Source organism: Hordeum vulgare, chromosome 7H (genome assembly GCF_904849725.1).
Source record: "Hordeum vulgare subsp. vulgare chromosome 7H, MorexV3_pseudomolecules_assembly, whole genome shotgun sequence".
NCBI lineage: Eukaryota > Viridiplantae > Streptophyta > Magnoliopsida > Poales > Poaceae > Hordeum > Hordeum vulgare.
The window spans coordinates 136,942,230-137,086,408 of record NC_058524.1 but is presented as its reverse complement, the minus strand read 5'-3'; positions in this window follow the sequence as shown (position 1 = coordinate 137,086,408).

Below are 144,179 nucleotides of genomic sequence, written 5' to 3'. Positions count from 1 at the left end.
TCGCGCTGGCGCTCCTGGAGGCCTCCAGCGGCGAGCAGGCAGGAAGGAGGTGGCCGGGGCTTGGCCGCCATGCTCATCTTCTCCTGTGCCTACTGGAAGGAGGAGGAAGATGACCGGGGAGCCCCTGGTGGGCTCGGCCGGCGACAAATAGAAGGTAAGCCTTTCCTTTCTCTTTTTCTTCTGTTTTATTTACTTACATTGTTTCCCATTTATTTTGGCTTCACAATCAAACTATAAATAGTTTGAAAAATGCTGGGGTATTAGTTGGAATATTTCCAATCACCCATAAAGTTTTCAGCATTTTTGACAGCTATGTATCTTTGAATTCAAATTTAAAACTCGAAAACAGTAGTCTTTTGCATTCATTTAAAATGCCAAAAGTATAAAGGAAATGGTTTCCTTCATTGCTTATTTGTTTTCAAGAATTATCAGAAAAGTTGAACTTTTCTTGAGGCCATTTTGGGTTCATTGATTTGAATAAGTTTATAATTCCTTTGAATTTGAGAAGTGGCTATGGTTTTTGAGTTTCCCTTCACCACTTACTTTGATCTTGTTGCCATTTTCTTGGATGCAATGCAAAGAAAATATGAGCACAATGCTAAACCTTGGTTAGGGTTCCAGGGATGTGACAAAGTGGTTCTAACATAATTGCCTTTAATGGAGCAAGGTATAGTGGGCACTCCGGGATCACCTAGTTTCTTAGGAGTTCCACCCTTGAAGGTGTAGTTGGCAAACATGGTGGAAATCTCAACCTCAGGTATCCTCCTCTTATTAGTCACAATATCGTTCATGTACTTGGCATAAGGAGACATTTTGAGCATGTCTGTCAAATGCATTTGCAGAAAGACAGGTCTACTCATTTCAACAAATCGCTCAAAATCCTCATCATCCTTTTTCTTGGATGGTTTGGGAGGAAAGGGCATGGGTTTATGGACCCATGGTTCCCTTTCTTTACCATGCTTCCTAGAAATGAAGTCATTCTTATCGTATCTCCTATTCTTAGGTTGTGGGTTATCAAGATCAACAGGATCAATCTCCACATCCTTATCATTGCTAGGTTGAGCATCATCATGAATACCACTATCGATGTTATCACTAGGCTCATGTTCATCACCAGATTGTGTTTCGGCATCAGAAACAAAGACATCGTTTGGATTCTCGGGTGTAACAGCAACAGGGTTGCTAGCATGCAAGTTCCTATCATCTTTATTTTTCTTCCTAGGATGACTAGGTGCATTAGTGCTAACTCCTTGAGAATCTTGCTCAATTCTCTTAGGATGACCCTCAGGATACAAAGGTTCCTGGGTCATTCTACCACCTCTAGTGATAACTAAAACAGAATTGTCATTCAACTCATTGAGCAAGTCATTTTAAGCCTTAAGTACTTGTTCTACTTGAGTAGTGACCATAGAGGCATGTTTACTCAAAAGCTTAAGATCCTTGACATTTCTATCCACACAAGCACTTAAATGACTAAGCATACGAGCATTTTGTTCCAATTGTCTGCTAACATAGTCATTGAAACTTTGTTGTTTGGCAACGAAGTTATCAAATTCTTCTAAGCATAACTAGCAGGTTTATCAAAAGGAATATCACTCTCATCGAATCTACGAAGAGAATTTACCTCTACTACATATGTCGGGTTATCAAGACCATAGATCTCTTTGATAGGTGGTAGATTCTTAACATCTTCAGATTTAATGCCCTTCTCTTGCATAGATTTCTTAGCTTCTTGCATATCTTAAGGACTCAGGAATATGATACCTCTTTTCTTTGGAGTTGTCTTCGGAGGTGGTTCGGGAATAGTCCGAGCATTCTCATTGCACAAGATATTATTCAATAGAATCTCAGCTTGTTCCACAGTTCATTCCCTGAAAACACAACCAGCACAACTATCTAGGTGGTCCCTAGAAGCATCGGTTAGTCCATTATAGAAGATATCAAGTATTTCATTTTTCTCAAGAGGGTGATCAGGCAAAGCATTCAGCAGCGGGACAAGCCTCCCCCAAGCTTGTGGGAGACACTCTTCTTCAACTTGCATAAAGTTATATATTTCCTGCAAGGCAGCTTGTTTCTTATGGGCAGGAAAATATTTCCCAGATAAGTAGAAGATCATATCCTGGGGACTACGCACACAATCTGGAGCAAGAGACGTGAACTAAGTCTTAGCGTCATCCTTTAGCGAGAAAGGAAACAACTTAAGGATATAGTAGTGGCGGATCTTTTCCTCACTCGTGAATAGGGTGGCTATATCGTGCAGCTTAGTAAGATGTGCTACAACCGTTTCGGACACATAACCATGAAAAGGATCAGATTCGACCAAAGTGATTAACTCAGGGTCGACAGAGAATTCATAATCCTTATCGGTCACAAAGATTGGCAAAGTAGCAAACTTAGAGTTGCCTTTCATCCTAGCGTTCAGAGATTTTTCTTTCCACTTGCGCAGTAATTTCTCAAGATCATAACTATCCTTACAAGCAAGAAAGTCCTCAGCTATCTCTCCCTCCATAACATAACCCTCGGGTATATTAGGCAATTCATATCTAGCAGAGCTAGTTCTAATACGTGAAATAGCAGGTTCTACTTCAATAATCTCAGCAGTTTCAGAAGTATCATCACATTCAACAGCAACTCTAGCAATTTGTGCATCAAGAAATGCACCTAGTGACAAAGCAGTATCAAGAAAAACATCATCACAAGCATCACGGATAGCAGAAGCAGCATCATCAAACACAAGCGACATATCATAATTTCTAGCAAGAGGTGGTGTCGCAAACTTACTCATAACTGAAGGTGAATCAAGTGCAGAGCTAGATGGCAGTTCCTTACCTGTCCTCGTAGTTGAGGGCAAGACTTTAGTTTTTGGATCTCTCGGATTCCTCATATTGATCAACAAACGTAAATCCTGAGTGACTCAGAGAATAGAGCTATGCCTCCCCGGCAACGGTGCCAGAAAATAGTCTTGATAACCCACAAGTATAGGGGATCGCAACAGTTTTCGAGGGTAGAGTATTCAACCCAAATTTGTTGATTCGACACAAGCAGAAGCCAAAGAATATTATCGAGTATTAGCAGTTGAGTTGTCAATTCAACCACACTTGAAAGACTTAGTATCTGCAGCAAAGATTCACTAACAGAGTAGTGTGATAGCAACAGTAGCAACGGTAATAGTAGCAGTAGTGACAACAGTAGCAGTAACAGTAGCAGCGGTGACAGCAGTAGCGGCAATGTAACGTAGCAAGGACCAGTAGGAAAAACTCGTAGGCATTGGATCAGTGATGGATAATTATGTCGGATGACATTCATCATGTAACAGTTATAACATAGGGTGATATGTAACTAGCTCCAATTCGTCAATGTAATGTAGGCATGTATTCCGTATTTAGTCGTACGTGCTTATGGAAAAGAACTTGCATGACATCTATTGTCTATCCCTCCCGTGGCAGCGGGGTCCTAATGGAAACTACGAGATATTAAGGTTCTCCTTTTAATAGAGAACCGGAACAAAGCATTAGCACTTAGTGAATACATGAACTCCTCATACTACGGTCATCTCCGGGAGTGGTTCCGGCTATTGTCACTCCGGGGTTGCCGGGTCATAACACATAGTAGGTGACTACAACTTGCAAGATAGGATCAAGAACACACATATATTGATGAAAACATAATAGGTTCAGATCTGAAATCATGGCACTTGGGCCCTAGTGACAAGCATTAAGCATAGCAAAGTAGTAGCAATATCAATCTTAGAACATAGTGGATACTAGGGATCGATCCCCATCAAAACAAATTCGATTACATGACAGATATCATCCAACCCATCACCGTCCAGCAAACCTATGCTGAGATTACTCATGAACGATGAAGAGCACCATGGAATTGGCGATGAAGGAAGGTTGGTGATGACGATGGCGACGATCTCCCCTCTCCGGAGCCCAGAACGGACTCCAGATTTGCCCTCGAGAGGAAGAACAGGTGGTGGCGGCGCCTCCGTATCGTAAAATGCTATGAACTCTTCTCCTCTATTTTTTTCTGGGCGAAAGGGACTAAATAGAGGTGGAATTGGAGGCGACGGAGCCCCGAGGGCCCCATAAGCCTGCTAGGCGCGACCAGGGGGGCCGCGCCTCCTGGGCTTGTGGGCTCCTCGCTCCACGTCTCCGGTTGATTCTTGCGCCAGTATTTTTTTATATATTCCACAAAAAATCCTCATAAATTTCTAGGTCATTCTGAGAACTTTTATTTCTGCGCAAAAACAACACCATGGCAATTCTGCTGAAAACAGCGTTAGTTCGGGTTAGTTCCATTCACATCATGCAAATTAGGGTCCAAAACAAGGGCGAAAGAGTTTGGACAAGTAGATACGATTGAGACATATCAACTTCCCAGGTTGCTTGGCACCTATGTTTTGAGGACACTCTCGTGAATAGTGCCCTGGTTCTCCATACTTGTAATAGATCACCTGCTTGGCACGTGGTGCAGCATTGCTAGCTGGACCACCATAGGTCTTTGCTGGAGGGTTGGTCTGGTTCGCCTGAGGCGCCACATAGGATGGCCTCGGGGTATATCTTGGTGGTATAGAGCTATTCGGGACCCAGAACATGCGTTTTGGAAACGCGAAACCAGATGAGGAGCATGAATCGCGAGAGTGCTTCTTTGTGGCTTCATAGTCGGTATGACCAGTCTCGGCAGTGGTCGCCTTGTTGACAAGAGCTTGAAAACTTGTGCATTCATGAAGGCGCAGGTCACGACAAAGTTCAGGGCTTAGACCCTTGCGTAATCTTGCTTGCTTCTTAGCATCAGTTGACACCTCTTCAGTTGCGTAGTGAGCGAGATTACCAAACTCACGGCTATAAGAATCCACGGTCCACTTTCCCTGGGTGAAGGCACAAAATTCCTCTCTCTTACGGTCCATCAGACCCTCTGGAATGTGGTGCAGATGGAAGGCTGCACTGAAATCTGCCCATGTGGCTGCTGGTCCGGCAGGACGCATAGCTTCAAAATTCTCCCACCACAGATTGGCGGGGCCTTCCAGAAAGTACGCAGCAAAGGTCACCTTGTCAGCCTCAGAAATATTTGCAGAGCGTATCTTGCGCGATATACTGCACAACCAGTCATCGGCGTCGAGAGGATCGACAGAGTGACGGAACTTCGAGGGATTCAGCTTCACAAAGTTATTGAGGGACACTGCGTCATTTCGCGGCTGACGAGCCGTGTTTTTCTCAATATGTTCTAGCAGACGGTTGGTCTCTCGCTTGTTTCTTTCCGCCTCAAGCATAACTTCCACCAGAGAAGGCGGATGAGGCAGTTCCTCCTGTGCTGCCTGACTACCTTCTCCCTACTCATGGGTAGGGGCACGGTTCAGCCTGGTAAACACCATCCTGACAAACCAACTCATTGCTTAGACTAATATCAACATCAATACTAACTATGGATTAAGAATGCACTGAACACATGGAATGCGGTAATGAACATCCGAACAACATGGTAACAAGCAACTGCTATATATACAACATGATTCATACACACCATTACATAGTTCAGTACACCCTCAAACTGAAAAGAAAACTACTGGAATGATGACACTACTCATCAGAGGCTTTCCAAGCTCCCTATACATTATTTATCTATGCCTCCGGAACTCATCACACAACATAGGCATACTCCACAAGACACACAGGACTGTGGAAGTACAACTACTACCATATTACTCTTCCACTCACGGGTTCAAGCATCCACATAAAACATCTCATAAAGATTGCCTCCATGGTCTGGGAGCTCAACCTGCGGATCAGGAAATACTCGAGCCTGAGACCCCTAGGAACCGTAAGGGCACGGGTGTGGCCTTGGTTCCCTGACTGGTGGTAGTAGAGGTCCTCGAAGAGGGGTGACAACTCCTATAGCAGGCTAGTCAACATGAGCTGGAAGATGAGTCCTAACGGGGTTCAACATCTCCATATCTCCATACGCTGTCTGAACTACAGGTGCGAGCTGTGTCAAGGCTGTCCACAAACGGGCACGAGTAGCATAGAGCTCCATACGAAGGGCACGAGCATCTCTATCTCTATTCTCTAACATCTCAGTGGTAGACTGCAGCGGCGGATCATCCAAGGAGAAATCATAGTAGACCCCACTGAGGTATCCTTCTTCTCCTGGCTGAGAAGCGGGAACATAGCATAACACTGAATTCTGCAGCAGTGCATGTCTGGCTCTCATGATGGTCAACATTGAATAGGCAGCATCTTGTACCGCCATGTCAACAGTAACCCCCAATCCATAAGACCAATGGATCGGCTCCTCGGCTCCAGGGTAATCTGGGAATACCCTAACAGTGCATAGGTAGTGACTCTGGTTGAAATCCCGGTACTGCTCCTCCACTATATACTCTGGGTTCCAGCGGTAACCGGCTCCTGACATCATCCTGACCAGCATGGCCGTGTGACCCGACACATCCATGCACCTAGTCAGACGGACCACGTGACGAGAAGGACAGCGAGGCATCTGAAATAGAGAGTAATGCAATAGTTATTAGAGCTCTGGAGACAAAATTGGGCAGCATAACGGGTGTAAATGCTCAAAAACAATTTTGAGACAACCCACAAAAGATAGGATAGCATAACCACTCAACTATCAAGTTCAATTCCATGGTCAACAAAACTTATTTTCTTTTCCTTGGAACAGAGAAACTCAGATTAACTCTCGAACCGTTTTCCTACAATCTACCGAATAGTAACACGCGATCCTGAGAGATAGACAAGTAACCTAGTTCTTAATCCCCGTAGAAAAGATGAGGATGACCAGAATAGAATGACTTGAGAAGAGAAGCAAGAATCTTACGTTCCCTTCCACAAACAATTCCCATATATATAACTAAAGCATTTCTAGACTCAACTTCGACCAGTTCGGCTTGGTAATCCTACACTCAGTCAGGCTCTGATACCAACGATGTTAGGACCCCGATCCTAAGCCATAGGAATCCAGCCTGTAACACATTGCATTCCTTTGCGTTCTCACGCACGGTTAACCCCACGGCTGCCACCTTACCTTAGCCGGGACCGTTTGCGCCTTTTGACTCACGTATGCATTAGTGTCGCTAGCATTCCAATGTCAAAGAACCCGAGTCGACATATCTAGTCATAAACTCAAGTGGCTCGACTGTACAAAGATAGGCACACATAACCCAGCAAAGCAGGTGTCGGTCATCAGCGAGTATAGACGAGTCATAGCAAGCGACAAGGACTCCATTACACCACGTGACATTTCCCCGTAGGGACAAACACAACAACTAAGAAGGATACATGCCGGTCAACCAATGTGTCCGGAGCAGTAGCGAACTACCAAGGCTCATTGGAAGCACAAAGGGGCATTTCTCTATATAGAGAGATACTAAGGGCATATGACTAGGTGTCGAATCCCATACATATGACAGTGCATCACACGTACGCATGACATACTCGATATGCATAGATACAACAATGGCATCACAACATAACCATACAACAACACAACATTTATTTAGAAGACTCGGAAGAGTCTTGCATAGTATGTTCATACAGGCAGGGGTCACACGACCTGACACTCAAGTCATACAAGAAGAGTTATACATACCAAGCGGAAGCATAAAAGTTGTCTGAGTAGAGATAGTTGGAAGGAAAAGTCATAAAGCCTGACTATATACAGATCCCTTCTGAAAGGGGCTAGGTCGTAGGTGGGACACCAGCTACTCGTCATCATCGATATCTAGATAGAACCCACCTGTTGGATCGCGGGTATCCTCTGCAACAATTATTAAGCAAACATGAGTACAAGAGTACTCAGCAAGACTTTCGAACAGATTCATCTACTCATGCACAAGTATCAATGAAGGGGGTTGTGGTGTTTCATGCAGCAAGCCAACTTTGGCTCTTGGCTAGACTAAACTACAGTTTTAAATAGTTTTAACAACTTTGATAAGTCGTACACGAGTCCACCACCACCACAACAATACACTATCATGAACTCCTTTTCGTCTCCCTACGGAAATGCCATACATGATACTCACGCTTATCTTGATACTTTTATGAGAAGCCATTAAACTTGTCTTTGAACAACATTTGTCTCCAAGTAGTCCATATCCACGGACACGGCTATTCGAATAGATCGTAACCCTGCAGGGGTGTACTTCGTCACACACGCTCCTGCCACTTATCGCCATGTGCACGTCATGCACCTCGGCAACCTTCAAGCGGAAGCCCAGCAAGGGAGTCGGCCACGACCGTTAATCACATTAGTACTTAGTCCAAGTCTATCGCCTATCTGAGGGTAACCCACACGAAAGTCCGGCCGAGGTTTCCGCCACGGCCCCAAACGATGTGCGCAGGGTTCCCAAGCCCACCATCCGGGTGCCACTTGGTACACCGTGCCACTGCCTACCGCATCACAGCCCACCTATCAGGTCAGCACCATGCACGGCCTCCAGCATGAGTATAAACACCAGAAACTACTTGCAACTCCTGGACCGAGTACTAAGCGATTAATAAGTCGAGAGGGTCAATTAAGTATCCCAACGTGTGGTAGTATCTAGTCTTGGATTACATACACGGAACTGAGTTCCTAAGGACGGTTCCAATGAAACAACCCGCCATGTACTCCTACACAGCCTTTCACCGGTACCTTTACCAAATCAGGTTCAACACACAACCTTTGCTTACCGAACACATTCTCACAATTCTGTTCATCTCCCAGATGACAGACCATACACAACTCTAAGCATAGCATGCATAGCAGGATAAGGCACATCATGGCTCAAGCAACTACCAGGTATGCTAGGTTGCAAGGTTCAGCTATTTACTGTGACAAGGATAGGTCATGCAAAGGAAGTGGGTTCAACTAACATGGCAAAAGCATTTGAAGCATTTGATCCTAATGCAATAAGTAAGTGCAGGAGCAAGAACATGGGATTTATCGGGATGATCAAAATGGTTGCTTGCTTTGTTGCTCAGAGGAGTGACAATATCCGTCAGACGGATATTCGGTGGAATCCGGGGGAGCGGAGCCTACCGAAAGGAATGACAACAATCAATAACAAACATATGCAATCAAGATGATGCATGAGCATGGCATGAGAATGCAAGGTGATAAACTAATATAGCTAGCATGTATTAGGTTGGAAGTTGATTTGAATCAAATTCAAATATCACTTCAAACGAGGTATTCTCGGATACCATTTTAATTGATTCGACCTGATGCTCAGATCAACTTGCTTTTAACATGCATGGGATGATATGTTAGGTTGCTGGTTTGTAATTAGGACAGTGTTTGATCATGTCATTCATAGTGAAATTTAAATATTTTCCAAATTCTTTTTATAAAGTATTTATAAGAATTAACTTATTCATTAATCTACATGTTTGGGTTCTGTAACTTTTTCAAACATGTTTGAAAATGACATATTCAGATTCCTTGAATTTTTCTGATACTTTTTCATATATAAATTATTTTCATTGGAGTTACAGATTAATTTCTATGAATTTTAAAAGTTTTAAACATTTTTGGAATTATTTTTATACTGGAAAACCCTTTCCTGCATCAGCATGACATCAGCAGGTCAACTGGCCGTTGAAAGTCAAACCTGACAAGTGGGACCCACTGGTCACTGGCTCTGGTCAGTTTTAGATTAGAATTAATATTAATTAGCTAATTAATCTCACTGGACCCACATGTCAGTGACTTATTAAATTATTTGGGTTTTATTTTTATTATTCCTAAACTCCCAGAGGCTGGCCCCACACGTTAGTGGCTCAGGCCAGCTGAAATCCACCGGCGGCGAGGTCTTCCTCGCCGGCGGGGAGCCTCTGGCGACCACCAGAACGGCGGAGGGGCTCGGAAACGGCGCACAGGGGGCCAAACTCTGCGCGAAGAGCACCAGAGGAACGACACTTCTCCCGCGGGTTCATTTTTGCACTTAGCTGGGGCTGATCTGGCCGGAGATGACGCCGGCGACGAGCTTGGCGGCGGCCAAAGTTCGGGCGTCATCGGGGTCATCGATACAGAGGGAGCTACGCACGGGACTCAGCTCCTACGGCATCTACGCGACGGCCTGAAGCTGCTGGTGGCCTCAGAAGGACGAGCTGATCACCGGAGGGCTACCGGCGACGAGTTGCAGCGGCGGATCTCGTCGGGCTCCGATGGAACTAGGCCTAGAGGAGGGGATCGACGGGGAGATCTTAGGGGAAAGATGCGCAAGCTCACGAGGAGTGCAGTGGTGGCGCTAGCTTGCTCGGGGATGGCCTCGAGAGGAAGAACGCCGGCGACGAACTTCGGTGACCCGAGGAAGAAGACGACTGCGTCTCGGCGTCGGGCTCGTGGCTAGAAAGCTTCAGGGAGTTGCGGCGGACCTATTGCGCGACTCAGGAGGGAGAAGGGTAGGCTAGAATGACGGCGAGCTCGAGCTCTGCTCGGGCTCTAATGGCGGCAGAAGGAGGGAGGAGAGATCCCGAGAGGAGTGGGGACTGGAGCTGGGGAACGGATAGGGACGGGCTCGGGGAAGATATCCCCGTGCTTGCCGGCGCGAGGCGGCGGCCAGGCAGGCGCACAGGTGCGTGGCCGCGCCGGAGTACGCGGCGGCCACCTCCTGCTGCCCACTGGCGGGGGAGGAAGACGACAGGAAGATGTTGGGCCGGGCCAGGTGAGCGACATGTAAGATTTTTCTCATTTTCTTTCTGTTTTTTTTCTGTTTTAATTACTAACATTAATTTACTAATTATTTCAGCTCCCAATTAGTTTGTAAAAACTATGTTGAACACCCCAGAATATTTGTTGGAATATTTCCAACCATTCCTAAAGTTTTCAACATTTTTGAAAGCTTAAAGTTTCCGATTTCAAATGTAAAACTTGAAACCAGTAGCTTTTACATTTATTTAAAATGCCAAGAGTATAAAATAAATGGTGTCCTTTATTGCTTATTTTTTTTCAAGAATTATCAGAAAGATTGAACTTTTCTTGAGGCCATTTTGGGTTCATTGATTTTAACTAGTTTTGGAATTTCCCTTAATTTGAGAAGTGGCTAGGGTTTGTTGAAGTTTCCTTCACCACTTGCTTTGTTCTTGTTGAAAATTTCCTAGATGCAAAGAAAACATGAGCACAAAGCTAACTTGATTAAGGTGTCAGGGATGTGACACGTATGAAAAAGTTGTTGATGTTTTGTTACATGTATGTCTGTGTAGTCTGAATGTAAGTCCAGAATGTGAGTGACTTGTACTTTATCTTCTCTTGGGCTAAAAGTGCCGTGAGAAAACTTCTTGAACAACACATAATCATTTCCTTTGATGTGAGAGGACTTCATGAACAACACCTAGTCATTTCCTCTTCCTTTATCTTCACACGCGGTTCGTGTAAGCGTTCGACAATTCTGCATTTAGGCAATGAGTAAAAATAGGTGAAGTATTTTTGTTCCGAATAACATAAATAAATTATAATTATTATAAGAAATCACCTCACAAATATGAAAATATGAAATATTTTTGGTCATATCCAAGGTAGCCATGTCCTCATCATCCTCCCCTTCTTGAAAACAAAGTCGTCCTCGGCGTTGCTTAATCTAAAATATGGCCAACAAAAGAGACAAAGCATACATGTTGTATATGTATATGTCATCCATTTTTACTTCCCTTGTTTTTTACACATATGACACAGGTATACATGAGTAACTTCCATATGTTATGAAATATAAAGCGAAAATATTATCACAAGAAGTAGAAGGCATGAAAATATTGCAACTCAATTTGCACATATAAGTGAAGTCCTTATTCATACGAAAAGATTGACAATGTTCATCATTAAACCATCCTAACGTTGGTGAATACACTTTCATTGTTTCAAATTTACATGCTACAACATGCTTAAATAAACAAACATGCAACAAGTCATTTGACATAGAATCATTAGCAAGATTAGAGGTCATATCAAAATGATTAAACATTGGCACAACTATTTAAAAAAATATTTGACGCAAACTTGATTTATTCTATGATTCACATGGTTCTTTCTCCTCAACAGTTAATTCAGTTGGTCGACTCAACATTGTTGATATGGTAGTTATTTGATCACATGGAAAATTCAAATCATGGATATAGTCCTCTAAAATAGGTGGTGTGACCAAAGTAATGGGTAGCTCATCACATAGTACATTGCAATTGACAAAGCATTCATCATACTCATGTGGAGGTGGAAGATAAGTACCTTTGTTATTAACTCTTATGATCAACTCGGATGATGTAGGGACTCCCTATGGTAACGTGTCAAATGGTGAAGGTGATGTAGCCCTCACAACAATTGATGTGGTTGTCATTGTATGCCCAATAGTTAAAGGAACAACCAAATCAACTCTTGGAATATGCACCTTGCGCTCGTTCTCCTTGTGGGAAATACGTCTTATGAGGAAGATACACCTGTTTAAGTGAACACTTCACAAAAGAGTTCCCAATCCGAATTCAGATACGGGATTGAGTCTAGATAGATCCGAAATTTGTATTTTTTTTCTCTTCCCTCTTTTTTCTCTCACTTTTTTCACTCTATTTTTTTCTCAGTTTTTTTCTCTTTTTTTCTCTTTTTTTCTCTCACTTTTTTTATCTTCTCTCCAACAACCAAATAAGATGTAGATTGGATCAAGCACAGATGTGAATGACCTCAAATATGATAATGACAAGGGCAATGCTCTGCGCCGGCGCGCCGGCCGCCCGATCTGCCAGCTGTACGCGGGCCGCGCCGTTAGGTCTCCATGCATCAATTTTTCCTTGATGCAACAAATTTTGTCCACGATGCAGCAATTTCGTCAACGATTGCAAAAACAAAAAAGTTGTAGCCAAAAAATATCTACGTGATCGTAGTAAAAAAACGAAGCTCATGGTGTGTGGTAGCAAAAGTCAAACGCTGGTTGTAGAAAATATATACGTGAACGTGTATGCAGCTATTTTAGTGAACGGTTGCAGCAAAAAATGATGTCGGTTGTAGCAACAAATAACATGGTTGTAGCAAAAGTCAAAACGCCGGTTGTAGCAAAAATCAAACGAACTCGAGTTGCAACCAAACGTATATGCAGCTTTTTTACTGGATAAATGTAGGAAATAAAAAACGCTTGTAGCAAATATGAACGCTGGTTGCAACAAATTTAGACGAGAAAAAAGTTGCATGCCAAGTCAGCTGTGTGCGCGGGTCGCGTGCGGCCGGTTGAACGGTTCGGCTGGCGCACCGACCACAAACGTTTATCTAATGACAATGAACAATTGGACACGTGGTGAATATTGATGGATGGTGGTGGGTGACAACGGAATGGATGATGATGCAGCGGTGGTGTGACTAATGTGAATAGAACTCGAAACTCTAAAGGAACTAGACACTAAGATCAGCAACTCGACACGGCGATGCAACCGATCATTCAACTATGAAAGCATTGAAAATAAACTTGTAAAGGCTTAGAATGGCTTGGACAAAGGATGAATATATATAAATTTGTTGTGTGTGGCTTTTTCTTGGGAAATAGGTAAGAAAAATAAATCTAATCTAGGGATAACTGGAAATTCTCACCAAGCAACCTGAAAACTGATACCACTTGAGAGAGGCGAGGTTGTCCTGATCTTTCGATGAGATGGTGGCTATCGATGTGGTGGAGGCAACTTTGATGATCTGACTACAAACGTGCTCGACATTGCTCCTTAGCAATCGCTAAACCAACTCCAAGAGGTTATTGACCATGCCAGAGCATGATCAACCTGACCACGTTGGTCTCTTCCTGCAAGCAATCTAAGAACAAGCAATAATTTGATAAAAGCAATTGGAATATTGCGAATATATATAAAGTATTTATAAGGGTGGGGGTCCGAAAGCGGTCTTGGTCTGGTTGTTGGATACACACAAAGTAGACTAAGTTGCAATGGTTAACTTTTAACTAAACAAATCCCAAGCAAAGCTACTAGGTTGATCTGCTTATATAGGAGGAAGGGGTGGAGGTCAAGGAGGTGGGAGGACATCCCAGATCAGCCTAAAACTAACCCTAAGTCGTGCAAGGCCTATGGGCCAAAGTGAAGGTGATGCAACACCTTTGGACTTGTAGTTTGACTCGGATTCTGGTGCGACGTCAGATTGTTTAGTCGATATGTCCACACTCCGAACGAATTTTAAGGTGATTCTAATTGGGCTAGAACGTACATAAAATCTACTTTTCAGCAAAGAAATAATCTCCCAATTTGGAGTCCGTATGAAAAAGTTTTTGACGTTTTTAGACACGTATGTCTGTGTAGTCCGAATCTGAGTCTAGAAATCTCAGTCTAGAACGTGAGAGACTTGGACTTTATCTTCTCTTGGGCTAAAAGTGACGTGAGAAAACTTCGTGAACAACACATAATCATTTGCTTGATGTAATAGAACTTCTTGAACAACACCTAATTATTTTGTCTTCATTTATCTTCACACGTGGTTGGTGCAAGCGTTCGACAATTCTACATTTAGGCATGGAGTAAAAATAGGTGAAATTTTTTTGTTCCAGATAACATAAATAAATAGTTGCATAATTATTATAATAAATAACCTCACAAATATGAAAATATGAAAAAAATGTCATATCCAAGGTATCCATGTCCTCATCACTTTGGCTGTCAGAGACGCTGCCCAGCAACTATTTTGGCATAGTGCAGAAGCTGATTGCTGTTGCGCCCCAGATTGACATCATGAAGCGCTCTATATGCATCGAGGGAGCTTGGATGTCCTTTGCAAGAACCATGATGCATTGGACAAAAGTGAAACCCTCCAATATGGCCACCACACCTGCACCGCCTGGAAAATAGCACATACGCCCTGAGTTATACTTCTCCACCGTAATGGAAGGTGCTCGGGCTATAGAAGTGCACTACTCCAAAGATGTAATCTTTGAATGAAAAAACTTATCCTATAAAGTGGTTGAATTTTTTATGATATAATGATATTTACTTTTTCCTTGTTTATCATGCCTTATCTTGTTTTCAATTTTAACTCGTGTGTCGTCTCTCTAAACCGAAAAGTTTCCTGTTTGCGGCTTCAGCCCCATGTCGGATACTATCAGGGGTGTTTTTGGCGTCCGCATTGTTACCCTTAGCCAACATCTTGGTGCCCTAGGACGGTAGTTAGGGAGAAAACAAGGCAATCATACTATGTGGCTTTAAGTATTTCACTTAACCAAAGGAGCTTGACTGTAAAGGCCAATTAGAACCCCCATGTAAATCATGATGTTCGGTTATACCGCGGTGTAAAAACCATTATCACTTGGTTTGTATGACTTCAAACCTTTCACATAAAGCGTTGAACTCCTAGACGGCTCTCTAATTTTATATTTGTCTTCAGATCGCAGACCAGTTCTCGCTTATTATGACAGACAGATTTCGGCTTTCTCCATTGATGTACTTAACCAGACTAGCTAGAAGTACAATCGCAGCAGTTCTCCCTTTACCCTTTTAGCCGAACGAGCAGAACATAAACGGGAAGCACAAGAGCGGGGCAACCCAACTATTGACCCAAGACATAATTCAAAACCAATGCATATAACACAAATCCTAGACTCCGCACACATATAATGCCAAATAGTATTAGAATGATTCTAAGGGCGGCTATGACAGCCCAGCCCCCCGTTGATATAGCCAGTAGCATCTTAACATGTGCATAATAATAGGCTTGTGTTAGTGTTTGACAAACAATTCGGGAAAACAAGGAGGTAAAAGGATGCAGCAAAGCTCATGAATCATAAGGAATGTTCCTTATTTCCGATTAACTTGTATTCGTACAATGTGAATTCAATAAGCAACTGTTTATACATAAGAAAAAAGAAGTTTACACGGTAAAGGTTTATACAGTTTTTTTTATAGCTGGCTTGATGTCCCTTATTATGCCCTGCTACACGTCTGCACCTTCACTCTTCGTGAACTACTCCTTGAAGGGGGGGTGCGTCAGCAAATAGTCATTGAACAAAGGTGGTCTTCAGAGGCCGCCGAAGTGTGAGTAGTTTGACGCAAAGTTGGTTTTTTATGGTACCTGCATGTTTCCGAGGATGTTCATTACCATAGTTTAGTTTAGCCAAACACAAGGTCTCATGTAATTAGTCCTTATAGTTGCCCATGGTATCTTAAGAGAAAAATTGTGCCTATGAGGCACATATTTTGCTGGTGGCGAGGTGCTACTGTGGGGAGCATATCCCTATTTAGTTTGATCATGTGAGGTGGTCGGGGACTACGGCGGGGCACGAGCTCGTTTGATGTCCTTAACAATTAGAATTGACTTTAAAGTCATTTCTCCAGCGTGTACTTCGGCTGCGAGAGCCGCAGTGTGTTAATCTGTTTGAAGGGATTACTCTCTGTTACCATTGTCGGTGATGACACCCTTAGGCCCTGGGATCTTCAACTTGAGGTATGCATAACGGTAATAACATTAAAGCGAGCAAACGTTGTTCAACCGGGGAGTGCATGGTACCTGCTATGGAAGGGAACAATGTCGAAGATCAAGTCTTTGGTGCAAAAGTTATCGGACGAACCGAACACCACTTCTAGAGTTATGGTGCCCGAAGATTGGACCTCCACGCCAGGAATTATTCCTTTGAAGGTGGTGTTACTGGATTTGATTCTTGATGGATCAATACCCATTTTTCTCATTGTGTCCACATAAGTCAGATTGAGGTTGCTGCCTCCGTCCATGAGGACTCGAGTGACATGATACCCATCAACGATGGGGTCGAGCACCAAGGCTGCTGAACCCCCTTACCGAATAGTGGTTGGGTGATCGATGCGTTCATAAGTGATCGGACATGACGACCATGGGTTATACTTCGGGGACACTAGCTCTATGTTGTATACGTCTCAAAGTTCCCATTTCCTCTCCTTTTTTTGGTATGTGCATGGCATAGATCATGTTCACGATTTTCACTTTAGGGTGAAACTACTTTTGACTCCCGTTGTTCGGCTGACGAGGTTCCTCATCGTTCTCGGTGCGGGGGCTCTTGCCCTGGTCCTCGGTTATGTTCTTGCTCACCTGCTTGATCAGCCAATAGTTGTGGTTGGTGTGAGTGGCGGGCTTGTTTTGGGTGCCGCGGATCTGACAGGATGTGTCAAATATTTGTCCAGCATTGTTGTTGTTGGGTAACGTAGCATAAATTCAAAAAAATTTCCTACGCATATTCAGATCTTCCTATGGAGAGACCAACAACGAGAGAGGGGGTGAGTGCATCTTCCTACGCATATTCAGATCTTCCTAAGCGGAAGCGTTGCTAGAACGCGGTTGATGGAGTCGTACTCGTGGCGATTCAGATCGCGGTGTGATTCCAATCTAGTGCCGAACCACGGCACCTCCGCGTTCAACACACGTGCAGCCCGGTGACATCTCCCGCACCTTGATCCAACAAGGAGGAGGGAGAGGTTGGGGAAGATCTCCGGCAGGACGACGGCGTGGTGTCGATGGAGAGACGAGGTCTCCCGGTAGGGCTTCACCAAGCACCGTGGGAGAGGAGGATGAAGGGGGGCAGGGCTGCGCGAGGGAGATGGAAAACTTTGTGCAAAAGAGCCCCAAAAACCCCAGTATATATAGGAGGAGGGGAGGGGGGTGCCACCCCTACGTTTCCCACCCTAGGTGGTGCGGCAGCCCCCGCCCCCCCAGATGGGAGGTGCGGCGGCCAGGGCAGGGGAGGGGGTGGCGCACCCCTAGGTGGGCCTTAGGCCCACCAGCGCCTAGGGTTTCCCCCCCCCCTCTCCACCTCCCGCGCATTGGGCCTCCTTGTGGGAGGCGCACCAACCCACTTTGGGCTGGTTGCCCTCCCACTTTTGGCCCATGCTACCTCTTGGGGCTGGTGGCCCCTCCCGGTGGACCCTCGGGACCATTCCCGGTGGTCCCGGTACTTTACCGGTGATGCCCGAAACATTTCCCGTGTCCAAACCATCCATCCTATTTATCAATATTTACCTCCAGACCATTCCGGAGCTCCTCGTGACGTCCGGGATCTCATCCGGGACTCCGAACAACTTTCGGTAACCTCGTATAACAATTCCCTATAACCCTAGTGTCATCGAACCTTAAGTGTGTAGACCCTACGGGTTCGGGAGACAGGCAGACATGACCGAGACACCTCTCCGGTCAATAACCATCAGCGGGGTCTAGATACCCATGGTGGCTCCCACTTGCTCCACAATGATCTCATCGGATGAACCACGATGTCAAGGATTCAATCAATCCCGTATACAATTCCCTTTGTCTGTCGGTATAGAACTTGCCCGAGATTCGATCGTCGGTATACTTATACCTTGTTCAATCTCGCTACCGATAAGTCTCTTTACTCGTTCCGTAGCACGTCATCGTGTGACAAAGTCCTTAGTCACATTGAGCTCATAATGATGTTCTACCGAGTGGTCCCAGAGATACCTCTCCGTCACGCGGAGTGACAAATCCCGATCTCAATTCGTACCAACCCAACAGACACTTTCACAGGTACCCGTAGTGCACCTTTATAGTCACCCAGTTACATTGTGACGTTTGATACACCCAAAGCACTCCTACGGTATCCGAGAGTTGCACAATCTCACGGTCGAAGGAAAAGACACTTGACATTAGAAAAGCTTTAGCATACGAACAATACGATCTAGTGCTATGCTTAGGATTGGGTCTTGTCCATCACATCATTCTCCTAATGATGTGATCCCATTATCAATGACATCTAATGCCCATGACCAGGAAACCATGATCATCTATTGACTAACGAGCTAGCCAACTAGAGGCTTGCTAGGGACACATTGTGATCTATTTATTCACACATGTATTACTGTTTCCTGTTAATACAATTATAGCATGAACAATAGACGATTATCATGAACAAGGAAATATGATAATAACCATTTTATTATTGCCTCTAGGGCATATTTCCAACAGTCTCCCACTTGCACTAGAGTCAATAGTCTAGTTACATTGTGATGTATCGAACACCCATAGCATTATGGTGTTGATCATGTTTTTCTCGTGGAAGAGGTTTAGTCAACGGGTCTGCAACATTCAGATCCGTATGTACTTTACAAATCTCTATTACTCCACTCTGGACATGGTCCTGGATGGAGTTGTAGCGGCGTTTGATGTGATTCGTCTTCCGGTGAAACCTGGGCTCCTTGGCTATGGCAATGGCCCCAGTGTTATCATAGAAGAGTGTCATTGGACCCGCCGCGCTTGGAACCACTCCAAGGTCGGTGATGAGCTTCTTCATCCAAATTCCTTCATGAGCTACTTCTGAAGCAGCTATGTACTCCGCTTCACATGTAGATGCTGCCACGACTTCTTGCTTGCTGCTAGACGAGCTCACTGCCCCACCATTCAAAACATATACATATCCGGTCTGTGACTTAGAGTCATCCGGATCTGTGTCGAAGCTAGCGTCGACGTAACCCTTTACAACGAGCTCTTCATCACCTCCATACAGGAGAAACATTTCCTTAGTCCTCTTCAAGTACTTAAGTATATTCTTGACCGCTGTCCAGTGTTCCATACCGGGATCACTTTGGTACCTCCCTACCAAACTTATGGCAAGGTTTATATCAGGTCTGGTACACAGCATGGCATACATAAGAGAGCCTACGGCTGAAGCGTAGGGGGACAGTACTCATCTTCTCTCTATCGACTGCCGTGGTCGGCGACTGAGTCTTACTCAATCTCATTCCTTGCAAAACTAGCAAGAACCCTTTCTTTGAGTTTTCCATATTGAACTTCTTCAATATCTTGTCAAGGTATGTACTTTGCGAAATACCTTTGAGGCGTCTCGATCTATCTCTATAGATCTTGATGCCTAATACGTATGCAGCTTCTCCAAGGTCTTTCATTGAAAAACTCTTGTTCAAATAGGCGTTTATGCTCTCCAACATCTCTATATTATTCCCCATCAACAATATGTCATCCACATACAGTATGAGGAAAGCTACAGAGCTCCCACTCACTTTCTTGTACAGACAGGCTTCTCCATAAACCTGTATGAACCCAAACGCTTTAATCACCTCATTAAAGTGAATGTTCCAACTCCGAGATGCCTGCACCAGCCCATAGATGGAGCGCTGGAGCATGCACACTTTGTTAGCACCCTTAGAATCGACAAAACCTTCTGGTTGCATCATATACAACTCTTCCTTAAGGTTCCCGTTAAGGAACGCTGTTTTGACGTAAATTTGCCAAATTTCATAATCATAAAAGGCGGCAATTGCTAACATGATTCGGACTGATTTCAGCTTCGCTACGGGAGAGAAAGTCTCTTCGTAGTCAATTCCTTGAATTTGTCGAAAACCCTTGGCGACAAGTCGAGCTTTATAAACGGTTACATTACCGTTTGCATCACTCTTCTTCTTGAAGGTCCATTTATTTTCTATGGCTCGCCGGTCATCGGGCAAGTCCACCAAAGTCCATACTTTGTTCTCATACATGGATCCTATCTCGGATTTCATAGCTTCAAGCCATTTGTTGGAATCCGGGCCCGCCATTGCTTCTTCATATTTCGAAGGTTCACCGTTGTCTAAGAACATGATTTCCATCACAGGGTTGCCGTACCACTCTGGTGCGGAGCGTGCCCTTGTGGACCTTCGCGGTTCAGTAGTAACTTGATCTGAAGCTTTATGATCATTATCATTAACTTCCTCTTTAGTTGGTGTAGGCACCACAGGAACAATTTCCCGCGCTGCGCTACTTTCCTATTCGAGAGGGGGTGTAATTACCTCATCAAGTTCTACCTTCCTCCCACTTACTTCTTTCGAGAGAAACTCTTTCTCTAGAAAGGATCCGTTCTTGGCAACAAAGGTTTTACCTTCGGATCCAAGATAGTAGGTACACCCAATAGTTTCCTTAGGGTATCCTATGAATACACATTTCTCCGCTTTGGGTTCGAGTTTTCTGGTTGAAGTTTCTTCACATAAGCATCGCAGCCCCAAACTTTAAGAACTGACAACTTAGGTTTCTTGCCAAACCATAGTTCATACGGTGTCATCTCAACGGATTTAGACGGTGCCCTATTTAAAGTGAATGCTGCAGTCTCTAATGCGTATCCCCAAAATGATAGTGGTAAGTCGGTAAGAGACATCGTAGATCGTACCATATCTAATAAAGTGCGATTACGACGTTCAGATACTCCGTTGCGTTGCGGTGTGCGAGGCGGCATCAGTTGTGAAACGATTCCACACTTCCTTAGGTGTGTGCGAAACTCGTGACTCAAATATTCTCCTCCACGATCAGATCATAGACACTTAATTTTTCTGTCATGTTGACTCTCGACCTCACTCTGAAATTCTTTGAACTTTTCAAACGTCTCAGATTTGTGCTTCATCAAGTAGATATACCCATACCTACTCAAATCATCAGTGAGAGTGAGAACATAACGATAGCCACCGCGAGCTTCAACATTCCTTGGACCACACACATCAGTATGTATTATTTCCAATAGGTCGGTCACTCTCTCCATTATTCCTGAGAATGGAGTCTTAGTCATCTTGCCCATGAGGCACGGTTCGCATGTGCCAAATGATTCAAAGTCAAGAGACTCTAATAGTCCATCAGTATGGAGCTTCTTCATGCGATTAACGCTGATACGACCAAGGAGGCAGTACCACAAGTATGTGGGACTATCATTATCAACTTTACATCTTTTGGTACTCACACTATGAATATGTGTAACATCACGATCGAGATTCATCAAGAATAAACCATTCACCAGCGGAGCATGACCATAAAACATATCACTCATATAAATAGAACAACCATTATTCTCTGACTTAAATGAGTAGTCGTCTCGCATTAAGCAAGACCCTGATACAAAATTCATGCTCAAAGCTGGTACTAAATAACAATTATTAAGGTTGAAAACTAATCCCGACGGTAGATGTAGAGGTAGCGTGCCGACGGCGATCACATCGACCTTGGAGCCATTCCCGACGCGCATCGTCACCTCGTCCTTGGTCAGTCTCCGCTTATTCCGCAGTTCCTACTTTGAGTTGCAAATGTGAGCAACATCACCGGTATCAAATACCCAGGAGCTACTACGAGCGCTGGTAAGATACACATCAATAACATGTATATCACATATACCTTTAACGTTGCCGGCCTTCTTGTCCACTAAATATTTGGGGCAGTTCCGCTTCGAGTGACCTTTTCCCTTGCAATAGAAGCACTCAGTCTTAGGCTTGGGTCCATCTTTTTCTTCCTCCCGGCATCTGGCTTACCGGGCGCGGCAACGGCTTTGCCATCTTTCTTGAAGTTCTTCTTACCCTTGCCCTTCTTGAAACTAGTGGTCTTGTTGACCATCAACACTTGATGCTCTTTCTTGATTTCTACTTCTGCAGACTTGAGCATCGAGTACAACTCGGGAATGGTCTTCTCCATCCCTTGCATGTTGTAGTTCAGCACAAAACCTTTGTAGCTTGGTGGGAGAGACTGGAGGATTCTGTCAATTATAGCATAATACGGAAGTTCGACTCCAAGTGAAGTCAGACGACCGTGTAACCCAGACATTTTGAGTATGTGCTCACTGACAGAATTGTTCTCCTCCATCTTACAGCTAAAGAACTTGTCGGAGACTTCATATCTCTCGACACGGGCATGAACTTGAAAAACTAGTTTCATCTGTTGGAACATCTCATATGCACCGTGTTGCTCAAAACACCTTTGGAGCCCCGTTTCCAAACTGTATAACATGCCACACCTAACCAGAGAGTAGTCATCACTCCGCGTTTGCCAAACGTTCAGAATGTCCTGGGCTGCTGCGGGAGCGGGAGGGTCACCTAGCGGCGCATCAAGGAGATAAGCCTTTTTAGTTGCTTCAAGGATGAGCTTCAAGTTGCGAACCCAGTCCGCATAGTTGCTACCATCATCTTTCAGCTTGTTTTTCTCTAGGAATGCGTTGAACTTGAGGTTGACGTTGGCCATCTACAATATTTATAAAGACAACTTATAGACTAAGTTCGTGACAATTAAGTTCATTTAATCAAATTAAGTATGAACTCCCACTTAAATCGACATCCCTCTAGTCATCTAAGTGATACATGATCCATGTTGACTAACCCGTGTCCGATCATCACGTGAGACGGACTAGTCACCATGGTGAGCAACTTCATGCTGATCATCTTCAACCATACGACTCATGTTCGACCTTTTGGTCTCTTGTATTCGAGGTCATGTCTGTACATGCTAAGCTCGTCGAGTCAACCTAAGTGTTTCGCGTGTGTAAATCTGGCTTACACCCGTTGTATGCGAACGTTATAATCTATCACACCCGATCATCATGTGGTGCTTCGAGACAACGATCCTTCGCAACGGTGCACACTTAGGGGAATACATTCTCTAAATTTTAAGAGGGATCATCTTATTATGCTACCGTCGTTCTAAGCAATAAGATGAAAAACATGATAAACATCACAATGCAATCATATAGTGACATGATATGGCCATTATCATCTTTGCTCTTTCGATCTCCACCTTCAGGCATCGCATGATCATCATGGTCACCGGCGTGACACGATGATCTCCATCATCGTGTCTCCGTGAAGTCGTGACGCCAACTACTACTATCACTACTACTATAGCTAACCGTTAGCAATGAAGTAAAAGTAGTAAGCACATGGCGTTGCATCTCATACAATAAATTAAGACAACTCCTATGGCTCATGCCGGTTGTCATACTCATCGACATGCAAGCCGTGAAACCTATTACAATAACATGATCATCTCATACATCATACATGCAACATCACAAGTTTGGCCATATCATATCACATGTCAAACCCTGCAAAAACAAGTTAGACGTCCTCTAATTGTTGTTGCAAGTTTTACGTGGCTGATTTGGGTTTCTAGCAACAATGCTTTCTTACCTACATGACAGCGACAACGATGATATGCCAAATCTATTTACCCTTCATAAGGACCCTTTTCATCAAATCCAATCCGACTAGAGTAGGAGAGACACACACCCACTAGCAACCTTTATGCACGGTGTGCATGTCTGTCGGTGGAACTAGTCTGACGTAAGCGTACGTGTAAGGTCGGTCAGGGCCGCTTCATCCCACAATACCGCTGGAAAAGAATAAGACTAGTAGCGGCAAGCAATTGACAAATCATCGCCCACAACCTTTTGTGTTCTACTCGTGCATAGAATCTACGCACAGAAAACCTGGCTCGGATGCCACTGTTGGGTAACGTAGCATAAATTCAAAAAAATTCCTACGCATATTCAGATCTTCCAATGGAGAGAGCAGCAACGAGAGAGGGGGTGAGTGTATCTTCATACCTTTGAAGATCGCTAAGCGGAAGCGTTGCTAGAACGCGGTTGATGGAGTCGTACTCGCGGCGATTCAGATTGCGGTGTGATTTCGATCTAGTGCCGGACCACGGCACCTCCGCGTTCAACACACGTGCAGCCCGATGACGTCTCCCGCGCCTTGATCTAGCAAGGAGGAGGGAGAGGTTGGGGAAGATCTCCGGCAGCATGACGGCGTGGTGTCCATGGAGAGAAGAGGTCTCTCGGTAGGGCTTCGCCAAGCACCGTGGGAGAGGAGGAAGAAGGGGGGCAGGGCTGCGCCGAGGGAGATGGAAAACTATGTGCAAAACAGCCCCAAAACCCCCACTATATATAGGAGGAGGAGAGGGGGGGTGCCACCCCTAGGGTTCCCACCCTAGGTGGTGCGGCAGCCCCCCCCAGATGGGAGGTGCGGCGGCCAGGGCAGGGGGAGGGGGTGGCACACCCCTAGGTGGGCCTTAGGCCCACAAGCGGCTAGGGTTCCCCCCGCCTCTCCACCTCCCGTGCATTGGGGCTCCTTGTGGGAGGCGCACCAGCCCACTTTGGGCTGGTTTCCCTCCCTCTTTTGTCCCATGCTACCTCTTGGGGATGGTGGCCCCTCCCGGTGGACCCCCGGGACCATTCCCGGTGGTCCCGGTACTTTACCAGTGACGCCCGAAACATTTACGGTGTCCAAAACCATCCATCCTATATATAAATCTTTACCTCCGGACCATTCGGAGCTCCTCGTGACGTCCGGGATCTCATCCGGGACTCCGAACAACTTTCGGTAACCTCATATAACAATTCCCTATAACCCTAACGTCATCGAACCTTAAGTGTGTATACCCTTCGGGTTCGGGAGACAGGCAGACATGACGGAGACACCTCTCTGGTCAATAACCATCAGCAGGGTCTGGATACACATGGTGGCTCCCACTTGCTCCACGATGATCTCATCGGATGAACCACGATGTCAAGGATTCAATCAATCCCGTATACAATTCCCTTTGTCTGTCGGTATAGAACTTGCCCGAGATTTGATCGTCGGTATACCTATACCTTGTTCAATGTCGTTACTGGTAAGTCTCTTTACTCGTTCCGTAGCACGTCATCATGTGACTAACTCCTTAGTCACATTGAGCTCATGATGATGTTCTACCGAGTGGGCCCAGAGATACATCTCCGTCACGCGGAGTGACAAATCCCGATCTCGATTCGTACCAACCCAACAGACACTTTCAGAGGTACCCGTAGTGCACCTTTATAGTCACCCAGTTATGTTGTGACGTTTGATACACCCAAAGCACTCCTACGGTATCCGGGAGTTGCACAATCTCACGGTCAAAGGAAAATACACTTGACATTAGAAAAGCTTTAGCATACGAACAATACGATCTAGTGCTATGCTTAGGATTCGGTCTTGTCCATCACATCATTCTCCTAATGATGTGATCCCGTTATCAATTACATCTAATGCCCATGACCAGGAAACCATGATCATCTATTGACTAACGAGCTAGCCAACTAGAGGCTTGCTAGGGACACATTGTGATCTATTTATTCACAAATTTATTACTGTTTCTTGTTAATACAATTATAGCATGAACAATAGACGATTATCATGAACAAGGAAATATGATAACAACCATTTTATTATTGCCTCTAGGGCATATTTCCAACAGTTGTACCATCCCAATTTCCTTTAGAGGGTTTCTTCCCTTGTCCAGACCTAGAGTTGATGTATCCGCCATTAACTAGTGTTTCATCGGTTTCACCATCGTTGTTCTGACGCTTGTTCCTGTTACGCCGTGGCTTTCCATTGCCATCCTGGACTGTATAAGTGACGGGGTTTGTAGGAGGGTTGTTCCGACGGTCTAGCCAAGTCTCCTTGCTCGCACGAAAGTGGGTCATGAGCAAGGTAAGGCCGGCCATTGTCCTCGGCCTCTCCTGTCCGAGCATCCGAGCTAACCATCTGTCTTGTATATTGTTTCTGAAGGAAGTCAATGCCTCGACGTCCTAACAATCAACAATTTGATTCTTATTAGTGAGGAATCGATTCCAGAATTGTTGGGATGATCCATCGGCTTGTTGAATTATGTGGCTCAAGTCATCGGATCAAGGCTATCGGACATATGTGCCTTGAAAGTTTTTTTGAAAAGCATATTTGAGCTCTTCCTAGATCCCGATGGAGTTTTTGGGGAGGCTGTTGAACCAATGCCTTGCCGGCCCTTTGAGCTTTAACGGTAGGTACATGATGGCATGAAGGTCCTCCCTGTGAGCCATGTGAATGTGGAGGAGGAAACCTCAATCCTTATGACCGGGTCCATTGTCCCATCATATTGCTCTATATTTATGAGTTTAAACCCTTCGGGGAACTCATGCTGATCACCTCATCTATGAAGCACATTCGGTGAGCAGGGCCCCTTATCTGAGTTGTATCATGCTAGAGGTCGGATGAAATCCTCCCTCGCTGTTGTTCCCAAACTCCATCGTTCTGCTCACGCCGAGCTTGGTACCTATCTAGTAGGAGTGTAACCTCTAGATTCATAAATGGATCTTGACTGTCCTGCTCTAGCATTAATATTGCATTGCAGGTCAAATGGGTCCTGGCCTGAGCCGGTTCTCTTCTTGTGCGCGGGTGTTCGGGGCAGTCTCCAGGCTCTCTAGTTGTCATGTCCCGTCCTGGAGGGGGCAGTCCAGTTTGTCATCTTGTGCGAGTTTGGGTGGTGTGGGCTCCAGGGCCTCATCTTCAAACTCTAACAGCAATCGGCGATGTGGGTTGCTTTTATTTAGTCACCATCGTTCCTTGTCGTACCCTTCTTGGGCGGCAAGGACTTTTGTCCTTCTTTCATTGATGGAGTCATGTTCGGCTTTAATTTGCCTCTGTTTTAACTTTAGGCTCCGAGAAGTGGCTATGAGTTGCCGCTTGAATAGCTCTTGATCCAGTGGGTCTTAACGGATGATGAAATCCTCGTCTCCCAAGCTCTCATCCTCTTCGACCGAAGGTAGGTAGTTACTGTCTTTGGAATCGTCGAGATCCTCACGTTTGTCCGGATCCATATGATTCGACAGGTTATCATGATTGTTTTTAGGGACCGCGAGTTCGATGGGATATTCCATATCACCGGGGTGGGCTTATCTCTGGTTCCCGTGTTACTTTCCTTGCCCTTACGAGCTTTAGGCTTTTTGCATCGGGGACTGTGCTTGATGGGTTCGTCACCATTGTTTTTTATTAGTGTGTCATCTTTGCTCTTCCCTGTTACTCCAACATCTTTGGGAGTGTCCACCATTCACACTTCGTACGTGGAAGTGGCGGTCCATCGTCCAGTTGTGGGAGGAATGGGTGTATTGGCAGCTGTGTCAATATCTTCGGCTTCCTGTGAGGAGTAGTCTAACAGATCTCTTAGGTCTTTGTTAGTGGGTATCAAGTGGGTGGTGGGTGGGTCGTACTATCATCGCTAAAGCAATACTGAATCGAGGACCCCTTAGTCCCGGACTCCTTCAAATAGTAACTAGTCATAGGATGGTAACTGATTTCCAGGAAATTGAATAAAGCTACTAGAAAACATCATTACCCCTTTCCTTTTATTGATCAAATGTTAGAAATATTATTCAAGCACACAAACTTTTGTTTTATTGATGGATATTCTAGATTCTCTCAAATACATGTGTCAAAATAGTACCTAGAGAAAACTACCTTTACTTGGCCTTTTGGAACTTATGCTTATAGGCGTATGCCTTTTGGTCTATGGAATGCACCTACTACCTTTCAAAGATTTATGACTGCTATATTCTCACATTTTTGAGAAAAGATTGTTGATATTTTCATGATTGAGCAACCTTGATCGAGTTTTGCACAGATGTGAAGAAAATAATCTTGTATTGAAATAGGATAAGTGTCACTTTATGGTGAATGAAGGTATAGTACATGGGCATAAAATTTCCGAAGGAGGCATCGAGGTGGATAAAACCAAAGTTGACGCAATAGAGAAAATGCCATTCCCAAAAGATATCAAAGGTTTAAGAACTTTTCTCGGTCATGCTGCTTTCTATAGGCGTTTTATTAACGATTTCTCAAAGATTTCTAGGACATTAACTATTCTCCTTCAAAAAGATATTCCTTTTGTTTTTTACGATGATTGTGTAGAATCCTTTGAATACTTAAGGAATCTTTAATTTTTGCACCTATTGTTCAACCACCTGATTGGAACTTACCATTTGAAATCATGTGTGATGCTAGTGATTATGCTGTTGGTGTTGTTCTAGGGCAAACAGTAGACAAGAAATTGAATGTTATTCATTATGCTAGTAAGACCCTAGATAGTGCCCAAAATACTTATGCTACTACTAAAAAATATTTTTTAGCAATTGTGTTTGCTTGTGATAAGTTTGGACCCCAAATTGTTGATTCCAAGGTAACTATTAACACTAATCATGCTGCTATTAAATACCTTATGGAAAAGGAAGGTGCTAAACCTAGACTTATTAGGTGGGTGCTTTTACTCCAAGAATTTTCTTGTGTATCGTTGATAGGAAGGGAGCTGAAAACCCTATAGTAGATAACTTGTCTAGGATGGAAAATGTTCTTGATGACCCATTTCCTATTGATGATAATTTTCATGGTGAGCAACTTGCTGTTATAAATACTTCACATAGTACTCCTTGGTATGCAGATTATGCTAATTACATTGTTGCAAAATATATTCGGCCTAGCTTCTCCTACCAACAAAAGAGAAAGTTCTTTTATGATTTACGACATATCTTTTGGGATGACCTACATCATTATAAAGAAGGAGTAGATGGTGTTATTAGACGTTGTGTACCCCAACATGAATAGGGACATCTCCTAATAAAGTGTCACTCTCAGGTCTACGGAGGACACCACGTTGGTGACAAAACTGTGCGAAGGTATTACATAATCCGTTTTCTATTGGCCTACCCTTTTTAAAGATGTCTGTAAGTATGTCATTTCATGTGATGAATGTCAAAGAGTTGGTAACATTGGTAGACGTCAGGAAATGCCTATGAATTAGTCACTTGTTATTGAGCCATTTGATGTTTGGGGCTTTGATTATATGGGACTTTTTCCTTCCTCTAATGGGTATACTAATATCGTAGTTGTTGTTGCTTCCATCACTAAGTGGGTAGAAGCTATTCCAACTAGTAGTGCAGATCATAATAGCTCTATTAAAATGCTTAAAGACATCATTTTTCCTAGGTGTGGACTCCCGAGATATTTAATGACTGATGGTGGTTCACATCTTTTCATGGGGCTTTCCATAAACTTCTAGCTAAATAGGATGTTAACCATAGAATTGCGTCACCTTATCGTCCTGAGTCTAGTGGACAAGTTGAATTGAGCAACTGAGAAATAAATTTAATTTTGCAAAAGACTGCGAATAGATCTAGAAATAATTGGTCTAAGAAAATAGACGATGGTTTATGGGCTTATAGAACTTCTTATAAAAATCCCTTGGGAATGTCGCCATATAAAATGGTATATGGAAAAGCTTGCCATTTACCTCTTGAGTTAGAACATAAAGCTTATTGGGTATTAAATAACTTAACTATGAGTTAAACTTGCGAGTGCAAAGTGGTTATTTGATATTAGCTCATTATATGAATGGAGGACACAATCCTATGAAAATTCCAAGTTATTTAAATAAATGTTAAAAGATGTCATGACAAGAGGATCCAAAAACGAGAATTCAATGTAGGAGACCTAGTGGTTTTGGATAATTCTTGTTTCAGATTCTTTGCAGGTAGACTCCTTTCGAAATGGGAAGCTCCATATGTTATCGAGGTGATCTATCACTCTGGTGCTATAAAGATCAATAACTTCGATGAAAAAAAAATCCATGAGTGGTAAATGGGAAAAGAATTAAGTATTACGTCCCACGTACACCCATTAGTATTGAAACAAATATTATTCATGTGATAACATGGGAGGAGCACATAAGAGAAACTAATCGAAACTCGCAAGAAAACTGAAAAAGGAGTAGGTACGTGATATAGTAAGAAAACTGACTAACAATTCCGAAACAATATGTTCTGTTGGTTTTGGTATTTCAGAAAAAATCCAAAAATAAAAAGAATTCAGGGGGACCAATCAGGGAGGCATAAGCCAACAGGGCGCGCCCACCCGTTGGGCGCGTCCTGATGGATTGTAGAGCCGTCGTGTGCCTTCTATACTTTGTTTTCTTCCCGAGCATGTATTCTTACCTGGAAAAAATCATTATATATACTCCCATATGTTTTTACGACCACATCGCGAGTTTCTCCTCTGTTCTTATTCCGTGTTGTTTTTCTAACAGATCTAGATCGCCAAGAGAACATCAACCTCCCCCAAGGACAAGTTCTTAGAGAAGGTCATCAACCCATACCTCCCGAAGGTGATGAAATGGCCTCAGACCGTTGAGATGCACGAGGGTGTGCTTCAAATTCATGACGTGGAAGGACCAAAGAAGGAGGGAAGCGAGATGGCCAGGCTCGCCGCGATGGCGTAATAGATCTTCAAGTGCCAATGGATGGTGAGCGTGGACTCAGCACCAACCGCTCCATGATAACCAACAAGTATAGGGGATGACGACACTCTTCACAGGTAGTATTTCAACCTAATTTATTGATTAGACACGAGGGGAGCCAAAGAATATTTATTGGCCGCAACAGTTGAGTTGTGAATTAAGCCGCACGTGGGATAACCTTTTGCAACAAGGATTTAGTATCACAACAAATGATAGTTGTAAGAGTAGCAGTGCTAGTAGCGATTTTGGTAATAGTGGTAACGGTAGTAACAATAGAAATTGAGTAGAAGGTGTGAGAGTAGTAGCAACAATAGTAACTTAGCAAGATTCAGTATATGTAAAGCGTAGGCACGTGGATCGGTGATGAATAATGATGTAGATGACATTGATCATATAACAGCTACACACTAGGGTGACATAGAATGTAATGCCCCAAGAGTGTAACTTGCCTTATTTGGAACGTTCTGTATGCGGGTCCATCTTGTCAGTGCCATGAGAGTATATTCCATGTGTTATTTCATGTGATGTCACCTTGTCTTGTTTCCCTTTGCATTCATGCATCCATTCTTCCATGCCTATTTGTGTTTATTGCCTTGTGATCATGTGTATGTTGTGTGATGACATGTGATGATGTGATGATGATATGTGAAATGATGTGGGTGTGGTTTGAAAGTAGGAAGCACTATGTGGATTGCAATAGGATTCAAAACTTTCCCCTCTCTATTTATCACAAGCTCAAGATTCACTTGCTCCTTCCCTGTTTCAAAAATGCCCATGCTTTAGTATGATTTGTGGTGGATGTGATGCTATGTATTTGCTGTTTTGAAACTATGTTTTAGTGGTGAAAATATTGAAAAAACAGATCAACTAAATTCTGTTTTCTAAATATTTACATGCTCCAAAAATTCATTTTTATTTTTATTTAAAAAGGTCATAATTCCTTATGACCAGGGGCATTTTTGTTTTATTTGAAGCCTCAACAGAATTGCTTGTGCATTTAGTTTTGTCTCTGTTTGTTTTACATAGGATAACCCGAGTGGGTTTTCCTTTTTCCCATCTGGCGCCTGCGAGTGGGCTATCTGCCACTGCTGGCCCAACTCCCTTCCTCTCGTGCGGCAGCCCACCTTCTCTCTTTCCCTGTAAACGGTGCCCCCCTTCCTCCTCCTCCGTCAGTTCGTCAGAGAGAGAGAGACAGCACGCCAACAAGTAATGGCGTCTCACGGACGTCGAGGCGCGCGTCCCTCGCCTCCTCCTCCTCCATAAATTTCCCTTGGCATCCGTGTAGAGCCTAGGGTTCCTCCCTAGCGTCGCCACCTCTTTCCCATCTCCTCCTCCCTCTCTGTCCTCGGCAGCAGGTAAGAGAGCGGGCTCCTCCGCCATGGCTGCGACTTGATGAGGTCCTCGCCATCACTGCCGTGACTCTGCGTCCTCTCCCACCCCTCGGCGAGCATGCAGGACCGTCAAGGAACCCATTCCGAGAACTAGGAGGAGCGGATCTGCACTTCTTCCTCTTCTTCGACGACGCCGGCTTCCTCTCCGACCATCTTCCCCGCCACAGCTTCTTCCAATCCTTCCTCTACTTCCTCTCCGACAGGCACAACGCCCTCGTCCAATGGGTGAGCCCAAGCCTTCCTTCCCCCTTCCTGCGATAGATCCAGCGCATAGGGCCGTAGCTTCGTCGTCGTTCCCCTTTCTGTCATCGGCGCCGCCGCGCATCATGGAGCTATAGCTATAGGCATCCTCGAGCGAAGTTAGCTGTAGAGATGGAACCGTGGGAGTCCCTACTCCCTTCCATCGACGAGCGGCAGTCCAATTTGATGTGTATCGCCGGCGACGTGCTTCCCCTGTTCCGGCCATCGTTGGGCAGAGGAAATACCAGAGGGGTTGCTCAATAGGGCAACCACCTCCACTATGTTAAGATCTGAAGCAGCAGCGTAGTGGTAGGGGGTCTTTTGGTTCAGCGTTAGGTCGTGGGTTCGAAACCCCTCGGCGCACCCCTTTTGTATTTTTGCTTCGGCACAGTAGCTGCTGGGAGTAGTTTACCCTGCTTGTTCCCCTTGTTCTGTCGAGCAAGTGGGCAGTAGCAGCATGGTTTGCTTGTGGTTGTATGACCAGCAGGTTTGGGGTTCGAATCCCCCAAGCCTTTTTATATTTTTGTTGCCATTTCTTTTGTTGTTTTCTTTTGTTTGCTATGTAATTGCATGTGGTGTGCTAGATCACCTTGTGTGATATTTTTCTCCTCACAGCAAGTAGGTGTTCCTAGTATTTTGATAGCAAGTATAGATATGCATGTGTAGGTATTTGAGTGCAAGTGGATGTTGAGCTAGCTCATGTATGTGGGTGTTTTTAGCATGTGTGTATTGCACTAGGCTAGTGATGCATGTGTGTGTGTGTTTCTCATGTGCTTGGTGTTGAGCTCACGCACTAGTGAGTGCAAGAGTGTGTGTGTGTGTGTGTGTGTCACAGACATGCCCAAGGCATGGTGTGCCTTGATAAGCACCTATGTGTAAGTTAGTATGTGTAGGTGTAGAAATGCATGCTGTGAGTGTAAGTAGTGTGTGTGTTACAACTAGCATGTGTAGGTGCTTGTTTTATGTTGTGCTTGATGTATGTGTGTGTGTGGTGGTGTGCTAAGGCACATGAACATGAGGTCTACCCCTAATGTGCACCTATGGAGTGATGAGAGTGTGCAAGTGCATGTGTAGGTGATGAGCTAGTGGGAACACATGTGATAACCACTATTTATCTCTATGTGATTCCATGTAGTTTTTCCTTTCAAGTTTGTGCCCATTTGTTCTATGCAAGTGCCTATGTATTATATAAATTTTTGGGGTAGAATTATCCCAGGAATCCAATGGAGGGATCAGATTCCACTTTGGAACAATTTCTGGGAATGTCATATTTCTGTTTTGTTCAATGTTTAGAGCTTGGTTCCATGTGATGTGATGAGCCCAAGAGGTTAATTCCTTGTTGTGGCAATAGAGGGTGAACCCCTCTATAGCATGTTAGTTTTGTTTTATGCTTAGGAGCTCATATGTGCATGTTGTGCCTAGTCAAAGTAGGCATGTGGCTGAAAATTCCAGTTTAGTGAAAATGAGTGATTTTCACCAAGTCTGAGAAACTACTGATATTTTCTTCCCTTGTAGTTGTGCTTGCAAAAGTTCATGTGTTGGGAATCAGCCCTTGCTATCAACTGAGAAGTTGTAGCTTTTGTGTTTGCCTAGCTCTCTATCAATTTTCATTCCATTTGGCTTCCTATAGATATTGTTTTGGGTGCTGTCAAAATGCTTTAGAGCATAAAAAGCTAGTGAGAATCTGAGATTTTCACTAAGTCCCTGAAAACTGATGTTTTTGTCCAAGTTAGCAGGTGTAGAACTTTCTGTGTGAGACTCCTTTGTATTATCTTTTTGCTCATGCTTGTAGAGTTGTTGAATAGCTTCTGCCACATATCTTATTTGGCACATTTGGGTGGCTGAAGGTGCTTTGCATGTAGCTCACAAACTTCTATGCTGCTGTTTAGGACAAAATGTATAGTTTTAATGTTTTGATGCTTGTGAGTGCATAGTTGATGGTGTGGTGATATTCCTTGCACCACCCCATACATGCTTGTTTGTTTTGTGATATGGCAACCTGGGAATACCAGAAGTATGCCATTGGGGTGTGTTGTGATGGATTTGTTCCGTAGGACTCCATTTCTTGTTTCGTTGTTTTCGGTTGATCCGTTGCTCCGTTCGTAACGTTCTTTATATGTTTTTGCATCATTTTCGCGTGATGCATCTGTTCATGTCATCCTCATGCATGTCATGATAGCTTAGAGTGCAGTTCTGTCCAGAAGTATGTATTTTCTTCTCATGCATGTACTAGTGACTAGAATAGAGATGCATGTTCATTTTCATCTCAGGCCTCATGTGTTTGTTGCAACTTGTGGTGCTGTTGTTCATTAGCTGCTATTTTTATGTTGGGTAGCACCGTGATCGGAGAGTAAGTACATGGATCCGGGAGAGTACGTGCAGGACGAACAAGAGCAGTTCCAAGCTGAAGACATCACACGCAAGAATATATGACCTTGATTCCATCTCTAGACTTGTTATGCTAGATTCACGTTTCCTTCGTCATATGCTCGCTGCCTACCACTGAAATAATTGCCTCTAAATAATGCCATGAAACCCAAACACTTTCCCCCTCCTAGCAAATGTTGACTGGCTAAGTAGGCTTGCTCAGCTACTAATGTTAGTGCTGCTAGTTGTAGGTGCACAGTCTCATGTGATAACATGAGTTTGATATCATTATGTTAAATCTGTTATTTAATTAATGCACCTATATACTTGGTAAATAACGGAAGGCCTAGCCTTTTGTCAGGTGTTTTGTTCCGTTATTGCCGCCATAGTTTCCAGCTACCAGTGTTTGATTCCATAACTGATCGCTCCTAACACGTTCGGGGTTGTTATGGGGACCCCCTTGATAAATCGTGTAGTGTTAAGACTTGTCCGACAGGACCCAACATTGGTGTTAATTTGCTAATCACTTAATAATAATCTGCATAGGGAATAGCTACCCCGAGGAATTAATCAACAACCCAGGCCAGTGCTCCTCATGAGTGTTGGTCCAAACTAGAGTCGTGTGCGGGGCCAACCCGGGGCAACTCGGGAGATGTCTATCAGGCCACTGTATGTTGTGCTCCTCCGTCGTGTCCTGAGACTGAGATATGCGGCTCCTATCAGGGTCTTCGACACGACGGGAGGTCCTGCTAGTCTTGTCTTACCTTAGCGATATATCTTGCGTATAGGAATCCCGGTGAAGCTTTGGTTCTCCCCAGGGTTTAGGTTTTCCTCTAAGGAATCCGACGAGATCACGAGTTTCGTGATAGAGGATTACTTTGTGGCCCATGACCGTTTGTGATGGACTAGTTGGAGCACCCCTGCAGGGTTTAATCTTTCGGAAAGTCGTGCCCGCGGTTATGTGGCAACTTAGAATATTTGTTAACATCCGGTTTTAGATAACTTGAACTTAATCTAATAAAATTGCCAACTATGTGCGTAATCGCGACTGTCCCCTTCGAAGACCTCTCTTCGATCGGGAACACGGTGGGGTTATGATTGACGTAAGTAGGTGTTCAGGATCACTTAATGATCAGCTAGTATTCGCCCGCTAGTATAAAACACCTTCAATAATTTGTTCTACATAAGTTAGCCACCATAAATGCTTAGGATGCTGTAACCTAAACACTGAACCTTCCTTACCTAATAACTTGACTAGTTATGACACCGAGGTCATTGATTGTTGAGTCCATGTGGATCACATATTACTTCAACACACCAACAGGTACCGGTACACCCGACACAGGTGATCCCGACGGCACACAGCTGGCATGGCAGTACGATGAGGAGAGCGACCGCGTGTACGTGAACTACCCAGAAGACTGAGGCATGGTCGTGATCATGGGCAAGCATGCAAGGTAGCATAGCCTTTTCTCATGTTATGTAGTCCGTAGCGGAACTACCTTGTCTGAATAAATGTGTGATGTAAATTCTGATATTATCTATGAGATGGCAGATGATTCCCTATTTGTCATCTATTATTATGTATGTACTATGTTACCGTGCTTGCGAAACGCTTAGATGCGCTTCTTTCCATTTTGGGGCCTCGTTCCCTAAATCGAAAGGACCGCATCTTAGTCGTTACAAGTTGGTAATGAGAGCCTTACGACCATAGGAGCCTTTGTGTGATCGTACTTGGCCGAGTCGAGTCTAGTAAAATGTTTTGAGTCTTAGTTATATCGGAGAGTAGGATTCTTTTTTCTCCTCTTCCATGCTCTGGTGAGGTTCCCGACTTAGGAAATCTTAATTCTACTCCTCTTCTCGCTCAAAAAAAATTTAGGATCACGCGGGTATTTTTGAAATCTATATGATTTCGATGTGACGGAGTTCTGTCTTGGTTCCTCCTGTCTGCCTTGATTTCTTCCGGGGAGTTGAGCTCCAGGGGATTCTTGTGCACATCGCCATCATTCAGATTTCTGAGTATCTCAGAACTAAGGATGTTCGTAATTGCTTCAATACTAGTTGTGGCGAGATAACACCGATGTCCCTAGTACTGGTGCAGATTGTTCGGGAGTACTACCATACTTTGTATCGTTGTGATCACGAGGGTCTGTTGTAGATGAAGGTCCGATATTCTGGTTATGTGTTGACGGATGTGATACAGTGGACGGGTTAGTATAGGAGTTGTGTGATTATTACTCCTTGTATCTGTGTACCAGATTGCATGACCAGATATTTCAGGAATTCATAGGTGGGATATCAAGTACTGACTTATAGGACAATATTCCTACAGATGCATGATGTGAGGTTGGGATTCGACATTCAGTGGGTATGTTTGTTCACGGTCATCTTACAATGGTTCTCGTTATGTCTTAAAGAGTCCTTGTAACTCACTACGACTCGGGGATACTTTGTAAGTCGTGTGCACTACCTTGCACATGATGGGTACTGTAAATTCGAGCCCGTGTGATCTTATCCACGAAGATATCGGATGAAATCTCGATCATACGTTTGTTCCGAGCAGTTCTAGCTTATACTTGTTTGCAAGTGGTCTTAATCAAAATTTTGTCGACAGTCACTTTGAGGAAGCATTCTTACTATTTTGTTCGAGTGCAATTGCTAATATTCCTGTTCAGATATTCCTGCCATTTTGATTCAGCTATACCGTCAATTTATTCTGTGGGCTAATGTGTTATCCGTCTTAAGGATGGCTCCACCAACTCGTCAGAATCCAGGTCGTGAGGATGTGCCGCCACCACCTCCTCCTCCGGAGAATCCTCCTCCGCCGCCGCCTCCTCCTGCAGAGGCTTGGCAAGCGGTGATGGTTGTTACAAATGCAAACACTCAGATGATGATACAGTTGTTGCAAGAGAGGACTAATCACTAGCAAGGCAATTTCCAGCATGGTGGCAATCAGTTTGCTAATCTGAGTCTGATCCTGTCAAATCAGCCGAAGACTTTCAATTCCTGTGACCAGCCGTTTGATGCTGAGGATTGGATCCGCGACATGAACAAGCACTTTGAATGCAGCAATGTTTGTCCTGAGGATTTCGTCAAGTTTGCAACATTCCAGCTGAAGGGGCAAGCATCTATCTGGTGGCAACAGTTGAAGGATTCTAGGGGTGCTAGATTGATCACTTGGGATGAGTTCTGCTGTGACTTCAGATCCCACTACATTCCGTCCAGCTTTGTGGAGGAGATGCATGAGAAGTTCACACGCTTGGACCAAGGTGGTAACTCCGTGTACAAGTAAAACATCGAGTTCCGTGAGCTAGCCTGATACGCCTTGCAGGATATCCCTGATCAGAAGAGCAAGATTTATCAGTTCAGAGGTGGCTTGAAAGAAGATTTGCAGTTAGCTCTCTCTTTGCACGATCCTGAGGAGTTTGATAAGTTCTACAACTTAGCTCTGAGGGCTAAGGCAGCTTTGCTCAGGGTGGAGAATTCTAAGAAGCGCTTCAGAGATTCCAGCTCGTCTTCCTCAACTCAGGTGGTTCAGAAGCAACAGAAGTTTTGGGTGTCTCCTCCTCCTCCTCGGCACACGCAGCAGTTCAAGCATTCAGGTGGCCATGGTTCTTCCCACCTACCCAACCCAGCTTTCCAGCAGAGATTCCAGCAGCACAAGCAAGGGTCTCCTCAGACACAGTACCATCAGCGAGCAGATGTTACTTGTCACAAGTGTGGGCAGAAGGGTCACTATGCCAACAAGTGCACTTCTCAGCTCCGTCTTCCGCCTCCTCCTCCAGGGAAACCTCCAAGCAATGCTCTCGTCAAGCTCAACCCTAGGTCTGCTCGAGTCAACATGGTGAATGCAGCTGAGGCAGAAAACTCGTCAGATGTGATCATGGGTAACCTCCTCGTGAATGATATTCCCGCTAAAGTGTTATTTGATTCTGGTGCATCACATTGCTTCATGTCCCGTCCATTCTTTGCAAAGCATGAGTTTGTTTGTCAAGATTTGCTTAAGCCGGTCTCAGTAGTTTCTCCTGGGAGATTGATGAATTCCAATTGTCTGGTCCCGAATGTTTCTGTCAAGATGGGTAGTTATTCTTTTCTGACGTCTCCTATTGTCTTTGGCAATTCTGACATTGATTTGATCCTTGGTATGGACTGTTTGGCCATGAACAAGGCATCGATTGATTGTGAAGCTAAAGAAGTGAAGCTTACTCACTCTTCGGAGGATGTGATTATATTCGCGGCGTGCGATGACACAATCCATCCATTCTCTTTGAACGAAAAGGGTGAGATTAATCCTATTTTTCAAGTCCTAGTGGTCTGCGAATATGAAGATGTGTTTCCAGAGGAACTGCCAGGAATGCCTCTGCACCGAGAAGTTGAATTTGTTATTGAGCTTGAACCAGGTACTGAGCCTGTGTGCAAACGACCATACAAATTGGGTCCAGAAGAGTTGAAGGAAGTTAAGAGGCAACTCGATGAGCAGGAGCGTTTGGGTCTGATCAGACCGAGCTCGTCTCCTTGGGGCTGTGGAGTTCTATTTGTCAAGAAGAAGGATGGCACGGACCGACTGTGTGTCGATTACCGTCCATTGAACAAGAAGACAATCAGGAACAAGCATCCACTTCCGAACATAAATGAGTTGTTCGAACAGTTGAAAGGGGCTAAGATCTTCTCCAAGCTCGATCTCAGAATGGGCTATCATCAAATTTGCATTCGCGAAGAGGATATTCCGAAGACTGCGTTCAGGACTAGTTTTGGCTCGTATGAGTATACGGTCATGTCTTTTGGTCTAGCAAATGCTCCTCCGGCATTTTGTCGAATGATGAACTACATATTCTCTCCGTTCAAGAATGAGTTTGTCTTGCTGTATCTCGACGATATTCTGGTCTATTCATAAACTGAGGAAGAACATGAAGAACATCTCAGGATGGTCCTTGATAAGCTGAGAGAGCACAAATTCTATGCCATGTTTTCCAAGTGTGAGTTCTGGTTGAAAGAAGTGGACTATCTTGGGCTCCTCATCTCTGCCGAGGGCATCAAAGTTGATCTGTCGAAGGTGCATACCATTGTTGAGTGGGAGCCTCCGTAGAATGTGAAGCAGCTTCGAAGCTTTCTCGGGTTTGCAAGCTATTGTAGAAGGTTCGTTGAGAACTTATCCAAGATTGCTAAGCCTCTCTCAAGTCTTCTTCAAAAGGGTGTGAAGTATGCTTGGTCTCCAGAGTGTCAGTTGGCCTTCGACACACTCAAAGAGAAGCTCACATCTACTCCAGTCTTGGTTCCTCCTGATAATTCCAAACCTTACCCAGTGTTCTGCGACATCTCTCTTCAAGGTCTTGGTGCAGTTCTGATCCAAGACAAGAAAGTGGTTGCTTATACCTCCACGCAGTTTAAGCCAGCAGAGAAGAATTATCCTGTGCATGATCTTGAGCTGGCAGCAGTGGTACATGCTCTGATGACTTGGAGACACCTCTTGTTGGAACGAAAGGTTGAAGTGTTCACCGGTCACAAGAGTCTCAAGTACATCTTCACCCAGCCTAACCTGAATCTCCGACAAACTCGTTGGGTGGAAATGCTCCAAGATTTTAATCTGAGCATTGAGTAGACGCCAGGCAAAGCTAATGTCGTGGCAGATGCTTTGAGTAGGAAGGCTTACTGCAACAGTCTCATTCTGAAGCCTCTCCAGCCTGACCTTTGTGAATCTTTCAGAAAGCTCAACCTTTAGTTAGTACCTCAGGGTTTTCTTGCAAATCTTCAGATCTCTCCTACCTCGGAAGATCAGGTCCGAGAAGCACAGCTTCTTGATGCAATGGTGAAGAAAGTCAAGATTGGTTTGGCAAAGGGACTTCCCAAATATAAGTGCTTCAGTGTTGATGCCAGGGACACGTTGTTCTTTGAGGATCATCTTGTTGTTCCCAAAGGTGATCTCCGAAAGGTAATCATGGAAGAAGCTCATAACTCTCTGCTCTCAATACATCCAAGAAGCTCCAAGATGTATCAAGACTTGAAACAGACCTTCTGGTGGACTCGCATGAAGCGTGAGATTGCTTAGTTCATAAATGAATGTGATGTATGTCGAAGGGTGAAAGCAGAGCATCAACGTCCAGCAGGTCTTTTGCATCCTTTGCCCATTCCCGAGTGGAAGTTTGACCACATTGACATGGATTTCCTCACCGGGTTTCCGGAGTCCAAGAAGGGTAATGATGCCATCTTCGTCGTCATCGACAAGTTGAGTAAAGTGGCTCATTTTCTTCCAGTCACAGAATCCATCTCCGCAGCTCAGCTTGCAGAATTGTACACTTCCAGGATAGTGTCTTTGCATGGTGTGCCTATGATGATTTCTTCGGATCGCGGAAGTATCTTCACTTCCAAGTTTTGGGACTCTTTTCAGTCTGTGATGGGCACGAAGATACGATTCAGCACATCTTTTCATCCTCATACTAGTGGTCAAGTGGAGCGAGTCAATCAGGTCCTTGAGGATATGCTGAGAGCCTGTGTTATCTCTTTAGGCATGAAGTGGGAAGACTGCCTGCCTTTCGCTGAGCTCTCGTATAACAACAGTTATCAAGCTAGTTCAGGCAAAGCTCCGTTTGAAATTCTCTATGGCCGGAAGTGTCGTACCCCGCTCAACTGGTCCGAGACCGGCGAGCGTCAGATTCTTGGGAATGACTTGATAGAAGAAGCTGAAGAGATGTGTCGGGTCATTCGGGATAATCTTAGAGCAGCGTAGTCCCGTCAGAAGAGCTATTATGATAGCAAGCATCGTGACATGTCTTATGAGCTTGATGACTTCGTCTATCTCAAGGTGTCGCCTATGAAGGGTACACATCGCTTTGGCATCAAAGGCAAGCTCGCGCCTCGTTTCGTTGGTCCTTTCAGAGTGGTTGGCAAGAGAGGTGACCTTGCGTACCAGCTCGAGCTCCCTTCGAACTTAGCAAATGTGCATGACGTGTTCCATGTCTCTCAGCTCCGGAGATGCTTCAAGACTCCCGAGCGCACTCTTCATCTTCAAGACATCGACCTTCAACCCGACCTATCCTATCGTGAGCATCCACTTGCAGTTCTCGAGGCGACTGAGCGCAAGACCCGCAACAAGACTGTCAAATTTCTCAAGGTGCAATGGTCACACCATTCCGATAAAGAGGCCACTTGGGAACGCGAGGATCACCTCCGTTCTGAATTCCTAGAGTTCTTCCAGTCTTCGATCTCGGGTCGATATCTTTTTGTAGTGTGGGAGAGTTTGTAATGCCCCAAGAGTGTAACTTGCCTTATTTGGAACCTTTTGTATGTGGGTCCATCTTGTTAGTGCCATGAGAGTATATTCCATGTGTTATTTCATGTGATGTCACCTTGTCTTGTTTCCCTTTGCATTCATGCATCCATTCATCCATGCCTATTTGTGTTTGTTGCCTTGTGATCATGTGTATGTGGTGTGATGATGTGATGATGATATGTGAAATGATGTGGGTGTGGTTTGAAAGTAGGAAGCACTACGTGGACTGCAATAGGATTCAAAACTTTCCCCTCTCTATTTATCTCAAGCTCAAGATTCACTTGCTCCTTCCCTGTTTCAAAAATGCCCATGCTTTAGTATGATTTGTGGTGGATGTGATGCCATGTATTTTCTATTTTGAAACTATGTTTTAGTGGTGCAAATATTCACAAAACAGATCAACTAAATTCTTTTTTGTAAATATTTACATGCTCCAAAAATTCCGTTTTCTTTTTATTTAAAAAGGTCATAATTCCTTATGACCAGGGGCATTTTTGTTTTATGTTTAGCCTCAACAGAATTGCTTGTGCATTTAGTTTTTCCTATCTGGCGCCTGCGAGTGGGCTCTCTCCCACTGGCTGGCCCAACTCCCTTCCTCTCGCGCGGCACACCACCTTCTCTCTATCCCTGTAGACGGCGTCCCCCTTCCTCCTCCTCCGTCAGTTCGTCAGAGAGAGAGATAGTGCGCCAGCAAGCAACACCGTCTCACGAACGTCGAGGCGCGCGTGCCTCGCCTCCTCCTCCTCCATAAATATCCCTTGGCGTCCGTCCAGAGCCTAGGGTTCCTCCCTAGCGTCGCCACCTCTTTCCCATCTCCTCCTCCCTCTCTGTCGTCGGCAGCAGGTAAGAGAGCGGGCTCCTCCGCCATGGCCGGGACTTGATGAGGTCCTCGCCGTCGTTGTCGTGGCTCTGCGTCCTCTCCAACCCCTCGGCGAGCATGCGGGACCGTCAAGGAACTCGTTCCCGCACCTAGGAGGAGCGGATCTGCACTGCTTCCTCTTCTTCGACGACGCCGACTTCCTCTCCGACGATCTTCCCCGCCCCGGCTTCTTCCACTCCTTCCTCTACTTCCTCCCCGACAGGCATGACGCCCTCGTCCAGTGGGTGAGCCCAAGCCTTCCTTCCCTCTTCCTGTCGATAGATCGAGTGCATAGGGCCGCAGCTTCGTCGCCGTTCCCCTTTCTATCACCGGCGCCGCCGCGCGTCGTCGAGCAGTAGCTATAGGCATCCTCGAGGGGAGTTAGCTGTAGAGATGGAACCGCGGGAGTCCGAACACCCTTCCATCGATGAGCGGCAGTCCAATTTGATGTGTATCGCTGGCGAGGTGCTTCCCCTGTTCCGGCCACCGTCGGGCAGAGGAAATACCAGAGGGGTTGCTCAATAGGGCAACCTCCTCCACTATGTTAAGATCCGAAGCATCAGTATAGTGGTAGGAGGTCTTTTGGTGCAGCGTTAGGTCGTGGGTTCGAAACCCCTCGGCGCACCCCTTTTGTATTTTTTCTTCGGCAGAGTAGCTGCAGGGAGTAGTTTACCCTGCTTGTTCCCCTTGTTCTGTCGAGCAAGTGCACAGTAGCAGAGTGGTTTGCTTGTGTGTGTGTGACCAGCAGGTTTGGGGTTCGAATCCCCCAAGCCCTTTTATATTTTTGTTGCCATTTCTTTTGCTGTTTTCTTTTGTTCGCTATGTAAGTGCATGTGGTGTGCTAGATCACCTTGTGTGATTTTTTTCTCCTCACAACAAGTACGTGTTCCTAGTATTTTGCTATCAAGTAAGATATGCATGTGTAGGTATTTGAGTGCAAGTGGATGTTGAGCTAGCTCATGTATGTGGGTGTGTTTAGCATGTGTGTATTGCACTAGGCTAGTGATGCATGTGTGTGTGTTTCTCATGTGCTTGGTGTTGAGCTCATGCACTAGTGAGTGCAAGAGTGTGTGTGTGTGTGTGTGTGTGAATTCACGTGTGTGTCACACACATGCCCAAGGCATGGTGTGCCTTGATAAGAACCTATGTGTAAGTTAGTATGTGTAGGTGTAGAAATGCATGGTGTGAGTGTAAGTAGTGTGTGTGTTACAACTAGCACGTGTAGGTGCTTGTTTTATGTTGTGCTTGATGTATGTGTGTGTGGTGGTGTACTAAGGCAAATGAACATGAGGTCTACCCCTCATGTGCACCTATCGAGTGATGAGAGTGTGCAAGTGCATGTGTAGGTGATGATCTTGTGGGAACACACGTGATAAGCACTATTTATCTCTATGTGATTCCATGTAGTTTTTCCTTTCAACTTTGTCCCCATTTGTTCTATGCAAGTGCCTATGTATTATATATGTTTTTGGGGTAGAATCATCCTAGGAATCCAATGGTGGGATGAGATTCCACTTTGGAACACTTTCCGGGAATGTAATATTTCTGTTTTGTTCAATGTTTAGAGCTTGGTTCCATGTGATGTGATGTGCCCAAGAGGTTGATTCCTTGTTGTGGCAGTAGAGGGTGAACCCCTCTATAGCATGTTGGTTTTTTTTTATGCTTAGGAGCTCATATGTGCATGTTGTGCCTAGTCAAAGTAGGCATGTGGCTGAAAATTGCAGAGAAACTGCTGATATTTTCTTCCCTTGTAGTTGTTCTTGCAAAAGTTCCTGTGTTGGGAATCAGCCCTTGTTATCAACTGAGAAGTTGTAGCTTTTGTGTTTGTCTAGCTCTCTATAAATTTTCATTCCATTTGGCTTCCTGTATATATTGTTTTGGGTGCTGTCAAAATGCTTCAGAGCATAAACAGCTAGTGAGAATCTGAGATTTTCACTAAGGCCGTGAAAACTGATATTTTTGTCCAAGTTAGCAGGTGTAGAACATTTTGTGTGAGACTCCTTTGTATTATATTTTTTCTCATACTCGTAGAGATTTTGAATAGCTTCTGCCACATATCTTATTTGGCACATTTGGGTGGCTGAAGGTGCTTTGCATGTAGCTCACAAACACCTTTGATGTTGTTTAGGACAGAATGTATAGTTTTGATGTTTTGATGCTTGTGAGTGCATAGTTGATGGTGTGGTGATATTCCTAGCACCACCCCATCCATTCTTGTTTGTTTTGTGATATGGCAACTTGGGAATACCAGAAGTATGCCATTGGGGGTGTGCTGTTATGGATTTGATCTGTAGGACTCCATTTCTTGTTTCGTTGTTTCCGGTTGATCCGTAGCTCCGTTCGTAACATTCTTTATATGTTTTTGCATTTTTTTTGCGCGATGCATCTGTTCATGTCATCCTCATGCATGTCATGATAGCTTAGAGTGCAGCTATGCCCAGAAGTTTGTATTTTCTTCTCATGCATGTGCTAGTGACTAGAATAGAGATGCATGTTCATTTTCATCTCATGCATCATGTGTTTGTTGCAACTTGTGGTGCTGTTGTTCATTAGATGCTATTTTTATGTTGGGCAGCACCGGGATCGGAGAGTGAGTACGTGGATCTGGGAGAGTACGTGCAGGACGAACAAGAGCAGTTCCAAGCTGAAGACATCACAAGCAAGAGGATATGACCTTGATTCCATCTCTAGACTTTTTATGCTAGATTCACGTTTCGTTCGTCATATGCTCTCTGCCTACCACTGAAATAATTGCCTCCTGATAATGCCATGAAACCCAAACACTTTTCCCCTCTTGCAAATATTTACTGGCTAAGTAGGCTTGCTCAGCTACTAATGTTAGTGTTGCTAGTTGCAGGTGCACTGTCTCATGTGATAACATGAGTTTGATATCATTATGTTAAATCTGTTATTTAATTAATGCACCTATATACTTGGTAAATAAAGGAAGGCCTAGCCTTTTGTCGGGTGTTTGTTCCGTTATTGCCGCCATAGTTTCTGGCTACCGGTGTTTGATTCCATAACTGATCGCTCCTAACACGTTCGGGGTTGTTATGGGGACCCCCTTGATAAATCGTGTAGTGTTAAGACTTGTCCGGCAGGACCCAACATTGGTGTTAATTTGGTAATCACTTAATAATAATCTGCATAGGGAATAGCTACCCCGAGGAATTAATCAACAACGAGGGCCATTGCTCCTCATGAGTGTTGGTCCAAACTAGAGTCGTGTGCGGGGCCAACCCGGGGTAACTCGGGAGATGTCTATCAGGCCATTGTACGATGTGCTCATCCGTCCTGTCCTGAGACTGAGATATGCGGCTCCTATCAGGGTCTTCGACACGACGGGAGGTCCTGCTAGTCTTGTCTTACCTTAGCGATATATCTTGCGTATAGGAATCCCGGTGAAGCTTTGGTTCTCCCCAGGGTTTAGGTTTTCCTCTAAGGAATCCGACGAGATCACGAGTTTCGTGATAGAGGATTACTTTGTGGCCCATGACCGTTTGTGATGGACTAGTTGGAGCAACCCTACAGGGTTTAGTATTTCGGAAAGCCGTGCCCGCGGTTATGTGGCAACTTGGAATATTTGTTAAATTCCGGTTATAGATAAATTGAACTTAATCTAACAAAATTGCCAACTGTGTGGGTAACCGTGACTGTCCCCTTCGAAGACCTCTCTTCAATCGGGAACATGGTGGGGTTATGATTGACGTAAGTAGGTGTTCAGGATCACTTAATGATCGGCTAGTATTCGCCTGCTAGTATAGACCACCTTCAATAATTTGTTCTACGTAAGTTAGCCACCATAAATTCTTAGGATGCTGCAACCTAAACACAGAACCTTCCTTACCAAATAACTTGACTAGTTCTGGCACCGAGGTCATAGATTGCTGAGTCCATGTGGCTCGCAGATTACTTCAACACACCAACAGGTACAGGTACGCCCGACACAAGTGATCCCGACGGCACGCATCTGGCATGGCAGTACGATGAGTAGAGCGACCGCCTGTATGGAACTATCCAGAAGACTAAGGCATGGTCATGATCGTGGGCAAGCATGCAGAGTAGTATAGCCTTTTCTCATGTTATGTAGTCCGTAGCAGAACTACCTTGTCTGAATAAATGTGTGATGTAAACTCTGATATTATCTATGAGATGGCAGATGATTCCCTATTTGTCATCTATTATTATGTATGTGCTATGTTACCGTGCTTTCGAAATGCTTAGATGCGCTTCTTTCCATTTTGGGGCCTCGTTCCCTAAATCGGAAAGGACCGCATCTTAGTCGTTACATAGAACTAGCTCCAATTCATCATCAATATAATGTAGGCATGTATTCCGTATATAGTCACACGTGCTTGCGATAAGAACTGGCATGTCATCTTTTGTCCTACCCTCCCATGGCAGCGGGGTCCTATTGGAAACTAAGGGATATTAATTCCTCCTGTTAATATATAATTGGAACAAAGCATCAACACATGATGAATACATGAAGTCCTCAAACTACGGCAATCACCGGAAAGAATCCCAATTATTGTCACCTTGGGGTATGCTGATCATGACACGTAATAGGTAACTAAAACATGCAAGATAGGATCCAAATCACTCTCATATTCATGAAAACATAATAGGTTCACATCTGAAATCATGGCACTCGGGCCCTAGTGTCAAGCATTAAGCATAGCAAAGTCATAGTAACATCAATCTCACAACATAGTGGATACTAGGGATCAAGCCCTATCAAACTTAACTCGACTACATGATCAATCTCATCCAATCCCACCACCATCCATAAATCCTACAAAGGAATTAATCACTCTTGGTGGTGAGCATCATGGTGGTTTTGATGAAGAAGGGTTAGTGATGACGACGACGACTAATCCCCCTCTCTGGAGCCCGAAACGGACTCCAGATCAGCCCTCCAAAGGAAGAACAGGAGGTGGCGGCGGCTCTGTGTAGTGAAAAGCGATGAAATCTTCTCTATGATTTTTTCTCCAAATATGTGATTTTATAGGACTAGAATTAGGATTGGAGGAGCCACATGGGACCCAGAAGCCATGAGGGCGTGGCCAGGGAGGCCTGTTGGCTTGTTGCCCCCTGACAACATTTCTTCGGCAGGTCTTCGCTCCCTATATCCTGATAAATGCTTGATACGTCTCCAACGTATCTATAATTTTTGATGGTTTCATGCTATTATCTTGTCAAACTTTGGATGTTTTGTATGCCTTTTATATCTTTTTTTGGACTCACTTATTAACTCAGTGCCAAGTGCCAGTTCCTGTTTTTTCTGTATTTTTGACCCTTTTCAGAGGAGGATTTTAAATGGAGTCCAAATGGAACGAAACATCCAAAAAGATTATTTCCGAAATAGAAGAAGATCGGGGAACCTGAGAACCAGGGCAGGGGAAAACATGGGACCCCACAAGCCCCCTAGCCACGGCAAGGGGGGCCCGCGCCTCCCAGGCTTGTGGGATCCCTGGGCCACCTCTGCCCTAGGTGTTTCACCTATATATTCCCAAAAATTCCAGAAAAAATTAGGAGATCATCGAAAGTACTTTTCCGCCGCCGCAAGCTTCTGTCTCCGCAAGATCCCATCTGGGGCACGTTCTGGTGCCCTGCCGGGGTGGATTCGGATACGGAGGGCTTCTTCATCAACACCATGACCTCTCCGATGAGGCGTGAGTAGTTCACCATAGACCTACGGGTCCATAGCTAGTAGCTAGATGGCTTCTTCTCTCTCTTGGATCTTCAATACAAAGTTCTCCATGATCTTCTTGGAGATCTATCCGATGTAATCTTCTTTTGCGGTGTGTTTGTCGAGATCCGATGAATTGTGGATTTATGATCAAATTATCTATGAATCTTATTTGAGTTTCTTCTGATCTCTTTTATGCATGATTTCATATCCTTGTAATTCTCTTAGAGTTGTGGGTTTTGTTTGGCCAGCTTGATCTATGATTCTTGCAATGGGAGAAGTGCTTGGTTTTGGGTTCATACCGTGCGGTGACCTCACCCAGAGACAGAAGGGGTAGCGAGGCACGCATCGTGTTGTTGCCATCAATGGTAAAAAGACGGGGTTTTCATCATTGGTTTGAGATTATCCCTCTACATCATGTCATCTTGCTTAAGGCGTTACTCTGTTCGTCATGAACTCAATACACTAGATGCAAGCTGGATAGCGGTCGATGTGTGGCGTAATAGTAGTAGATGCAGAAAGTATCGGTCTACTTGTCTCGGACGTGATGCCTATATGTATGATCATTGCCTTAGATATATCATGACTTTGCGCGGTTCTATCAATTGCTCGACAGTAATTTGTTCACCCACTGTAATATTTGCTATTTTGAGAGAAGCCTCTAGTGAACACTATGGCCCCCGGGTCTACTCCACACCATATTTTCAGCCTTACTCTTTTACTTCGTTGCACTTTCTGCCTTCAGATCTCACTTTGCAATCAATCTTGAAGGGATTGACAACCCCTTTATAGCGTTGGGTGCAAGCTCGTTTGTGTTTGCGCAGGTACTCTGGACTTGACGAGATTCTGCTACTAGATTGATACCTTGGTTCTCAAACTGAGGGAAATACTTACTGCTCCTGTGCTGCATCACCCTTTCCTCTTCAAGGGAAAAACCGACGCAAGCAAGTCTCTGTCAACGTGTCAATTTTTGGCGATGTTGTTTGAGAAGTAGCAATGCTAGAAATATTCACAAAAAGTTTCATCCGATTCCGAGAACTTCTATTTCTGCACAAAAATAACACCAAGTTTGTTCTGTTCAAAACATCGTCAGTCCGGGCTAGTTTCACTCAAATCATGCAAGTTAGAGGCGAAACCCATAGCAAAAGTGTTGGGAAAAGTAGATACATTTCACACGTATCAATTCCCCCAAGCTTGACTCATTTCTTGTCCTCAAACAATTTAGTTGATAAATAAAAAGTGATAAAGAAACCTTTTACAAACTTTTCCAATGATGGAAAAAGTGTTCTCGTCATGGTACATATGCTTAGGTAGTGTTGAAATTTTTAGCATAAATCATAAATAAACACATCCATGATAATAATTTAAGCATCATATCCAATCATGGCAACACATAACCAACTGGTAAGCAATAATAATATATTTTGCGTCCCAACAATTTGTCAAAACAATCACGATATAATATGGTGGCATTGTATCTCGCTAGCCCTTTCTGAGACCCAAAAACATAAATGCACATCACCTATGAGATTGAAGCAGTGACTAAATATTATAATTCAGAATAGAAAAGATCCTAGTCATACTCCTATCCAACATTGGTTCTTCTCAATGCATAAAAATGACAATAGTGATCTCCAGTCCGGTGGTGTAAATAATAGGTTGATGACTCAACATAAAAAGTAAATATATATGCCCCTCGCACAGGGAAGCATTGATTTGTAGAGGTACGAGAGCTCATGTATGTAAAGCAGGATTGAAAATATGGTTTTGAGTGGTGTTCCTTACTATCGACATTATGACAAAGGTTTTCAGTATCTTCCATGCTAAAATCATCATTAGGGGTTCCCAAACAGAATTATAAAGTTTTACCCCTATCAACCATCCATACACAACCATGGCTAGCCGAGTTCACGGGTGCCCTCCAACATATCAACTTTCCCAAGGAGTATTGTTTTAATTTAATTTTGATTAAGCAGGACTCGGTATCCTTGCTACCAACCTCTCTCGTGCAATGACGGTTAGTAAACACCCATCGTGAGAGTAACTTACTTAGCATGGAAGATACCTATTGCCCCGTCGGTCCATGAGCGGCACGAGTGCGCAAAATGGATGCTTATCTGAATATTTAGAGGTGGCACATGCAAATTTACTTGTAACGGAAGGGTAATACTGCATATAGGTAGGTATGGCGGACTCATGTGGAATAACTTGGTTTTAAGGATATTGGATGCACAAGCAGCATTCCCGCCTAGTACAGGTAGAGGCTAGCAAAAGATTGGGAAGCGACCAACTAGAGAGCAAAACGGTCCTGAACATGCATTGTGAATAATTAACATTGGGCATTAGCATGAGTAGGATATACACAATCTGAATTTAAATATCATGAAGGTTGCATTGGTTTTGAATCAACTACATGTTTGCACATGGGCCAAGTCAACCTGCTCGAATTACTCAGAGGAAAATTCCATACTACCATATCACATCATAACCATTTTAATGCATGTTGACACAGAAGGTAAATCATTATCAACTCCTAGCTATTTAAGCATGGTATGAAAAAGCTATGATCTCTAATTGTCATCACAAAATTGTTCGCTCATGATATAATGAATCAAGATCGAACGAGCCAACATATTTACAAAAACGAAAAACAATAAGAGTTCATAGTCGTTTCCTTTGCCACGATCACTTCATCAAATATTGTCATTACTGCCTTTCACTTGCATGACTGAATGATGTGATAATAATGAAAGTGCAATCGTGTTGTGGACCACGCTGGAATCTGCATGGCAGTTTTAAATAAAGGAGAAGACCTGGTAATATTGGCTCTTCGTTAGATCGACCACACAACATATGAGAGCCACTCACCATTTTCAACGTGGTCTTCCCTTTTCAAGACTCAACAAAAGGAAAAGAAATTCATAGAAACACACTGAAATATATTCAGAGTTTTTTTTCTTGATCAAGCAAAATAAACTAAGAGAAAACAAGAACGAGACAAACTATTTGCATGGGAAACCTCCTGACAAGAAAATGGAAATCGTTTTGGGTTTTCTTTTAATACTATAGCTAATTAAACAGGAAAGAAAAACCGAAAGGAAGCAAGAAATATTTTTGGATTTTCTATAGTTTTTGAAACACACAAGAAGAAAGTGGAAGATATAGCTAACATGTATATACAGTGAAAGAGGATGAACACCGACAATTCATACGAAATGTGTGAACATGAATGTAATGTCGGTGAGAAATATGTACTCCCCCAAGCTTAGGCTTTTGCCTAGCTTGGTGATCACCACTGGTAGTTTGGGAAGTGGTTGAGATGATAGGTGGGCATTCCTCGCTTGGCCATCGGCAAGACCTGGCATTAGCCATGACTATCTGATTGGCCCGAGCCCTCACTCGATGATTCACCCGAAATACACTTTCTGGAGGAACTCCTCCTAAATAAAATCATCTCCCTAAGCACAAATTTATGAAATTTTTAGGCCATGAAAATATGTCATTATAATTTGATAAGAATGATAGAAACTACTCATGTGGATACTTAGGAGCTATATCAAGCATTCATGCTACTTGGAACTAAAAGAATTTAACATGCAAGCTCATTTTATGTAGCAGCAAGTGCGTCAATTTATGCCAAATATAGAACACTAAGGCAAAAACTAATTGGAGAGATGGAGAGTCACATACCAAGGAATAATATCCTCAAAATAGTTTCGATCAGCCCAGCCATGGATCGAGGGCGTGGGGCTGTTTGAACTTCGAGATGCGGCAGAAAGTTTTGCTGCGGTCCAGATGGTTCCACAGGCACTGGCTCACAACACTGTGGTTCTCTTCATGCGTCACAATGAAGGAGTTGGCTTCAGAGGCCAAAAGGGTTTTTGACAGGGGTGTATGATGCGCCTGGGAGTCCCTCTGGATTTCCGCAATAGCGAAGACCTCTGGGCTGCAGTCAACACTTTCGGAGAGTTCCATCATTGGGTCAGCGATCATCCCTACTTTGTTCGCTCTATCGTGTTTGCATCTTTTCCCGATGATCGACTAGTACCTCTTAGTATCAACTTCTCAGAATATGCTGCTTGAGGTGGTGCGAAGGTGTCCTGGTCTGCACCTGTCTACATCCTGGGGGCGGCGCCTCCTGAGTTGCTACCTAACGATGAGGATCCTATGCCCCTCAATGGCAACCCCCATCCGCTTCCCGGCCACCTTGTCAATGACAATCTCCTGTTTTCCCTGCCCCCGTACCCTGCTTTGGGCTGGAATGCAGTGCCACCCCCTGAACCCGAACCAATAGTACCTGTTGCTGCTGATGGAGGGGGTTGGGGCAACCGTCTGCTGCTGCTGATGGAGGAGGATGGGAGCCCAAGGCGGCCCCAGAAGCACAACATGCTGCTCCTGCACAAGACCAGGAGTCCATGGTGATTGATCAGCCCAGTCCTTCTTCTTCGGACTCGGTTCATGAGCTTGTGGACTTAGACCCACAGCCCTAGGGTGACATCGAGGAGGCCGCCGCTGATCCTGCTCCTCCTGCTCCCAATATGGATGCGATGGTGGCCGCTGACCCTGCCTACCCTGATGCTGAGGAGGAAGCTGCTGTCCAAGATCACGCTGCTAAGACGGAAGAAGAAGTGCAGGTGGAGGATGAGGCGCCGGACAACAATCCCCTGGCGATCGTACCGTACAAGCCCCCGCAGGTTCAGTCTAAGAATCTTTTTGTTGGGGCGGTCAGGGTTTTTTATAGGCCTCCTCCGCCGCCGGTACTCTCCTGATCCCGATATTTTGAAGCTCTCATGGGAGCAGCCAGCACCATGCATGTCCCTTGCCAGCTGCAGATGCCAATGGCGACGCCCATTATGATCCCCAAGCGATCTTGGACGGTGGCCTTTGATAGCTCTGACCCAGAGCTGCCGCCAACAGAGCCAGCATGCACCCCGCTTTCTTCGGCAGAGGTAATCCCCGTCAGCCCCTCTTCATCTGCTGAGGACTCATTCTCCTTCCAATCACCTGCTGTGACGAAGAAAGGGGACCGTAAGAAGGCCATGCTGGTTGTCGACTCCTCTGTTCGACGATGCACTCGAGGCTCCATCAAGCGAGATGGCTTCAAACCTGTGTTGCAGGAGCTGCCAGCGCATGTCCCTAAGAAGCGGAAGCCCAAAGCCAAGCCCATGCCTTCTCCGGCGCAGGAGTCTGCTGATCGACAAGAACAGATTCCCCCTGTCACTCCTATCCTGATGATTCAGGTTGTAGGTCAGCAGCTTGGCATCGCCCGTGAGAAGCTAACCGTGGATCGCCTTATGGAAGGTCCAGCTAATTCCCAGCCATCATCTGTAGATGTTTAGTCTATTTATGTTAAATTGTTGTTGTACTGGCTCTATGTTTCGTCAGACTACTGTTTGCTTTGTTTTATGGTTAACTGAACCTCGGTTGCAAGGGCTATTACATATCTCTGCTTTTGCTTTATATATATCTTCCAATGGATAGTCGTTCTACGAGAAGTTGGCGTGTTCTGTGTTGGAATGTGCATGGCCTAAATTCTAATCATAGGCACTGCGCGGTTCGTAACAAGATTGATGAGAGCCTGACTGTTGTAGTGTGCTTGCAGGAAACCAAAGTGCAGTCCATTGATTTCCGGACAGTCAAGTGTTTATGTCCTAAACGTTTTGATCAATTTGCTTACTCCCCTTCCCGAGGAGCATCTGGGGGTCTTATAACACTCTGGAACTCATCCATTCTTACTGGTCTGTTAGTGGAATCCACACCTTTTGGATTAATCATCTCATTCACATCAAATATTACTGGAGAATCCTGGACTTTAGTGAATGTCTATGGTCCTTGTCAGGGTGAAGCTAGAGATCTATTTGTTAGCTGGCTGAATAATCTTCATATACCTGCTGATGCTAACTGGTTGCTTCTTGGAGACTTTAATTTCATTTGATCACCTGATAACAGAAACCTCCCTGGGGCTGATGTAAATGATATGTTCATCTTCAATGAAATCATGGGTCATCTGGGTTTACTGGAACTACCCATTAAGGGCAGATCATTCACTTGGTCCAATATGCAAGATTCCCCCCTTCTTGAGCAACTTGACTGGTTCTTCACATCTGCCAAATGGATCTCTTCATACCCTCTTACACAAGTGCTCCCCCGTGCAAAAACAGCTTCTGATCATGTTCCATGTGTCGTCACTGTCAACACTTCCATCCCTAAGTGCAACTTCTTTCGTTTTGAAAACTACTGGGTTGAAATAGAGGGCTTCATGGACTGTGTCCAAAAGTCCTGGGTCATGGACTGCTGTCATTATGGATAAGATGAAACATCTCAGGAAGGCTCTGAAGAGATGGCAGACAAATTTATCCTAGCTGAAGATTTTCATCTCTCGATGCAATCAAGCTGTGTTATGTTTGGATGAACTTGAGGAATTAAGGCCCCTTTTCAGACCTGAAGCTAACTTCAAGAGTATTATTAAGTTGCACCTGGAGCACCTCTTGCATCTTCAGTTCATGTACTGGAAAAAGAGAGCCACTATCAGATTTGTCAAAGTTGGTGAGGAAAACACCAAATTTTTCCATGCTATGGCAAGTGAGAGATATAGGAGGAACTCCATTGCCTCTCTCAAGTTAAATGATGGATCCATCATATCTGACCATGACCAAATTGTTGCATGTTTTTTGGGCAACCTTTAAGGATATAATGGGAACTTCCCTTGGAATTAACATGGCCTTTGATCTACAATCTCTGATCCAGAAGGTGGATGGTCTTGATGTCCTCACACAGCCTTTTTCTATGTCTGAAATGGATAAAACTGTTCGGGAAATGCCAATTGACAAAGCTCCTGGACCTGATGGCTTCAATGGCCTTTTCTTTAAGAAATGCTGGTCTATTATTTGTCCTGAGTTTTATCAACTTGCTGCTGCCTTTCATGCTGGTACTGCTAAACTGGAGAACATGAATTCTTCTTATATTACTCTAATTCCCAAAAAGAGATCACCTGAGCAAGTGGGAGACTACAGACCTATCTCCCTCACTGGGATGGGCCTTAAGTTTTTGTCTAAAATGATAGCCAACAGATTGCAGTTTCAGATCATGAAGTGTATTCACAAGAATCAGTATGGCTTCATCAAGTCTAGAACCATACAAGATTGTGTTGGCGGGACTCTGGAATACCTGCATCAATGTCATCAATCCAAAAAACATATAGTTATTCTCAAGCTGGATTTTGAAAAGGCTTTTCATTCTGTGGAACATGAGTTTATCTTTCAGATTCTCAAACACAAAGGATTCAATGATAAATGGATACTTTGGGTACAGCAGCTCCTAACTTCTCACTCTTCCTCTGTCCTAGTCAATGGTGTGCCTGGAAGGAAATTCATGTGCAAGAAAGGGGTGAGGCACGGAGATCCCATGTCCCCACTGCTTTTTGCAATTATTGCAGATTTTTTGCAGACCTTGGTTAACAAGCTGTGGTGGATGGACTCATTCAGCTTCCCATCCCTTGCCATGATAAGGATTTTCCTACAGTCCAATATGCTGATGATACCCTTATCATCCTCCCTGCTGATGAAACTCAACTCTTGCAGTTCAATAAAATGCTCTTGCTCTTCTCCCAATCCACTGGACTACAAGTGAATTATCATAAATCTGCCCTTCTACCTGTCAACATTTCTCCAGAGCATCTCCAAGACCTTGCTGATTCCATTGGCTGTAAAGTAGGATCATTACCCTTCACATACCTTGGGCTTCCAGTTGGGACAACTAAACCAAGAATTATTGATCTCATGCCACTGGTGTACAACATGGAGAGAAGACTAAGTGCTAGTTCATCTTTCCTCGCCCAGGGGGAAGGTTGCAATAGTTAAACTCAGCACTATCCTCTGTTCCTATTTTCTTTCTATGCAGTTTGGATATCCCACCAGGCATACTAAAACAGCTTGAAAGAATTCAAAGACAATGCCTCTGGAGGAAAAATGGGCAAGATCATGCACCCTCTGTTGCTGCCTGGAATCTGGTGTGCAGACCCAAACATAAAGGGGGTTTAGGCATTATAATCTGGCAATCCAGAATGAAGCCCTGCTGCTCAAGAATGTAGACAAATTCCTGAATCAAGCTGATATCCCATGGGTTCACTTAATCTGGAACACTTATTACCATAACACAGTCCCTCAGGGAACTGCTCTTTGTGGTTCATTTTGGTGGAAGGATATCTGCAAAAGGCTTGACAAGTTCAGATCTGTTACATATGTTAAGCCTAACAAGGGAGATACTTTCCTGTTTTGGTCTGACTCCTGGTTGGTTGGAAATTCTACTAGGCCTTTGGCTGCTAGATTCCAAAGGCTATTCTCCTTTGTTACTGATCCTTTCTGCACAACTGAGGAGGTTTTTTAAGCCTTTCATGATGAAAGTATGCTCACCATGTTCCATTTACCACTCTCTGCTCAGGCTTACCAGGAGCTACTTTCTGTCAACTCCCTGCTTCAAGACCTGGTGATCAATCCCCAGGCCTCTGATATATGGGTATGGGGTAAGGATGCTAAGGCCTACACAGCCAAGAGATACCATACTCATATCCATAGCACTATTACCCCAAACCCCTTGCTGAACTGGATCTGGAAGAGCTGTTGTACAATGAAGATCAAGATGTTTGCCTGGATGCTCATCATGGATAGGCTCAACACCCAAGACATGCTTGAACGGCACCACTGGAATGTTTCAGACTCCAATCTCTGTGTTTTATGCCATGTCAGAGTTAAAGAAGACAGAGATCACCTATTCTTCAACTGTCTTTTCAGCACCAGGGTTTGGACCTACCTGCAGATCACATGGCAGGGCCAATCCATGTGGATCTCTGCTTTGGCTTCTAAGGGAGACTTTCACAACCCCTTTTTTGCTGAGGTAGTGTTAACTGCATGTTGGAACATCTGGACAGTCAGAAATGCCAAGGTGTTTAACCAGGAGCAGCCGAGGTTCAGAAAATGAAGATCCAGCTTTCTTCATGACATTTCCCTGTTAGCTCATAGGATTAAGGCTAGTTTCAGGGATGATCTTCTTAAATGGATTTCCTTTCTTCCTCCTTGATGTTTGTATTCATAGCTACCCAACCCCCTTGTACATCCTAACCTCTTCTTGTACATATAACTCTTGCATATGGGAATAAAAGAAAAAAGGCTGTGGGGTGTTTTCCCTACAGTAGCCGGTCAAAAACATAGTTTCAAAAATGGGTTTCCAAGCAAAGAGATCGAAAACTTCAGTTCTTGGAGGAAGAACACGGGAGAGAGAGAGCTAGGAATATTTTTTCTAGAGGTACATGATGAAGTGATCTAAAGGGACAAGGCAGGGGGCTCTGGGTCCCACAAGCCATCATGGCACGGCCGAGGGGCACCCTGTTGGCTTGTGGCGCACACGTGTGTTTCCCTGCTGATACATTTATGCCAAAAAAATCATTTATTCCAGAAAAAATCTTGTGAGACTTTCTATTTTTCGGTCATTTTTCTATGGTACGAAAAACTAAAAGAACAGTGTAATCATGGCATTTTATTTTTCTATAGCTAAGAGAACACAAAATAAACTTGTGGTACAGAGAATTGTGAATACTTAATTCATCAGTCACATGTCTTTCGAAAAGGATCCATTAATAAGGTTGATCAAGACTTATTAATAACTGTTTCCGATTAACATGAAACCAAAGAATTTTTTATATCACTAGGTTACCTCAATGGGGATTTGCATCTCCCCCACAATAAGATCATAGTATCTCTTTTTCTTGGCAATAAGTAAAGGGATTGTAAAATCTCCAATGATGACCGTAGGAATAGGGTCAATGACATTAATATTGTTAACCAAAGTTTGCTTCTTCAAAAAAGGCATTGTACGTTGCTTGTCGTTAACATGATTATTGACTTTTCTTTTCTTGCAATGAATAACAGCCCCTGCAGTATTTAGAAAAGGTCTACCAAGGATGATCGACATATTGTTGTCCTCGGGCATATCAAGAATAGCAAAGTCTGTTAAGATAGTAAATTTTGCGACCACAACTGGGACGTCCTTGCAAATTCCAATAATTAAGGCACTGGAGTTTCCACCCATTTACAAAGATATCTCAGTGGATGTAAGCTTATCCAATTCAAGTCTTTTATAAAGGGAGAAATGCATAACACTAACACCAGATCCTAAATCACATAAATCAATTTTAACATAATTTCTTTTAATAGAGCAAGGTATTCTGAGTATACCCGGGTCTCCCAACTTCTTAGGTAGTCCACCATCAAAATAGTAATTAGCAAGAGTAGTAGCAATTTCAGTTTTGGGTATCTTTCGTTTATTGGTAATAATGTACTTCATGTATTTAGCATACGGAGGCCTTTTCAATATATCACTCAAGCGAGTGCGCAAAAAGACATGTCTAATCATTTCAACAAAGCATTCAAAATCTTCATCGTCTCTACTTTTAGAAGACTTTTGAGGGAATGGCATGGGGTTTTGAACCCATGGCTCTCTTTTCCTTCCATGTTTTCTAGCAACAAAGTCCCTCTTATCATAACGTCTATTTTTAGGAGGTGGGTTATCAAGATCCTTAGCAGGTTCTATCTCAACATCATTCTTAGGTTCGTTATTGCTACCTAGTGGATCTTCTCAGTAGGTTTGTCAATATTCGGTGCACTAGGGGCATGCAAAGTCCTATCGTTTTTATTTTTATTTTTCTGCTTAGTGAGACTAGGAGTTTCATCATTAATTCCCTAAGAATCATGTTTTATTCTTTCAGGATGATCTTCAGGAAAAAGGGGTTCATGTGTCATTCTACCTCCTCTAGTCATTACTATAACAACATGATCATTAATATTATTCATTTTACCAAGCAAATCGTTTTGTGACTTAGCTACTTGATCTAGTTGGGTGTGAACCATGGAGGCATGTTTACCTATACCTTTCACATCATTACAAATTCTAAACATTAACTCATTTAAGCGTTCTATCATCATGGCATTATTATTCAGTTGATCCTTAACATAGTTATTGAAGTGTTCTTGTTTAACAATGTAATTGTCAAATTCATCCATGCATTGATCGGGAGTCTTAGCATAAGGTATATCATTTTTAGTAAAACAATGGAGAGGGTTTACCTCTATTACGTGTTGGCGTATCAAGTCCATGTTTTTCTTCAATCAGTGGTAATTTCTTGACATCTTCAATTTTAATACCTTTCTCTTTCATAGATCTTTTTGCTACTTGCATATCTTCAGGGCTCAGGAATAGAATACTCTCTTGTTTTGAATAGGTTTCGTTGGTGGTTTAGGGAGTGTCCCATCATCGGTATGTTGCATTATATTATTTAGTAACTCTTCTGCGTGTGCAACTGTTCTTTCCCAGAGAACGCAACTAGCACAACTATCTAGGAAATCCCTAGAAGCATCAGTTAGTCCATTATAAAAGATATCAAGAATTTCATTCTTCTCAAGATGACAATCAAGCAAAGCTCTAAGTAACTTGAGAAGCCTCCCCCAAGCTTGAGGGAGATTCTCTTCTTCAATTTGCACAAATTTAAATATTTCGTGTAAAGCAGGTTGTTTCTTATGAGCGGGGAAATATTTTTTAGACAAGTAATTAAGCATATCCTGGGACTACGCATCCAACTAAGAGCAAGTGAAAGAAACCATTCCATGGCCTCTCCCTTCAGTGAAAAAGGAAGAATCCTAAGGATATAATAGTAGCGTATATTTTCATAATTGGCGAATAAAGCAGCAATATCATTCAATTTCATAAGGTGTTCGACCACAGTTTCATTTTCATGTCCATGAAAAGGATCATACTCTACTATAGGAATTAATTCAGGGTCTATAGCAAATTCATAGTCATTATCAATGACAAATATAGGAGAAGTAGCAAATTTAGGATCATGTTTCATTTTGTCCATCATAGATTTTTCTTTTAGTTTGCATAGTAACTTTTTCAAATCATCTCTATCGTTGGAAGCAAGAAAGGCTCTAGCTACCTCACCATCCATAACATAACCTTGAGGTACGTAAGGTAATTCATATCTATTAGGAGGACGAGGTGTAACAAGTAATTCAAGATCTTCATCAGTTTCAGCATTTTCAATTCGCTAGCTCTAGCAATATGAGCATCAAGTAATTCACTCAGTGGCACCGTTTCAGTTTCAACATGTGTAGCAATAGTATCATGATTAATTTCAGAATTAGCCTCATCAAGTTCATGTGACATATCAGGACGATCAACACGTGGTGGTGTAACAAGGTGATTCAAAACAATAGGCGAATCAAATGCAGAGCTAGATGGCAGTTCCTTACCTCCTCTTGTCCGAGAGGGGATGATCTTAGTTCGATTATATTTTAGGTTCTTCATAGTGGCAATTGGATATGAAGTCAACAAAAATAAATAAAGCTATGCTCCGCGGCAATGGCGCTAGAAAAAGGTCTTGATAACCCACAAGTATAGGGGATCACGACAGTCTTCATGGGTAGTATTTCACCCAAATTTATTGATTCGACACAAGGGGAGCCAAAGAATATTTATGGGGTATAAAATTTGAGTTTTCAATTCAACCGCACCTCGGATACCTCTCTGCAACAAGGATTTAGTAGCACAACAAATGATAGTAGTAACAGTAGCAGTGATAGCAGCGATTTTGGTAATAGTGTTAACAGTAGTAACAGTAGCAATTGAGTAACAGGTGTGACAGTAGCAGCTATATTAGTAAGTTAGCAAGATTCGGTATATGTAAAGCGTAGGCAGGTGGATTGGTGATGGATAATGATTTAGATTCGGTATATAACAGTTACACGCTAGGGCGACATAGAACTAGCTCCAATTCATCAATATAATGTAGGCATGTATTCCGTATATAGTCGTACGTGCTTGTGATAAGAACTTACATGACATATTTTGTCCTACCCTCCCATGGAAGCGGGGTCCCTTTAGAAAGTAAGGGATATTAAGTCCTCCTTTTAATAGAGAACCGGAACAAAGCATTAACACATGGTGAATACGTGAACTCCTCAAACTACGGCAATCACCGAAAAGAATCCTAATTATTGTCACCTTGGGGTATGCGGATAAAGACAAGTAATAGGTAACTAAAACTTGCAAGATAGGATCCAAATCACTCTGATATTCATGAAAATATAATAGGTTTAGATCTAAAACCAGGGCACTCAGTCCCTAGTAACAAGCACTAAGCATAGTGGATACTAGGGATCAACCCCTATCAAACTTAATTCCGTTACATGATCAATCTCATCCAATAACACCACAATCTAGCAAGCCTACAAAGGAATTACTCACTCCCAGTGGTGAGCATCATGGAGATGTTGATGAAGAAGGGATGGTGATGACGACGGTGATGGGCCCCTCTCTGGAGCCCGAAACGGACTCCAAATCAGCCATCCGGAGGAACAACACAAGGTGGCGGCGGCTCTGTCTCGTGAAATGTGATGAAAACTTCTCTATGATTTTTTTCTCCGAAGATGTGATTTTATAGGACTCAAATTAGGATCGGAGGAGCAAAATGGCCCCGACAAGCCATCAGGGCATGACCAGGGGCGCCCTGTTGGCTTGTTGCCCCTAGCAGCGTTTCTCCGACAGGTCTTCTCTCCATAAATATTTATAAATGCTAGAAATAATTCACAAAAACTTTCATCTAATTCTGAGAACTTTTATTTCTTCACAAAAATAACACCAAGGTAGTTCTGTTGAAAATAACGTTAGTCTCGGTTAGTTTCACATAAATCATGCGAATTAGAGTCCAAAATAAGAGCAAAAATATTTGGAAAAGTAGATACCTTGAAGACATATCACTCCGTGATTGTGGATCGTATACGTAAGAACAATAAGGACATCGTTGGAATTTTGGAGATGATCTTCCAGACCCATGACAGGCTCTAAGATCATCACGCTCAAATCTTGGATCTACAAAACCAATACTGTGAGTATGAATCTTGCTTCAAGAGGATGAGTCTAGCTGCAGATTTCAGTATTCCAGGAACGATCTCTTCCTTCTTCAATGGGAAACCTATGCCATGGAAGACAAAGTACATGTTTTTCGCATCATCACCACCATCACCCAAGAAGGGCGCTTGAATACATGGGTATGGGCGCCACCGTTAGCTTGTTCCAAGCTTGGGGGAGGTGCCCTGGTATTGTATCACCATCACTTCTAACATTACCCACTATCTTAGTTCGATCCTTAGCTATTTTGTGATTTAGACAAATAAAATTTCATATTTGTTTTGCTTAGAATTTTTTATTTGAGATCTACCTACCCTTGTAATGTAGTATGAGAGTTTTATAATAAATATTTGTTGAGTTTGTGTGCTTTACTTGTATGCACCCATCATCATAGTATGGCAATAAAATAAATAGAAAAGATCTTATTCTTATATCATGGGGAGTAATGACTTCACATAGAAAAGGGTATAAGTGATAAAAGTTGTTGACAATGAACAAACATAATATTAGTCATTGATACAATCTAAGCAAGATTGTGATAGAGGAGAAGAGATTCACATACAAATACACTATCTTGGACATCTCTTATGATTGTGAGCCGTCACCAAATATTATATAATGATCAAGTGTTGATGTCTCACATGGAAGACAACATAATGCTCATGGTGGTTTATATTCACATATAAGTTATCTGGTCTTAGATCCTTTAACATGTGGTGCTTTCTTTCTATCTTTTGCTAGCCAAGCACTAAGTATCGACACTACTTGTGCATCCATAACCCCTTAAACCCAGTTTCTTTCCATGAGAGACCATCATACCTACCTATGGATTGAATAAGATCCTTCAAATAAGTTGTCATTGGTGCATCAAGCAATAAAAATGCTCTTAAATATGTATGATCTTTTATTGCAAGGGAAAATAAGCTTGGTACGATCTTATGACAGCAAAGAAATAAAAGCGACACTGTGCATAATAAAGTTTGCTATCATAAGGGGCAATATAAGGTGACATCCCTGTGCATTAAGACTTTGCACATCCAAAAACTTAAAAGTGCATGACAACATCTGCTTCCGTCTACAAAGGGCCTATCTTTTACTTTTATATATTCACTCTTGTGTGATAGTCAATAAAGTTTATTACTCTTTCTACCTATTAACTCTAAAGTGGCAAGCATCATGTGTTGATGAAATATTCAGACTTATATATCCAGGTGGATGTAGATGATCATGATTTATTATGGTTGACATTATCCTTGAGGTAAATGAGTTGGGTGGAAAATAATTTAAGCTCTATCTTCCTATGTGTCCTATGGAAACATGAGCTCTTACATAGACTCTGCTCTGAAATATGATGAATTATATTTGTCCCAATGACTGAGAACATAGTTTGTTGATTATCAATAAGGTTTATCCTTCATACTCCAATAATTGTGAATGGATTGTTACTTGTTTATGATGGGATATCTGGTAAAATACTTGTTGATATAATAATATTCATGATGCTCTCATATTTGTATTTTGTTATTATTTACTTCTCTCTCTCAAATCATGTGTCCATTATTTTCGAGCTCGGCTTTGGCTTGAGGACAAGCAAGGTCAAATCTTGGGGGAGTTGATACGTCCATTTTGCATCATGATTTCTTATTGATATTTGTGTTATTATTGTCCATTATTCCCTATTATCATACAATTCTTATGCCCTTTCTCTCTTAATATGCAAGCTACATTACGAAGATGAAAATAACTGGAAATTGGAAATCTCGATCGAGAAACCAAGAAAAAGGTAGAAAAATCACCCACTCCAAATGACCTAAAACTTCACGGAGAATTTTTGTGTAATATTGAAGAATTATTGGACCATAAATATACCATAGGGGGGCCACCTACTGGCCACAAGCCAAGAGGGTGTGCCTATCCCGCTGGGGATGGCTTGGGGGGCCCCTGAAGGTCTCCCGACCCCATCTTATCCTACATGGTGTGTTTTACCCTAGCAAAAATCATAAGAAACCTTTTTGTACGAAGATCCACCATCTCAAGGTGGAAACCTGGGCAGATACCCTTTCGATCTCCGACATGGAGATTCTACTAGGGAAACTTCCGTCTAGGAGGGGGAAATCAAAGCCATCGTCATCACCAATGCTTCCTTCTTGGTGGGACGACCAATCTTCATCAACATCTTCACCATCACCGTCTCAACTCCAAACCTAGTGCATCTCTTGCATTCAATCTTTGTCTCTAAACCTCAGATTGGTACCCGTGGGTTACTAGTTGTGTTGATTACATCTTGTAGTTGATGCTTGTTGGATTACTTGGTGGAAGATACTATGTTCAGATCCTTAATCACTATTATTATACCTCTGATCTTGAACATGTTGATGAGGTGTGAGTAGTTACTATTGTTCCTAAGGACATGGGAGAAGTCTTGTTATAAGTAATCATGTAAGGTTGGTATTCGTTCGATATTTTGATGATATGTATGTTGTTACTTATATTAGTGGTGTCATGTGAATATCGACTACATGAAACTTCATCATGTTATGGGCCTAAGGGAAGTCATTTTGGAGTAACAAGTAGATGATGGGTTGCGAGAGTGATAGAAGCTTAAACCCCATTTTATTCGTTGCTTCATAAGGAAATGATTTGGATCCACATGTTTAATGATATGGTTAGGTTTATATTAATTCTTTTTTCGTGGTTGCGGATGCTTGCAAGAGAGGGTAATCATAAGTTGGTTGTTTGTTCAAGTAAGAATAACACCTTAGCCCCGTCTCACCCAATATCCAATTATCAAAGTAGCGAACGCGAATCAACTCAACATGATGAACATGTGAAAGTGCGTTATATTGACTAGAGGGGGTGAATAGGCGATTTTTACAAATTCGTCAGTGAGGAAAGTCCTTAATCACGAACTGAGTGCAGCGGAATAAGTACTCAAACAGATATGCAAAAACAGCTATAGCTTAGTCATCGGAGTGAAGTGAAACATTCAGGTTGCACAAGTCACGTGATCAGTATAAGAAGGTGACGAATAACTTAAGTAAAGAATTTGAGGTGAGGAATTAGAGAAAGTCTTCAGTCAAATTCTTCAAATGGTAAAGATCAAAGTCATAAACATGCAATTGAGGAAATGAAATACTTGAGGAATTAGAACCCCTTGCTCGATGAAGACAATGATTTGATGACCCAGTTCCAACTGTCATGACAGCCGTACGTCTCGTTTGGAGTGGCTTGGTATTTAAACCAAAGACACACAATCTCGCGGAGACACAATCCCTACCATATTCTCCTTGAACTAAGGACACACAATCCTTGCCCAACACTCATGGTAAGTCTTTAGGGCAGACTTCCAAACCCTGACAAACTCGGTCACTCGGCGATCCACAATTGACTACTGGATGCTCTAGACCATTGACGCCTAACTGTTTGGAGGTTGCACAGTCCTCAAAGGTAACAAACGTTGTTTCCACACAGGAACAATTTCTTTAGTGATGCTCAATCACTTTGGGTTTTGGTTTTGGTTTGGGTGTTTGGGTTTTTCCTCACTTGATGATTTTCTCTCAAAGCCTTTGAGGATTGGGTTGCTCTCAAATGACATGCATCTATTTCTCTCGCAAAGCAGCCAACCAACTGATGGTTGTGGGCGGCGGCTAATTATATCCTGGGAGCATCTCGACATGATTTGGCATTAATGCCCCCAATGATATGACCATTGAGTGGATAAGATTGGGGCCAGGTGGCGCGCGGCACGGCAATGGTCAGATCTTTCAACTGTGGAAATCCTCATGTCTCTCATGTTCCTCAATGATAGGAAGTTACTGGCGAAATCCTAACTCCTCGATTAGTGCAATTTCTTCGGTGACTAGAAGAACTTCATCTCTGTCACTCAAGACTTTGTCTAAGCTGTGAGAGATTTTCAAAGGCTTCACTCAAAGGATTTGGTATGTGTGGGTTTAGAGTTAAGAATCATGAGAAAACTTTCCTTTAGTATTACCTCGACCCTTTTTAACAATATGGTGTTCCTATGACTCAAGAAAGAAGAATATGAAACATAAAGAGTAAATCTTCATCCTTCAAAGTCTTCAGAGCATTTTCTTCAAAGTCTTTATGAGGAATAACAATATCTTCCCTATCAAACTCTTCAAGGAATGACTAAAGTCTTCAACCGAAGACATAAATTTTTAGGGGTTGATATTCTTCAAATAACTCAAACTCCTAAGTAAGTTATAGGGCTTGTGTACACTTACAAACACATTAGTCTCTCAACCTATAAGTCTTCAAACCACCAAAATCACTAAGGGGCACTAGATGCACTTACAATCTCCCCCTTTTTGGTGGTTGAAGACTAATAGGTTAAGTTTTCCACGGGGATAAAAATATGAAGTGTAAGTACAGATTTTGAGGAATTTGAAAACAACATATAGAGAAACTCCACGTGAAGACGTGCATATTTGAAAAAAGAATCATTACACTCAAATGCACATAGAGATTTCTACCATGGAGCTCTCCCCCTATATCTTGTAATTCATACACGCATTTAACATATAGTATGAGGAATTTGAAATGCATGATGAAAAATGGTGTCCGACGAATTTCAGCATGCATGCATTTAATCAATGCCAGGAATAAGCATGCGAGGAAAATAGTCAAAAGTGTCAGACCACCACCAGGCGTAAGTTACAACTCATCACAGCAAATAATCTTCAGAAGAACGTGATTTGTAACTTAACAAAGTTTATAATAGCCCATAAACTAGACCCGCTTGAAGACGAACTCAGATTTCTCCCCCTTTGTCATCAAGTGATGAAAAGGGACTAAAACTAAGGACTAACGCCCTTTAAGAATATCAACTTGTTGATGGAGGAGGAGTGCCGACATTCTTGGGGTCATTCTCCCTTGTTGGACAAGTAGTTGTGTCATCAAGATCTTCATCTTCATGAGCAGAGAGAAATGAGGAATATGAACTTTCAACCAGGAACTAGGATTTTCTTGAATTTCTTCTTTGGAGACCATGACCAGTCGAAGCCTTGTTCGACCTCCAGTTCTGCTAGTTCCTTAGAAGTCTTGAGGTGTGACAGTATGGCCCAAGTGTGATCAAATACTTCGTGAAGATAGTAGTGGTTTTTCTTCACTGCATTCTGAGTTGTGTTGAGGGTTCTCATAATGGAACCAAACTCACACTTAACCCACTTATGGTTTTGATCAACTTTATGATGAAGACTAAGGAGAAGCTCTTGGTTAGTCATCACCCGTGGTTAGTTGGGCTAAGAGCTTTTGCCTTACCATTAGACTTTTGTGATGCAGTGTCGTGTTTGTAGAATATGATGCTGCCTTACAAAATTGCCCATTGCCTTCAATCAGTTCAAAAGATTTCTTATGGACTTCAAGAGGAGGCAAGTAACTGAGGTGGTTCATATAATTAGCTAGATAGAGTATTCAGGATCTCGTCGTGATGAATCTCATAATCCATGGCGCATATATCTTCAGCTCAAATGGTGACAAGGCATTTGTGGCCAAAGTACTCATGAAGAAGTAGTGAAGATTCATTGGGATTCCATGAATAATGTTAAAGAGCGTGTTCTTCATGATCCCCACAACATCTTCTTCAGAGTCATGACTTTTGATAGGAGTGAATGTTTGGGCCAAGGTCTTGTAGATTCTCCTGGGCACATATATCAATTCTTTCACCAGGAATTGAGTCCTTGGAGGCTTTCCACAAGCCAAGGGCTTCATGAGAACTTGCAACTTATGATTAGGCAGCTCTTTGTCATCATATAAACACCTTGCCCCTTTTGAGGGAATTGGAATAGACAGAGCTCGAAGAAATTTTGTGGCTGGAGCAGTAAAATGAGTATTTTCGGTCATCCAGTCCAAGACCCAAGTGTTGATGCTTTTGGGGTCACCAGAGATGTGCAGGGTAGCATAGAATTTAAGAAAAAGCTCTTCATTCCAATCACAAATGTCGGTGTAGAATTGAAGTAACCCTGCATCATCAAGAACATTCAGAGCTGGGGTAAAGCATGGATTGTCTTTCATATCTCCACGAGGAATATGTCGATGGTGGAAGATCTTGTTCTTGTCTACAAGCACAACATCATAGTAGTTGAGTTGCGTGCTTTTCCAAAACCTCTTGTGGCTGATACTAATTTTTCATATGGATTTGCACCAATGAAGAAGTGATGTTCATCATAGAATTGTTCCTTGTGAAACTTTTGCCTTTTGGAGTAAGGCTGAAGAGGCTTTGGTTGAGGATTTTGCTGAAGATTTTCATCAGCCTAAGGAATGTTAGCCACATCTACAGTTGTCTGAGGATTTGGAACATGTGGTTCAGTAGCAGTTTCTTCACTTTGTGTAGGTGCGGTTTCTTCAACCACGCGTTCTTCAGTCTGAGGAATGTGTTGTGCTGATGTATAAGTTTCTGGTGCGGTAGTTTCCTTAACTTTCTCAATTTCATCACCTAATGCAGCTGACTCTTTCTCCGGGAAAGACTTCATCGGAGAACTTCTTTCTTCAGTCCTATTCTGAATTCAGTAACTGCAGGGGACTGAGGACTTAGAAATATCGGTGTTGCGAGTGGAGAGTTGGGATGTGCTTGTTCCCAATCGTCATCATTGATGACACACGTTGTACAACCTATGTCCACTTCTTCATCAATTTCTTCATCTCCCATTTTAGTTATAAGCTACCGCTGTGGAGATGAGGCTTGATGAATTACAGTTGAGGGTAAACTTCCATTTCTTCATCGCACAGCTCTATGGAAGCACCCGAATGAGGATTTTCCATTTCTGCATCCCCTTCTGGGATGACATGCTCGACACCAAAGGGCACAATCACATAAGATAGTGCAGTGCTGAGCGGTGTGGCATCAATTGGAACTGTTGATGGACTTTGCAAAGTCCTCAAGTGTTTTGCTTGAGAGGTCTCCTAAGTAGTTGATGCCTTTCTCTTCTTGGCTTCTTTTTCAGCCGCTTTGGTTTTGTTCACTTCTGTTGCAGAAGGAAGAGTGGTTTTCTTCACTGTTGAAGACTTTAGTAATAGAGCAATTTATTCACGCACAACTAATGCAGTCGTCCTGTTAGCAGCAATTTCTTCACGCACAACATGTTCTTCAGCTGGCCTCGCAGGTTCATCAGTAGCAGGTTCTTCATCAGAGTCATCACACAGTTGAATAGTATAGCTGCCCTGAGGAATTGATGGTTGTGTTGGGTTGCAACCCTCTTGTTGTAGTCTGCTATAGCTGTAGTAACTGCCTTGACGAACCTCACTTTGGCCCCCTTCCGATCAGCATGGTAGCTAGTATATTCCTCACTGAGGTTTTTAATCTCAGTCTGAGTGGAGGTAAGTTGCTCTAGCGTTAAGGATAGTATATTCTTTGGTAGGAATTTTTCCTTTTGAGACTTTGCCCTTTGAGCTTGTCTTGCTTTCTGGGCCTTCCATTTTTCTTCATTGATGAAGGTCTCCACCATGGCCACGTGGAAGATTCAAATCATCAATGCGTGTGTTTGGATCTTCATACCAAAGACCAATGAAGTCCAGACCCACATTCGGATCAAGTGTGAGGGGAATGGTTGAGCCTTTGGCCATAGCAACTCTTCATTGATTATTCCTGATGATAGCAACCAATTCTTCATCATTTGCTTCATCCTCGTCTGATCCAGAGGGTACATTTAAGACAACTTTGTTTGGGATGGGCCTTGTTCCTCTCCCATTAATCATCTTTTTCTTCACAATTCCACTCGAAGAATTGTGTGCAGAGCTAGAGGTAGATGGTCTTGAGGGAATTGGGGTCCTTGTTGGATGCTGACTTGATTGGGGTTTCAATGGAATCAAAGCTTTGTTACAGTTGAGGACTTTGGAGGAGTTGAGGATTTTCTAGCAACAATTGGAGCTGGCTGAGGATTTTGCTATGTTCAAGGAGCTGTTGAGGACTTGGGCTTTACACCTAATTTCTTCATCAGGGCCTGCTTTGGAGCTGTTTTAGTGGTAGAGGCCTCAGCAACGGAGGAGGAGGCAGCAGCAGCTACAGCACCAGATTCCTCATTTAAAGTCTTCATAGCTTGTTTGGCAACTTTGCTCAGTTTTCCCAGTTACTTGGCTTTTTCTTCAAGATAGTCTTCAATACTTGCCATGCTTGATGGATGAGCAGATTGTTGATCACCCAAAGGAACCCTATTGCATGGAGACTTGAGGGTGAATTTCTTCTTGTACTTGGGAGTCACATACCTGTACTGCCTCCATTATTTCATCCATCGCCGTTCAATTTTCTGAAACCAGATTTTGCGCTTCTCTTTGGTTTCTTTCCCATATACTTTTTCATTAGGTGTGCAATATTCATCATAAATGTTCTTAAGAATTTCAAAAGCAGTGTTCTGCTCTGCCTTCTTTCCACCCTTCTGTTTCTTATCACCAGCCATTTTCTTAATTTGAGGAATTTGCTCAGGAATTTGAATTCTTGAGGAATCTAATGACACAGGAAGATTTTCTTCAAGAAACACTGCAAATGAGTTAAGTTGATGAGAACCTAATGATTTGTCAGCAGACATTTTGTACGTGTGAACCGAGTATAGGTGCGAAAAATTGAAGAGGTCATATGCGTTCTCAGAGTTGAGGAATTTCAAAAATGACTCAACTTGAGGAATTTGACCAATACTGTGTTGAGGAATTTTGCTAATTATTCTTGACTTCGGTTCCATAGTTGTGCAAATCTGAAAAATTACACAATTGAGGAATCTCATGAAGAATTTAGTAACTTAGAGAAATTCATGAAGTGCTCTAGACATACATGTGTCCATCTGATGAATGTGCTGAGGAATAACATGTTTTGCAGTTTTTAGGGCCTCACAAACATCTACACACGTAGTAAAATCATATTTTAATTACATTGTGTGAAGAACACGACGAATACGACGAACTGTGAAGGTGAAAACGGAGGCTCATCGGTTCAGATCTCCAGCGCCCTAACTTGGCGGTTGAAGATAGCTACAGCGGCGGTGGAGGAAGATGATCCACGGCCGGCGTGAGTCTGGCGACGGCGAGGTCGAGGTACTGAAGTTGTTCCTCACTGGCGACAAAGATTTCTAGCGGCAGCGCTAGGTTAGAGCTCGAGCGGGGATGTTGAGAGCAAGAGGAATAGATTTTACTGAAGGGGGTAGGGGCTATTTATAGCTCAGGTGAAAAATAGTCCAGTGTGAAAGTTTTGGACCTAAATGCCCCTGGCCCTTCCTCTCTGCGTGACATGTGGCACCCACGTATTAAGCGGTGGAGTTAGTGGAGGTACTGCTTATCCAATCATGGGTAGTGGGTGCGGTTTGAGTGGTAATGGCTGGAAAATTTGAATTAAATTTTTGAGGACTTTGTTCGCAAATTCTTTAGCTGACAAGGACTGAGTGAAGACTTTGAACGAGTTGCAAACAGAATGCATATGAAGAATTTTGGAACAGTCTGGGTTGAGCTTAGGAGAGATGTGGATATGGTCCGATCACATTCACGTAGAGGAAAAACACAGCTTGAAGACCTAGCTATAAGTTAATGCTGTTGAGGACTTTAAAAGCTCATAACTTAGTATATAGTCAATGAAGATCATAACAAAAAGTTTGAAGAATTTGAACTTTTGAGGAATTTGCAATCTTGAGGATTTTGAAAACCTGACGACTTTGAAGATTTGAAGAATTTGCAAAAATTTCAACTTTGAAGAATTTCAACTTGAAGAATTTCAGGCACCGTGTACAATTGTTGTAGGGTCGTGAGAATCAAATTCTTCATTAATTTCTTCACAATTAGAGTGTTATTCTTCATTGATTGAAGAAAAATGTTACTTTGTGTGTTGCACATCTAAGTCATCAATTTTGCATAAGTGTTAGGATGTGTGCTTTCTTCACAGAACATTCGAAGATTCTAAGATATTTAGCTCGCACCGCAGCTTGCAAAATCTCTTCTCATCCAAGGGCTTAGTGAAGATATCGGCAAGCTGGCCTTCAGTCTTCACGTGGTCGATGACGCTGTTGCCCTTGAGTATATGATCACGAAGACTATGATGACGAATGTGGATGTGCTTGGTCTTTGAGTATTGTACTAGGTTGTATGAAATATTGATTGCACTCTCGTTATTGAAGTAGAGTAGCACATTCCTCATGTTGATGTCGTGGTCCTTGAGGGTTTGCTTCATCCACATCAGTTGAGCACAGCAAGAACCAACAGCAATGTACTCAACTTCAGTAGTGGAAAGTTACACGCAATTCTGCTTCTTTGAGGACCAGTAGACTAAGGACCATCCGAGGAAATGGCAGGTGCCTAATGTTGACTCGCGATCCACACGGTCACCAGCATAATCAGAATTAGGATATCCAACGAGGTGAAGATTTGAGCCCTTGGGGTACCATAATCCAAGTGTTGGAGTGTGAGCTAGATATCGAAGAATATGTTTCACAACCTAATGGTGTGATTTCTTCGGTTTTGCTTGGTAACGGGCACACATGCAAACACAACGCATAATGTCTCGCCTAGATGCACATAAGTACAATAAAGAGCCAATCATAGAGCGATATACCTGTTGATCTAATTCTTTACCATTTTCGTCGGTACAGAGGTGGTCGTTGGTAGGCATGGGATTTTGACACCTTTGCACTCATTCATGCCGAATTTCTTCCCGACATCCTTGAGGTATTTCTCTTCAGAAATGAAGATGTCGTTGTGTTGTTGACGAATTTGAAGCCCTAGGAAGAATTTCAGCTCCCCCATCATGGACATTTGATATTCTTCACCCATCATGTAGGCAAATTCGTCACTGTAACGTTTGCGAGTACAACCAAAGATGATATCATCAACATATATTTGGCATCCAAAAAAATCATTATCGTAGGATTTTGTGAAAAGAGTGGGATCGAGTGAACCGGTTTTGAAGCCTTTCTTCACTAGGAATTCCTTCAATGTATCATACCACACGCGAGGGCCTTCCTTGAGTCCATAGTGTGCTTTATTAAGTCTGAAGACTTTGTGAGGATGCTTCGGGTCTTCAAAACCTGGGGGCTGAGCAACATATACTTCTTCCTCAAGCTTACCATTGAGAATGCACTTTTCACATCCATTTGATACAGATTTATATTGTGATGATTAGCATAAGCAAGCAATATACGAATAGCTTCAAGTCTAGCAACAGGTGCAAAAGTTTCATCAAAGTCAATTACTTCAACCTGTGTGTAGCCATGGGCTACAAGTCAAGCCTTGTTCCTCACTACCTGACCATCCTCATCTTGCTAGTTTCGGTAGATCCACTTGGTGCCGATGATATTGTGCTTTCAAGGATCAGGTCGTTTGATGAGTTCCCAGACATTGTTCAACTTGAATTGATGAAGTTCATCTTGCATAGTTGAATCCACTCAGGTTTCATGAAGGATTCATCAACTTTTGTGTGGGGTTGAAGACTTTGATTGGGTTGAGGAATTTGATCTCGAGCAATGTACTCAGGTGCACCCGCTTGAGTTTCGTCATTGTTGGGGACGACTTCTTCTATAGGAGGTTGTTCCTCAGTAGGAATGATGTCTTTAGTAGCCTTGAGCATAATAGCTTCCTCAGGAGTCAATTTATCTGGCACAGGAGGCAGTTGCTCTCTTTGCGAGCCATTAGTTTCATCGAACCGCACATCTACAATTTCAACAACTTTGTTGTGATAGTAGTTGAAGACTCTGTAGGTGTGCGAGTCCTTTCTGTAACCGAGCATAAAACCCTCATGTGCTTTAGGTGCAAATTTTCAACTATGGTGAGGATCTCTAATCCAGCATCTTGCACCGAAGACTTTGAAATAACTTACATTGGGTTTCTTCTCACTGAGGAGTTTGTATGAAGTCTTATTGAGAAATTTGTGAAGATATACCCTGTTGATGTGCCAGACAATATTGATTGCCTTAGGCCAGAAGGACGCGGAGTCTAATATTCTTCAAGCATAGTTCATGTCATTTCAACTAGAGTCTTGTTCTTGCGCTCGAGTACGCCATTCTGTTGAGAAGTATAAGGAGCAGACAATTCATGAGTAATACCAAGTTCATCAAGATAGTCATCAAGGCGTGCATTCTTGAATTATGTCCCATTGTCACTCCTGATGTGTTTCATCTTGACGCCGAAGTTCATCGAGGCCCTTGAGGAAAATCGTTTGAAGACTTCCTGCACTTCAGTTTTGTAAAGAATGATATGCACCCAAGTATAATGAGAATAGTCGTCGACGATGACAAAGCCATAAAGAGATGCTGCATTGGTTAGAGTAGCACAATGAGTAGGTTCAAAGAGATCCATGTGAAGCAATTTAAAAGGACGAGTAGTAGTCATGATAGTCTTCGAGGGGTGCTTGGCTCTGGTCATCTTCCCAGAATCATAAGCCCCGCAGAGGTGATCCTTGAGGAATCTAACGGTTTCGATGCTAATGACATGCTTTTTCTTTGCCAGCGTGTGCAAATTCCTCATGCCTTCATGACCAAGTCGTTGATGCCACAACCTGCTCTCTGAGGCTTTTGCAAGGATACACGTGGCCGATTCAGGTTCTCTAGAGAAATTAACAATGTACAAGTCTCCTCTCCTAAAGCCTTCGAATACTTTGGATTTGTCAGAATCCATGACGACTACGAAACGATATTTGCCAAAGATGACAATCATATCAAGATCACAAAGCATTGAGACCGACATGAGGTTAAACCCAAGGGATTCAACAAGCATGACTTTGTCCATGTGTCGATACTTAGAAATAGCTACCTTACCAAGTCCCAACACCTTGCTTTTACATTTGTCTATGTAGGTGTTATGCTTCAGTTTTGATGGAGTTAGTGGGATATTCATCAATAAGCTTTTGTCACCAGTCATGTGATTTGTACACCGACTGTCAAGAACCCAGTCTGTGGTTTTGGGTTTGTCATCCTGTATATGAATTAGTGATGCTTACCATCTCATATGCTCCAGAGTGAAGAATATGATATCAAATCCATCAGACTTGAATTTCCTCACATAAAGTATAGTTTATACATAATGAGGACGTGTGAAATGACACATCATTTCATCGGGATTAGCTTGCATCCTATCAAGCAATTTCCCCCAGGTCTCCAGCAAATTCTTCAAATGATGACTTTCATCTCGAGACCTAAACTGCGGAACTGATTTGTCCGATTTCTTCACCACCCACACCTCAAGGATGGTAAAGAGTTTATCATCCTGCGAGCATGATACGTCTCCAACGTATCTATAATTTTTGATGGTTTCAAGCTATTATCTTGTCAAACTTTCGATGTTTTGTATGCCTTTTATATCTTTTTTGGGACTAACTTATTAACTCGGTGCCAAGTGGCAGTTCCTGTTTTTCCATGTTTTTGACCCTTTTCATAGGAGGATTTTAAACGGAGTCCAAACGGAATGAAACTTCCAAAAAGAATTTTTTCCGAAAGAGAAGAAGATCGGGGAGCCTGAGAACTAGGGCACGGGGCCACCAGGGACCCCATAAGCCCCCTAGCTGGGGCCAGGGGGCGCGCCTCCCAGGCTTGTGGCCTCCTTGGGCCACCTCTGCCCTAGGTCTTTCGCCTATATATTCCCAAAAATTCTATAAAAAATCAGGAGATCATCGAAAGTACTTTTCCGCCGCCGCAAGCTTCTGCCTCCGCAAGATCCCATCTGGGGCACGTTCTGGTGCCATGTCGGAAGGGGGATTCGGATACGGAGGGCTTCTTCATCAAAACCATGACCTCTCCGATGATGCGTGAGTAGTTCACCATAGACCTACAGGCCCATAGCTAGTAGCTAGATGGCTTCTTCTCTCTCTTGGATCTTCAATACAAAGTTCTCCATGATCTTCATGGAGATCTATCCGATGTAATCTTCTTTTGCGGTGTGTTTGTCGAGATCCCATGAATTGTGGATTTATGATCAGATTATCTATAAATCTTATTTTAGTTTCTTTTGATCTCTTATATGCATGATTTCATATCCTTGTAATTCTCTTCGAATTGTGGGTTTTGTTTGGCCAGCTTGATCTATGATTCTTGCAATGGGAGAAGTGCTTAGTTTTGGGTTCATACCGTGCGGTGACCTCACCCAGTGACAGAAGGGGTAGCGAGGCACGCATCGTGTTGTTGCCATCAAGGGTAAAAAGATGGGGTTTTCATCATTGGTTTGAGATTATCCCTCTACATCATGTCATCTTGCTTAAGGTGTTACTCTGTTCGTCATGAACTCAATACACTAGAATCATGCTAGATAGCGGTCGATGTGTGGATTAATAGTAGTAGATGCGGAAAGTATCGGTCTACTTGTCTCAGACGCGATGCCTATATGTATGATCATTGCCTTAGATATCGTCATGACTTTGCGCGGTTCTATCAATTGCTCGACAGTAATTTGTTCACCCACCGTAATATTTTCTATTTTCACAGAAGCCTCTAGTGAACACTATGGCCCCTGGGTCTACTCCACACCATATTTTCAGCCTTACTCTTTTACTTCGTTGCACTTTCTGCCTTCAGATCTCACTTTGCAATCAATCTTGAAGGGATTGACAACCCCTTCACAGTGTTGGGTGCAAGCTCGTTTGTGTTTGCGCAGGTACTTTGGACTTGACGAGATTCTCCTACTGGATTGATACCTTGGTTCTCAAACTGAGGGAAATACTTACTGCTCCTGTGCTGCATCACCCTTTCCTCTTCAAGGGAAAAACCGACGCAAGCAAGTCTCCATCAACGTGTCAATTTTTAGCGCTGTTCTTTGAGAAGTAGCAAGAAGAATTGCTGGCGCAGTTGCCGGGGAGGATCAAGTCAAGAACTCATCCAAGTAAGTGTTGGAAACTCATCTCTTGCATTTACTTTTTTTTGCCTCTCGTTTTCCTCTCCCCCACTTCTGAAAAACAAAAAATTACAAAAAATTGCCTTTTTTCGTTTGCCTTTCCTTTGCTTGTGTGCTATGTGCCTTCAATTTGCTTGCATCTTCGCTTGCTGAAAATCTAGTGATATGGATCATCACCCACTTTCTAATCTCTTTAAGAGATCCACTTATGTGGAACCAATTGCTAGTGAGTTGAGTGCACTTGACTTTCTCTATGGAATTTTGCTTGAGATGCGTGAATCTGAAAATCGTGATGAAGAAATTCATGAAATGATTTACGAGGGCTCCTTGAATGAAAACCATGATTGCAATGATTTTATTAAAAATTCTATTAATGACAATCATGCTAAAAATATGCAAAACCCTAAGCTTGGGGATGCTAGTTTTGCTATGTCCACTACTTGTTGCAATGATATTTGCAATAATATTGAAAGTGGGTTTGGAGAAGTCATGACTTTAGTTGATGATAATCCCACTATTTTCGAAGAGTGTCAACTTTGCATGCATGTGGATCATGAAAAGAATATCCTTTGTGATAGCTATTTGGTTGAATTTGATTATGATCCCACATGTAATTTCTATGAGAGAGGAAAATATTGTGGTAGAAACTTTCATGTTACCAAATTACCTCTCGTTATGTGGAGATTGCTATTGTCTCTTTGTTCTTCCTTGCATATGGCAACTATTGGTTGTCTTGACAATCTGTTTTCCTATAAAATGCCTATGCATAGGAAGTATGTTAGACTTAGATGTGATTTTCACATGCTTCATGATGCTCTCGTTGTGCTTCAATTCTTGTCTTTTGTGTGAGCATCATTGAATTATCATTGCCTAGCTAAGGGCGTTAAACAATAGCGCTTGTTGGGAGGCAACCCAATGAATTTATCTTTTGCTTTCTGTTTTGTTGCGTCCACACCATCATAACTCTGTTATAATTGTGTCTTTTGTGTTTATTTTTGTGTTTGAGCCAAGCAAAACCTTTACGACTAGTTTTGGTGATGGTTGTTTGATCCTGCTGGAAAAATACAGAAACTTTTCGCTAACGAAACTATTTTTAATTTTTATCCAGAAAGAGATTTTGAGTTGATTCTTTTTGCTGCTGGTTGATATACCTTTTGCCCAGGCATTCGTAATTTTTCAGAATTTTGGAGGTAACAGAAGTATACGAAGTATACAGATTGCTACAGACTGGTCTGTTTTTGACAGATTCTCTTTTTGTTGAGTTGGTTGCTTGTTTTGATGAAACTATGGATAGTATCGGGGGTTACTAGCCATGGAAAAGTGAGAATAGAGTAATCTAACACCAATTTAAATAGAAATCAAGTTTGCTACAGTACCTAAAGAGGTGGTAGTTTGTTTTCTTGTGCTAATGATATCACGAGTTTCTGTTTAAGTTTTGTGTTGTGAAGTTTTCATGTTTTGGGTGATGTTCTCATGGACAAAGGGATAAGGAGTGGAAAGAGCTCAAGCTTGGGGATGCCCAAGGCATCCCAAGCCAAATTCAAGGACACCAAAAAGTCTAAGCTTGCGGATGCCCCGGGAGGTGATGTCGCAAACTTACTCATAACTAAAGGTGAATCAAGTGCAGAGCTAGATGGCAATTCCTTACCTCCCCTCGTAGTTGAGGGCAAGACTTTGGTCTTCGGATCCTTCAGATTCTTCATAGTGATCAACAGATATAAATTCCAAGTGACTCGGAGAATATAGCAATACATCCCCGGCAACGGCGCCAGAAAAATGCTGATCGCGCAATCTCTGGCGTTAGCTAGACGAATGCTTATAACAACTAACCTTCTCCTGCAACGGCACCAGAAGAATGCTGAAAGCACTCCCCAGTAATGAAACTAGAAGAATGTTGTTGAAGGCCCACCAGCGCGTGGGTTCACCACAGTTTTCGAGGGTAGAGTATTCGACCCAATTTGTAGATCGCCTAAGGAGGTGAGAGGATACTCTCGAGTATTAGCAGCTGAATTTGTCGGATTCAACCACACCTGAAAGATTAGTATCTGCAAGCACAATAGTAACAGCAAAGTAGTATGATAACAACGGTATCAGAAACGATATGTTGACGACAGACTATTCCTAACAATTGTATCAATGGCGCCTTCGTTGTCGTGTCGGTGGAAGTTGTCAATTCCCGTCAACTGTAGGTGAACCAACAGTGTAGCAGGTAGCAGCAGTGTAACGAGCAATAGCAGTGGCAAGGAACAGCAGTATTGACAGCAGTAGCACTTAGCAACAGTAGCAAGCGATAGTAGTAGCAACAGTAGCAGCAGAGCAAGACAAGTAACAACAGTAGCAACAGTAGTAGCAGCAGCAGAGCAAGACAAGTAACATCAGTAGCAATAGTAGTAGCAGTAGAGCAAGACAAGTAACAGCAGTAGTAACAGTAGGACAAACTCGTAGGCAATGGGTCGGTGATTTGTTTGGATGATATTCACCATGCAACAGCTATAACATGGAGAGATAAGTGGCTAGCTCTCGTTCGTCAATGTGATGTAGGCATGCATTCCGTGTGTCGTCATACGTGCTTAGGGAAAAGAACTTGCATGACATCTATTCTCCATCCCTCCCGTGGCAGCGGGGTCCAAAAGGAAACTACGGGATATTAAGGTTCTCCTTTTAATAAAGAACCGGACCAACGCATTAGCACTTGGTGAACAAATGAACTCCTGAAACTATGGTCATCACCGGGAGTGGTTCTGGTTATTGTCACTCCGGGGTTGCCGGATCATAACACATAGTAGGTAACTACAACTTGCAAGATCGGATCTAAAACACACATATATTGGTGACAACATAATAATTTCAGATCTGAAATCATGGCACTCGGTCCCTAGTGACAAGCATTAAGCATGGAAAAGTAGTAGCAACATCAAATCTCAGAACATAGTGGATACGAGGGATCAATCCCCATCAAAACTAACTCGATTACATGATAGATCTCATCCTACGCATCACCGCCCAGCGAGCCTACGAATAGATTACTCACGAACGACGAAGAGCTTCATGGAATTGGAGAGGGAAGAAGATTGATGATGACGATGGCGATGATTTCCCCTCTTCGGAGCCCAAGACGGACTCCAGATCTGCCCTCCAGATGAAGAATAGGTGGTGGCGGCGCCTTCGTATCGAAAACGCGATGAAAACTTCTCTTTTTATTTTTTCTGGGACGAAAGACAACTTTAGAGCTGGAGTTGGGGGCGGCAGGTGCCTGTGGGCCCCATAAGCCTGCCCACCGCCACCAGGGGGGTGGTGGCGGAGCAGGGGCTTGTGGCCCACTGGCCCACCCCCGAGGTGGAACTTGGCGCAGATATTTTTGATATTTTCCAAAACTTCTCCCCATAAATTTTCAGGACGTTTGGAGAACTTTGATTTCCGCACAAAAATAACACCAAGGCAATTCTGCTGAAAACAGCGTCAGTCCAGGTTAGTTCCATTCAAATCATGCAAATTATAGTCCAAAACAAGGGCAAAAGAGGTTGGAAAAGTAGATACATTGGAGACGTATCAACTCCCCCAAGCTTAAAACCTTGCTTGTCCTCAAGCAACTCAGTTGACAAACTGAGAGAGAAAGAAAAACTTTGACAAACACTGTTTGATCTTGTTGTTGCAACTATGTCTAACTCATAACCAGAATTTCGGCAAGATCACAAGTTAACCACATAAGCAAATGACACAAAGGTCTCACGGTAAACGAATATCAATGGCATAATCAGCTAACGAGCAAATAATAATGAATTTCAAATACCAACACTTCAACCAAGACAAGCATGAAGCAATATGAATAGGTGGTATCTCGCTAGCTCTTTCTGAGACCGCAAAACATAAATGCAGAGCACTTTCAAAGATCAAGGGCTGACTAAACATTGTAATTCATAGCAACGAAGATCCAGTCATAGTCATACTCAATATCAATCAAAAGCAAAGCATAAAAATGAAATAGGTGCTCTCTAATTGGTGATTATAAAAGAGGAGGATGACTCGACAGGAAAATAAATAGACAGGCCCTTCGTAGAGGGAAGCATTGATTTGCAGAGGTGCCAGAGCTCAAGCTTTGAAAACAGAGATAATAATTTTGGGTGGGATGCTTTCATTGTCAACGCAATGACCAAGAGTTCTCAATATCTTCCATGCTACTCATGCTATAGGCGGTTCCCAAACAGAAAAGTAAAGTTTTAACTCCCCCACCACCAATCAATCACACTCCACGGCTAGCCGAATGCTCGGGTACCGTCCATACTAACATCAATCCGGGGGGAGTCTTGTTTTACAGTTATGTTTTCGATTTAAGCATGGAACTGGGCATCCCAACTACCGGCCCCTTCCTCGTGAATGACTGTGAATAAACACATGTCGAGGATAACACTCCTAGCATGGAAGATACCAATAGCCCTCTGTCACCACATGAGCGGTTCAGGCATGCAAAACAGATTATTTCTTGAAGGTTTAGAGAATGGCACATGCAAATTTACTTGGAACGGCAGGTAGATACCGCAAATAGGCAGGTATGGTGGACTCTCATGGACAAACTTTTGGGTTTATGGAAGTGGATGCACAAGCAGTATTCCCGCTTAGTACAAGTGAAGGCTAGCAAAAGACTGGGAAACGACCAACTAGAGAGCGACAACGGTCATCAAGATGCAATGAGTTTGACTAACATTGAATGCACGCATGAACAAGATATAAATCACCATGAACACGAACATCATAGAGGCTATGTTGATTTTGTTTCAACTACATGCATGAATATGCGCCAAGTCAAGCCACTTGAAACATTCAAAGGATAATACCATCCTATCATACTACATCACAGTCATCTCAAAATCTATGCTGGCAATCAAGACAAACCATTATAAGCTCTCAGCTAAATAAGCATGGCATCAGAAACTATGATCTCTAAGTTGTCATTGCAAACATGGTTCTCTCACAACAAAGCTAAATCTGGGTCGACAAGCTAGTCATATTTACAAAAACAAAATAGATAGAGTTCATACCAGCTTTTCAGTCTCAGTCACTTCATCATATATCATCATTGTTGCCTTTCATTCGCACGATCGAACGATGAAAACGATAATAAGCGCATTGGACTAAGCTGAATCTGCAGGCAAACACAAAGGAGAAGACAAAGTAATATGGCTCTTTGAAAGCTAAACAGGTAAGCATGCAAGAACGAATAAGCATTGTAACCAATATCTTCTACCTTGACACAAAGAAAAAAGAAAACTATTTACACGGGAAAGCTCCCAACAAGCAAAAGAAGAAAGCAAAATCTTTTTGGGTTTTCTCAAAAGGACACAAAACAAGAAAACAAGAAAACGAAAAGAAACTAGCATGGATAATATAGTGGCAAAGTGTAAACACCGGCTAACAGAGTGAAAGCATAAGCATGAATATAAAGTCGGTGAGAACACGTACTCCGCCAAGCTTAGGCTTTTTGCGTAGCTTGGTCTACTCCCATGGATGATCCTGGCGAAACCCAAAGTCATAATGGGTGTTATACGGGAGTGCTGCAGCCACTGCCTGAATAGCTGCCTCACGAAGTCGAGCAGCAGTCGCCTCCCTCTCATACTCCTCTGCCTCTCCTATGGTTATGTAGTATCTTCGTTTAACCTGAAAGTCAAAGAAAGCAGGAGCAGGAAGGGTAATATGGAAGACACGCTGTCGGTTAAATATCAAGCGGTATAGGAGGGATCCATGATCTCTCTCAAGGAACTGGTAGCGTGTTAGAGCGACACGATCAAGGTAGGGTGTACAGAGAGGAGGGTCTTCTGTACGGATGGTTACTCCAAGAAAATTTGCTAAGCGTGTAGCATAAACTCCACCAAAGAAATCCCGCTCACTGGCATTTTTATTCAGCCTCCTTGCTATAATAGCTCCCATACTGAAGCTCATGTCACCTGTTACTGCGCTCTTAAGGATACTAAGGTCGGAAGCACATAGGTGACCATGTGCACCCTTGCCATTAATGCACCTATCTATGAAGAGGGCAAGGTAGTGCAAGGCAGGGAAATGGATGCTTCCTATGGTGGCTTGCATGATATCTCTGGTTTCTCCTACAGTTATACTGGAGACAAAGTCTCTGACCGAAGACTTAGGAGGATCATTAACACTACCTCCATCGGGTATCTTGCAAATCCTATTGAAATCCTCCAGACCCACGGTATAGGATTTATCGTACAGATCAAACAGTATGGATGATTCACGGCCAGCTAAAAATTTAAATCTACGCATGAAAGAGGCAGTGAGCATAGCATATTGTTCACATTTATCTAAGAGGAATTCATCTAACCCGGCATTGCGGACAAGTGCATCAAAATCATCCTTGAAGCCTGCTTCGATCATGAACTCATCGGAAGGCCATTCACATGGTTGCACCGGTGCGTCCCTTAGTTGAAAAGGTCCGGGCTCCCGAAAGGAGAGACGAGGACCCTTCTTACTTGAGGAACCACCATGAAACTTCCTCTTGAACATAATTTCCTTTTACTGAAATTTTTGAAGATCAAGAGAAAAGTGAATGAAGATCCACCACACCTTGTAGCAACTACTCCTACTAGTGCCTAGAGACCGTATCACGCGCTAAAACTACTTGGGACCGGCTAAAATCAACATTTCTAGCTCAAGAACAGGGTCACCAAGGTAGCAAGAATTCGCGAAGGATAAAGCACTAGAGCAAAAACTAATTGGACCAATGGAGGAGTCACTTATCAAGGAGCAATTTCCCCAAAATGGTTCGGAGAATGGTGCTTTGAGCAAGGAGATCGAAAATCACACCCAAATGAGCAAGAACACGGGTTTGAGCTGCGAAACAATTTTTTTCTGGAGGTGGAAGAAGAGGCTGGGAGCTAGAATCAGCGGAGGGGGTGCCTGTGGGCCCCACAAGCTTGCACCCCGCCACCAGGGGGGTAGGTGGCGTTGGGGGGCTTGTGGCCCACTGGTCAGGCCCCCTGACCAGCTCTCAGGCCCAAAAAATTTCAAAAATTCTAGAAAAAATCATACTAAATTTGCAGGACCATCGGAGAACTTTTATTTTCGAGGTATTTTTCTCCAGGACGCTAAAACAGAAAACAGGAAAAACTAACCTAATTCTGTCATTTTTCTTCTAAGCAAAAGAAAAAGAAAACTCAAAACAGAGGTATGTGACTCTCTGATTCATCCGTTTCATGGTCATCGAAAGAAATCCGTTAGTGGGGTTGATCAAATCCTCATGACAAAACCTTCTCGAATCGCAAGAGAGAACGGAGAATTTTCGAATAGCCACTAAGTCACCTCAATGGGGATATGTATCTCCCCAACAAGCAAATCATACTTCATCTTGACACGAGGAATAGGGCATTCAAAGCTCCCAATGAGAATCGATGAAGTCTTTTCGATAGCATTGATGCAATGTACTGGATATCGTTTCTTCGGAAAGTGCACTGTATGCTCATTACCGTTTACATGGAAAGTGACATTGCCTTTGTTGCAATCTATAACAGCCCCTGCAGTGTTTAAAAAGGGTCTTCCGAGGATGACAGCCATGGCATCGTCCTCGGGAATATCCAAGATAACAAAGTCTGTTAAGATAGTGGTATTAGCAAACACAACAGGCACATCCTCGCAAATGCTGATAGGGAAAGCAGTTGATTTGTCGGCCATTTGCAGAGATATTTCAGTGGGTGTCAACTTATCCAACTCAAGTCTACGATAAAGAGAGAGCAGCATAACACTAACACCGGCTCCAAGGTCACATAAGGCAGTTCTTACGTAGTTTCCTTTAATGGAGCAAGGTATAGTGGGCACTCCGGGATCACCAAGTTTCTTAGGAGTTCCACCTTTGAAAGTGTAATGGGCAAGCATGGTGGAGATCTCAAGATCTGGTATCTTCCATTTATTAGTCACGATATCTTTCATGTACTTGGCATACGGAGACATCATGAGCATATCAGTTAACCGCATCTGCAGAAAGACGGGTCTTATCATCTCAACGAAGCGCTCAAAATCCTCATCATCCTTTTTCTTGGATGGCTTAGGAGGAAAGGGCATAGGTCTCTGAACCCATGTCTCTCTTTCCTTACCATGCTTACTAGCAGTGAAGTCATTCTTGTCGTATCTCTTAGGTTGTGGATTATCAGGATTAACCGTAGGTTCACTCTCCACATCCTCATCATTGCTAGGTTGAGCATTATTATGAACATCACTGTCCATATTGTCACCAGGTTCATGTTCATCACCAGATTGTGTTTCCGCATCAGACGCAGAAATATCATTAGGTTCTTCAGGTGTGACAGTATTTGGCGAACTGGCGTGCAGGTTTCTATCATCCTTCTTCTTCTCCTTAGGATGACTGGGTGTATCAGCATTGATTCCTTGAGAATCTTGATCAATTCTCTTAGGATGACCTTCAGGATACAAAGGTTCCTGAGTCATTTTGCCTCCTCTAGTAATGACTCTGACAGAGTTGTCATTTAAATCATTGAGCAAGTCATTCTGAGCTTTAAGTACTTGTTCTACCTGAGTAGTAATCATAGAGGCATGTTTACTCAGAAGCTTCAAAGCATTGACATTTCTGTCTACACAAGCACTTAAATGGCTAAGCATACGAGTACTTTGTTCCAAATGTCTACTAACATAATCGTTGAAACTCTGTTGTTTGGCAAAAAAGTTGTCAAATTCATCAAAGCATAGGCTAGCAGGTTTATCAAAAGGAATATCACTCTCATCAAACCTACGCAGAGAATTCACTTCTACTACCTGTACCGGGTTATGGAGACCATGGATCTCTTCGATAGGTGGTATATTTTTGACATCTTCAGCTCTAATGCCTTTCTCTTGCATATATTTCTTGGCTTCTTGCATATCTTCGGGACTGAGGAATAGAATACCTCTTTTCTTAGGAGTTGGCTTAGGAGGTGGTTCGGGAATAGTCCAAGCATTATCGTTGATCAAGAGGTTATTCAGTAGGGTCTCAGCTTGTTCTACAGTTCGTTCCCTAAAAACACAACCGGCACAACTATCTAGGTAGTCTCTAGAGGCATCGGTAAGTCCGTTATAGAGGATATCAAGTATCTCGTTCTTCTTAAGAGGGTGATCAGGCAAAGCATTCTGTAGCTGGACGAGCCTCCCCCAAGCTTGTGGAAGACTCTCTTCTTGGAGTTGAGCAAAGTTGTATATTTCCTGCAAAGCAACTTGCTTCTTATGGGTAGGGAAATATTTCTCATAGAAGCAATAGACCATCTCCTGGGGACTACGCACACATCCAGGAGCAAGAGAGGTGAACCAGACTTTAGCGTCGTCCTTTAGAGAGAAAGGAAACAGCTTAAGGATATAGTAGTGGCGGACCTTCTCCTCATTAGTGAAGAGGTTTTCTATTTAGGATAGTTTGGCAAGATGGGCTATGACCGTCTCACACTCATAACCATGAAAAGGATCAGATTCGACTAGAGAGATTATCTCGGGGTCGACAGAGAAATCATAATCCTTATCGGTGACAAAGATAGGCGAAGTGGCAAACTTCGGGTCATTTTTCATCCTAGCTTCACGAGATTTTTCCTTCCACTTGAGAATTTATTTTTCAGCGTCATAGGCATCCTTACACGTAAGAAAATCCTCAGCTATCTCCCCCTCCATAACGTAACCCTCAGGTATATCAGGCAATTCATATCTAGGAGAGCTAGATCTAACAGGAGCAAAGGCAGGTTCTATCTCAATAGTATCGGCAGTATCAGAAGTATCACAAGCATTGGCAGTAACTCTAGCAATATGAGCATCAAGGAACACTCCTAGTGGAACATCAGGCAAAGGAGTATCTCTAGCAGTATCAGGCATAGCATCATCAGGCAAAATAGCATCATCAGGCAAAGCAGCATCAGGCATAGCATCTCTAGCAGTATCAGGCATAGTATCAAGCATAGCATCATCCGGCATAGTATCAACCATAGCATCATCAGGCATAGTATCAAGCATAGCATCTCTAGCAGTAGTATCATAAGCATCATCAAGCACAGGCGACATATCAAGATTTCTAGCAGGAGGTGATGTCGCAAACTTACTCATAACTAAAGGTGAATCAAGTGCAGAGCTAGATGGCAATTCCTTACCTCCCCTCGTAGTTGAGGGCAAGACTTTGGTCTTCGGATCCTTTAGATTCTTCATAGTGATCAACAGATATAAATTCCAAGTGACTCAGAGAATATAGCAATACATCCCCGGCAACGGCGCCAGAAAAATGCTGATCGCGCAATCTCTGGCGTTAGCTAGACGAATGCTTATAACAACTAACCTTCTCCTGCAACGGCACCAGAAGAATGCTGAAAGCACTCCCCAGTAATGAAACTAGAAGAATGTTGTTGAAGGCCCACCAGAGCGTGGGTTCGCAGCAGTTTTCGAGGGTAGAGTATTCGACCCAATTTGTAGATCGCCTAAGGAGGTGAGAGGATACTCTCGAGTATTAGCAGCTGAATTTGTTGGATTCAACCACACCTGAAAGATTACTATCTGCAAGCACAGTAGTAACAGCAAAGTAGTATGATAACAACGGTGTCAGAAACGATCTGTTGATGGCAGACTATTCCTAACAATTGTATCAATGGCGCCTTCGTTGCCGCGTCGACGGAAGTTGTCAATTCCCGTCAACGGCAGGTGAACCAACAGTGTAGCAGGTAGCAGCAGTGTAACGAGCAATAGTAGTGGCAAGGAACAGCAGTAGTGACAACAGTAGCAAGTAGCAATAGTAGCAAGCGACAGTAGTAGTAACAGTAGCAGCAGAGCAAGACAAGAAACAACAGTAGCAGCAGTAGTAGCAGCAGAGCAAGACAAGTAACAGCTGTAGCAACAGTAGGACAAACTCGTAGGCAATGGGTCAGTGATTTGTTTGGATGATATTCATCATGCAACAACAATAATACGGAGAGATAAGTGGCTAGCTCACGTTCGTCAATGTGATGTAGGCATGCATTCCGTGTGTCGTCATACGTGCTTTGGGAAAAGAACTTGCATGACATCTATTGTCCATCCCTCCCGTGGCAGCGGGGTCCAAAAGGAAACTACGGGATATTAAGGTTCTCCTTTTAATAAAGAACCGGACTAACGCATTAGCACTTGGTGAACACATGAACTCCTCAAACTATGGTCATCACCGGGAGTGGTTCCGGTTATTGTCACTCCGGGGTTGCCGGATCATAACACATAGTAGGTAACTACAACTTGCAAGATCGGATCTAAAACACACATATATTGGTGACAACATAATAATTTCAGATCTGAAATCATGGCACTCGGGCCCTAGTGACAAGCATTAAGCATGGAAAAGTAGTAGCAACATCAAATCTCAGAACATAGTGGATACTAGGGATCAATCCCCATCAAAACTAACTCGATTACATGATATATCTCATCCTACTCATCACCGCCCAGCGAGCCTACGAATAGATTACTCATGAACGACGAAGAGCTTCATGGAATTGGAGAGGGAAGAAGGTTGATGATGACGATGGCGACGATTTCCCCTCTCCGGAGCCCAAGACGGACTCCAGATCTGCCCTCGAGATGAAGAACAGGAGGTGGCGGTGCCTTCGTATCGAAAACGCGACGAAAACTTCTCTTTTTATTTTTTTCCGAGATGAAAGACAACTTATAGAGCTGGAGTTGGGGGCGGTAGGTGCCTGTGGGCCCCACAAGCCTGCACACCGCCACGAGGGGGGTGGTTGCAGAGCAGGGGCTTGTGGCCCACTGGCCCACCCCCTGAGGTGGAACTTGGCGCAGATATTTTTGATATTTTCCTAAACTGCTCCCCGTAAATTTTCAGGACGTTTGGAGAACTTTGATTTCTGCATAAAAATAACACCAAGGCAATTCTGCTGAAAACAGCGTCAGTCCAGGTTAGTATAGTCCAAAACAAGGGCAAAAGAGTTTGGAAAAGTAGATACGCTGGAGACGTATATCACACCTTTTTGAGAGAGAGAGACATGCACTCATCGTGATTTTGCTAGAATGCTCATCGTGCTTCACTTTTATCTTTTGAGCTAGATAATTTTGCTCTATGTGCTTCACTTAGACCTTTTCAGAGCACGGCGGTGCGTGACTTGGTAGTTAGCTTGTGCTATGAAAGTAGTCCCAAAGGTGATAGGTACCCAAAGAGGATACAAAAAACTTCCATCTTCATGTGCATTGAGTAGAAAGAGAAGTCTTGATTCGTCTCAATTAGTTTTTGAGACGTGGATTTGGTAATATTAAGAGTTATGTTAGTAGGGTGTTGTCAATCTAGAAATACTTGTGTTGAAGTTAGTGATTCTCGTAGCATGCATGTATGGTGAACCGCTATGTTAGGAAGTCGGAGCATAATTGATCTATTGATTGTCATCCTTTGTGTTGAGGTCGGGATCGCGCGATGGTTAATACCTACCAACCCTTCCCCTAGGAGTATGTGTTTAGCACTTTGTTTCGATTACTAATAAAAACTTTCGCAACAAGTATGTGAGTTCTTCATGACTAATGTGAGTCCATGGTATAGATGCACTTTCACCTTCCACCATTGCTAGCCTCTCTAGTGCCGCGCAACTTTCGCTGGTACACAAACCCACCATATGCCTTCCTCAAAACAGCCACCATACCTACCTACTACGGCATTTTCATAGACATTGCGAGACATATTGCCATGCAACTCCCACCGTTCCGTCTCATGACTTGTGTCGTCACTCTCATATTGTCATTGCATGATCGTAAGATAGCTAGCGAGATGTTTCAACGTCATACGCCAAGCTAGATTGTTGCATCCCGGTACACTGCCGAGGCATTTCCCATAGAGTCATCATCGTTCGGAGCTTTGAGTTGTGAGTAAACAAAAGTATGATGATCCTCATTATTAGAGCATTGTCCCGTGTGAGGAAATGAAAAAAAAGGCCAAAGACCCAAACAAATAAAAAAAGAGAAAAAAAGAGGCCTAAGTGCCCAAATAAAAAAAGAGAGAAAAAGAGAGATGGGACAATGCTACTATCTTTTTCCACACTTGTGCTTCATAATAGCACCATGTTCTTCATGATTGAGAGCCTCTTGTTTTGTCACCACCATATACTAGTGGGAATCTTTATTATATAACTTGGCTTGTATATTCCAATGATGGGCTTCCTCAAAATTGCCCTAGGTCTTCGTGAGCAAGCAAGTTGGATGCACACCCACTAGTTCTCCCTTTGAGCTTTCACATAATTATAGCTCTAGTGCATCCTTTGTATGGCAATCCCTACTCATTCACGTTCATATCTATTAATGGGCATCTCCATAGCCCTTTGATATGCCGAGTCAATGTGACCATCTCCTCCTTTTTGTCTCACAACCACCACCACACTCTGTTCCACCTATAGTGCTATATCCATTGCTCACACTGATGTATTGCATGATAGTTATAAAAAGTTTGAGAAAGTAAGAGCGCGAAGACAATTACTTGGCCAATACTGAAGTTGTGCATGATTTACATTAGTTGTGTGAGGATGATGGAGCATAGCCAGACTATATGATTTTGCAGGGATAACTTTCCTTGGCCTTGTTATTTTGAAAGTTCATGATTACCTTGCTAGTTTGCTTGAAGTATTATTGTTTTCATGTCAATAGCAAACTATTGTTTTGAATCTTACGGATCTGAACATTTATGTCACATGAAAGAAGTTACAAAGGACAACTATACTAGGTTGCATTCCACATCAAAATTCAGTCTTTATCACTTCCCTACTCGAGGACGAGCAGGAGTTAAGCTTGGGGATGCTTGATATGTCTCCAACGTATCTATAATTTTTTATGGTTTCATGCTATTATCTTGTCAAACTTTGGATGTTTTGTATGCCTTTTATATCTTTTTTGGGACTAACTTATTAACTCAGTGCCAAGTGCCAGTTCCTATTTTTTCCGTGCTTTTGACCTTTTCAGAGGAGGATTTTAAACGGAGTCCAAACGGAACAAAACTTCCAAAAAGATTTTTTTGAAACAGAAGAAGACCGGGGAGCCTGAGAACCAGGGCAGGGGGCCACGAGGGACCCCACAAGCCCCCTAGCCGTGGCCAGGGGGGTCGCGCCTCCCAGGCTTGTGGGCTCCCTGGGCCACCTCTGCCCTAGGTCTTTCGCCTATATATTCCCAAAAATTCCAGGAAAAATCAGGAGATCATTCAAAGTACTTTTCCGCCGCCGCAAGCTACTGTCTCCACAAGATCCCATCTGGGGCACGTTCTAGTGCCCTGTTGGAGGGGGGATTCGAATACGGAGGGCTTCTTCATCAACACCATGACCTCTCCGATGATGCGTGAGTAGTTCACCATAGACCTACGGGTCCATAGCTAGTAGCTAGATGGCTTCTTCTCTCTCTTGGATCTTCAATACAAAGTTCTCCATGATCTTCATGGAGATCTATCCGATGTAATCTTCTTTTGCGGTGTGTTTGTCAAGATCCGATGAATTGTGGATTTATTATTAGATTATCTATGAATCTTATTTGAGTTTCTTATGATCTCTTATATGCATGATTTCATATCCTTGTAATTCTCTTCGAATTGTGGGTTTTGTTTGGCCAGCTTGATCTATGATTCTTGCAATGGTAGAAGTGCTTGGTTTTGGGTTCATACTGTGCGGTGACCTCACCCAGTGACAGAAGGGGTAGCGAGGCACGCATCGTGTTGTTGCCATCAAGGGTAAAAAGATGGGGTTTTCATCATTGGTTTGAGATTATCCCAATACATCATGTCATCTTGCTTAAGGCGTTACTCTGTTTGTCATGAACTCAATACACTAGATGCATGCTGGATAGCGGTCGATGTGTGCAGTAATAGTAGTAGATGCAGAAAGTATCGGTCTACTTGTCTCGGACGTGATGCCAATATGTATGATCATTGCCTTAGATATCGTCATAACTTTGCGCGGTTCTATCAATTGCTCGACAGTAATTTGTTCACCCACCGTAATATTTACTATTTTGAGAGAAGCCTCTAGTGAACATTATGGCCCCCGGGTCTACTCCACACCATATTTTAAGCCTTACTCTTTTACTTTGTTGCACTTTCTGCCTTCAGATCTCACTTTGCAACCAATCTTGAAGGGATTGACAACCCCTTTATAGCGTTGGGTGCAAGCTCGTTTGTGTTTGCGCAGGTACTCTGGACTTGACGAGATTCTCCTACTCGATTGATACCTTGGTTCTTAAATTGAGGGAAATACTTACTGCTCCTGTGCTGCATCACCCTTTCCTCTTCAAGGGAAAAACCGACGCAAGCAAGTCTCCGTCAACGTGTCAATTTTTGGCGCTGTTGTTTGAGAAGGAGCACCAGATGAAAATTGAGACATTGAGGCTAATACACTTTGTTTCAGAGGACGGGGTTAGAGTACTCAAATGAATAGGCAGAGAAATTCTTTGAGGACTTATGAACATAGTGATTTGAGGAATAATGCACACATTCATGTCCCTTGTAGTTTCCCTGCATATCAGAAGCATTAGTGTGAGTATGAGCATATTTTTGACCATATGAGGAATTTGATCCATTGGAAGACTTTGGTCCACCTGAGGAATTTGATCTGGGCTTCCTGTTCTTCACTGGTGGTGTGATGAGGACATTCACGTGAAGACTTTCCAAGCTGCTTTTGGGAACCCAGTTTTTCCTCAGGGGTGGTCCATTCCTGTAGTTAGTTCCAACATATCTAACAAATACTTCACCAGCCTAATTTTTGAACAGTTTATAGAATGAGTCAAGTGACTCGTTATAGGAATATGAAATTTCACATGCAAAGCCTCTTAGAGTAGATGGATCAACATGAGGTCCTTTTGCAGCAACCGATGAGGTTTTCCGATATGCTCAGGTTTCTAGTATGACCCGTCAACATTCAATTTCCTCTCAAAGGCAATACCCTCTTTCCTAAGGTTCATGTTCAGGATCTACTCTTTGAGCACATCGCAAAGGGTTTTATGCCCTTTGTGGATTTTGTATATGCCTGTCACATACAATTGCTTCAACCCCGCATTTTCACTAGGAATTCCTTCAATGTATCATACCACACGCGAGGGCCTTCCTTGAGTCCATAGAGTGCTTTATTGAGTCTGAAGACTTTGTCAGGATGCTTCGGGTCTTCAAAACCTGGGGGCTAAGCAACATATACTTCTTCCTCAAGCTTACCATTGAGAATGCACTATTCACATCCATTTGATACAGATTAATATTGTGATGATTAGCATAAGAAAGCAATATACGAATAGCTTCAAGTCTAGCAAGAAGTCAAAAGTTTCATCAAAGTCAATTACTTCAACCTGTGTGTAGCCATGGGCTACAAGTCATGCCTTGTTCCTCACTACCTGATCATCCTCATGTTGCTAGTTTCGGTAGATCCACTTGGTGCCGATGATATTGTGCTTGGAAGGATCAGGCCGTTTGACAAGTTCCCACACATTGTTCAACTTGAATTGATGAAGTTCATCTTGCATAGTTGAATCCACTCAGGTTCCATGAAGAATTCATTAACTTTTGAGGGTTCTGTGATAGACACAAAGCAAGATTCCCCATAAAAGTTAATCAAATGTTAAACTTTTCAGCTAGTGAGACGACCTTGCGCATTGATGTCATCAAGAATTTTGTCAATTTCCACTTCATTTGCAATCCTAGCATGTGTGGGGTTGAAGACTTTGATTGGGTTGAGGAATTTCATTTCGAGCAATGTCCTCAGGTGCACCCGCTTGAGTTTCGTCATTGTTGGGGACGACTTCTTCAACAGGAGGTTGCTCCTCAGTAGGAATGATGTCTTCAGTAGCCTTGAGCTTAATAACTTCCTCATGAGTCAATTTATCTCGCACACGAGGCAGTTGCTCTCTTTGCGAGCCATTAGTTTCATCGAATCGCACATCTACAATTTCAACAACCTAGTTGTGATAGAAGTTGAAGACTCTGTAGGTGTGCGAGTCGTTTCTGTAACCGAGCATAAAACCCTCATGTGCTTTCGGTGCAAATTTTCAACTATGGTGAGGATCTCTAATCCAACATCTTGCACCGAAGACTTTGAAATAACTTACATTGGGTTTCTTCTCAGTGAGGAGTTCGTATGATGTCTTATTGAGAAATTTGTGAAGATATACCCTGTTGATGATGTGGCAGACAATATTGATTGCCTTAGGCCAGAAGCACGGGGAGTCTAATATTCTTCAAGCATAGTTCATGCCATTTCAACCAGAGTATTGTTCTTGCGCTCGACTACGCCATTTTGTTGAGGATTATAAGGAGCAGACAATTCGTGACTAATACCAAGTTCATCAAGATAGTCATCAAGGCCTGCATTCTTGAATTATGTCCTGCTGCCTCTTGAGCTTGCGTTGGTTTTTCCCTTGAAGAGGAAATGGTGATGCAGCACAGTAGCAGTAAGTATTTCCCTCAGTTTGAGAACCAAGGTATTAATCCAGTAGGAGAATCTCGTCAAATCCAGAGTACATGCGCAAACACAAAAGAGCTTGCACCCAACGCTTTAAAGGGGTTGTCAATCCCTTCAAGATTGATTGCAAAGTGAGATCTGAAGGCGGAAAGTGCAACGAAGTAAAAAGTGTAAGGCTGAAAATATGGTGTGGAGTAGACCCGGGGGCCATAGTGTTTACTAGAGGCTTATCTCAAAATAGCAAGTATTACGGTGGGTGAACAAATTACTGTCGACATTTTGATAGAACTGCGCAAAGTCATGACGATATCTAAGGCAATGATCATACATATAGGCATCACGTCCGAGACAAGTAGACCGATACTTTCTGCATCTAGTACTATTACTCCATACATCGACCGCTATCCGGCATGCATCTAGTGTATTGAGTTCATGACGAACAGAGTAACGCCTTAACCAAGATGACATGATGTAGAGGGATAATGTCAAACCAATGATGAAAACCCCCATCTTTTTACCCTTGATGGCAACAACATGATGCGTGCCTCGCTATCCCTTCTGTCACTGGGTGATGTCACCGCACGGTATGCACCCAAAACCAAGCACTTCTCCCATTGCAAGAATAATAGATCAAGTTGTCCAAACAAAACCCACAACTCGAAGAGAATTACAAGGATATGAAATCATGCATAAAAGAGATCAGAAGAAACTCAAATAAGATTCATAGATAATTTGATCATAAATCCACAATTCATCGGATCTCGACAAACACACCGCAAAAGAAGATTACATCGGATAGATCTCCATGAAGATCATGGAGAACTTTGTGTTGAAGATCCAAGAGAGAGAAGAAGCCATCTAGCTACTAGCTATGGACCCGAAGGTCTATGGTGAACTACTCACGCATCATCGGAGAGGCCATGGTGTTGATGAAGAAGACCTCCGTATCCGAATCCCCCCTCCGGCAGGACACCAAAACGTGCCCCAGATGGGATCTTCCAGAGACAGAAGCTTGCAGCGGCGGAAAAGTATTTTCGTGGATCTCTCGCGCAGTTTTGGATTTTTCGGGAATTCATAGGCGGAAGAGGTAGGGTAGACGAGACACAGGGGGCCCACAAGCCTGCTAGGCACGGCCCCCCCTCGCCGTGCCTAGGGGGCTTGTGGCCTCCCCTAGTGGCCTCTGCCTTGGTTCTCACGTCCCCTGCGTATCTTCTGTTCCGGAAAAAATCTTTACCGAAGTTTTATTCCGTTTGGACACCGTTTTAAATTCTCCTCTGAAAAGGGTCAAAAACACGGAAAAACAGGAACTGGCACTTGGCACTGAGTTAATAAGTTAGTCCCAAAAAAGATATAAAAGGCATACAAAACATCCAAAGTTTGACAAGATAATAGCATGGAACCATCAAAAATTATAGATATGTTGGAGACGTATCAAGCATCCCCAAGCTTAACTCCTGCTCGTCCTCGAGTAGGGAAGTGATAAAGACTTGAATTTTTGATGTGGAATGCTACCTAGCATAGTTGTCCTTTGTAACTTCTTTCAAGTGACATGAATGTTCAGATCTGTAAGATTCAAAACAATAGTTTGCTATTGACATGAAAACAATAATACTTCAAGCAAACTAGCAAGGTAATCATGAACTTTCGAAATAACAAGGCCAAAGAAAGTTATCCCTACAAAATCATATAGTCTGGCTATGCTCCATCATCCCCACACAACTAATTTAAATCATGCACAACCCCGGTATTGGCCAAGTAATTGTTTTCGCACTCTTACTTTGTCAAACCTTTTTCAACTCTCACGCAATACATGAGCGTGGGCCATGGATATAGCACTATGGTGGAATAGAGTGTGGTGGAGGTTGTGAGACAAAAATGAGGAGATGGTCACATTGACTCGGCGTATCAAAGGACTATGGAGATGCCCATTAGTATATATCAATGTGAATGAGTAGGGATTGCCATACAAAGGATGCACTAGAGCTATAAGTATGTGAAAGCTCAAAAGGAGAACTAGTGTGTGTGCATCCAACTTGCTTGCTCACGAAGACCTAGAGCAATTTTGAGGAAGCCCGTCATTGGAATATGCAAGCCAAGTTATATAATAAAGATTCCCACTAGTATATGGTGGTGAAAAAACGAGAGGCTCTCAATCATGAAGAACATGGTGCTATTATGAAGCACAAGTGTGGAAAGAGATAATAGCATTGTCCCTTCTCTCTTTTTCTCTCTCATTTTTTTCTTTTTTTTGGGCTCTTTGGCCTCTTTCCATATCTCTTTTTTTTGTGGGCAACTTTGGCCTCTCTTTTTTATTATTTCCTCACATGGGACAATGCTCTAATAATGATGATCATCACACTTTTATTTACTCACAGCTCAAAGCTTAGAACAATGATGACTCTATAGGAAATGCCTCCGGCAGTGTATCGGGATGTGCAATGATCTAGCTTGGCGTATGACGTTGAAACATCTCGCTAGCTATCTTACGATCATGCAATGGCAATATGAGAGTGACGGCACAAGTCATGAGACGGAACGGTGGGAGTTGCATGGCAATATATCTCGGAATGGCTATGAAAATGCCATAGTAGGTAGGTATGGTGGCTGTTTTGAGGAAGGCATATGGTGGGTTTGTGCACCGGCAAAAATTGCGACTAGAGAGGCTAGCAATGGTGGAAGGTGAAAGTGCATCTATACCATGGACTCACATTAGTCATGACGAACTCACATACTTGTTGCGAAAGTTTTTATTAGTAATCGAAACAAAGTGCTAAACGCATACTCCTAGGGGAAGGGTTGGTAGGTGTAAACCATCACGCGATCCCGACCGCAACACAAAGGATGACAACCAATAGATCAATTATGCTCCGACTTCCTAACATGGCAGTTCACCATACCTGCATGTTACGGGAATCACTAACTAAAACACAAGTATTTATAGATTCACAACACCATACTAACATAACTCTTAATATTACCAAATCCACGTCTCAAAACTAATTGAGAGGAATCAAACTTCTCTTTCTACTCAATGCACATGAAGATGGAAGTTTTATTGTATCCTATTTGGGTACCTATCACCTTTGGGACTACTTTCATAGCACAAGCCAACTACCAAGTTACGCACCGCCGTGCTCTAAAAGATCTAAGTGAAGCACATAGAGCAAAATTGTCTAGCTCAAAAGATATAAGTGAAGCACAATGAGTATTCTAGCAAATTCACGATGAGTGCATGTCTCTCTCAAATGGTGTGTAGAAAGGATGATTGTGAGACAAGAGAAAAGAAAAAGACTCCTACGATACAAGACGCTTCAAACAAAACACATATCATGTGGTGAATAAAAATATAGCTCCAAGTAATGTTACCGATGGATTGAAGACAAAAGAGGGGATGCCTTCCCGAGGCATCCCCAAGCTTAGGCTTTTTGGTGTCCTTGAATTTGGCTTGGGATGCCTTGGGCATCCCCAAGCTTGATCTCTTTCCACTCTTTATCCCTTTGTCCATGAGAACATCACCCAAAACTTGAAAACTTCACAACACAAAACTTAAACAGAAACTCGTGATATCATTAGCACAAGAAAACAAACTACCACCTCTTTAGGTACTGTAGCAAACTTGATTTCTATTTATATTGGTGTTAGATTACTGTATTCTCACTTTTCCATGGCTAGTATCCCCCCTTTACTGTCCATAGTTTCATCAAAACAAGCAACCAACACAACAAAAACAGAATATGTCAAAAACAGACCAGTCTGTAGCAATCTATATACTTCATATACTTCTGGTACCTCAAAAATTCTGAAACATTACGACATCGTGGGAAAAAGGCATATCAACCAGAAGCAAGAAGAATCAACTCAAAAGCTCTTTCTGGATAAAATTGAAAAAATAATTCATGAGCGAAAAGTTTCTGTCTTTTTCCAGCAGGATCAAACAACCATCACCAAACTAATCATAATGGTTTTGCTTGGCTCAAACACAAAAAGAAACACAAAAAACACAATCATAACAGAATTATGATGGTGTGGACACAACAAAACAGAAAGCAAAAATATAAATTCATTGGGTTGCCTCCCAACAAGCGCTATTGTTTAACGCCCTTAGCTAGGCATAAGGTGATAGAATCACGTATCGTCGTCTTTGGTGCTCAAACCATAAGTAGCCCTCATCATGGATTCATAAGGCAATCTTATTTTATTTCTAGGAAAATGCTCCATGCCCTTCTTTAAAGGAAATTGAATCATAATATTCCCTTCCTTCGTATAGATGATAGCACCAATAGTCCTTAGGAAAGGTCTACCAAGAATGATAGGGCATGTAGGATTGCAACCAATATCAAGCACAATGAAATCCACGGGTACATAGTTCCTATTTGCAATAATAAGAACATCATTGATCCTTCCCATGGGTTTCTTGACAGTAGAATCCGCAAGATGCAAATTAAGAGAACACTCCTCAATCTCATTAAAGCCAAGAACATCACATAAAGACTTTGGAATCGCGGAAACACTAGCACCCAAATCACACAAAGCATTGCATTCATAGTTTTTGATTTTGATTTTGATAGTAGGTTCCCACTCATCATGAAGCTTTCTAAGAATAGAAACTTCCAACTCAAGTTTCTCTTCAAGATATTTTATTATAGCATTGCCGATATGATCGGTAAAGGCCTTGTTTTGGCTATAAGCGTGTGGAGAGTTTAGCATGGATTGCATCAAGGAAATGCATTCAATCAAGGATCAACTATCATAATTGAATTCCTTGAAATCCAAAGTAGTAGTTTCATTTCTACTCAAAGTTTTGATATCCTCTACTCCACTTTCAATGCTTTTAGCATCAAGATAGATAGACTCCGAATCATTGGGGCGTTTTTCAACCAAAGTGGATTCATATCCAGCCCCATCATCATTAGGTTTGACACTAGAAAACAAGGATTCAATGGGAGGCACACCAAGCACTTTAAGATCTTCGTTATTCTCATCACAAATTTTAGGTTTAGCAGCCATTTTATTGACTAAGGTAGCCTGTTAATCAGAAATGGCCTACCAAATTTTCAAGACGAGCAAACTGAGAATTTAGCGCAAGGAATTCTTTGGCCATATCATCAACTTCTTTATTCATAAAAGCCAAAAAATAATTTTGCTCCTTCAGTTCCCTACGGAAGTAACTGTTATAATCAAACTGTGTAGACATGAAGCCTTTAACACTAGTTTCAATCTCTTCCAACCTCGCATTGTAAGCATCAAAATCCCTTGGTTGGGCCATACAGGTCTTAGCAGGTAGACAAACGAATAGAAAGCAAGCGAGAGAAAAGGGCGAACGAAAAAGGCAAATATTTTTGTAAATTTTTGTTTTTCAGAAGTGGGGGAGAGGAAAACGAGAGGCAAAAAAGTAAATGCAAGAGATGAGTTTGCGACACTTACTTGGATGAGCTTCACCTAGAATAATCCCCGATGCCGTAGATTGACACGTTGACGGGAGACTATTCTTGACTTGATCCTGCCCGGCAACGGCGCCAGAAATCCTTCTGTTGCCTCTTGAGCTTGCGTTGGTTTTTCCCTTGAAGAGGAAAGGGTGATGCAGCACAGTAGCAGTAAGTATTTCCCTTAGTTTGAGAACCAAGGTATAAATCCAGTAGGAGAATCAAGCCAAGTGTCCAGAGTACCTGCACAAACACAAACGAGCTTGCACCCAACGCTATAAAGGGGTTGTCAATCCCTTCAAGATTGATTGCAAAGTGAGATCTGAAGGCGGAAAGTGAAACGAAGTAAAAGTGTAAGGCTGAAAATAAGAAGTGAAGTAGACCCGGGGGCCATAGTGTTCACTAGAGGCTTCTCTCAAAATAGCAAATGTTACAGTGGGTGAACAAATTACTGTCGAGTAATTGATAGAACCACGCAAAGTCATGACGATATCTAAGGCAATGATCATACATATAGGCATCACGTCCGAGACAAGTAGACCGATACTTTCTGCATCTACTACTATTACTCCACACATCGACCGCTATCCAGCATGCATCTAGTGTATTGATTTCATGACGAACAGAATAACGCCTTAAGCAAGATGACATGATGTAGAGGGATAAACTCAAACCAATGATGCAAACCCCATCTTTTTACCCTTGATGGCAGCAACATGATGCGTGTCTCGCTACCGCTTCTGTCACTGAGTGAGGTCACCGCACGTATGAACCCAAAACCAAGCACTTCTCCCAATGCAAGAATCATAGATCAAGTTGGCCAAACAAAACCCACGACTCGAAGAGAATTACAAGGATATGAAATCATGCATAAAATAGATCAGAAGAAACTCAAATAAGATTCATAGATAATGTGATCACAAATCCACAATTCATCGAATCTCGATAAACACACCGCAAAAGAAGATTATATCGGATAGATCTCCATGAAGATCATGGAGAACTTTGTATTGAATATCCAAGAGAGAGAAGAAGCCATATAGCTACTAGCTATGGACCCGAAGGTCTATGGTGAACTACTCACGCATCATCGGAAAGGCCATGGTGTTGATGAAGAAGCCCTCCGTATCCGAATCCCCCTCCGGCAGGGCACTAGAACGTGCCGCAGATGGGATCTTGCGGAGACAGAAGCTTGCGGCGGCGGAAAGTATTTTCGTGCATCTCTCGTGTAGTTTTGGATTTTTCCGGAATTTATAGGCGGAAGAGGTAGGGCAGACGAGCCATAGGGGGCCCACAAGCCTGCTAGGCGCGGGCCCCCTATCCGCGTGTAGGGGGCATGTGGCCTCCCCTGGTTGCCTCTGCCTTGGTTCTCACGTCCCCTATGTATCTTCTATTCCAGAAAAAATCTTTTCTGAAGTTTTATTCCATTTGGACACCGTTTAAAATTCTCCTCTGAAAAGGGTCAAAGCATAGAAAAAACAGGAACTGGCACTTGGCACTGAGTTAATAAGTTAGTCCCAAAAAAGATATAAAAGGCATACAAAACATAACAAGTTTGACAAGATAATAACATGGGACTATCAAAAATTATAGATACGTTGGAGACATATCATGTCCCATTGTCACTCCTCATGTGTTTCATCTTGACGCCGAAATTCGTCGAGGCCCTTGAGTAAAATCGTTTAAAGACTTCCTGCACTTCAGTTTTGTAAAGAATGATATGCAGCCAAGTATAACGAGAATAGTCGTCGACGATGAAAAAGCCATATAGAGATGCTGCATTGGTTAGAGTAGCATAATGAGTAGGTTCAAAGAGATCCATGTGAAGCAATTCAAAAGGACGAGTAGTAGTCATGATATTCTTTGAGGGGTGCTTGGATCTAGTCATCTTCCCAGAATCATAAGCCCCGCAGAGGTGATCCTTGAGGAATCTAACGGTTTCAATGGTAATGACATGCTTCTTCTTCGCCAACGTGTGCAAATTCATCATGCCTTCATGACCAAGTCGTCGATCCCACAGCCAGCTCTCTGAGGCTTTTGCAAGGATACACGTGGCCGGTTCAGATTCTGTAGAGAAATCAACAATGTACAAGTATCCTCTCCTAAAGCCTACGAATACTTTGGATTTGTCAGATTCCATGATGACTACGAAACGATATTTGCCAAAGATGACAATCATATCAAGATCACAAAGCATTGAGACTGACATGAGGTTAACCCCAAGGGATTCGACAAGCATGACTTTGTCCATGTATCGATACTTAGAAATAGCTACCTTACCAAGTCCCGACACCTTGCTTTTACATTTGTCTGTGTAGGTGTTATGCTTCAGTTTTGATGGAGTTAGTGGGATTTTCATCAATAAGCTTTTGTCACCAGTCATGTGATTTATACACCGACTGTTAAGAACCCACTCTGTGGTTTTGGGTTTGTCATCTTGTATATGAATTAGTGATGCTTACCATCTCATATGCTTCAGAGTGAAGAATATGATATCAAATTCATCAGACTTGAATTTCCTCACATAAAGTATAGTTTAGACATAATGAGGACGTGTGAAATGACACATCATTTGATCGGGATTAGCTTGCATCCTATCAATCAATTTCCCCCAGGTCTCCAGCAAATTCTTCAGATGATGACTTTCATCTCGAGACCTAAACTGCAGAACTAATTAGTTCGATTTCTTCACCATCCACACCTTAAGGGTGGTAAAGAGTTTATCATCCTGCGAGCACCAGATGAAAATTGAGGCATTGAGGCTAATACACTTCGTTTCAGAGGAGGGGGTTAGAGTACTCAAATGAATAGGCAGAGAAATTCTTTGAGGACTTATGAACATAGTGATTTGAGGAATAATGCACACATTCATGTCCCTTGTACTTTTCCTGCAAATCAGAAGCATTAGTGTGAGTATGAGCATATTTTTGACCATATGAGGAATTTGATCCATGTGAAGACTTTGGTACACCTGAGGAATTTGATCTGGGGTTCCTGTTCTTCACTGGTGGTGTGATGAGGACATTCACGTGAAGACTTTCCAAGGTGCTTTTGGGAACCCAGATTTTCCTCAGGGGTGGTCCATTCCTGCAGTTAGTTCCAACATATCTAACAAATACTTCACCAACCTAATTTTTGAACATTTTATAGTTTGAGTCAAGTGACTCGTTAGAGGAATATGAAATTTCACATGCAAAGCCTCTTAGAGTAGATGGATCAACAGGAGGTCCTTTTGCAGTAACCGATGAGGTTTTCCGATAGTGCTCAGGTTTCTAGTATGACCCACCAACATTCAATTTCCTCTCAAAGGCAACACCCTCTTTCCTAGGGTTCCTGTTCAGGATCTACTTTTTGAGCACATCGCAAAGGGTTTGATGCCCTTTGTGGCTTTTGTATATGCCTGTCACATACAATTGCTTCAACCCCACATTTTCGTTAGTAACATTTGTGGTTTCCTTAGGTGAGGAATTTGTTATCATGGATACAACTAAAGAATTTGTAGCAATAGAAGCATTTGAAGTTTGAGGTGAAGAATTAGCAGATTCACGTTTGATGCATTTCAAACATGGTGGAATGAATTCTTCCCTAGATGTACTAATTTGTTTAGCAAGCAAAGAATCATTTTTCGATTCGAATATCACCATGAGACATTCTTAGCATCTCAAGATCTTGCTTTCTTTGAAGAAATTCATAAGAAAGCTTCTCATGATCAGCCAAGAGTGTGCCATAACGTTCTTGAAGACTATCAAACCTAGACTGAAGAATTTGCACCTCGTCAGTAAGGATTTGAGTCCGATTCATTTGCTCACCAACATGTCATTGCTTTTGTCTAGCAGTTTATGAAGCTTTTCAATAGCAGTTTGTTGCTTAGTGGCATTATTAGCAAGTTTATAGTAACTCGGGGTTTGATAGTCATCAGGTTCCCAGTCACTAGAGTCGGAAAAGGGAGTGTGGCTTAGTACCTTTAAACCTTTTGCCATGAATCAATAGGTGGGAGCAAAGTCGTCATCACACTCATCGGTGTTGTTGACGTTGTCATATTCTTCGAGGTCGAAGATGAACTTTCTCACGAATGTGGTAGCAAGTTCTAGGCTTGCCACACCAGACTCTGACTCCATTTTAGAACCTTCCTCTTCATCACATTCTTCAGATTCTTCCTCGGAATTCATTTCTTTGCCAATAAGTGCCCGAGCCTCTCTGAAGCTGGCCTTCTTGTGCGATGAGGACTTTGAGGATGAGTACTTTGAAGATTTCTTCTTTTTCTTTGAGTCATCAGAACTATCATCCCTTTATTTCTTATTCTTTGATTCCTTCACCCAACGAAAACAATTGGCAATGTAGTGACCAAATTTCTTGCATTTATGGCAGGTTCTTTTCTTGTAGTCCTTAGATGAAGATTCTGATTTCCAAATATCTCTCCTTGAAGACTTCCCGAACTGGACATGCCTTGAGATCTTCTGGAATTTCCTCACGAGCATAGCAAGTTCCTCACCAAGTTCTTCAGGATCACCAAGACTGCAATGAGAGTCTTCTTGTTCAGATGAGGAAACAACATTTGACTTCAGTGCATGAGGTATTGTATAGCTTGGTACATAAATTTCTCTCTTCTCTTCTTGTTGGAATTCATGAGTATTGATTCTCTCAAGAATATCAGCGGGATCAAGTAGCTTGTAGTCTCTTCGTTCTTGAATCATCAGTACCAGTGTGTCAAATGAAGGATCAAGGAATCATAGCAGTTTCTTCACAGCTTGATGGTCAGTGATGTCTCTGGCTCCAATAGCCTGAAGCTCATTGTTGATGTCAGTGAGGTGATCAAAGGTATCTTGGCAGCATTCATTATCAAGTCTCTTGAAGCGGTTGAAGAGATTGCAAAGAACATCAACACAACAGTCACGTTGTGTGGACACTCCTTCATTGACTTTGGACAGCCTTTCCCACATAAGCTTTGCAGAGGCCAAAGCACTCACTCTGTCATACTAACCTTTGCTCAGATGGTCACAGATGATACTCTTCACTTGGGAGTCGAGTTGATTCAATCTCTTCACATCTGCAGCAGTTTAAGTGAGAGATGGAACACATTTTCCACAACATACCAGAGATCATTGTCAATTGCTTCAAACTGCAAGCGCATCTTGTTCTTCCAGTAGGGGAAATCATATCCTTCAAAGGTAGGACAACCGACAGTAACCTTGATCATACCTGTGGTCAACATAACTAAAACTCCAGGTGGTTAAATCAAAATCACACAGAACAAGGGAATACCTTGCTTTGGTACCAATTGAAAGTGTGTTATATCGACTAGACAGGGTTGAATAGGCGATTTTTACAAATTCGTCACTCAGGAAATTTCTAGTGAGGAAATTCCTGAGTCACGAATTGAGTGCAGCGGAATAAGTACTCAAACAAATGTGCAAAAACCAGTTATAGCTTAGTCTCAGAGTGAAGTAAAACATTCAGGTTGCACAGGTCACGAGATCGGGATAAGCAGGTGAAGAATAACTTAAGTGAAGAATTTGAGGTGAGCAATTAGAGAAAGTATTCACTCAAATTCTTCAAACAGTAAAGATCAAAGTCATCAACAGGCAATTGAGGAAATTAAAGAGTTGAGGAATTAGAACCTGGCTGGATGAAGACAATGATTTATGACTGAGTTCCAACTCGTGTGACGGTCGTATGTCTAGTTTGGAGCAGCTTGTTATTTAATCCAAAGGACACACAGTCAGTATTGTAGTCTCGTTAAGCTAAGGACACATAGTCCTCCCCCAACACTTGTGGTAAGTATTTAGGGCAGACTTCCAAACCCTCACAAACTCAATCACTCGGCGATCCACAGTTGACTGTTGGATGCTCTAGACAATTGACGCCTAACCTTCTGGAGGATGCATAATCATCAAAGGTAACAAGCGTCGGTTCCACACAGGAACAATCTCTTTAATGATGCTCAATCAATTTGGGTTTTAGTTTTGGTTTGGGTGTTTGGGGATTTTCCTCACTTGATGATTTTCGCTCGAAGTCTTCGAGGATTGGGTTGCTCTCAAATGACAAGTGTTAGTTTCTCTCGCGGAGCAGCCAACCAACTAGTGGTTGTGGCGGGTGGCTATTTAGAGCCTAGGAGCATCCCGACATGATTAGACATTAATGCCCCCAATGATACGACCATTGGGTGGATAAGATTGGCGACAGGTAGCGCGCGGCGTGGCAACGTCCGTATCTTTCAACTGTGAAAGTCCTCATGTCTATCATGTTCCTCACTGATAGGTAGTTTGCACTGGCGAAATCCTATCTCCTCAGTTAGTGCAATTTCTTCAGCGGCCAGATGAACTTCGTCTCTGTCACCGAAGACGTTGACTAAGGTTTGAGAGATTTTCAAAGGCTTCACTCGAAGGATTTGTTATGTGTGGGTTTTGAGTTGAGCATGATGAGAAAACTTTTCCTTAGTATTACCTTGACCCCCTTTAACAGTACGGTGTTCCTATGACTCAAGAAAGAAGAAAATGAAACATAAAGAGTAAACCTTCAACCTTCAAAGTCTTCAGAGCATTTTCTTCGGGATACACAAAATTCCTCATTTTCAAAGTCTTCATGAGAAATAGCAATTTCTTCGCTATCAAAGTCTTCTAGGAATGACTAAAGTCTTCACCCGAAGACATACATTTTTAGGGGTCGATATTCTTCGAATAACTCAAACTCCTCAGCGACTTATAGGGCTTGTGTACACTTACAACACATTACTCTCTCAACCTATAAGTCTTCAAACCACCAAAATCACTAAGGGGCACTGGATGCACTTACAACATGACTAGACAAAAAATCACATGTGTCCTCGGGAGCGCTTGCTAAGAGTACTTTCAGGCATGTTCTGTGCTAAAAAGGATTGGGCTACCTTGCTGCACCTTTTCTACTATTCTTACTTGTCACTTGTTATGAATTATCTGGCTACAAAACTATCTATTACTGTTACTTACAACACTTGCAGAGAATACCTTGCTGAAAACTGATTGTCATTTCCCACTGCTCCTTGTTCGGTTCAACACTCTTTCTTATTGAAAGAACTATGATCGATCCCCTATACTTGTGGGACATCAGCAATCTACCCCGACAACTCCACCGTTTTCCTCACCACCACCATCACCATCCATCATCTATTTACAATGGTCCACTCCCACATATCCCACTGTACCCCCTACTTGAACATTGTGCTTTTTACTTCATATTATTATCGAGTGATCTGGTTCTATCCTATGATGTTGGAGTAGATCATTTTTGTCCAATGGGTTGATTGATGATACTTATTGGTGTGAGTTGCGTGGTTTATTTTGGTGTTGTCCTATGGTGCTCTCCTTGTCGCCCAAGTGTGTGGGATCCCCGTTGTAGGGTGTTGAAGTACGTTCATGGCTCGCTTATAGTGGGTAGCGAGGGAGACATCAGTTTATACCTGAGTAAGTGGGTTGTTTTGTATGGGATTAAGGGGACTTGTTACTTAATGCTATGGCTTGGTTTTACCTTAAATATCTTTAGTAGTTCAGGATGCTTGCTAGAGTTCCAATCATAAGTTCGTATGATCCAAGTACGGAAAGTATGTTAGCTCATGCCTCCCCCTCATATAAAACTGCAATAATGATTACCGATCTTGTTATCAATTGCCTAGGACAATCTCGCAAATCCTTCCACCACTTTTCCACACTTGATATATTTACTTAATTGTTATTTTTACAAAACAACACCTAACTTTTATTTCCAAGTTCTTTATTATCTTGCAAACCTATCTTATTACACCTACAAAGTAGGCTATTTCTCGTACGAAGTAAAGTGAACATTGTTGCGTGTAGAGTTGTATCAATGGTCGATGCAATTGAGAGAGTGTTAATTATACCTTTAGATCCTCATTTGGCTTGACACTCTTACTTATCAAAAAGGCTACACACAATCCCCTATACTTGTGGGTTATCAAGATATTTTTGTGGCACCGTTGCCGGGGAGCTCTAGCGTGGGGTTGGTATTGTCGTGTGTGCTTGTTTGCTTTGTATATAAGTAGATTTATTTTTCAGTTATTATTTTCTATCTTTAGTTATGGGTAGGAAAGATCAATTAAAAAAAGTTCTACTTGCTACCCCAAAAGTTGAGGAACCACTAGTGTTCTGTACTACCAAACCCAACCGCTTGTCCAAAAAGGGAAACTCTTATGCCATCAATTATTTTTTGAATTCTTATGCTTGGAATTCATGCGAAATACATGATTTCACGTGTTGTTCTGAAGACCCTAAAAGCACCTTCCCTACCAATGTGAGTTGAATAATAATTAAATACAATCTTCTTATGCCAATGATATCTATAATTATAATGATATTGAACAAAATGAAGAATTTGTTGCTTTTAAGGGTGCATATGAAATTGCTTCTTTGCCTGAAAAGTATGATGCTATTATTTAAAAATCTGAAAAAATTTCATACTTAAATATTGCTATGGAGATTCTAATGTCTACGTTAAAGAATTTATTGAGAGAAAGTGTGCTTCCTTGGAAAAGATTAATATTTTTCATGTACCTATGGAAGAAGAAAATGTTGAAATTGTGATCTCATTAGATGAAAAAGACGAGGAGGAGAACGAAGAGAAAAGGAGGAAGAGTGGATTGATCACCCGGGCCCGCCTTGGGATGAGAGTAACTCTTTAACTCATGCATTATTTAATTTTGTTTTGTGATTATCGAAGGATGAATCCTATGATCCCTTGGATTCATTTGAAATATCTCTTTTTGATGAACTTCATGATTGCTATGCTTGTGGCCATGATGCCAATATGAATTATGCTTATGGAGATGAATTTGCTATAATTACTTATGTTAAACATGAAATTGTAGCTATTGCACGCACACATGGTAGTCCTATTATGTTTTTGAATTCTCCCAACTACACTATATCGGAGAAGTTTGCACCTATTAAGGATTGTATCGATGGGTTGCATTTTACCATTACACATGATGGTTCCAATGGACATAATATGCATCTGCTTGCTGCTCCTACTTGCAATTATTGTGAGAGAGGAACCAAATCTTCAGATATCTATGTTTCCAATACGATAAAATTACAAGAAACTATTTATACTACGCATTGGCCTTTAATTTGTGTGTATGAATTGTTCTTTTATGATATGACAATGCATAGAAAGAGAGTTATACTCTGTTATTATATGTTATATATTACTTTCTTGTCACAACTAAATTACAAATCGTTGTTGCTTCAAATTGGCTTGGATATACCTCTGGATCTGTGTGTCTCAATTACTTGCGTATTATATGCCTAGTTTAATAGCTTTAAAGAAAGTGCTTCCACGAAGACAACCTGGAAGTTTTAGAGAGTTATTTTATTCTTTTGTGATCTCATAAAATAATTAAAAATGAAAAATAAAGTGGGAACTCAAAAATTTTTGAAAAGAAAAGTGAAAGTGAGAAAGACGAGCACCGTTGCAGTGGGGGACATCCTTGAACTTTTGTTAATCTTGATTACATAAAATTTTCAAAAAAAATAATTATCCCTTTTACAAATACATTGTATTATAAAAATAATGTGCCAAGATTTACCTTCAGGGTGTTTAAATTGCTAGTTTGATATGTGATGTGCAAAAACAGAAACTTTGGTTGTTGTGTTTTATATTTCCTATTTTACTAGAACATCAAGAATATTTTTTAAAATACTTTTATGCAAATTATTTATTAGGTCTTAGTTTTTCATAGTTTTTTGAGTTACAGAAGTATATGTTTCATTTGTATCTTTACGCACTATCCTGTTTATCATAGATTGTAGTTATAATTTGTTTGTCTGCTTATGGTTGAACTCGTGTTGAGACCCATTGACTTGTGAGCTATATATTTATGATAGCATATAGTAGGTAATGTTGGATTATGATTATACAACAATGTTATGGCAAGATATGATGGTATTTAATGTTACATGTACTAACCTTTCTAATGAAAGTTATGTTAAGTTTTGTGTGTATGATGTGTTCGAATATCGTGGAGGCATTGATATGAGAAGAATAAGGAGATATAATAGTTCAAGCTTGGGGATTCCCAAGGCACTTAAAGTAATTATTCAAGGAGACTCAAGCATCTAAGCTTGGGCATGCCCCGGAAGGCATCCCATCTTTCTTGCTCGACAATTATCGGTATGTCTTGATTTTTGTTTCGTTCACATGATATGTATAAATTATTGGAGCGTCGTGTGCCTTTTATTTTTCTTTTCGCAATGCGCCATGGCAATATGGGATAGTCCTTGGTTTATATATGGAATGCTCGTTGCACTTCACTATATCTTTTGAGTATGCCTTATTGTATGTTTCGTGTGCTTCCCTTATATTTTTTGAAGTTTGGATGCTCGCATCTCTACATCGTGAACACCGTTATTTGTAGAATTGTCTTTTTCATCACTTTTATTTATTAGAGAATGTCCAGGTCTTTCGTAGAAAGAAATTAAACTCTCATGCTTCACTTATACCTATTTAGAGAGTTAACAAGAATTGGTCATTCACATGGTTAGTCATAAAATCCTACATAAAACTTGTAGATCGCTGAATATGATATATTTGATTCCTTGCAATACTTTTGCGACATTAAGATAGTAATTTGTGGGTGCACGAGTGGATGATCATGCTTTAGTAGGAATATTGATGTTAAGGTTTGTGATCTCCTGTTCATTAAAGTATCGGTTATGGCATGATCGGGATGTTGGAGCAGTTTTATTCCTAGTTGAAATCCTTGTGCTGTTTGAGTCAGGGGCACGTAATGGTTAACTCCTCCCAACCTCCTCCCTAGGGCTGCACTCGTAGTACTTTGCTTCGATGGAGCTAATAAAACTTTCACAATGAGTATATGAGTTATTTATGACTATCATGAGTCCATGGATTATACACACTCTGACCTTTCCATAATTTTCTAGTCTCTTTGGTACCGTGCATTGCCCTTTCTCAGCTCTAGAGTGGGTGCAAACCTCAATGGTGCATCCAAACCCTATGATATGACATAAGCCTCCTTATATCTTCCTCAATACAGCCACCATACCTACCTATCATGGCATTTCCATAGCCATTCCGAGTTATATTGCTATGCAACTTCCATCATCATCATTCATTACCATATTTCTTTGCATGATTGTAAGATAACATCATGATATTTCCATGGCTTGTCTTTTTTTATATCTTTGCAATGCTAGACCATTGCACATCCTGGTACATTGCGAGCGGTATTCATATAGAGTCATTTAGTATAGTTTTTTACCGAGTTGTAATACTGGGTTGTGATATGTCTTCAACGTATCTATAATTTTTAATTGTTCCATGCTGATATATAATAATTCTAGAATACTTTTGGGGTATTTATTTAACATTTTATATTAATTTTGAGCACTAACCTATTGATCCAGTGCCTAGTGCCAATTGCTACTATCTTCATGTTTTTCACTTTTCAGGTTTTCCATACCAAACAAAGTCCAATTGCCCTCAAACTTTTTGGTGATTTTTTCCGGACCAAAAGAAGATCAACGAGCTTGGGAATAAGGTTGGAGGCCTCACGAGGGGACCACAAGACCATAGGGCGTGGCCTGGGGGCGCCCTGATGGCTTGTGCCTCCCTCGTGGCCCTCTCGACTCCGTTCTTTGGGTTATAAATTCTCATTTAGCCTCCGTACTTTTTACGCTGTCACAAATCTCTATTCCAATGGGAGGCCATATGGAGATCCGTTTCGACACCCTGTCGGAGGGGGTATCAATCACGGAGGGCCTCTTCATCAACCTTGATTCCCTCACGATGATGTGTGAGTAGTTCATCATAGACCTACAAGTCCATAGCGAGTACCTAGATTGCAATCTCTCTCTCTCTCTTTGATCTTCAATACAATGATCATCGCATCTTCGCTTTGATCCATATGATGTAATTCCTTTTGTGCGGTGCATTTGTTGGGATCCGATAAATTATGGGTTTATGTTCAAATTATTCACGATAAATATTTGAGTCACCTATGAATACTTATATGATTCTTATGTGCACGGTTATGTTAGCTTCGTAATTCTCTCTGATCTATTGAAATAGTTTGGCCACCTAGATCGATATTTCTTCCGTGAGAGAGGTGCGTTGTGGTAGGTTCAACCTAGAGAATTTCTATATCCTAGTGACAGAAGGGGACAAGATGCATCTTTGTGTTGCCGCTACTAAGGATGGGGTTCGTTTATATTGCTTGAGTTTACATTGTCTTCATCATGTCATTGTTCTCCATGCATTACTCTGTTTTTACTTAATACTCTAGATGCATGCTGGATAATGCTCGATGAGTGGAGTAGTAGTAATAGGTGCACACAGGAGTTGGCCTATGTTTATGGACGTGATGCCTATATACACATGATCATTGTCGTGAATATTGCATAACTATCCGCTTTTCTGTCAATTGCCCAATAGTAATTTTTTCACCCACCGTATGCTATTTTTCATGAGAGATGCCATTAGGGAAAGCTATGACCCCCGGGTATATTCACAACATATTGATAAAACCTTCATTAGCTTGCTTTTATTTATTTCTTTTTATTTTATATTTCTATATACAATTATCTACACACCTCACTTGCTTGCAAATAATAAGACAAGAGGATTGACAACCTTCTTTCCCGCGTTGGGTGCAAGTTGTTTGTTCTTTTGTGTGCAGCCACTTAAGACGGTTGTGGTTGATATTCCTATTGGTTCGATTAACCTTGGTTTCATAACTGAGGGAAATACTTACCCGCTTTGTCTTGCGATAACATGTTCCTCTTCATGGAAAACCCAACACATATCACGAGTATCAGGAAGGATTGATGGCGCCATTGCCGGGGAATATCATCACCAACTACCAAGTAACTCCACCAAAAATTTCATTCACTTGTTCCTCTTTTTATTTGCTGTTATATTTAGTTTTTCTCATAAAAAATAAAAATACAAAAATATTTACCTTCACTTGCTACTTGTCTCCTTGTTTGAAGTCATGGCTACTTCTTCCTTTGTTCACCGTATGCCCAATAATGATGTTTTCAATTTTAAGCAAAGCGTAGGATAAAGTTTGAAAGATGGATGGTATAGGATTTGCTATGCTCAAAATAAAGCAACTAATAAACTATCCACTACTACAATGCTCCATAATTATTCTGTTGGTGTGACAAATGGTATAGGTTTGTCCATGACAACATCAGCGGTGGTAATTTATTAATTTGTCATACTTTGGATGCCTATAATGCCATTGGAAATCTTGTTGGTGTTGGGAACGTTGCATGGAAAACAAAAAATTTCCTACGCACACAAAGACCTATCATGGTGATGATCATCTACGAGATGGAGATCGGATCTACATACCCATGTAGATCACTAAGCGGGAAGCGTTAAGAAACGAGGTTGATGTAGTGGAATATCTTCGCGATCCAAATCACCGCCGTCCCACGATCCGTCCCGATCTAGCACCAAACGGACGGCACCTCCGCGTTCAGCACACGTACAGCTCGATGACGATCTCCGTCTTCTTGATCCAGCAAGAGAGACGGGGAAGTAGATAAGTTCTCCTACAGCGTGATGGCACGCCGGTGATGGTGGTGATCTATTCCTGCAGGGCTTCGCCTAAACACCGCAGAAACCAATCTAGAGGGGGAACTACAAACAAGAGGAGAGTGTTGCACGTGGCTGAAATTGTGTCTCAAAAACCCTAAAACCTCTAGTATATATAGGAGGAGGGAGGAGGCAGCCTTTCCCACCAAGGGAAACCCCTTGGGGTCGGCCGAACCAAAGGAGGGAGGAGTCCTCCTCCAATCCTACTTGGATTAGGTCTCCTTCCCAAATTGTCCACCTCTTTTGGATTTTCACCTTTTTCCACATGGGCTTTATTTGGTTGACTAGACAGCCCACTAAGAGCTATTGCGCCACCATAAAGTCCACGTAGCCCTCTTGGGGAGTCGTGGGCCCACCTGGTGGGCCCACAGTACCCATTTGTCACTCCATGTACACTGCCGGCAATGCCCGAAATTCTTTCGGAATCAAAATATCAACTTCCTATATATCAATCTTCATTTCCGGACCATGTCGGAACTCCTTGTGACATCCGGGATCTCATCCGGGACCCCGAACAAAACTTTGGTCACCAACACCTATAACTCAACTATACCAAAACATCACCGAACCTTAAGTGTGCAGACCCTGCGGGTTCGAGAACTATGCAAACATGACCTGAGACACTCCCCGGTCAATATCCAATAGCGGGACCTGGATGTCCATATTGGATCCTACATATTCTATGAATATCTTATCGGTGGAACCTCTATGTCCAGGACTCATATAATCCCGCATACCATTCCCTTTGTCCTTCGGTAATGTTACTAGCCCAAGATTCGATCGTCGGTATCTCCATACCTATTTCAATCTCGTCACCGGCAAGTCTCTTTACTCGTTCTGTAATACAAGATCCCGTGACTAACTCTTTAGTCACATTGCTTGCAAGGCTTATATGTGATGTTGTATTACCGAGTGGGCCCCAAGATACCTCTCCGTCACACGGAGTGACAAATCCGAGTCTTGATCCATGCTAACTCAACGGACACCTTCGGAGATGCCTATAGAGTACCTTTATAGTCACCCAGTAACGTTGCGACGTTTGATACACACAAGGCATTCCTCCGGTGTCAGTGAGTTATATGATCTCATGGTCATAGGAATGAATACTTGACATGCAGAAAACAATAGCAACAAAATGACACGATCATATGCTACGTTCATAGTTTGGGTCTTTGTCCATCACATCATTCTCCTAATGATGTCATCCCGTCGTCAAGTGACAACACTTGTCTATGGCCAAGAAACCTTAACCATCCTTGATTAACTGGCTAGTCAACTAGAGACTCACTAGGGACACAATTTTGTCTATATATCCACACAGGCATTTATTTTTCCATTCAATATAGTTATAGCATGGATAACAAACGATTATATTGAAACAGGAAATATAATAATAACTATTTTATTATTGCCTCTAGAGCATATTTCCAACAGTCTCCCACTTGCACTAGAGTCAATAATCTAGTCTCACATCTTCATGTGATTTACAATGTAATGAATCTAACACCCATACCGTTCTGGTGTCGTTCATGCTTCGCTCGTGGTAGAGGTTTAGTCAGCAGATCTGCAACATTCAAATCCATGTGCACTTTGCAAATATTTATGTCTTCCTTCTTGATGTAATCGTGGATGGCGTTGAAGCGTCGCTTTATGTGTCTGGTCCTCTTGTGAAACCTTGGTTCCTTGGCTAGAGCAATGGCACCAGTGTTCTCACATAATAGATTGATTGGATCCAGTGCACTTGGCAGTACTCCAAGATCTAACATAAACTGCTTCATCGAGGCACCCTCCTTGGCCGCCTCTCGGGCAGCTATGTACTCCACTTTGCATGTAGAAGCAGCTACGACACTTTGCTTGGAACTGCACCAACTTACCGCACCCTCGTTAAGAACAAATACGTATCCGGTTTGCGAATTAGAGTCATCCGGATCGGTGTCAAATCTTTCGTCGACATAACCCTTTACAACGATCTCTTTGTCACCCCCATAAACAAGAAACATTTCCTTAGTCATTTTCAGTTACTTCAGAATATTCTTTACCGCCGCCCAGTGTTCCACTCCTGGATCACTTTGAAACCTGCCTGCCATACTTATGGCTAGGTTGACATCCGGGCTTGTGCACAACATTGCATACATTATAGACCCTATGGTTGAAGCATAGGGGACGACACTCATCTTTTCTCTATCTTCTGCAGTTACTGGACATTGAGTCTTACTCAACTTTATACCTTGTAACACAGGCATGAACCCCTTCTTGGATTGTTCCATTTTGAACTTCTTCAAAACTTTATCAAGGTATGTGCTTTGTGAAAGAGTTATCAGGCGCCTCGACCTATCTCTATAGATCTTTATGCCCAATATGTAAGCAGCTTCTCCTAGGTCTTTCATTGAAAAAAAATTATTCAAGTAATCTTTTACGCTTTCCAAAAACTCTACATTGTTTCCAATCAGCAATATGTCATCCACATATAATATTAGAAACGCTATAGAGCTCCCACTCACTTTCTTGTAAATACAAGCTTCTCCAAAAACTTGTATAAACCCAAACGCCTTAATCACCTCATCAAAGCGCTGATTCCAACTCCAAGATGCTTGCACCAGTCCATAAATGGATCGCTGGAGCTTGCACATATTGTCAGCATTCTGTGGATCGACAAAACCTTCGGATTGTATCATATACAACTCTTCCTTAAGAAACCCGTTAAGGAACGTCGTTTTGACATCCATCTACCAGATTTCATAATTGAAAAATGCAGCTATCGCTAACACGATTTGGGCGGACTTAAGCATCACTACGGGTGAGAATGTCTCATCGTAGTCAACTCCTTGAACTTGTGAAAAACCCTTTGCCACAAGTCGAGCTTTATAAACGTTCACATTACCGCTCGCCTCCGTCTTCTTAAAGATCCATTTGTCCTGAATAGCTTTGCGACCTTCAGGTAATACTTCCAAAGTCCACACTTTGTTTTCATACATAGATCCTATCTCAGATTTCATGGCTTCTAACCATTTGTTGGAATCTGGGCCCACCATTGTTTCTCCATAACTCGCAGGCTCATTGTTGTCTAACAACATGATAGACAAGACAGGATTCCTGTACCACTCGGGAGCAGCACGTGCTCTTGTGGACCTGTGAGGTCTGACAGTAACTTGATCTGAAGCTTCATGATCATCATCATTAGCTTCCTCTTCAACTGGTGTTGCCTCGACAGAAATTTATTTCTGCCCTGCGCCACCATCTTGTTGAAGTAGAGGTTCTGTAACCTCATCAAGTTCTATCTTTCTCCCACTCAATTCTTTCGAGAGAAACTCTTTCTCAAGAAAAGCTCCGTTCTCGGTGACAAACACTTTGCCCTCGGATCTGAGATAGAAGGTATACCGAACTATCTCTTTTGGGTATCCTATGAAGACGCACTTTTCCACGTTGGGTTCCAGCTTGTCAGGCGGAAGCTTTTTGACATAAGCATCGCATCCCAAACTTTAAGAAACGACAACTTTGGCTTCTTGCCATATCATAGCTCATATGGTGTCGTCTCAATAGATTTTGATGGTGCCCTATTTAAAGTGAATCGAGCTGTCTCTAATGCATAGCCCCAAAAAGATAATGGAAAATCGGTAAGAGACATCATAGATCGCACCATATCTAACAAAGTACGATTATGACGTTCGGACACACCATTACGCTATGGTCTTCCAAGCAGTGTCAACTGTGGAACAATTCCACATTGTCTTAAGTGAGAACCAAACTCATAACTCAGATACTCTCCTCCTCGATCAGATCGTAGGAACCTGATCTTCTTGCTACGATGATTTTCCACTTCACTCTGAAATTGCTTACACTTTTCAACGATTTCAGACTTGTGCTTCATCAAGTAGATATAGCCATACCGACTCAAATCGTCAGTGAAGGTGAGAAAATAATGATATCCACCGCGCGCCTCTATGCTCATTGGTCCGCACACATCAGTATGTATAATCTCCAATAAGTCACTTGCACACTCCATTGTTCCAGAGAACAAAGTCTTAGTCATCTTGCCCATGAGGCATGGTTCGCATGTGTCAAGTGATACAAAATCAAGTGACTCCAATAGTCCGTCGGCATGGAGTTTCTTCATACGCTTAACACCAATATAACCTAAGCGGTGGTGCCACAAGAAAGTGGCGCTATCATTGTTAACTCTACATCTTTTGGTCTCAATGTTATGGATGTGAGTATCATCACAATCGAGATTTAATATGAACAAACCCCTCAAATTGGGTGCATGACCATAAAATATATTACTCATATAAATAGAACAACCATTATTCTCATACTTCAGTGAGTAACCGTCTCGAAATAAACAAGATCCAGATATCATGTTCATGCTTAACGTGGGCACTAAATAACAATTACTTAAGTTCATAACTAATCCCGAAGGTAACTGAAGTGAGGCCGTGCCGACGGCGGTCGCATCAACCTTGGAACCATTTCCCACGCGCATCGTCACTTCATCCTTCGCCAGCCTTCGCTTATTCCGCAGTTCCTGCTTCGAGTTGCAAATGTGAGCAACAGAACCGGTATCAAATACCGAGGCACAACTACGAGAGTTTGTTAGGTAGACATCAATAACATGTATATCATATATACCTTGTTTGGTGTTGGCCGCCTTCTTATCGGCCAGATACTTGGGGCAGTTGCGTTTCAAGTGACCAGTGCCCTTGCAAGAATAGCACTCAATTTCCGGCTTAGGCCCAGCCTTGGGTTTCTTCGTCAGAGGGGCAATAGTTTTGCCACTCTTTTTGGAGTTACCATTCTTGCCTTTGCCGTTCTTCTTGAAACCAGTGGTCTTATTGACCATCAACACTTGATGTTATTTCCTAATTTCTGACTCAGCGACTTTCAGCATCGCAAATAACTTGCAGGGTGACTTATTCATCCCTTGCATGTTATAGTTCAACACAAACTCTTGTAGCTAGGTGGCAGTGATTGAAGAATTCGGTCAGTGATAGCTTCTTGCGGGAGATCGATCCCTAGCTCAGCTAGACGGTTTGACTACCCAGACATTTTGAGAACATGTTCACTGACAAACGAATTCTCCTCCATTTTGCAAGCATAGAATTTATTAGAGGTCTCATACCTCTCGATCCGGGCATTTTTCTCAAAGATAAACTTCAACTCCTGGAACATCTCATATGCTCCATGACGTTCAAAGCGTCGTTGAAGTCCCGGTTCAAATCCATACAAAACTACACATTGAACTAGTGAGTAGTCATCCTTTCGAGCTTGCCAAGCGTTCAAAACATCTTGTTCAGCCGTAGCGGGTGGTTCATCTCCTAGCGCTGCATCAAGGACATAATTATTTTGCCCAGCTTGAAGGATAAGCCTCAGATTTCGAGCCCAGTCTACAAAGTTGTTACCATCATCTTACAGCTTAGTTTTCTCTAGGAACGTATTAAAATTCAGGGTTGCTACTACGCGAGCCATTGATCTACAACATAAAATTTTGCAAAGATTACTTAGACTATGTTCAAGACAATTGAGTTTAGCTAATCATATTAATGGTAAACTCCCACTCAAATAGACATCCCTCTAGTTATTCGAGTGTCGCATGATCCAAATTCACTAACTCAAGTCCGATCATCACGTGAGTTGAGTATAGTTTCAGTGGTAAACATCTCTATGTTGATCATATCTACTATATGATTCATGCTCGACCTTTCGGTATCTTGTGTTCCGAGGCCATGTTTGTACATGCCAGGCTCGTCAAGTTTAACCCGAGTGTTCCGCGTGTGCAACTGTTTTGCACCCATTGTATGTGAACGTTGAGTCTATCACACCCGATCATCGCGTGGTGTCTCAAAACGACGAACTCTCACAACGGTGCACAGTCGGGGAGAATACAATTTTATCTTGAAATTTTAGTGAGGGATCACCTTATAATGCTACCATCGTTCTAAGCAAAATAAGGTGCATAAAAGTATTAACATCACATGCAATTCATAAGTGACATGATAGCCATGATCTTGTGCTTCTTTATCTCCATCACCAAAGCGCCGGCATGATCTTCATCGTCACTGGCGCCACACCATGATCTCCATCATTGTGTCGTCATCTGGTTGTCGTGCTACCTATGCTATCACTATTAAAGCTACTACCTAGCAATATAGCAAAAGCATCTGCAAGCACAAACGTTAGTTTAAAGACAACCCTATGGCTCATGCCGGTTGCCGTAGCATCGACGTGCAAGTCGATATTTAACTACTACAACAAGATCATCTCATACATCAAATATATCACATCATGTCTTTGGCCATATCACATCACATGCATACCGTGCAAGAACAAGTTAGACGTCCTCTAATTTGTTGTTGCAAGTTTTACGTGGCTGCTATGGGTATCTAGTATGATGGCATCTTACTTACGGAATGCCACAACAGTGATATGAAAATTGCTATTTAACCTTTCTCCAAAGACCGCCTCGGTCAAATTAGATTCAACTAAAGTTGAAGAAACAGACACCTGTCTGTCATCTTTATGCAACAAGTTGCATGTTAGTTGATGAAACCGGTCTCTCGTAAGCATACGAGTAAGGTTGGTCCGGGCCGCTTCAATCCAACAATACCGCTGAATCGAGAAAAGACTAAGGAGGGCAGAAAATCGAACATCAACGCCCACAAAAACTTTTGTGTTCTACTCGAGATTTCATCTACGCATGAACCTAGCTCATGATGCCACTGTTGGGGAACGTTGCATGGGAAACAAAAAATTTCCTACGCACGCGAAGACCTATCATGTTGATGATCATCTACGAGAAGGAGATCGGATCTACATACCCGTGTAGATCGCTAAGCGGGAAACGTTAAGAAATGCGGTTAATGTAGTGGAACGTCTTAGTGATCCAAATCGCGGTCGTCCCATAATCCGCCCCGAACTAGCACCGAATGGACGGCGCCTCCGCGTTTAGCACACGTACACCTCGATGACGATATCTGCCTTCTTGATCCAGCAAGAGAGACGGGGAAGTAGATGAGTTCTCCGACAGCGTGACGGCACACCGGTGATGGTGGTGGTCTATTCCTGCAAGGCTTCGCCTAAACACCGCAGAAATCCGATATAGATGAGGAACTCCAAACTAGAGGAGAGGGTTGCACGTGGCTGAAATTGTGTCTCGGAAACCCTAAAACCTCTAGTATATATAGGAGGAGGGAGGAGGAAGCCTTGCCCACCCAGGGAAACCCCTTGGGGTCGGCCGAACCAAAGGGGAGAGGAGTCCTCCTCCAATCCTACTTGGATTAGGACTCCTTCCCAAATTGTCCACCTCTTTTGGATTTTCCACCTTTTTCCACATGGGCTCTCTTTGGTTGACTAGACAGCCCACTAAGAGCTATTGCGCCACCATAAAGTCCACGTGGCCCTCTTGGATAGTGGTGGTCCCACCTGGTGGGCCCCCGGTACCCATTCGTCACTCCCGGTACACTGACGGCAATGCTCGAAATTTTTCCGGAATCCAAATATCAACTTCCTATATATCAATATTCGTTTCCAAACCATTCGAGAACTCCTCTTGACGTCCTAGATCTCATCCGGGACTCCGAACAAAACTTTGGTCACCAGCACCTATAACTCAACTATACTGAAACGTCACCGAACCTTAAGTGTGCAGACCTTGTGGGTTCAAGAACTATGCTGACATGACCTGAGACACTCCCCGGTCAATATCCAATAGCGGGACCTGTATGTCCATATTGGATACTTCATATTCTACGAAGATCTTATCGTTTGAACCTTTATGTCAAGGATTCATATAATCACGTATACCATTCCCTTTGTCCTTCGATATGTTACTTTCCCGAGATTGGATCGTCGGTATCTCCATACCTATTTCAATCTCGTTACCGGCAAGTCTCTTTACTCATTATGTAATACATGATCCCGTGACTAACTCTTTAGTCACATTTCTTGCAAGGCTTATATGTGATGTTGTATTACCGAGTGGGCCCAGAGATACCTCTCCATCACACGGAGTGACAAATCCCAGTCTTGAACCATGCTAACTCAACTGACAGCTTCGGAGATGCCTGTAGAGTACCTTTATAGTCACCCAGTAACATTGCGACATTTGATATACACAAGGCATTCCTCCAGTGTTAGTGTGTTACATGATCTCATGGTCATAGGAATGAATAATTGACATGTAGAAAACAATAGCAACAAAATGACACGATCATACGCTATGTTCATAGTTTGGGTCTTTGTCCATCACATCATTCTCCTAATGATGTCATCCTGTCATCAAGTGACAACACTTGTCTATGGCCAGGAAACCTTAACCATCCTTGATTAACACGCTAGTCAACTAGAGACTCACTAGGGACACGGTTTTGTCTATATATCCACACATGTATTTATGTTTCCATTCAATAGAGTTATAGCATGGATAATAAACGAGTATCTTGAAAGAGGAAATATAATTATTATTATTTTATTATTGCCTCTACGGCATATTTCCAATAGTTGGAAGACCACCTGTTAACATAAATGCAACCAATTTAACCTTGGAACATGTCATGCAATGACTTGTTGCTATTGAAAGGAAAATGGTTACTCAAGAACCCATTGAGGAGTTAGGTAAAAAATTGCATAATCATATCACTCTACTTGGGTCACGTGTCGGAAGGACTTTGAAATCCTTAAAGGAAAAGGACATTATTACTGACGGGGGGAGGGGTGGAACAAGGTTTTAGTAGAATTGATAAAATGGAGGAGGTGATTGACAAAGTAGGTTCCGCTTTTACACGATATAAAACTAATGCTAGTACTTCTCGAGACAAAAGGCCCAAGTCCATATACGTTCCTAAGAGCATTAGTACACCACCCACCGAAAGAAACGAAGATCTCAAAATGATTAATGTTCACACCAAATTCATAGACACGATAAAGGATCCTATTCTCAAGTCTTCTCGTGTTCCTACTATCCATGGTTGTATTATTAAGGAGCTTGATGACAAAGATGAAACACTTGAAACTATGCAGTATGCCTAGCTAGGGGCGTAAAACAATAGCGCTTGTTGGAGGCAACCCAATAGTTATGTTTAAAAAAAATTCTGTTAGTGTGTGGTAACATGATTATTGACTCTGTAATTATTGTGTTTTTATGTTTTAATTATTTTTTTGCCAAGTAAAGCCTTTGGGATGATTTGCATGACGAGTAGAATTGATACTATGAAAAAGCAAAAACTTTGACGTCTAGTGCAAAATTTCTATCATTTTTCTGAACATCTTTTTAAGTTGATTTTTTTACACAGGATTGATATATAAATTCCTCAGATCTTCCTAATGTTCAAAAGTTTTGGAGTTACAGAAGTATAGATTGATTACATATTACTACAGACTATTCTGTTTCACTCAAATTCTGTTTTTGCATGTGTAGTATGCTTGTTTTGAGGATGTTATGGACTGTATCGAGGGATATAGCCATGTAGGAGTTAATATACAATACCCTATGCTAAAATGAAATAATATTCAATTTGTAACAGCACCTGAAACTATTTTATATATTGCTTATACTAACGGATTCCACGAAGTTTTCTTGAGTTTTTTGTCATTGTAGTTTTAAAGTTTTGGGTATTGTTCCGATGGAAAAAGGATTGAGGAGCAGCAAAAGTCTAAGCTTGGGGTTGGCCAAGGCACCACAAGGTAATATTCTAGGATGACTCAAGCGTCTATGCTTGGGTATGCCTCGGAAGGCATCCCGTCTTTTCTTCTCAATCCATCGGTATGTTACTTGGAGCTATATTTTTACTCGTCACATGACATGAGTTTTGCTTGGAGCATTGTTTGCTTTTGTTTTATTTTACTTTCAGATTGCCACATTCATTGTTTGCTGGACACACCTACTTTAGAGAGAGACCACATCATCACAATTTGTTAGAATACTCTATGTGCTTCACTTTTTATCTTTTGAGCATAGCAGTTGCTCTAGTACTTCACTTATATCTTTTCAAGCACGGTGGCCTATAGAATTTATAGAAATATTACACTCTCATTCTTCACTTATATTTGTTTGAGACATGGAAAAATAGTGATGGTAATTTGCTTGGGTCATAAGACTAGATAAAAAATAATGAGTATCCAATGAGTGATGATAAAAACCATCGTGTAGCACATATAGAGAAGTTGTGGGTTAATGATATTGATGTGGTGATTTGAGAAAGGTGTGAGTGCATTATTATTCATTCAGATAGGTGTTGATATTAAGAGACGTTAAACTTCATGTTCATCCAAAAGAATTAAAAAAGGCATGGTGATGATGTGTGAGCATTTATATTCCTCGTTGAAATCCTTGTGTTGTTTTGAGTCGGAGTCCCGCGATGGCTAATTACTACCAACCCTCTCCCTCGGGGTATGCGAGTAGTACTTTGATTTGTGATAAAATAATAAAACTTTGTAATAAGTATACAAGTTCTTCATCACTAATGTGACACCATTGACGTACACACTCTCACCTCCTCATATTTGATAGCCTCTTCGGCACCGTGCATCGCCTGTTCTCACCTTGAGGATTGGTGCAACTTCCGCCGATGTATCCAAACCCCGTGACATGACACGCTCTATTGCACATAAATGTTTTTATACCCTCCTCAAAACTGCCACCATACCTACCTATCATGGCATTTCCATATCCATTCTGAGATATATTGTCATGCAAATTCCATTGTCACTTCACATGACTAGTTCGTTCATCATTATAATACTTTGTATGATCATATAGAGATGACATAGTATTTGTGGCAAAGACACTGTTCATCATATTTTTGATACATGTCATGCTAGATCTTTGTACATCCTGGTACACTACGAGCGGCATTCATTCAGAGTCATATTGTCCTATTAGTTTTCATGTTTAGTTGTAAGTAAAATAAAGTGTGATGGACATCATTATTAGAGCATTGTCCCAGTGAGAAAATGAAAATGGGGAAAGCCAAATGAGCCCACCATAAAAAAACGAATGAGAGAAAAAGAGAGAAGAGACTTTACTACTATCCTTTACCACACTTGTGCCTCAAAGTGGCACCTTGTTCTTCATATAGAGAGTCTCATGTTATATCATTCATACGCTAGTGGGAATCACTTTTTCATAAACTTGCCTTGTATATTCCGATGACGGCCTTCCTCAAATGCCTCAGGTGTTCATGAGCAAGCAAGTTGGATGCACACCCCACTTAGCTTCAGTGGAGCTTTCATACAGTTATAGCTCTTGTGCATCATTTGCATGTCAATCCCTACTCCTCGCATCGATATCTATCAACGGGCATCTCCATAGCTCGTTGGTATGCTTAGTTAATGTGAGACTATCTTCTCCACTTTTCCCCTTTGAAACCTACCACCATATTCTATCCCACCTTTACTCTATGTCCAATGGTTCACGGTCATGTATTGCGTGAAGAATAAAAAGTTGATGCATATTGAAGAAGTATGATCCAATTGCCTAACTTGAACACTGTAGTGCTTGAAATTTCTATTAATGTGGTGAAGATGGATCCATGTCTTCCTAATATAATAGAGACGGATGCGGGATAAAACAATCTTTGAGGATCGTATACTTTGAAAGATTAATGATCTGTTGATTATACCTATAAGTATAGCTATGTTAATGTTTGTTAATTCATCATTGCTCAATGAGAATACATGCATAAGGTTACATCATGGATAGCATGTCACATGAATATTCTGTTTTTATGATTTACCTACTAGAGGATGAGCAAGAATTAAGCTTGGGGATGCTTGATTCGTGTCCAACGATCTATAATTTTTTATTGTTCCATGTTGATATATAATCATTCTAGAATACTTTTGGGATATTTATTTACCATTTTATATTATTTTTTAGCACTAACCTGTTGACCCAGTGCCAAGTGTCAGTTCTTGTTTTCTTTGTGTTTTCACTTTTCACGTGTTCCATACCAACCGAAGTCTAATTGCCCTGAAACTTTTTGGTGATTTCTTTTGGAACAAAAGAAGACCAACGAGCATCGCAAGAAGGTTGGAGGCCTCACGACGAGGCCCACAAGCCAACAAGGCGCTGCCTGGGGGCGCCCTAATGGCTTGTGCCTCCCTCATGGCCCTCCCGACTCTGTTCTTTGGCTTATAAATTCTCATCTACCCTAAAAACACCAGGGGGAGTCGCAAAACAGTTTTTACACCATCGCATGTCTTTGTTCCAACGGGAGGCCATCTGGAGCTCCGTTCCGGCACCCTGTAGGAGGGGGATCGATCACGGAGGGTGTCATGGTTTTGTCACGGCAGATATCCTCGTGGAAGCACTTAGTGATGAGGCCATCGCAACTATGTGGTGACTCAAAGGGGTTAATCGGGAACGAGAGACGAGTTTACCCAAGTTCGGCCCCTCCGATAGAGGTAAAAGCCTACATCCTACTTTGTGTGTATTGATGATGAAATCGATTATAAGGGTGTGGATTCGCCTGACCTAGCTCTCGATGGATTGTAACTTAATCTTATCGACCTCAGGGGCTTGCCTTTATATACAGGTCAAGACCTAGGGTTTTACAAGAGTCCGGGTCGTGCTATGATTCATGACCCGGCATATCTCTAACTTGTCTTGCCTTTCAAGCAAGGACATCTTCTCTTGACCTTGTGCCTCATGGGCCTTGTCTTGTTACGTCCCGAGCTGCTTGGCGGCTTACTGGAGCAGGCCGCCTTGGGTCCTGTCAGCCAAGGCCCATCTTTAATTTTCATGCCAAGCCGCCACAATCTTGACCCGGTCTCCATAGGGCGGGTTATACGACGGGGTAATATCCCCAACATTAGGCTCCAGATTGACTTGAAATTATTCATGTCAATATCCCCAACATTAGGCCCCATACTTTTTATTGTTCCATGTTGTTATATTATCATTCATATACGTTTTACAATCATTTTATAGCAACTTTATATCATTTTTTAGAACTAACCTATTGACATAGTGTTGAGTGGCAGTTGCTGTTTTTTGTTTGTTTTTTTTCCTTCGCAAAAAATCAATATGAGCTGAAGTCCAAATGCCACAATTTTTTTGGAGATTATTTTTGGAACACAAGGAAATGAGAGAACCAAGGAAGCACACCACGGGAGGCCAAGGCGGCCCACTAGGCACCATGATGCGCCCTGGTAGGTAGTGGGGGCCTCAGGCACATCCTCCACCGCCTCTTGACTGCATAAATAACCAAATATTCCAGAAACCCTAGAAGAGCCAACAGAAAATTGTTTCAGCCACCGCAAGTTCGTGAAGCCACGAGGTCCAATCTAGATCCCTTTCCGGCACCATGCAGGAGGGGAACACGATCACGGAGGGGCTCATCATCCTCATTGGTGCTCCTCCAATGATGCAGGAGTAGTTCATATCAGACCTAGGGGTCTGTAGGAAATAGCTAGATGGCTTTCTCTCTCGTTTTGCTTCTCAACACAATGGTCTCTTAGAGGTCTATTTGATGTAACTCTTTCTTTTGTGGTGTGTTTGTTGGGATCCGATGAATTGTGAGTTTATGAAAAGATCTATGAAATTATATCCATACTTGATTATTATAGCCTCGTATTTCTTCTCCGATATTTGTGTTTTTTGGCCAACTTGATCTTTTTATCTTGCAATGGGAAGAGGTGCTTTGTGACAGGTTCGATCTTGCGGTGCTCAATCTCAATGATGGAAGGAGACATGACACGCACGTATCGTTGCTCTTAACGATAAAAAGATGGGGTTGATAACCCACAAGTATAGGGGATCGCAACAGTGTTCAAGGGTAGAGTATTCAACCCAAATTTATTGATTCGACACAAGGGGAAGCCAAAGAATATTCGCAAGTATTAGCAGTTGAGTTGTCAATTCAACCACACTTGAAAGACTTAGTATCTGCAGAAAAGTATCAGTAGCAAGGTAGTGTGATAGCAACAGTAGTAGCAGTAACCAGTAGCAGCAAAGTGACAGCAGTAGCAGCAGAGTAACAACAGCAGCAGTAACTGCAGTTGCAGAAGAGTAACAGTAGCAGTAGTAGCGACAAAGTAACATAGCAAGGACCAATAGTAAAATACTCGTAGGCATTGGATCGGTGATGGATGATTATGCCGGATGTTATTCATCATGCAACAGTTATAACACGGAGAGATATGTAACTAGCTCCAATTCGTCAATGTAATGTAAGCATGTATTCCGTATGTAGTCATACGTGCTTAGGGAAAAGAACTTGCATGACATCTATTATCCATCCCTCCCGTGGCAGCGGGGTCCTAATGGAAACTACGGGATATTAAGGTTCTCCTTTTAACAAAGAACTGGACCAACGTATTAACACTTAGTGAATACATGAACTCCTCATACTATGGTCATCTCCGGGAGTGGTTCCGGCTATTGTCACTCCGGGGTTGCCGGGTCATAACACATAGTACGTGACTACAACTTGCAAGATAGGATCAAGAACACACATCTATTGGCGACAACATAATAGGTTCAGATCTGAAATCATGGCACTTGGGCCCTAGTGACAAGCATTAAGCATGGCAAAGTAGTAGCAACATCAATCTCATAACATAGTGGATACTAGGGATCAATCCCCATCAAAACTAACTCGATTACATGATAGATCTCATCCAACCCATCACTGTCCAGCAAGCCTACGATGAGATTACTCACGAACGGTGAAGAGCATCATGGAATTGGCGATGAAGGAAGGTTGGTGACGACGATGGCGACGATCTCCCCTCTCCGGAACCCAGAACGGACTCCAGATCTGCCCTCCAGAGGAAGAACAGGAGGTGGCGGCGCCTCCGTATCGTAAAACGCGATGAACTCTTCTCCTAGAATTTTTTTTCCTGATGAAAGGGACTAAATAGAGCTGAGATTGGAGGCGGTGGAGCTCCGTGGGCCCCACAAGCCTACCAGGCGCGACCAGGGGGGCCCGCGCATGGTGGGGTTGTGGGCTCCACGCTCCACTTCCTCCGTTGATTCTTGCGCTGGTATTTTTTATATATTCCACAAAAAAATCCCCGTAAATTTCTAGGTCATTCCGAGAACTTCTATTTCTGCGCAAAAACAACACCGTGGCAATTCTACTGAAAACAGCGTTAGTCCGGGTTAGTTCCATTCAAATCATGCAAATTAGAGTCCAAAACAAGGGAAAAAGAGTTTGGAAAAGTAGATACGATGGAGACGTATCAACTCCCCCAAGCTTAAAACCTTGCTTGTCCTCAAGCAATTCAGTTGACAAACTGAAAGAGACAAAAGAAAAACTTTTACGAACTCTGTTTGATCTTGTTGTTGCAACTATGTCTAACTCATATCCAGAATTTCAGCAAGATCACAAGCTAACCACATAAGCAAATGACATCTAGGTCTCACGGTAAACTCATATCAATCTCATAATCAACTAGCGAGCAATAATAATAAGTTTCAAATGTCAACACTTCAATCAAAACAATCATGAAGCAGTACGAATAGATGGTATCTCGCTCGCTCTTTCTGAGACCGCAAAACATAAATGCAGAGCACCTTCAAAGACCAAGGGCTGACTAAACATTGCAATTCATGGCAAAGAAGATCCAATCACAGTCATACTCAATACAGTTAAAAGCAAAGCATAAAAATGACAGAGGTGCTCTCTAATTGGTGCTTTTATAAGAAGAGGATGACTCAACAGGAACATAAATAGACAGGCCCTTCGGAGAGGGAAGCATTGATTTGCAGAGGTGCCAGAGCTCAAGAGTTGAAAACAGAGATAATAACTTTGGGTGGCATGCTTTCATTGTCAATGCAATGACCAAGAGTTTTCACCATCTTCCACGCTACACATGCTATAGGCAGTTCCCAAACATAAAAGTAAAGTGTTGACTCCCCCACCACCGATCAATCACACTCCACGACTAGCCGAATACTCGGGTGTCGTCCATACCAACATCAATCCAGGGGGGTTTGTTTGCAATTATCTTTTCGATTTGAGCATGGAACTGGGCATTCCAATTACCGGCCCCTTTCTCGTAAATGATAGTGAATAAACACATATCGAGGATAACACGCCTAGCATGGAAGATACTGATAGCCCCCTGTCACCACATGAGCGGTTCGGGCATGCAAAACAGATTATTTCTTGAAGGTTTAGAGAGTGGCATATGCAAATTTACTTGGAACGACAAGTAGATACCGCATAGAGGTAGGTATGGTGGACTCATATGGAACAACTTTGGGTTTATGGAAGTGGATGCACAAGAAGTATTCCCGCTTAGTACAAGTGAAGGCTAGCAAAAGACTGGCAAGCAACCAACTAGAGAGCGACAACAGTCATCAAATGCATTGAGATTAACCAACATTGAGTGCAAGCATGAGTAGGACATAGATCACCATGAACATGAATATCATAGAGGCTATGTTGATTTTGTTTCAACTACATGCGTGAACATGTGCCAAGTCAAGCCACTTGAATCATTCAAAGGAGGATACCATCCTATCATACTACATCATAGTCATCTCAAAATTCATATTGCATCCAAGACAAACCATTATAAGCTCCTAGCTAATTAAGCATGGCATCAGAAACCATGAACTCTAAGTTGTCATTGCAAACAAGTTTCTCTCACAACAAAGCTGAGTCTGGAACGATGAGCTAGTCATATTTACAAAAACAAAATAGATCGATTTCACTCCAGCTTTTCCAGGCTCAGTCACTTCATCATATATCGTCATTATTGCCTTTCACTTGCACGACCGAATGATGTGAACAATAATAAGAGTGCTCGTGCATTGGACTACGCTGGAATCTGCAAGCAACCACAAAGGAGAAGACAAAGTAATGTGGTTCTTTGACAGATAAACAGATAAGCACGCGAGAGCCACTAAACATTGTAACCATGATCTTCTACTTTGACCCAAAGAAAAAGAAAACTATTTACACGGGAAAGCTCCCAACAAGCAAAAGAAGAACAAGAAAATCTTTTTGGGTTTTCTCGAACTAGACAAACACACGAAAAGAAAACGAGAAAAAGAAAATAAACTAGCATGGATGATACAGTGGCAAAGTGTGAACACCGACTAACAAAGTGAAAGCGTAAGCAAGAATATAAAGTCGGTGAGAAACACATACTCCCCCAAGCTTAGGCTTTTGTCCTAAGTTGGTCTACTCCCATGGATGGTCTGGGCGATACCCAAAATCATAATGGGGGTTATACGGAAACGCTACAGCCACTGCCTGAATAGCTACCTCGCGGAGACGAGCAGCCTTTGCCTCCCTCTCATACTCCTCTGCCTCTCCTTTGGTTATGTAATATCTCCGTTTTACCTGAAAGTCAAAGAAGGCAGGAGCAGGAAGGGTAATATGGAAAACACGCTGCCGGTTAAATATTAACCGGTATTGGAGGGATTCATCATCCCTCTCAAGGAACTGATAGCGTGACAAAGCAGCGCAATCAAGGAAAGCTGTATAGAGCGGGGGATCTCCTTCCCGGATGGGTACTCCAAGAAAATTTGCTATTCGAGTGGCATAGATCCCACCAAAGAAATCACCTTCATTAGCATTATTATTCAGCCTCCTTGCTATTATAGCTCCCATGTTGAAACTTCTATCACCCGTTACTGCGCTCTTAAGAATACTAAGGTCGGGTGCGCAGAGGTGACAGTGCTCAATCTTGCCATTAATGCATCTACCTATGAAGAGGGCAAAGTAATGCAAGGCAGGAAAATGAATGCTCCCCATGGTAGCTTGTGTAATATCTCTAGTTTCTCCGACAGTTACACCAGAGAAAAAATCTCTAACCGAAGATTTAGGAGGATCAGTGAGACTACCACAAACAGGTATCTTGCATATTCTATTGAAATCCTTGAAATCCATGGTATATGATTTGTCATAGAGATCAAACAGTAAGGATGTGTCACGGCCAGCTGAAAATTTGAATCTACGAACAAAAGTGGCAGTGAGAGAAACATACTGTTCACATTTATCGGAGATGAATTCTTCGAGTCCGATGTTGTGAACTAGTGTATCAAACTCATCTTTGAAACCTGCCTCAATCATGAATTCATCAGAAGGCCATTCACATGGTTGTACCTGTGCGTTCCTTGGTTGGTAAGGATCGGGCTCCCGAATCGCGAGACGGGGACCTCTCTTGCTTGAGGAACCACCATGATAGTTTCTCCTGAACATCTTCCTTTTCTGAAATTTTCAGTGACTCTAAGGAAAAGTGAACACGACCCAACGAAACTCGTAGCAACTACTCCCACAAGTGCCTAGAGGTCATATCATGCATCAAAACTACTTGGGACCAGCTAAAATTAGCATGCAAAGCTCAAGAACAGGGTCACCAAGGCAGCAAAAAGACGCGATGTATAAGGCACTAGAGCAAAAACTAATTGGACCAATGGAGGAGTCACTTACCAAGGAGCAATTTCTCCAAAAGAGTTTGGTGAATGGTGCTTTGCACAAGGAGATCGAAAATCGCAGCAAGAAGAGCAAGAACACGGGTTTGAGCTGCGAAACGATTTTTTCTGGAGGTAGGAGAAGCAGATGGGAGCTAGAATGAGTGGAGGGGGTGCAAGTGGGCCCCACAAGCCTGGGTGGCGCGGCCAGGGGGGTGCCCGCGCTTCTAGGGCTTGTGGCCCACTCGTGCAGCCCCCAGACTAGCTCTTAGTCTCAGTATTTTTCAAAAATTCCAGAAAAAATCATACTTGATTTTCACGGCATTCTTAGAACTTTTATTTTCAGGGTACTTTTCTATGGGAAACTAAAAGTTGAAAACAGGGAAAACTAAACTAAATCTATCATTTTTCTTCTAAGCAACCAAAGGTGAAAGCTTGGAACAGAGGTTTGTGACTCCTCGATTCATCCATCTCATGGTCATCGAAAGAAATCCGTCAATGAGGTTGATCAAGTCTCCTTGACAAACTTTTTCAAATCGCAAAAGGAAACATAGAATTTTCGCATAGTCACCAGGTTACCTCAATGGGGATGTGCATCTCCCCAACAAGAAAATCATACTTCATCTTAACACGAGGTATAGGGCATTCGAAGCTCCCAATAAGAATCGATGAAGTCTTTTCGATAGCATTGATGCAATGTACTCGATATTATTTCTTCGGAAAGTGCACCGTATGCTCATTACCGTTGACATGGAAAGTGACATTGCCTTTGTTGCAATCTATAACAGCCCCTCAAGTGTTTTAAAAGGGTCTTCCGAGGATGACCGCCATGGCATCGTCCTCAGGAATATCCAGAATAACAAAGTCTGTTAAGATAGTAACGTTCGCAACCACAACAGGCACATCCTCGCAAATGCCGATAGGGAAAGCAGTTGATTTGTCGGCCATTTGCAGAGAGATTTCAGTGGGTGTCAACTTATCCAGTTCAAGCCTACGATAAAGAGAGAGAGGCATAACACTAACACCAGCTCCAAGGTCGCATAAAGCAATTCTAACGTAGTTGCCTTTAATGGAGCAAGGTATCGTGGGCACTCCAGGATCACCTAGTTTCTTAGGAGTTCCACCCTTGAAGGTATAGTTAGCAAGCATGGTGGAAATCTCAACCTCAGGTATCCTCCTCTTATTAGTCACAATATCCTTCATGTACTTAGCATACGGAGACATTTTGAGCATATCTGTCAAACGCATTTGCAGAAAGACAAGTCTAATCATTTCAACAAATCGCTCAAAATCCTCATCATCCTTTTTATTGGATGGTTTGGGAGGAAAGGGCATGGGTTTCTGAACCCATGGTTCCCTTTCTTTACCATGCTTCCTAGCAGCGAAGTCATTCTTATCGTATCTCTTATTCTTAGGCTGTGGGTTATCAAGATCAACAGGTTCAATCTCCACATCCTTATCATTGCTAGGTTGAGCATCAACATGAACATCACTATTGATATTATCATTAGGCTCATGTTCATCACCAGATTGTGTTTCGGCATCAGAAATAGAGACATCGTTTGGACTCTCAGGTGTAACAGCAACAGGGTTGCTAGCGTGCAGGTTCCTAACATTTCTCTTTTTCTTTCTAGGATGACTAGGTGCATCAGTGTTATCTCCTTGAGAATCTTGTTCAATTCTCTTAGGATGACCCTCAGGATACAAAGGTTCCTCGGTCATTCAACCGCCTCTAGTGACGACTCTGACGGAATAGTCATTCAACTCATTGAGCAAGTCATTTTGAGCCTTAAGTACTTGTTCTACCTGAGTAGTAACCATAGAGGCATGCTTACTCAGAAGCTTAAGATCATTGACATTTCTATCCACACAAGCACTTAAATGACTAAGAATTTAAGCATTCTGTTCTGATTGTATACTAACATAGTCATTGAAACTTTGTTGTTTGGCAACAAAGTTATCCAATTCATCCACGCAGAAGCTACCAGGTTTATCAAAAGGAATATCACTCTCATTGGATCTACGAAGAGAATTTACTTCTACTACCTGTATTGGGTTATCAAGACCATGGATCTGTTCGATAGGTGGTAGATTTTTGACATCTTCCGATTTAATGCCTTTCTCTTTCATAGATTTCTTAGCTTCTTGCATATCTTCAGGGCTGAGGAATAGGATACCTCTTTTCTTAGGAGTTTTCTTCGGAGGTGGTTCGGGAATAGTCCAAGCATTCTCATTGCACAAGATGTTATTCAATAGGATCTCAGCTTGTTCTACAGTTTGTTCCCTAAAAGCACAACCGGCACAACTATCTAGGTGGTCTCTAGAAGCATCGCTTAGTCCATTATAGAAGATATCAAGTATTTCATTCTTCTGAAGAGAGTGATCAGGCAAAGCATTCAGTAGCTGGACGAGCCTCCCCCAAGCTTGTGGGAGACTCTCTTCTTCAACTTGCGCAAATTTGTATACTTCCTGCAAGGCAGCTTGCTTCTTATGGCAGGGAAATATTTCTCAGAGAAGTAGTAGATCATATCCTGGGGGCTACACACACAACCAGGAGCAAGAGAAGTGAACCAAGTCTTAGCATCATCCTTTAGCGAGAAAGGAAACAGCTTAAGGATATAGTAGTGGCGGGTCTTTTCCTCACTAGTGAATAGGGTGGCTATATCGTGCAGTTTGGTAAGATGGGATACAACCGTTTCAGGCTCATAACCATGAAAAGGATGAGATTCAACCAGAGTGATTAACTCAGGATCGACAGAGAATTTGTAATCCTTATCGGTCACAAAGATGGGCGAAGTAGCAAACTTCGGGTCATATTTCATCATAGCGTTCCGCATAGCTAACCTTACAAGCAAGAAAGTCCTCAGCTATCTCTCCCTCCATAACATAACCCTCGGGCATATCAGGCAATTCATATCTAGGAGAGCTAGTTCTAACAGGCAAAATAGCAAGTTCTACTTCAATAGTATCGGCAGTTTCAGAAGTATCATCACATCTAGCAGCAACTCTAGAAATTTGTGCATCAAGGAATGCACCAAGTGGCAAAGCAGTATCAAGCATAGCATCATCACAAGCATCATGGATAGCAGAAGTAGCATCATCTAGAACAGGCAACATATCAAGATTTCTAGGAGGAGGTGGTGTCGCAAACTTACTCATAACTGAAGGTGAATCAGGTGCAGAGCTAGATGGCAGTTCCTTACATGTCCTCGTAGTTGAGGGCAAGACTTTAGTTCTTGGATCTTTCGGATTCCTCATAGTGATCAGCAGACATAAATCCCAAGTGACTCAGAGAATATAGCTATGCTTCCCCGGCAACGGCGCCAGAAAATGGTCTTGATAACCCATAAGTATAGGGGATCGCAATAGTTTTCGAGGGTAGAGTATTCAACACAAATTTATTGATTCGACACAAGGGGAAGCCAAAGAATATTCTCAAGTATTAGCAGTTGAGTTGTCAATTCAACCACACCTGAAAGACTTAGTATCTGCAGAAAAGTATCAGTAGCAAGGTAGTGTGATAGCAACAGTAGTAGCAGTAACCAGTAGCAGCAAAGTGACAGCAGTAGCAGCAGAGTAACAGCAGTAGCAGGAGAGTAACAGTAGCAGTAGTAGCGACAAAGTAACGTAGCAAGGACCAATAGTAAAAGACTCGTAGGCATTGGATCGGTGATGGATGATTATGCCGGATGTAATTCATCATGCAACAGTTATACCACGGAGAGATATGTAACTAGCTCCAGTTCGTCAATGTAATGTAGGCATGTATTTCGTATGTAGTCATACGTGCTTAGGGAAAAGAACTTGCATGACATCTATTGTCCATCCCTCCCGTGGCAGCGGGGTCCTAATGGAAACTACGAGATATTAAGGTTCTCCTTCTAATAAAGAACCGGACCAACGCATTAACACTTAGTGAATACATGAACTCCTCATACTATGGTCATCTCCGGGAGTGGTTCCGGCTATTGTCACTCACGGGTTGCCGGGTCATAACACATAGTAGGTGACTACAACTTGAAAGATAGGATCAAGAACACACATATATTGACGACAACATAATAGGTTCAGATCTGAAATCATGGCACTCGGGCCCTAGTGACAAGCATTAAGCATGCCAAAGTAGTAGCAACATCAATCTCAGAACATAGTGGATACTAGGGATCAATCCCCGTCAAAACTAACTCGATTACATGATAGATCTCATCCAACCCATCACCGTCCAGCAAGCCTACGATGAGATTACTCACGAACGGTGAAGAGCATCATGGAATTGGCGATGAAGCAAGGTTTGTGATGACGATGGCGACGATCTCCCCTCTCCGGAGCCCAGAACGGACTCCAGATCTGCCCTCGAGAGGAAGAACAGGAGGTGGCGGCGCCTCCGTATCGTAAAACGTGATGAACTCTTCTCCTTGATTTTTCCGGACGAAAGGGACTAAATAGAGCTGATATTGGAGGTGGTGATGCTTCGTGGGCCCCACAAGCCTGCCAGGGGTGGCCAGGGGGGCCGCGCCTGGTGGGCTTGTGGGCTCCACGCTCCACTTCCTCCGTTGATTCTTGCCCCAGTATTTTTTATATATTCCACAAAAAATCCCCGTAAATTTCCAGGTCATTCCGAGAACTTTTATTTCTGCGCAAAAACAACACCATGGCAATTCTGCTAAAAACAGCGTTAGTCCGGGTTAGTTCCATTCAAATCATACAAATTAGAGTCCAAGACAAGGGCAAAAGAGTTTGGAAAAGTAGATACGACGGAGACATATCAGGGGTCTATTCCTACATTAATAGATCTTGTCTACATCATGTTATCATTCTTAAAGCATCACTCCGTTTCTCCATGAACTTAATGCACTAGATGCATGCTGGATAACGGTCGATGTGTGGAGTAATAGTAGTAGATGCAGCCAGGAGTCTATCTACTTTTCTTGGACGTGATGCCTATATATATACATGATCATTGTCTTGGATATCGTCATAATTATTCGCTCTTCTATCAATTGCACAATAGTAATTTGTTTACCCACCAAATGCTATTTTCTCGAGAGAAGCCACTATTAAAGCCTACGACCCCCGAGTCTATTTTTCATCATCTATTTGCAAGATCTATTTTGCTATTCGTGTTTCCAATTAATTTTCGGTTTTATTTTTAGATCTATATTATCAAAAACCTAAAAATACCTTGCTGAGATTTATTTGCCGTTACTTTATTTACATCTATCAATTTATCTATTTACCGTTTTATCTTACCCATGAGGGATAGACAACCCCTGCACGCTTTGGGTTGCGAGGATATGTTGTTTGTGTGCAAGTACTGCTTCCATAGTCTTGTGGATCTTCCTACTAGTTCGATACTTTGGTTCCAAACTGAGAGAATTCTTGTCATCGTTGTGCTACATCACCCTTTACACTTAGAGGGGAAAACCAACGCATCAACAACACCAAGCATCCTCCCTCCACAAAGAAGGGAGGAGTCCCCCAAGCCCAATTCGCCTCTAGGGGCTGGTGCCCCTGGCCTAGGGTGGCTAGGATGCCACCCCTACAGCCCATGTGTGGCCATGGGGTAGGTGGGACTCCCCTATGGAGCCCCGAAACCCTTTTGGCACCCAGTACACTACCAATAATGCCCGAAACTTTTCCGGTAGGAAAAATAGGATTTCCCATATATAAATATTTACCATCGGACCATTCGGAACTCCTCGTGACCTCCAAGATCTCATCCACGACTTCAAACAACATTCAGTCACCAACGTACATATCCCAATACTACCCCAGTGTCACCGAACGTTAAGCGTGCGGACCCTGCGGGTTCGAGAATCATGTAGACATGACCGAGACACCTCTCTGGCCAATAACCAATAGCGGGACCTGGTTTCCCATATTGGTTCCTACATATTCCACAAGGTCAAGCCACGGTGCCAAGGATTCAGTCAATCCCGTATGCGGTTCCTTTTGTCCAACGGTATGTTACTTGCCCGAGATTCGATCGTCGTATCACCATACCTAGTGCAATCTCATTTATCGACAAGTCTCTTCACTCATTACGTAATACCAGATCACATAACGAAATCCTTAGTCGCATTGCTTGCAAGATTCTTGTGATTTTGTATTACCGAGTGGGCCCAGAGATGCCCCTCCGTCATACGGATTGAAAATCCTAGTCTCGATCCATGCCAACACAACAAACACCCTCGAAAAAACCTGTAGATCTTCTTTATGATCACCCAGTTATGTTGTGACGTTTGGTACACACAAGGTATTCCTTCGGTGTCCGGGAGTTGCATGATCTCATGGTCTTAGGAACACATACTTGACATGTAGAAAGCAATAGTAATAAATTTAATTATACGATCACATGGTACGCTTACGGTTGGGTCTTGTCCATCACATCATTCTCCTAATGATGTGATACCATTATAAAATGAAAACTCATGTCTATGGTTAGGAAACCTTAATCATCTTTGATCAACGATCTAGTCTAGTAGAGGCTTACTAGGGACTCTGTGTTGTCTATGTATCCACACATGTATCTGAGTTTCCAATCAGTACAATTATAGCATGGATAATAAAAGATTACCATGAACAAGGAAGTATGATAATAAGAAATTTATTGTTGTATCTAGGGCATATTTCCAACAATCACCTGCAGCTACCTGGCTTCAGTGGTTCTCTCCGACGTTGATGTAGCATATCGCTATATCCCGCAGGTTTGTAATAGACCCAAGTATGGATATGTATGTCATGTTTGACTACTATGATGTATCTATTGGACTTCTTTCATTGTGCATGTTACCTCATGAATCATTCCTTGTCTTGTTATTACTCAATATTGAATTGCCATTGTTACAATTTGACAGGATGGTTAGGCCAGCTAGTCATGGCCAGGGTGCCAACAATCCGCCACCGCCCGAATATATGGCTAGTATGATACAACAGTTCGAGCTTAACCGCGAGTTTATGCAAGGGCTTATGGATCAATTTCCATAGTTGAATATGAATCAGCAGCGAGACCGAATAATTTTGTAGGACTATGTGCACCTCAACCCTACTATCTACCGCCACTCAACTCAGCCCCTTGACGTTGATGACTGGCTTAGTGACATCACTTATGAGTTGGAGTCTGCTAATGTCCCCCTTGCCAACTATGTCACTTTTGCATCGTACTTCCTAACGGGTCCCGTTGCTCAATGGTGGGACAATCACACGCATTCTCAGCCACTTGGAGCCATCGTTACCTGGCCAAAGTTCCAAGCTGCTTTCCGTGCTCGCTACATTCCTCAAGGAATCATGGATAGGAAGAAGCAAGAGTTCTGCAACCTCAACCACGGCAACAAGACCGTAGATGCTTAATAGTGGGAGTTTCTTGACTTGTCCAGCTACGATGAAGAAGATATCACTATCGATGCTCGCAGTTAGGAAAAGTTCCATGAAGGGCTTCACCCTGATATCAAGCTCGCGCTCCTAGTTTAGGATTTTGCTGACTTCGCCACCTTTGTGAACAAGGCCATTCAAGTCGAGATTGGTCTGCGGGAATACAAGGAAGGCTACAAGAGCAACCATGACATGGGCCCATTTTCGGGCTCATCATCATTGCAAAAGCAGCATACATGGATTCCCCACAACATGGACCATGCACCTCCTCCTGCTCCAAGGTCGTCCTATGTTGCACCTTGATACATCTCCAACGTATCTATAATTTCTATTATTCCATGCTGTTATATTATCATTCTTGGATGTTTTATAATCATTTTGTAGCAACTTTATATCATTTTTTGGGACTAACCTATTGACATAGTGCCCAATGATAGTTGTTGTTTTTGCAAAAAATAAATATCAGATGAAGTCCAAATGCAACAAACCTTTTTAGATATTTTTTGGGACTAGAAGGAAACTTGAGGACCAAGGATGCTCATGTGGGGAGGCCCACGCGACCCACTAGGCACCAGGGTGCGCCGTGGGCACCTCGCGCGCCCTGGTGGGTAGTGAGGGCCTCGGGCACCTCCTCCACCACCTCTGAGCTCTATAAATACTCCAGTATTCCAAAAACCCTAGAAGAGTCGACGAAAAATCATTTCAGCTGCCGCAAGTTCCAGAAGCCACGAGATCCAATCTAGAGCCCATTCCAGAAGGGAACACGGTCATGGATGGGTTCATCATCCTCCGATGATGCGTGAGTAGTTCATATTAGACCTACGAGTCCGTAGGTAGTACCTAGATGGCTTTCTCTCTCATTTTGTACCCAATACAATGGTCTCTTGGAGATCTATTTGATGTAACTCTATCTTTTGCAGTGTGTTTGTTGGGATCTGATGAACTGTGAGTTGATGATCAGATCGATGAAATTATATCCATGCTTGATTATTATAGCCTCGTATTTCTTCTCCTATATGTGGGTTTTGTTTGTCCAACTTGATCTTTTATCTTGCAATGGGAAGAGATGCTTTGTGATGGTTTCGATCTTGCGGTGCTCAATCTCATTGATAAAAAAGAGGCATGACATGCATGTATTGTTGCTATTAAGTATAAAACTATGGGGTCTATTCCTACATGAATAGATCTTATCTTCATCATGTCATTGCTCTTAAAGAATTACTCCGTTTCTCAATGAACATAATACACTAGATGTGTGCTGGATAGCGGTCGGTGTGTGGAGTAATAGTAGTATATGCAGGCAGGAGTTGATCTACTTGTCTTGGACGTGATGCCTATATACATGATCATTGTCTTGGATATCGTCATAATTATTCGCTCTTTTATCAATTGCCCAACATTAATTTTGTTGGGGAACGTTGCATGGGAAACAAAGAAAAATCCTACGAACACGAAGACCTATCATCGTGATGTCCATCTACGAGAGCAGATTTGGATCTACGTACCCTTGTAGATCGCACAGCAGGAAGCGTTAATAAACGTGGTTGATGTAGTAGAACGTCTTCACGTCCCTCGATCAGCCCCACGAACCATCCCGCGATCCGTCCCACGATCCGTTCTGGTCTAGTGCCGAACGGACGGCACCTCCGCGTTCAACACACGTACGGCGCGACGATGATCTCCGCCTTCTTGATCAAGCAAGCAAGATGGAGAAGTAGATGAGTTCTCCGGCAGCGTGACGGCGCTCCGGTGGTGCTGAGGATCTACTCCTGCAGGGCTTCGCCCAAGCTCCGCAGAAATACGATCTAGAGGTAAAACTATGTTGTCTAGATCTGAGTTGCACGTGGCAAAAGTTGTCTCAAATCAGCCCTAAATCACCACTATATATAGGAGGGAGGAGAGGAGGCTTTCCTTGAGGGTCAAGCCCTCAAGGGTGTGTCGGCTAGGAGGAGGAGGAGGAATCCTACTCCAATTAGGATTGGAAAGTGGAGTCCTTCTCTTCCTTCCCACCTCCCCTTTTTTTTCTTCGGTTTTCTTCTAATGGCACCAAGGCCCTCTTGGGCTGTCCCACCAGCCCACTAAGGGCTGGTGCGCCACCCCTAAGGCCATTGGGCTTCCCCCGGGTGGGTTGCCCCCCTCCCGGTGAACTTCCTGAACCCATTCGTCACCCCCGGTACAATCCCGGTAATGCACGAAAACCTTCCGGTAACCAAATGAAGCCATCCTATATATCAATCTTCATTCCCGGACCATTCCGGAAACCCTCGTGACGTCTATGATCTCATCCAGGACTCCGAACAACATTTGGTAACCACACATATAACTCAATTATACGAAAACATCATCGAACCTTAAGTGTGCAAACCCTGCGGGTTCGAGAACTATGTAGACATGCCCCGAGGCACTCCTCGGTCAATATCCAATAGCGGTACCTCTATGCCCATATTGGATCCTACATATTCTCCGAAGATCTTATCGGTTGAACCTCAGTGTCAAGGATTCATATAATCCCGTATGTCATTCCATTTGTCCTTCGGTATGTTACTTGCCCGAGATTTGATCGTCGGTATCTGCATACCTATTTCAATCTCGTTACCGGCAAGTCTCTTTACTCGTTCCGTAATACAAGATCTCGTGACTTACACTTAGTCACATTGCTTGCAAGGCTTGTGTGTGATGTTGTATTGCCGAGTGGGCCCCGAGATACCTGGCTGTCACATGGAGTGACAAATCCCAGTCTTGATCCATACTAACTCAACGGACACCTTCGGAGATACCTGTAGAACATCTTTATAGTCACCCAGTTACGTTGCGACGTTTGATGCACACAAGGTATTCCTCCGGTGCCAGTGAGTTATATGATCTCATGGTCATAGGAACAAATACTTGACACACAGAAAACAATATCAATAAAACGACACGATCAATATGCTATGTTCATAGTTTGGGTCTAGTCCATCACATGATTCTCCTGATGATGTGATCCAGTTATCAAGTGACAACACTTGCACATAGTCAGAAAACCTTGACTAGCATTGATCAACTGGCTAGCCAACTAGAGGCTTGCTAGGGACATTGTTTTGTCTATGTATCCACACATGTATCTATGCTTTCATTCAATACAATTATAGCATGGATAATAAATGATTATCTTTAAACAGGAAATATAATAATAACTATTTATCATTGCCTCTAGGGCATATTTCCAACAGTCTCCCACTTGCACTAGAGTTAATAATCTAGTCCTCGCATCGCCATGCGATTTACATTGTAATAAATCGAACACCCATACAGTTCTGGTGTTGATCATGTTTTGCCCGTCGAAGAGGTTTAGTCAGCGGGTATGCTACATTCAGATCTGTGTGCACTTTGCAAATATTCACGTCCTCTCCTTCGACGTAGTCGCGGATGAGGTTGAAGCGCCGTTTGATGTGTCTGGTCTTCTTGTTAAACCTTGGTTCCTTTGCTAAGGCAATGTCACCAGTGTTGTCACATAACAGAGTTAATGGATGTAGTGCGCTCGGCATAACTCCAAGATCTGTCATGAACTGCTTCATCCAGACACCCTCCTTTGCTGCCTCCAAGGCAGCCATGTACTCCGCTTCACATGTAGAATCTGCTATGACGCTCTGCTTGGAACTGCACCAGCATACTGCACCCCCATTAAGAATAAATATGTATCCGGTTTGCGACTTAGAGTCATCCGGATCGGTGTCAAAACTTGCGTCGACGTAACCTTCTACGACGAGCTCTTTGTCACCTCCATAAACGAGAAACATTTCCTTAGTCCTTTTCAGGTACTTCAGAATATTCTTGACCGCCGTCCAGTGATCCACTCCTGGATTACTCTGAAACCTGCATGCCATACTTATGTCCAGGGTGATGTTTGGTCTAGTGCACAGCATTGCATACATGATAGAACCTACGGCTGAAGCGTAGGGGACGGAACTCATTTGTTCTCTATCTTCCGTAGTTGACGGGCACAGAGTCTTACTCAATTTTATACCTTGTAATACTGGCAAGAACCCTTTCTTGAACTGATCCATTTTGAACTTCTTCAAAACTTTATCAAGGTATGTGCTTTGTGAAAGTCCTATCAAGCGTCTCGATCTATCCCTATAGATCTTAATGCCTAGAATGTAAGCAGCTTCTCCTCGGTCCTTCATAGAGAAACTTTTATTTAAGTAATCATTTATGCTCTCCAAAAGCTCCATGTTGTTTCCAATCAGCAATATTTCATCCACATATAATATTAGAAACGCCACAGAGCTCCCACTCACTTTCTTGTAAATACAAGATTCTCCAACCACTTGTATAAACCCAAATGCTTTGATCACCTCATCAAAGTGCTTATTCCAACTCCGAGATGCTTGCAACAGTCCATAAATGGATCGCTGGAGCTAGCACACTTTGTTAGCATTCTTTGGATCGACAAAACCTTCGGGTTGCATCATATACAACTCTTCCTTAAGAAAACCGTTAAGGAACGTTGTTTTGACATCCATCTGCCAGATTTCATAATCGTAAAAGGCAGCTATTGCTAACATGATTCCAACGGATTTAAGCATCGCTACCGGTGAGAAAGTCTCGTCGTAGTCAACTCCTTGAAGTTGTGAATGTTGGGGAACGTCGCATG